The 144,179-nt window shown below is 38.5% G+C and overlaps 1 protein-coding gene, 1 long non-coding RNA gene and 1 pseudogene across 4 annotated transcripts; all 3 read right to left on the bottom strand.

Annotated features, from left to right (window-relative positions):
- Nucleotides 1–30,807: 30,807 nt before the first annotated feature.
- Nucleotides 30,808–47,072, bottom strand: LOC107783289 (protein PHYLLO, chloroplastic-like). 2 transcript variants are annotated; one of them, XR_012697434.1, is made up of 14 exons: nt 45,580–47,072; nt 45,202–45,312; nt 44,344–44,445; nt 43,655–43,731; nt 43,382–43,453; nt 43,172–43,265; nt 42,234–42,344; nt 41,970–42,164; nt 37,151–37,356; nt 35,725–35,879; nt 35,559–35,635; nt 35,278–35,360; nt 35,010–35,064; nt 30,808–34,553 (listed from the first exon to the last, which is right to left on the bottom strand). XR_012697434.1 is itself a non-coding variant. In XM_075226763.1 (14 exons), the coding sequence occupies exons 7-10, from the start codon at nt 42,253–42,255 to the stop codon at nt 35,852–35,854; spliced, it is 438 nt and encodes a 145-aa protein (XP_075082864.1). In that variant the 5' UTR covers nt 42,256–42,344; nt 43,172–43,265; nt 43,382–43,453; nt 43,655–43,731; nt 44,344–44,445; nt 45,202–45,312; nt 45,580–47,072; the 3' UTR covers nt 30,808–34,553; nt 35,010–35,064; nt 35,278–35,360; nt 35,559–35,635; nt 35,725–35,851. The 2 variants fall into 2 exon arrangements, 1 of the variants encoding a protein (XP_075082864.1); XM_075226763.1 differs by having other exon boundaries at nt 41,970–42,151.
- A 14,548-nt stretch (nt 47,073–61,620) lies between these two features.
- Nucleotides 61,621–123,855, bottom strand: LOC107783291 (protein BTR1-like; annotated as a pseudogene).
- Nucleotides 123,856–127,101: 3,246 nt separating this feature from the next.
- On the bottom strand, nt 127,102–130,570 carry LOC107783036 (uncharacterized). 2 transcript variants are annotated; one of them, XR_012697433.1, is made up of 4 exons: nt 130,020–130,567; nt 127,987–128,113; nt 127,755–127,895; nt 127,102–127,311 (listed from the first exon to the last, which is right to left on the bottom strand). It is a non-coding gene; the product is annotated as an uncharacterized LOC107783036 (long non-coding RNA). The 2 variants fall into 2 exon arrangements; XR_012697432.1 differs by having other exon boundaries at nt 127,755–128,113; nt 130,020–130,570.
- Between the last annotated feature and the right edge of the window lie 13,609 nt (nt 130,571–144,179).

Below are 144,179 nucleotides of genomic sequence, written 5' to 3'. Positions count from 1 at the left end.
GAAAAGTAAACCATTTGTCATTTAGAGTTGTGTACCAAAAGTTATGGCGGATAGACTATAGGCTGTCCGGGAAGAGTTTGGAAATCTCTGTTGCACAGGGCTGACTCTGGAAGCTTATAACTCGTAATCTATAAGGAATTGGGAGATGAGAAACAAATGATAGTTATATTCCTGGAGTCTAGTTTTCAGAAAGTCAAACCATTCATCATTTGGAGTTTTGTACAAAACGTTATGACCATTATACTAGAGGCTTTCTAAGAAGAGTTTGAAAATGGCTTTCGAAGAATTTGTTCATCGCGAACGCGAGAGGAGTGTCGCGAACGCGAAGAACAAACCCCCGGGCAGTAGAATAAAGTCCAAATTTGTCTATTTCTTCCATTATTGGACCAAGGAAGCTCGGATGAGGCGATTGTTCGAGAGTATTTCAAGAAAAATATTGGGGTAAGAATTCCTAACATGATTTTAGTTAAATTACATGAATTTGTTGTTGTTTGTATCACTAAATTATTGAATTGGGTTAAAAATGGTAGAAATCCTCTAGACTTTAATTTCATATTTGAAGGGCGATCCGTTATTGAAATTTGATAATTTTGGTATGGTTGAACTCGTATTGGAACGTGTGTTCGGATTTCGTAAATATTTTGTCGGGTTCCGAGGGGTGGGCCCCGCGCTATCTTTTTAGAATAAAATTTTAAGTTGGTGTTTTATTATCCGGAGTAGTTTCCGATGAATTTTAATGAAGTTATACAATTAATTTGGATAGATTTGAGCCATCCGGAGGTCAATTCAAGCAAGAAGGCTATTTTGGAATATCGGCCTAACTTCAAAAAGGTAAGTATCTTGCCTAACTTTGAGTGGGGGAATTTTCCCTTAGGCATCGAGTCTTATGTGCCGTTTGTGAAATGTGAAAAGCTGTGTACGCGAGGTGACGAGTACGTACTAGGGCTTATATGTGCAAAATATATTGGGTTAAAGTCTTAGGCATATTCTATAGTAAATTGGATAACCGTTGGCATCTATTAAATCATCTATTTGCCATGCCTCAATTCGCGTTTGTTGAATTTATTTTTATATGACAATTTGATGTGATTATTACTTGTATATTTATGTGAATTTTGTGAGTTTGATGATTTGATATTTCTTGGAATTTAATTTTATTATTGATTTTCCATCTGCAAATAATTAATGAAATAAGTTTAAACCGAGGCGTTATATAATTGTCAAGAATTGGGATTAATGAAGGCATTGCCCTATACTGAGTATTTTCCATCTCTGTTGTTGTTTTGAGGTTTTATACACATGGTTTAATTTTGTTACATCTTTGGAATTGGTTGTAGCCATTGGGAAAATTGTGATATGAATTGATTTTTGTTATGTTGCCGTGATAATATTCCGTGTAAATTGTTTTGCTATTTGAGTTATTATTTTGAGGATATAAGGGTGGCATTTCACTGTTGATATTATGTGGGTATAAGGGTGACATTTTACCGTTGTTATGTGTGTTGGGATATTGTCTGGACGGAGGGATAAGGGTGGCTATAGGAGCGATAAGGGTAGCTATTGATATTGTTAGGGCGGAGGGATAATGAAGGCTATTATAGGAGTGATAAGGGTGGCTATAAGAGAGATAAGGGTGGCTATTGTCAAGGATGATATGTGATGATGTGGGGTTATTGCGTTGGTAATTTTCATGTGATGTTGTGATTTTTCTTGTGTTTATTTTTATACATTGTGCAATTTGTCTTGTTGTTGGTAAATTGATAATAGTCTGATCTATGTTGAAACTGGGAGCCTGTGGTTATTCCCAGGCGGATTATGAAATGAAATGTGGGCACGAGGTGTCGTGAGTAAATAATGACGATATTGGCACGTGAACTGTCTGTGCAGTTGTGATATGAAATGTGGGCACGAACCGTGAGTAAATAATGATGATATTGGCACGTGAATTGTCCGTCCAATTATGATATGAAATGTGGGCACGAAGTACCATGGTTAAATGATGATGATATTCGGCACATGAGTTGTTCATGCGTTTGTGATAGATAAATTAGCACGAAGTACCGTGGACATATGAAAGTAAGCTGAGATCCGTATTTTATGATTTTGAAATGTGTCACAGGTTGACTTTTATTCGAAAGAGATCTATTTGAAAGAATTTTATTTGAAAGAAATTTATTTGAAAGAAATTTATTTGAAAGAGATTTATTTGAAGGAATTATAGTTGGAAGATATTTATTTGAAGGGAGTATATCCGAAATATATTTATTGGAAAGTATTATATCCTGAAGATTATTATTTGAGAAGCATATAGGCGAAAGATTTATATTTAAAGGACTTGATTAATTGGGTGTACTTGTATTTATTATTTGTTGAGCAATATTAATGGTGTTCTTGTTGCCATGTTGTGTATATCACTAGTTCATTAGTGTTGCCATTATTGTTATTTGTTTTCCTATTATTTTTGTATACTATATTGCACAGGTTATTAGACTAGTGAGTGTCTTGACTAAGCTTTGCCTCTCCTCATTTTCAAGAGTGGCCTCCAACATGAGCATCATCCTCTCATTTTTAGCATTTGAGAGTTCTTCTAGGTTTTGATCAATGTCACGACCCAAACTAACCCCTGTCGTGATGGCACCTATCGTGGAACTATGCAAGCCGACTCATTTCCAAAACAAACCGATATTTTCATTTCAAAGAAAATTTCAATGTTATTTAACATAAAAACCTTCGTAAAGGAGTTCAATTCAAAATAAAAGTGCGGAAGGAAAAGTCCGACATCGGGGTATAACTAGTCATGAGCATCTACAACAATCTGTCTAACAATATCAAGGCTAACTCAGCCGGAAAAATAGCTAAATATAACTAGAGGAAGATAAGAGGGAGAAGAGCAGGGCTGCGATCGCCAGGCAGCTACCTTGCTATCCCCGGAAAAATCTGCAATCAGAACAATCAACAACTGTTACCGTGTCCAGCTACACCTGGATCTGCACACAAGGTGTCGGGAGTAACGTGAGTACCCCAACTAAGTAAGTAACAACAATAAATAAAGACTGAGCATTAGTAACGAGAAATAAAGCATATAACGTTCATATAAGGAAATCTCAGTAAAATACCACATGGTTTAAAAATTAGGATTTGAATCAAAATATATCGTTTAAACCCAGTTCCAGTAAAAATCATTTAAAGATATTTTTCAACAATTTTCAAATAGAGGAAAATGCAAAGAGTGAGCAAAAATGATGAAATCATAAACAGCCCCTCGGGCAAAACATCACTCATATACAACCCCTCGGGCAAACCTCACAGTCACTCGTGCCACTCGGGCATACCTCACAATCACTCATGCCTCCCAGTCACTCAGCACTCGGCACTCGCACTCAGTAGGTACCTGCGCTCACTGGGGGTGTGTACAGACTCTGGAGGGGCTCCTTCAGCCCAAGCTCTATATCAAGCCAAATCATGGCATAAATCACTCAGGCCCTCGGCCGATATCAAACATGCTACGGCGTGCATCCCGATCCCATAAATATGCAACATGCTGCGGTGTGCAGCCCGATCCCATAAATATCCTCACAAATCAGGCCCTCGGCCTCACTCAGTCATAAACCTCTCGAGCCACTCAGGCATTTCAGTAAAACAGGGGATTCGGCCCAAAACATTTATATGCATCAAAATAGAGTCATAAAACTGCGTTATACGGTAAACAAGTATAAACACGACTGAGTATAGATTTTCAATCGAAAATAATGAGAGGATAGTAAGAAAATGCCCCCAAGGGTCCAAACAACACCGCCACAAGGCCAAAACATGGCATTCAGCCCAATTTACAGAAACTCTTTCTAAAACATATAAGTATCATATAGTTTCAACAAAGTATGCAACTTTACAGTTGCTACGGGACGGACCAAGTCACAATCCCCAACAGTGCACGCCCACACGCCCGTCACCTAGCATGTGCATCACTAAAAATAGTAGCATGATACAAAATCCGGGGTTTTGTACCCTCAGGACAAGTTTTACAATTGTTACTTACCTCAAACTGGTCAAATCTCTACCCCGCAATGCTCTTGCCTATGGACTTGGCCTCCAAATGCTCTGAATCTATTCACAATCAGTACAATACCATCAATACGCGCCAATGGAATGAATTCCACAAGAAAAGCTACAAAATTAGACCAAAACCTGAAATAGGCTCAAACCCGGCCCCCGGGCCCATGTCTCAAAATTTCCAAATTCGGCAACCGATGCCGAAACCGACCAAACCACGTCCGAATGACCTCAAATGTTTCACACACATCACAAATGACACTACGAACCTACTCCAACCTCCGGAATTCCATTCTGACCCCGATATCAAATTTTCCACTACCGATCGTAATCGCCACATTTCCAGTTTCGCCAATTCAATACTAATTCTACCACTGACCTCCAAATCACATTCTGGATGCACTCCTAAGTCCAAAATCACGTAACGGAGCTAACAGAACCATCAGAATTCAAATCCAATATCGTTTACACATAGGTCAACATCCGGTTGACTTTTCCAACTTAAGTTTCTACTTAAGAGACTAAGTGTCTCAATTCACTCTGAAACCACTCCGGTCCCGAACCAACTAACCCGATATAACATAATATAGCTGAATAACACAAAAAGAAGTAAAAAGTGGGGAAAACGGGGCTATAACTCTCGAAACAACCGGTCGGGTCGTTACATCCTCCCATCTTAATCATCTGTTCGTCCTCGAACGGGTCTAGAAACATACCTAGAGTCTCGAATAGGCGTGGATGTCTGTTCCATATCTCCCGCTCAGTCGCCCAGGTGGCCTCCTCCACAGGATAACCTCTCCATTGCACTTTCACTGAAGCTATATCCTTTGACCTCAACCTTCGAACCTACCGATCCAAAATAGCCACCAGCTCCACATCATAAGTCATATCACCCTCCAACTGAACTGTGCTGAAATCCAAAACATGGGACAGATATCCAATATACTTCCGGAGCATGGAAACATGAAACACTGGATGTACACTCGACAAGCTGGGTGGCAAGGCAAGCTTATAAGCCATCTCTCCTCCCCTTTGAAGCACCTAAAAAGGCCCAATGAATCGGGGGCTCAACTTGCCCTCTTCCCAAACCTCATAAGACCCTTCATGGGTGATACCTTCAGCAAAACCTTCTCCCCAACCATAAAAGACATATCACGGACCTTCCTATCCGCGTAGCTCTTATGCCTAGACTATGCCGTGCAAAGCCGCTCCTGAATCAATTTTACCTTATCTAATGCATCCTGGACCAAGTCTGTACCTAAGAGCCTAGCCTCACCCGACTCAAACCATCCAACCGAAGATCTACACCTCCTCAGATATGAAGCCTCGTACGGAGCCATCTGAATACTCGACTGATAACTGTTGTTATATGTAAACTCCGCGAGTGGTAGAAACTGGCCCCATGGACCCCCAAAGTCAATGACACAAGCACGTAACATGTCTTCCAATATCTGAATAGTACGCTCGGACTGCCCATCCGTCTGAGGGTGAAAAGTTGTGCTCAACGCAACCTGAGTACCCAACTCTCGTTGCACAGCCCTCCAAAACTGCGATGCAAACTGAGTACCCCTATCTGAAATGATGGAAACTGGGACACCATGCAAGCGAACAATATCTCGGAAGTAAATCTCGGCCAAGCGCTCTGAAGAGTAAGTAGTACCAACTGGAATGAAGTGCGCGAACTTGGTCAGTCGATCCACAATAACCCAAATAGCATTGAACTTCCTTGAAGTCTGTGGGAGCCCAACTACAAAATCCATGGTGATTCGCTCCTACTTCCACTCTGGGATCTCTTATCTTTGAAGCAAGCCACCCGGTCTGTGATGCTCATACTTAACCTGCTGATAGTTGAAACACCGAGCTACAAACCCAATTATATCCTTCTTCATCTGCCTCCACCAATAGTGCTGCCTCAAATCCCGGTACATCTTTGCGGCACCGGGATGGATAAAATACCGCAAGTTGTAGGCCTCCTCAAGAACCAACTCTCAAAGCCCATCTACATTAGGCACACATATCCGGCCCTGCATTCTCAGCACGCCATCATCTCCAATAGTCACATCCCTAGCATCACCTCTCTGAACCCTATCCTGAAGAACAAGCAAGTGGGGATCATCATACTGACGTTTCCTGATGCGGTCATAAAGAGAAGACCTGGAGACCACACAAGCCAATACCTGACCAGGCTCCGAAATATCCAATCTGACAAGATGGCCCGCCAAGGCCTGAACATCTAATGCCAAAGGTCTCTCTGCTACTGGAAGATATGCTAAACTCCCCAAACTCTCTGTCCGGCGACTCAAAGCATCGGCCACCACATTGGCCTTCCCCGGATGGTACAAAATAGTGATATCATAGTCCTTAAGAAGCTCCAACCATCTCCGCTGACGCAAATTAAGATCCTTCTGCTTTAACAGATACTGTAGACTCTGGTGATCAGTTTAGATCTCACAATGAACCCCATACAAATAATGACGCCAAATCTTCAAGGCATGAACAATGGCTGCTAACTCAAGATCATGGACAGGATAGTTCTTCTCATGGGCTTTCAACTGGCGCGAGGCATAGGCGATCACCCTACCCTCCTGCATCAAAACACAACCAATGCCTATTCTCGAGGCATCACAATACACGGTGTAGGAACCTGAAGCTGATGGCAAAACTAACATTGGAGTTGTGGTCAAAGCAGTCTTGAGCTTCTGAAAGCTCTCCTCACACTCATCCGACCACCTGAATAGAGCACCCTTTTGGGTCAATTTGGTCAAGGGCGATGCAATAGATGAAAATCCCTCCACAAAGCGACGGTAGTAACCCGCCAAACCAAGAAAGCTCTTAATCTCCGTGGTTGAGGACGGTCTGGGCTAACTCTACACCGCCTCTATCTTCTTCGGGTCCACCTGAATACCCTCACTGGACACCACGTGTCCCAAGAATGCTACTGAACTGAGCCAAAACTCATATTTGGAAAACTTTGCATAAAGCTTCTCCTCCCTTAATCTCTGTAATACAATCTTCAAATGCCGAGCGTGCTCCTCCTGGCTACGAAAGTACACCAGGATATCATCAATGAATACAACAACGAATGAGTCCAAATAGGGATGGAATACACTGTTCATCAAATGCATCAACGCTGTTGGGGCATTGGTCAGCCCAAAAGACATCACCAAGAATGCATAATGGACATATCGGGTCCTAAAAGCTGTCTTAAGAATATCTGAATCCCGAATCTTCAGCTGGTGATAACCGGACCTCAAAACTATCTTGGAGAACACCCTCGCTCCCTGAAGCTGGTCGAATAAATCATCAATACGAGGCAAAGGATACTTGTTCTTGACTGTGACCTTGTTCAACTGCCTATAATCAATATACATTCTTATGGAACCATCCTTATTTTTCACAAATAGAACTGGTGCACCCCAAGGTGACACACTAGGCTGAATAAACCCCTTATCAAGGAGTTCCTGAAGCTGTTCTTTCAAATCCTTCACCTTCGTCAGTGCCATACGGTGGAATAGAAATGGGCTGAGGGCCCGGCACCAAATCAATACCAAAGTCAATATCCTTGTCAAGCGGCATGCCCGGTAGGTCTGCAGGAAACACATCCGGAAAATCACGTACCACCGGAACACAATCAATGACAGGAGTCTCTGCACTAACATCCCTCACAAAAGCCAAATAAGATAGGCAACCCTTCTCAACCATGCGTTGAGCCTTCAAATATGAAATCACCCTACTTGGTACATAATCTACAGAACCGCTCCACTCAACCCTCGAAATTCCCGGCATAGCCAACGTCACCATCTTAGCGTGACAATCTAGAACAACATTACATGGAGATAACAAATCCATATCCAATATCACATCAAAGTCGACCATGCTGAGTAGCAAAAGGTCCACTTGGGTCTCCAGACCCCCAATAGTCACCATACATGACAAATATACGCGGTCCATAATAATAGTATCACCCACAGGAGTAGATACATGTACATAAGAAACTAAAGATTCATGAGGCATATCCATAAAATGGGCGAAATACGAGGAAACATATGAATACGTGGAACTAGGGTCAAATAATACTGAGGCATCTCTGTGAATAACTGAGACAATACCTGTAATCATAGCATCTGAAACAATAGCATCTGGTCTGGCAGGGAGGGCATAGAAATGGGCCTGGCCACCCCCTGATCTGCCTCCCCCTCTAGGCTGACCCCTCGCTGATTGACCTCCACCCCGAGCTGACTAGGCGGGTGGTGAGGTAACTGGTGCTGAAGTCGGAGGCTGACTCCTCTGCTGAGATAGACCTCCATGATGACGAGGACAATGCCTCCACATATGCCCAAGCTCCCCACACTCAAAACAACTCCCTGATGCTGGTGACGAAAACTGAAGGGAACCCCCTAGCACCGGGATGACTGGTAGAAGAACCTAGCATGGAAGAGCCCTGAACAGGTGGAGCACGGGACGAACTCTGAGCTGGAAGGGCACTAAGTGATGAGTGTCCCTGATGAGAACTGTGAGAACCATGGCCAGATGATGCACTCCGATGAAATTGCCGAGCTGACTGAGCTTGTCTGAAATGACGACCTCTACCATGCTGGAACTGACTCCCAAAAGGAGCACCGCTGAATCCACCCTGACAATGAGGCCTCTTGGCCTCTCTTTCAACCCTCTCTTAACTGCGAACCATCTCAATCTGCCGAGCAATGTCGACAACCTCATCAAAAGTAGCACCCAAAACCCTTTCTCTAGTTATGAGCAACTGTAGCTGATACGTGAGACCATCAATAAACCTCATGATCCTCTCCCTGTCTGTGGGAACAAACCAGATCGCATGACAGACCAACTCAGAGAACTGCATCTCATACTGTGTCACAGACATATCACCCTGGCGAAACCACTCAAACTGTCTGCGCAGCTCCTCTCTGCGGGATCGAGGCACGAACTTCTCTAAAAAGACCACAGAGAACTACTGCCAAGTAAGGGGTGCTGCGCCTACAGGCCTACGCCTCTCGTAAGTCTCCCACCATTTGAGTGCAGCCCCAGAAAACTGAAAGGTAGTGAATGAGACCCCACAAGTCTCCAGAATACCAGCAGTACGGAGTATTCTCTGACACCTGTCCAAAACGTCCTGAGCATCCTCTCTCTCTGTGCCACTGAATGATGGTGGCTGGAGTCTCCCAAACCTCTCCAACCTACGCTGATCATCCTCAGGTATAGCAGGAACCACATAATCCTGAGCAAATGCAACCGGCTGGGAAGGTGGTCCCTCCGGTGTCTGAAGTCCCTGAATAACCTGCTTGGGTGTGCGAGCGACGGGAGTCTGAGTGCCTCCCCTGGCCTGAGAAGTGGCTGCAGCCGACAAAATAGAGACCGCCTGAGCAAGGCTGGTACACGCTGTCAGAATTTGAGCTAGGGCCTCTTGAAGGCCTGGAATCACAATAGGCATAGGTGGTGCCTGAGCTGGTGCACCAACAACTGGAACCTGGTCCTGATTTAGGACAACCGGTGGATCTGCAGGTACTGCCCCAGATGTTGTACGGGCTGCACCGCTGCCACTACCACATCCTCTACCATGGCCTCGGCCTCTCGCGGCCCTGGCTGGTGGTACTGGTGGCTGGCCCTCCTAACCGGTAGCACGAGTCCTCACCATCTGTGAGAGAATGAAACAACATATATTTAGATACTAGAATAAACAGATTCGCACGACAAGAATTCAAGAATGTGGAGTTTCCTAAAGGTTCTACAGCCTCTCGAAGATAGGTACAGACGTCTCCATCCCGATCCGCAAGACTCTACTAAACCCGCTCATGACTCGTGAGACCTATGTAACCTAGGCTCTGATACTAGTCTATCACGACCCAAACAAACCCCTATCGTGATGGCGCATATCTTGGAACTAGGCAAGCCGACTCATTTCCAAAACAAACCGATATTTTCATTTCAAAGAAATTTTCAATGTTATTTAACATAAAAACCTTCGTAAAGGAATTCAAATCAAAATAAAAGTGGAGAAGGAAAAGCCCGACATCGGGGTGTCACTAGTCATGAGCATCTACAACAATTTTTCTAACAATATCAAGGCTAACTCAGCCTGGAAAATAGCTAAATACAACTAGAGGAAGATAAGAGGGAGAAGAGTAGGGCTGCGATCGCCAGCCAGCTACCTTACTATCCCCGGGAAAATCTGCAATCAGAACAATCAACAACCGCTACCGTGTCCAGCTACCTGGATCTGCATGCAGGGTGCAAGGATTAACGTGAGTACGCCAACTCAGTAAGTAACAACAATAAATAAAGATTGAGCAGTAGTGACGAGCAATAAAGCATATAACGTTCATATCAGAAAAACTCAGTAAAATACCACACGCTTTAAAAATCAGGATTTGAATCAAAATATCTCGTTTAAACCCAGTTCCAGTAAAAATCATTTAAAGATATTTTTCAACAATTTTCAAACAGAGGAAAAATGCAAAGGGTGAGAACATCACTCATATACAGCCCCTCGGGCAAACCTCACAGTCACTCGTGCCACTCGGGCATACCTCACAATCACTCTTGCTACTCAGGCATACCTCACAATCACTCTTGCCACTCGGGCATACCTCACAACCACTCATGCCTCCCAGTCACTCAACACTCGGCACTCGCACTCAGTAGGTACCTGCGCTCACTGGGGGTGTGTACAGACTCCGGAGGGGCTCCTTCAGCCCAAGCGCTATATCAAGCCAAATCATGGCATAAATCACTCAGGCCCTCGGCCGATCTCAAACATGTTACGGCGTGCATCCCGATCCCATAAATATGCAACATGCTGCGATGTACAACCCGATCCCATAAATATCCTCACAAATCAGGCCCTCGGCCTCACTCAGTCATAAATCTCTCAAGCCACTCAGGCATTTCAGTAAAACAGGGCATTCGGCCCAAAACATTTATATGCATAAAAATAGAGTCATAAAACTGAGTTATGAAGTAAACAAGTATAAACATGACTGCGTATAGATTTTCAATCAAAAACAGTGAGAGGATAGTAAGAAAAGGCCTATAAGGGTCCAAACAACACTGGCACAAGACCCAAACATGGCATTCAGCCCAATTTACAGAATTTGTTTCTAAAACATATAAGTATCATATAGTTTCAACAAAGTATGCAACTTTACAGTTGCTACGGGACGGACCAAGTCACAATCCCCAACAGTGCACGCCCACACGCCCGTCACCTAGCATGTGCGTCACTAAAAATAGTAGAATGATACAAAATCTGGGGTTTCGTACCCTCAAGACTAGATTTACAATCGTTACTTACCTCAAACTGGTCAAATCTCTACCCTGCAATGCTCTTGACTATGGACTCGGCCTCCAAATGCTCTAAATCTATTCACAATCAGTACAATACCATCAATACGCGCTAATGGAATGAATTCCACAAGAAAAGCTACAAAATTAGACCAAAACCCGAAATTGGCTCAAACTCGGCCCCTAGGCCAACGTCTCGACATCCGACAAAATTTACAAAACTAAAAAGCTCATTCACTCACGAGTCTAACCATACCAAATTCATCAAAATCCGATATCGTTTGGCTCTTCAAATCCTTAAATTACTTCTCCAAAAACCTCAAGCCCTAACCCCTCATTTTCATTAATTACAATGACTAAACAACGGAAAATTACCATATATACAAGTATTAAGGCTCAAGTAACTTACATCACTGATAGCCCTTGAATCACTCTTCAAACATCACTCCAAAAGCTCTACAAACCGACTTGAAAATGGTGGAAATGAACCAAATTCGCGAAGTGTTCTATTTATGGTTTCTGCCCTGGTTTTCGCACATGTGGGCTCTTTTTCGACGCCTGCGTAACCGCACCTGCGGTCAAGGCACCGCATCCGCGAACTCGACTTAATTCCCTAGCTTCCACATCTGCGCTCCAGGCCTCGCACATGCGGGCTCACAGGTGCGGCCAAATCCTTCGCGCCTGCGCTCCAGCCTTGGCCTCACATTTTTCCGCATCTGAGCAGAACATTCTCGCACCTGCGAAAGCGCACCTGCTCGCTCATACTCTACTACTGCGAAGCCTGCCCAGTATCCCCTTTCTCTCATCTGCGCCCCAGGTTTCGCACCTGCGGGCTCGCAGATGCGACCTCCAACTCGCACCTACGCAACCTGCCTAGCCCAGCATTGCCCGCACCTGCGAAGTCTCCATGTGCACCGGCGGCCTCGTACCTGCGACTCTTTCGTCCGCAAGTGCAAAAATAGCAGTAGCAGTAGCTTCAGCTGCATTTTCCAACTTTGACAAATCTGTTAACCACTCGGAATCACCCCGAGGCCCTCAGGACCTCAACCAAAAATACCAAACAAGTCATATATCAACATACAAACTTAGTCAAACCTTCAAATCACTCAAAACAACATCAAATCATCAAATTACCCTCGTATTCAAGCCTAAGAACTTCTAAATTTCCAAATTCGGCAATCGATTTCAAAACCAACCAAACCACGTCCAAATGACCTCAAATTTTGCACACACTATGAACCTACTCCAACTTTCAGAATTCCATTCTAACCCTGATATCAAATTTTCCACTGCCGACCGAAATCGCCAAATTTCTAGTTTTGCCAATTCAAGCCTAATTCTACCACAGACCTCCAAATCACATTCCGGATGCACTCCTAAGTCCAAAATCACCTAACGGAGCTAACAGAACCATCAGAATTCAAATCCGAGATCGCTTACACATAGGTCAATATCCAATTGACTTTTCCAACTTAAGTTTCTACTTAAGAGACTAAGTGACTCAATTCACTTTGAAACCACTCCGATCCCTAACCATCTAACCCGATATAACATAATATAGTTGAATAACACAAAAAGATGTAAAAAATAGGGAAAATGGGGCTATAACTCTCGAAACGACTGGCCGAGTCGTTACATCCAAGTGTTGAAGATATCGGACTCAGACAGAGTTAAAGTGTGATCGCAATGATTCAAGATAGAGCTGCTTGGTCGTCGCAGTTCCTTCGAGTCTTTCCAATTTATTGTACTGTTAATTATTATTCCAACAGTATTGAGTATTCAATCCTTGAGATCATTCTATGTATTCAGTTAGAGTTCATGACTCGGTATTACCAGTCTTGGGAGGTTGTTATATTTGTAATTATTTCTGTTGTTGGTTTATATAAAACAAATATTGGCTTGAATTTTAATTATAATCGGTTTACTTAGTCTTAGAGACTAAGTGCCATCATGATGCCTATGGTGGGATTTTAGTAGAGTTTTGCGGATCGGAACGGAGACGTTTGTACTTATCTACGAGAGGCTACAGAGCTAGTAGAAAATTTTTTCACTTCTTTCATTCCTTATCGTGCATTATTTATTCAGCTTGAAGCATATATCTTATGTTCTTTTGCATTCACTCATGTATGAAATTACACACTCTGTATCCACTATGCGCCAATGGTTCATGATAGTATAGAGGGGTTAAAGGGAACCAGAGTTGCTCAACCATTCCTACAACATGTCGTCCATATCTAGGATGTGGAAATATTGAGAGATCATTTAGGTTGATAAGTATGATATTAAGAAGGTTTAATTAATTGCCTAATCATCACAATCGTGGTAGGGTCACGAGGTGGATGTAGATCTGAAGATAGTTGATGGTATTAGAGATTATGTAGTTTGTATGGGATTTCCATTTAGTGAAAGGTACATACTAGCAGTCAAGGCACTCAAGGAAGCAATTTTATTTGTCACGGTGATGACATGTACCCAATAAATGGCTTGATGTGTCTTATGACTGGTAACGTACAAGTGGTGAAGGTTAGTATTGTGCATCATCAGACTGTTTCCTATGGCTTCACGCCAAGTGAGGGGAGTCCACTATCAACGATCAGAATGCGGGATCATGCGTTATATTAGTTTTGGCCTGAGATGTATATATGTGGTATTGAAAGGTTCTCCAAAACTTGTATATGATTAAGAGCTGAAATTTGTATGGGATGGTGTTAGGACTTGCAGTATTCCCACGTCCTTAATAATTCTACATTTCAGTATTAGTGGGGTCATGGAAACAATTTCAGAATACTTGGGGTGCTCCAGTAAGTTCTTTTAATACACCACCGGCACGGGGTTCCTACAATGGTTATTCCAGTTATCCGACACAGACTCAGTACGAGCAACCGCGACCTCAGAGGGATTGTTATAAGTGTGGTGATACTAGACACATCATGAGAGATTGCTCCAGACTTGGGAGGGGTGGATTTTATCAGAACACTCAGGCTATAGGCCTCAATGCAGCTACTACCCCATGTGCACAACCAGTTAGGGGTGGATGACAAGCTGGTAGAGGGCGCCCTAGAGGGGGAGGCACTGGCCGTTGATATATTTGCTATGGTATAGCTGAGGCTACTACACTAGATGGTGTCGTTACAGGTACGATCCCGATTTGTTATAAAAAGGGTATTTTCCCTTAATTTTATTCGGTTCTGAATATTGAGGTGAGTCCTACTGTTATACCCCGCTTATGGGTAAGCTTCATAATTTTGTGACCCACTTACATGTTTATCCCTGTTGGGAGTTTTGATGATGTTAACCTGAGTCTATCATTTTTATTTTGTACACCATTGAGGGCTATAAGTCCAAACGTGACTTTTTATTACTCACTACAGTGAGTTTTGATGTGATTTCAGAATAATTGATTTCAATTTTAGGAATTATATGCCCTACCGGGATGAAGGTTCGTTATGTGTTGTGAAAACTGTTTACGGAATATATTGAAAAGAAGAAAGAAAGGAAATTAAAAATTTTAGTTGGCACAATGTGCAAAATACTTGTGATTCGGAGTTAAGGATGAGATCCTCGCATTTTTATATGATGTAAAATATTTAAACTGGGCTACAAGCCGCGGTGGAAGTTATATAAGGACGAGGTCCTTGTGGTGAAATATTTATCAGTTAAATTCTCCCTTTGTGAAATTTAATTTGTACTATAGTACTAATAGGGAGTCATGCCTGATAGGCTTATGTGATAATTCTTTTATGTGTTTCTGTGCCATAATTGTGTTGTAATTAATGAGTTTTAGACCACGAGGTGAGTGCCCAGATGGCGTTAAATGCAACTCGTTAATTCGGATAAATAATTATGAGGTCTTCATGCCTTGCGTGTTGTTGTCAGTGTTACGAAAAGTTGAAATATGATTTTGGTGAATATGAGATTAATTGAGGATGTTGAAAATTAATTATAAACAGTTATATTGACCAGAGATGTGGTTATGGACATACGTATGATGTGTGCGTTGGCACGAGTTGCTACAGCCAGTTGAAACTAATACCGTGTGTTGATGTAAGGAATTTGAAATTGATTGGAGTGTAAGGAATTGGCTTTAAAGCCTATAAGTGTGAATAAAAGAAATAATATCCACTTAGATGATGTTGTCGGACCCCTGTTCAATTTATGGTGATGTAAAATCACCCGTGAGTATGTGTGAAATAATGCACTCAGTAATTTAATGTCATCAGAATAATTCTTGGCACGTTCGAGGACGAATGTATGTTTAAGAGGGGGCGAATGTAATGACCCGACTTGTCATTTTAAGAATCTATACGACATTCAGCTACTTAAGGTCCCGAGCAACTTCGTAATACGTATTCTGACTTGCGTGTACGGTCGTTTTAATTTCGGAAGATTCAGAATTTAAATTGAAAGAACAATTCTCATTTTTGAAGCTTAAATGAAAAGAGTTGACCGGAGTTTGAATTTTGAGCAAATGACTCCGGAATGAAATTTTGAAAATTCCAATAGGTACGCATGATGATTTCGGACTTGGGCGTATGTTCGGGTCGAGTATCAGGTAGCCCGGGAGTTTTTCAGTGACTATTACTCAAGGTTGACATTTTTAAAGTTTAAGAATTTCCTAAGTTTGGGTTGAAGTGGATTTTGATGTTATCGATGTCCGTTTGGGATTACGAGTCTGGGAAGCGTCCGGATGTGGATTTGGAAGTCTGTAGATCATTTTGGGGTCATTTGGTAAAATTTGGAAATTTGAAGTTTTTTGGGAAGTTTAACCGAGAGTGGACTTTTTGATATCGGGGTCGAATTCTGATTCTGGAAGTGGGAGTAGGCCCGTAATGTCAATTATGACTTCTGTGCAAAATTCGAAATCAATCGGATTTGATTTGAAAGGTTTCGGCGTCGAATGTAGAACTTTGAAGTTCTAAAGTTCATAAAGCTTGAATTCGGGTGCGATTCGTGGTTTTGATGTTGTTTGATGTGATTTGAGGCCTCGAGCAGGTTTGTGTTATGTATTGGGACTGGTTGGTACGATTGGACGGGGTCCCGGGGGCCACGAGTTTGATTCGGGGTGGTTCTGGACCAAGTTTGGGTGTTTTGATGCCGCTGGTTGTTGGTTTTGGTGTTCTTCGCGTTCGCGAAGAGGTTCTAGCATTCGCGAAGAAGGAAATTTTGCTATTCGTCGTCTGAATTTGGAGATTCATATCTCGCAATCTATAAGCAATTTGGAGGTGATCCAAAAATGAGAGTTGTAGTCCTTTGTATCTAGTTTTCCGAAATGTAAACGATTTGTCATTTGGAGTTGTGCACCAAAAGTAATGGTGGATACACTATAGGCTGTTTTGGAAGAGTTTTAAAATATCTGTTGCATAGGGCTAACTCTGGAAGTTTATATCTAGTAATCTGTAAGGAATTGGGAGATGAGAAACAAATGAAAATTATAGCGCTGGGAGTCTATTTTTGCAGAAAGTCAAACCATTCATCATTTGGACTTTTGTAGAAAATGTTATGACCATTATACTAGAGGTTGTCTAAGAAGAGTTTGAAAATGGCTTTTGAAGAATTTGTTCAGCGCGAACGCGAGGGGAGTTTGAAGGGCGATCCTTTATCAAAATTTGATAATTTTGGTATGGTTGAACTCATATCGGAACGGGTGTTCAGATTTCATAAATATTTTGTCGGGTTCCGAGGGACGGGCCCCGCGCTGTCTTTTATGAATAAAATTTTAAGTTGGTGTTTTATTATTCGGAGTTATTTCCGATGAATTTTAATGAAGTTATACAATTAATTTGGATAGATTTGAGCCATGCGGAGGTTAATTCAAGCAAGAAGGCTAATTTGGAATATCGGCCTAACTTCAAAAAGATAAGTATCTTGCCTAACCTCGAGTGGGGGAATTTCCCCTTAGATATCGAGTCTTATGTGCCATTTGTGAAATGTAAAAAATCGTGTACGCGAGGTGACGAGTATGTACTCGGGCATATATGTGCAAAATATATTGGTTTAAAGTCTTAGGCATATTGTGTAGTAAATTGGATAATCGTTGGCATTTATTAAATCATCTATTTTCCATGCCTCAATTCGCGTTTGGTGAATTTGTTTTTATATGACAATTTGATGTGATTATTACTTGTATATTTATGTGAATTCCGTGAGTTTGATGATTTGATATTTCTTGAAATTTAATTTTATTATTGATTTTCCATCTGCAAATAATTAATGAAATAAGTTTAAACAGAGGCGTTATATAATTATCAAGAATTTGGATTAATAAAGGCGTTGCCCTATACTGAGTATTTTTCATCTCTGTTGTTGTTTTGAGGTTTTATACACATGGTTTAATTTCAAATTGTGATATGAATTGATTTTTATTATGTTGCCGTGATAATATTCCGTGTAAATTATTTTGCTATTTGAGTTATTATTTTGACGATATAAGGGTGGCATTTCACTGTTGATATTATGTGGGTATAAGGGTGGCATTTCACTGTTGTTGTGTGTTGGATATTGTCTGGGCGGAGGGATAAGGATGGCTATAGGAGAGATAAGGGTGGCTATAGGAGCGATAAAGGTGGCTATTGATATTGTCAGGGCAGAGGGATAAGAGAGGCTATTATAGGAGTGATAAGGGTGGCTATAGGAGAGATAAGGGTGGCTATTGTCAGGGATGATATGTGATGATGTGGGGTTATTGCGTTGGTAATTTTCATGTGATGTTGTGATTTTTCTTGTGTTTATTTTTATACCTTGTGCAATTTGTCTTGTTGTTGGTAAATTGATAATAGTCTGATCTATGTTGAAATTGGGAGCTTGTGGTTATTGCCATGCAGATTATGAAATAAAATGTGGGCACGAGGTGCCGTGAGTAAATAATGACGATATTGGCACGTGAACTGTCCGTGCAGTTGTGATATGAAATGTGGCCACGAACCGTGAGTAAATAATGATGATATTGGCACGTGAATTGTCCGTGCAGTTGTGATATGAAATGTGGACACGAGGTGTCGTGGTTAAATGATGATGATATTTGGCACGTGAGTTGTCCGTGTGGTTGTGATAGAGAAATAGGCACGAGGTGCCGTGTAAATATGAAAGCGGGCTGAGACCCGTATTTTATAATTTTGAAATGTTGTGTCACAGGGTGACTTTTATTCGAAGATTTATTTGAAAGAATTTTATTTGAAAGAAATTTATTTGAAAAAAAATTATTTGAAGGAATTATATTTGATAGAGATTTATTTGAAAGAATTATAGTTGAAATATATTTATTTGAAGGGAGTATATCCGAAATATATTTATTGGAAAGTATTATATCCTGAAGATTATTATTTGAGAAGCATATAGGCGAAAGATTTATATTTGAAGGACTTGATTAATTGGGTGTACTTGTATTTATTATTTGTTGAGCAATATTAATGATGTTCTTGTTGCCCTGCTGTGTATATCACTGGTTGATTAGTGTTGCCATTATTGTTATTTGTTTTTCTATTATTTTTGTATACTTTATTGCACATGTTATTACACTAGTGAGTGTCTTGACTGTACCTTGTCACTACTCCACTGAGGTTAGTCTTGATACTTATTGGGTACTGACTGTGGTGTACTCATACTACACTTCTGCATATTTTTGTGCAGAGCCATGTGTTGGAGATATCGTAGTCCCTTGGAGTCTTTCCATTTTATTGTACTGTTAATTATTATTCGAACAGTATTGAGTATTCAATCCTTGAGATCATTCCATGTATTCAGTTAGAGTTCGTGACTCAATATTACCAGTATTGGGAGGTTGTTATATTTGTAATTATTTCGCTGTTGGCTTATATATAAAAAAACAATTGGCTTGAATTTTAATTATAATCGGTTTACTTAGTCTTAGAGACTAAGTTCCATCACGGCGCGTGTGGTAGGATTTTGGATCATGACAGAATTAATTTCATATGAATTTACTAATTTTCCGGATTAAAAACCGAAATTCATCTTAAAACTCGACAGTGGGGCCCACATCTCGAATCTCATAAAAACTTACAAAATCCGAACACCCGTTCCGATACGAGTTCAACCAGACAAAAATTATCAAATTTCGACATCGGATTGGCTTTCAAATCTTCATTTTACATTTTTGAAGATTTTATAAAAATCTAATTTTTTCAATAAATTCACAGATTAATGATATAAATGAGTATGGAATCATGAAATATAATCAATATAGGATAAGGAACACTTACTCCAATGTTTCCCCGTAAAAATCGCCCAAAACGCTTCTTACCCGAGCTCAAAATCGAAAATGGTGGAAAATGGGACGAAATTCCATTTCGAGAACTTAAGTTATGTTTGGCCAGATTGTTTACTCATCGCGATCGCGGGAATTCATTCGCGATCGCGTAGAACAATTTTTGCCTAGGTCCATTTTACTCTTCACGATCGCGGATAATTCTTTGCGATCGCGAATCATATTTTGGTTGCCCAGATTTTTAAATCTACGCGATCGCGTAAATGGTCATGCGATCGCAGAGAACATTTTCTTAGCCTTACGCGATCACGTACTGACTTGTGCGATCGCGTAGAATAAATGGCGTGCCCAACTTCTGTCTTCATTCCTTCTACGCGGACGCGATCCGCTCTACACGTTCGCGGTGCACTTGGAGCTAACCTTCCGCGATAGCGTGACTATCTTCCTGAACGCGAAGGGTAAAACTCACGGTGCAAAATTTTCTCTTCGCCATCGTGGAAATGGCTTCGCAATCGCAAAGCACCATGCACCAGATGACAGATGAAGTTCAAAAACCAGATTTTTCCAAAGTTCAAATGGTCTGTAGGCTATCCGAAACTCACCCGAGCCCTCAAGGCTCTAAACCGTACATGCACATAAGTCCAAAAGCATTATACGAACTCGCTCGCGTGATCAAAACACCAATTTAACACCTAGAGTTACGAATCAGACACCAAATTAAATGAAATTTTTAAGAAAACTTTAAAACTTCTATTTTCACAACTGAACGTCTGAATCACGTCAAATCAACTTCGTTCCTCACCAAATTCGACGGACAAGTCATAAATGACATAACGGACCTACGAAAATTTTTAGAACTCTGAATCCGACCTCGATATCAATAAAAGTCAATTTGTCGTCAAACTTTGAAATCTTTAAGCCTTTAGGCTTCTAGTTTTCACTAACTGGGATAATTCAAGCTAGGGACCTCCAAATTAAATTCCGAGCATAAGCCAAGTTCCAAATAATGATACGGACCTACCAGAACTATCAAAATACTGATCCGAGTCTGTTTTCTCAAAATGTTGATCAAAGTCAACTCAGTTGAGTTTTAAGGCTCTATTTCACATTTTAATTAATTTTTCATATAAATATTTTTCGAAAAATTATACGGACTGCACACGCAAGTCGAGGAATAATGAATAGTGTTTTTTGAGGTCTTAGAATATAGAAATAATTATTAAATTTAAAGATGACTTTTTGGGTCATCACTTGATTGGACTTCTCCTGCTATGCATGTTTCTTCTTCCGAGGTATTACCCAGAGAGGTTATGGGCATATCATCACCTACTTCGATTTCGAAGTTTCTTGTCAAGTCCTTTATTTCTTCAAAGTATGATGCTAAGATCGCTTTTTGGAAAGAGCTCCTTTCTTCATTTGAAGTTGTTACCTGGTAACCTTCTGGAATGGACTTAATTCCTCCATTTAAGTATCTGTTACCTTTGTATTAGCATATTCTTCTATTTTGACCTCAATCTGATCCATCAATGCTTGGCCATAAAGTTTTCCATCCTTTTTAGATAAGAGTATTTTACTCCAGAATTTGGTATAAAAAGTCCTATTTAGATAGGGAATTCCTTCTGTGGTATAACCAACTTCTACATCCCATTTCATTATCCATGGAATTGAGAATTCTATAAAAAAAAAATAGATAGCGGCTATGCCATCATAAAAAATATTATCTTTTTGTAGGAAAATGATATTGGGAGATATATCTACCCATTGTTTATAAAGACTTTTAAAATATGGGTTGAGTATTTCTAATGATGGTCCGTATAATTTCCACCATTTACAAAAGCAATTTGGTATTTGTTGTCCAAACATATTAGAACATAATTTAATAAACCAAGAGTATTTCCTATGAGGATTCTCATATAAGAAAGTTTTATTAAAACTCTCAATATAATCCCAGTAATTGAATTTTACTGCGACTTTCTGTTCAGGATAAGTGTATTCTCTTTCCTTTAAAGTACTTAGTCCCCTTTCATCTGAGGCTAATACTTTATTGATTACTATCATAGATAAATTATAAATTCTCTTAGTAGTTGCAGGATAGAAATGCTGAATTTTAGCTGATCCCGTGGATGAGAGTATTATCTCGTAATGCATTCTGTATTTATATGTATGAGTGGCATATGACACTGTATCAAAATACCTTGTCATTAATTGCCATGGATTATCCTTCCATTTAAGGTCTGATTGTTGTAAAAGCACTATTAGTTCTTTTTCGTCCTTTCGGTTATAAACCTCCAGATTTTCACGGCTTTCTTCTGTTACGACAGAACAGTAGACCATAAACCACGGTCCTCCTCACAACCCTTTCACGCCGCACCCTCGGCTGAACGGGTCAACTAAGGACCACCGGTTATGTTTCTATAACCCGGATTTACTGTCAAAATTAATAACTGCATGGACTATATTGTTATTAACCTAGAGCACTATCGGGGTGATATAGTAAGCTCTTAATAATAAAACATGCAAACAAAGTACCCTAATATGACTAAGTTTAACACTTAGTATTTAGCCTATCATTTAGGCTAAATAAGTATCTATAGTGGGGAAGGGTGAGAAGGAAAATATTTTACTCTGATTGAAGAAAAATGAGTTTATGAGAAAAATATTTTTCAAAACATTTAGGCCAACTAAACTTGGAAAAATTGAAAATTATTTTCAACACACCCTATATTTTAAGATTTGTTCAGGTGTCATGTGATGGAAGCTTGAATCTTTTCCAATATAGCCACCATGACCTAAAAGATCATAACAAAACATCCATTATGCTCCATTTGAGGAATAACCACATAATATTAATTTCTCCATAAAAATATAATGTTATTTCCTCGCCACCAAACCTGCCTGACTACACGTACAAAAGATAGATACCAACCACCGTAACTTTATCAAGCACACACATAAGTCATAACCCAACCCACGTTTCATGCAGTGACGGACCCAGAATTTTATACAAGCAGGTTCAATCAGAGATCGCGGTAGTCAATTGTATAAGTGCACCAATAAACACCATTTGTGCAATGCTCTTTTTTTTGTTTCCATCACGACTTCAAAATGGAGTCATTTTTAAAAAAAAAAGTTGGGGAAATATTTTTTTTAAAATGTTTAAAATTTATCTATATAAATTTAAAAATATTATTTTAGAAAATTTAGCAATTTTAACCAAAAAAGTGTTTAACCAACTTAAAAATCGTATTATAACACAATATTAATACGATTTTTAAGTTGGTTAAACACTTTTTTGGTTAAAATTGTTAAATTTTCTGAAATAATTTTTTTCTTCGAGTTAATATCTGAAATAATACGATTATAACCAAAGTTCATAATTTTAACCAAAGTTTTAGCTTGGCGTATAATACGATTTCTTCGAGTAATCGTATACTTGTAATCGTATTATAAAGAAAAAAATATTATACGCCAAGCTAAAACTTTTGAGTATAACACAAATTAACAATTTCAATAAAAACTAAACTAAATTAAATTAAAAGATTACAAGTAATTTCAATAAAGCACTCTCATTCTTTTAGTAAAACTTATGAAAAAGAGACATTTAGGGCAATTTCAATGGATAATCTTCAGCTGATATGGCAATTTCAGAGTAAAACATTTAGGGAAAAGGACCAAAATTGTCCTTTAACGTATTAAAAATGTTCTCCTTCCACCTATTAGATCAAAATTACCTTTAACGTTATTTTTTGGGTTAAAAATATCCCTCTATGACATGGCAATAATAGATATTTTAATTGAACACGTGGCAATCAATTAGTGGTCCACATGGATTTTCTTGACCCAACCAAAAAGCTTGGCCTATCCATTCTAATAACCCGACCCGTTTCTTTTATCACACTCAAGCCTGTCCACAGACTCTCAGACTCGTTTTCTTTCCGTTTTCGGTTACTTCCACTTTTTCCAAGCAATAGATAAAAGGGATCAGAACCCCTTGAGACAAATATGGGAGGACAGACTCATCAACTTTCAAAATTCAACTATCTCATTCTTACCAAAAAGTTAAGGGGCCAAGCATTAATGCAATATTAGTACCCGTTTCGCAAACACATGTTTGGTCATAAATTTTACCCATATTTTGGCAAAATCTCAAATCCCAAAATCACCTCAATTGCTGATTTTGGGCCAAAACATGACACGGTCATTTTTAAAAAAATTTAAATATTACCCAAACTTGTATAGTTTGTAAAAGAGCTCACATTTATTACGACCAACTAAGCCATATCTGCTCACTTGCCTCTCATTAAACTTATTTATGTTTAGGACTATGGTTTATGATAATGATAATAAATAGTATTGATGAAGGTTCTGTATATACAAGATAACAAGTTTGTTTGTTTGGTACTATTGGGTATTTGTGATAGTTTTTAGAATTTGTGGGTATAAGTCATGTTTCATGTTTTTTCAAATAAAAAGTGAAATATGTTTTGAAAAATCATGTCAACACATTTTCATCTTCAAACCAAATTTCACCCAAATCAGTTCAATATGGTCAAACGTTAGTTTAGTAATAGGAGCTTGAACTTGCTCTATCTCGGACAATAGCATTCAGTATATATTAGTGCTGAGTGCTAACCATCCGATTATTTCTACTACTTGTTCCAAATAGGGTTCTTATTTTTCCCCTCTTCTTCCTTCTTCGATTTTCCATCTTCTTTATTTCAGTTTTTGTATATTTCAGTTCTTCCAATTTTTTTGATTGCCTTTAATTCTCTATTTTTAGACTGTGTTGTTTGGGTTATTTTAAAATATCGGGCAATGGAGTTTGAGTTATTCTAAATGGGTCGGATTATTAGAATGGATGGGTTGGGTCAAAAAAATCTACTAAATAAATTACACTTGTCCCATTAAAAGGTCCATCATTGCCACGTCATATTTCTATTGAGTGACATTCTTAACCATAAAAATAACGTTAAGGGCAATTTTGAACCAATAGGGTAAAGGAGGGTATTTTTGGACCATTTCCTATACGTTAAGGGCAGTTCCGACCCTTTTCCGAAAAATTTACTTGGTTTGTCCTTTGGCAAATTTAAACTGCTTTTTCTGTTTCCTTTTCTGTGTGATCAATTTGGTACATTGAGTAGAATAATTTGGTTCAGGTCCAGGTAAGGTTTTCAAATATATGGTTGTAGAGAGCCACCTTGAGGCTCATGAGCTTTGTAATGCTACTATATATCCATCAGTTAAACAGCCACAGACAATATCTCCTCCAGAGTCAGAATAAGCATCACATCCAATCATGACTGGAGCCCAATAAATTATTAGCTTAATGCTCGATGATATGGAGTATATAAATCATACCTCTCCATGCTTGTCATGGTTTTTTATGATGTGCTCTTATATCAATCAATAGATAGCAATTCTCCGATCATCGAGCCAACTACTCTCAAATTTCTCAAGCCCTTTTTGTTCTCAGGTAATAATAGTCTCAAATCTTTAAATAGTAACAGTAAGTGTAGAATCACTGTCACGTTACCTCATCTCAATAAATGATTTGGCTGTATGCACTACAATGTTAGTCCCCGAACAACAGTTCATCTCAACTGGTAAAAAGGTGAAAAGTGCTATTCAGTACAGGGTAGTTCTTAATATAATACCAGAAAAGATGCATGTAAAGAAAATGTACCAGTACTCTGTTGCTATGATTGGACATAAAATGTTATGCAAAATTAAAGTTGTGTCGCATTTAGGGTCCATCACCTACCTTAGATATCATTGTCACTACTACCTATAAGGTGCACGAGAAACTGGAAATGAGAAATAAAAAAGCATTCAGCAGAAGCTTTTCCACAAGAAATCATCATTTATTTTCCTTGAATCCAAATTTGTGCAATTTCAAGGAACTGAATAGTCAAGTCATATAAAAAAAGGAAAAAGGCATAAATTGCTCTACTTGCTTATACGCAGTAAATTCAGAATTGAAACTGAGATGGAAAAAAGTAAGCACTCAATGTTCAAATAATTTAAATTTGTACTTGGATGATTCAACTACTGAGAACTTTATTTCAAATGGTATAATATTATCAAATTAAAGCGATAAAAGTGACTAAATACGTTCAACAAACATAAAGATAGATCAAGAAGATCGCTTCAATTTGCACAAATTAGTAGGCTTGTCCTTGCCTTCGGAATTCATTTGTTTTCTTCTTTTTGTCTTATTGGCTTTTCCAAATGTTACATTCATCATCACGTACATATTTTATTTGTCTAAGGAGAAAGCAAAGTTTTTCAAAATAACACTTGCAACATTGTGTTTCAATAATGTAATCTGATTTACCTATACTTTAACATTTCAGGGAAACATTGTACCACCAGAAAAGTTTGTAACGCATCATGTTTGTTTCTAGGAAAAGAAAGTTTAGCAGTCGTTTCTGAATCACTAAAATTCCAAAGGTTTTCTTTCATTAGGTATTAGGATTTTACTGTGGTATTTGAAATCAGAATCTCGAAGTACTTCTATTATCCTTCCTTCTTCTCAGTCAGGTTGGCCAAAATGCAGCATTTTCTCACTTTCCAAACACATTTTCAGCGAATATCAATGAAAGAGATTCACAATACTACAATAGAGATATGTAAATAGTAACCAAGAAACGATCACAAAATGAACTATTCTACTTGATGTCCTAGCAAGCCATAACTGTTACCAATGCTAACATAGGCAGATCCAGAATTTGAAGGTTGCGGGTGCCACTATTTTATACATAAAATATACCTACCACTAGCTACAAAGACCAAATAGGAAGGATGAGTCGATTTGGTTAGTTTTTGGTTAATTCGAATAGGTCTTTCATTCACGAAGTAAATAAGTTCGATTTTTATTCAGTTTTTTTGCGCTTAATTTAAATTTATTCTAAAACTTTTGCAAAAGAAAATAATATTTCATGAAAGAGCACCTCCAATTGAAAAACTCACTTATAGAGTAGCTTAATTACTACATATTCTTTGTTTGACTAAATTAATTTACCTATATTGCTATTGGGTTAATATTTCCATCTTAATTGTCGTGTTATAAGACAATTAGTTTCAAAGCAAAACCTTCAATGTTTAATCTAGGATGATCAACTTAAATAATTATTGATCAAGCCAATTAATTTTTTTATCAAAATCTAATAGAAGATATTGTTCAAATTATACTCCACTATTATAAATTAATTTTGTGTCACTAAAAAGAGAGAAATTATATGCTAAATAAAATTAATTCAAATTACCTATCGAAAAAATTGCTCGTAAAGTAAGGTATAATGATATATAACGACCCGGTAGGTCGTTTTGAGTTCTAGCTTCCCATTTGAGACCTTATATAGCTTTATTTGATGATTTATGACTTACGTGCATGATCCATTTTGATTTTCGCAAAGTTTAAATGTGATTTTTCAAAGAAAACTTGATTTTTGAACTTTAAAATAGTTAGAATTGACCACGGCCAACATTGTTGGTAAATGACCTCGGGTAGATGTTTTGACGATTCCGGTAGGTTCATATGATGATTTTGGAATTGTACGCATATTTGGTTGGGGTCCTAGGTAACTCGAGACCGTTTTGGTACTTATTGTGAAAAGTTAAAAATTTAAACTTAAGAACTTTAGATCTTTGAATTTTGATGTGTGATTCTTGGTTTGATGTTTTGAGATTATGAGCGAGTTCGTGTAAGGTTTATATACTTGTGTGGATGTTTGGAGTGAGCTCCGGGGGCTCGAGTAAGTTTCGGGGTGATTTTCGGACAGTCTTGCACAATATACAACAGTTGATTTGCTGCAGATGTAGTGTGCATGACAAATGCGGAGCTTGTCTCGCGTTCGCAAAGGGTTAATTAGAGAAGGTGTGTCTTACTCTACACGAAGGCAAAAGGGAAGCTCGCGAACGAAATGGCCTGGGGGAGCTGGCCTTTGCAAAGGCGATTGCCCAAACGCGAACACGTAGGCTTAGGCGCTTGGAGGCTAGTACGGCTTTTTTTCATCGTGCGCGCGACCAGAGGATCGGGAACGCGGAGGCTTGGGGGGCGATAGCCTTCATAGAAGCTTGCACGAACACGATGGCCAATTGGCCAATGACCTTCGGGAATGCGAAGACCTGACGCCCAAGTATATAAAGGGCTGAAAATCGAGATTTAATCACTTTTTATCATTTTTGAGACATAGATCACGGATTGAGAAAATTTTTAAGAGTATTATCATCCCAACTTCTAAGTTTAGTAATTTTTACCTAGTTTTGATTTAATCTCATGAATTCCCATAGATTTGTATCCCTAAATCTAGTATTTTAAAGTGTAGAAATTGAGGTTTGGGTAAAAACTTATGAGGGCTAATTTTAGGGATTTGGACCTCGACTTCAGGTCTAATCTTGATGCAAATCTCATATTTGGACTTGGGGAAAATGAGTAAATGAAAATTGGTCTTAATTTTTTATTTCGACCATGTGGGCCCGGGTTGACTTGTTTTTTTACTTTTCCAAATATGTTAAAGATCGAACCTTTTGATACTATGGTAGTTTCTAAATATTGTTTCGACTTATTTGAACATTATTTGACTAGATTCGAGTTGTTTGGAGGCTTGTGCTAAAGGCAAAGCTATGGTGGATTGTTGATTTGGTTCCAGAAAGAGGTAAGTATTGTGGTTAACCTTGATTTGAGGGAACAAGGATATTATTGGGTCTATTTGCTACATGAATTATGTATTGGGGACGGCGTATATACAAGGTGACGAATGTATATACGTTGTCATGAGTCAAAGCATGTGGGCAGAACTAGTTTATTCTATGGTTCATTTAGTACATGCTCTTACATGTTGTGTGCCTTTATCTATTATATGTTTTACTTGTTCCATGCTTTTATTACGTGCCTTGTCACATGCTTTACCTGTTATATGTCTTTACTTGATACATGCTCTTACTTATTATATACCTTTATTTGATATATGCCTTATCGGGTACATGCTTTTACTTGTTCATGCTTTTACTTAAAAATTATCTTTATTAGGACGTGCCTATACTTGTTTTATATCATACTTGTTTCGTGCCTTATTTTCCTATGCTATGTTGGGGATTGTGAGATATTTGTTCGTTTGCGTGTTAATAACCTTGTTTGGATCCTTATTCCGTTACATGAGTAAGATTAGCTCTAAATTTTGGAATTTGCCATTACCTCTTGTTCGTGTTCATCCTTTCCTTAGTAAATTATGCTTATTTATTTTTCTTGATAGTTATTATGAATTTCTAGATGTGTTATTGGATGGTTCTGTGTGAATTGATATATTGGATCGGGTTGCCGCCGCAACAATGTTATAATAAGGATCAGGTTGCTCGCCGCAATAATATTTGTCTGCGTTGGATCGGATTATGCGCCACAACATATGTGTTATGAGATGTTGGTTTTGTTTGTAATATAACATTTCTTTATGGGTTTTGGCTGTGTTGATTATGGATATTGTTCCTTCCCGTTGATTTGAGCCGCTGAAAAGGGTTTTGGTTGCGTTATTCAAGAAATGTGGTTATCAATACTGTTATCAGATTCTTTTATTGTTTCCTGCCTTTTATTCCTGATATTATTACTGTTATCTCTATTCCTGTTGCTTATGAATTGTACAGGTTTATATGATAAGTGCCTTGCCATAGTTTCGTCACTAATTCGTCGAGGTTAGGCTCGATACTTACAGAGTACATGAGGTTGGTTATACTCATACTACATTTCTGCACTTCTTGTGCATATACTGGTGCGGGTCCTAGCAGTGTTCAGAAAGGAGCATAGCTTGGTTGTCAGGGAGACTTGAAGTAGTGTTGCTTCCCTTCCGCAGACTCCGGAGTCACCTTCGCTCTCATTATTACTGTTTTTCTTGTATCAGACAGTATTACTTTTCTTTTCGGACTATGTATGTAGTATTCTTAGTAGCTCACGTACTCCCTCAATAGCCAAACAAACATTAAACATCAAATCCAAATCGATGTAAATATGTACAAAAGATAACTCTTTCCATGAGCTTAACGAAAATAGCTTGAAATAACTCAAAAGGACAGTGACACATTGTTTTACCTGTAAACAAACAATATTTGAGGCAACAAAAAACTTTCATAATCAGCATAATCATCCCCTTAGTTCTTAATGACTGATCACCAACACTATAAAATGTCATCATACCCTGCATCAAATCATTCTTAATAAAAGTGCATGTGGTTGGGACAATAATACAATCCCTTCTCGTTCAGCAAGTTCTCTAGATTAACTCAGAAAATAAACAAAATTGAGGTGGGTTTGTGGGGGACACTTTACCATTCATATGAGAACCTAAAGAGGCTTTCTTTTCCGGTAGCCAAATATTTCCATAATAAAGTAGATACTTCCTGCAGTTTGAAACTATAAATCAAGGCAAAAATAAGAAGTTAGTCAGAATTGAGAAGGAAGAGGCGTCTATAGTATTATAATTATATCAATTCAGAATTCAGAGGAAAGAACCAGATATCAGATCATTAGATACTTAAGGGGAATTGACTTTCATATTTTCTTTGATGATGTTTGTGGTTAGTTTCAGCTTCGCGCTTGACGATTCAGGTAGCACTTGCTGCTTCTGTTTCTACCTCATTTGTACTTAGAGGCTTGACTTTCTTTTTGTTTCTTTCTTCAATACTCGTTGAAGAGGTATGTTCCTTTTCTATGTAGGACAAATCTGATAGACTTGCACGCATGCTGTGAGAACTTCTCCAATATGATTTTCTCAACTGAATTCAGAAATTCTGGCTGCAAACCTGTCTTGGACATAGTTAATCGGCAGGAGTCGTTTCTGGAAATGAGAGATCAACTTTTAGACCTAAAGTACCAAACCAGAGAGCCTAAATAAAGCTTAAAAAAATCTCAAAAGGGGGAGGGGAGTCTAATACACTGCAATTATATTACGCTGGAAGTGTATTGTTTATCAAACAAAGGAAAAGCCTAAAATTCATTAAGGAGATTCCAAATCAGCCGAAAATTCGGAGTGACTAAAACTCTATATTTCTAATCAGCCAAAAGAATTAACTCCAACCAAAATCAAAACATGCATGGATTTCAAGGCAGAAATTAAAAGAGGAGATACTGGGATTTAATAGATTACTTCAAGCTTAACTGACTGTACTATGTTCTAATAATTAGTAAACCCTCCTCCTTTATCCGGGCTTGGGACCGGCTGTATATCTCCAACACAGGCGGAGTTAAAAACTTTGTTTTTTTTTTTGAGGTAGTGATCAACATGAACATTGAGAAAAATGAAATGTTTGAGTAATCACAAGAAATTCTTATAATTTTGTCAACAGTGAAAGAATTTTTTTTTATTAGTTCTCAATATGACAATGCAACGACCCAGTGAAATCTCACTAGTGGGATCTGAGAAGAGTAGTGTGTACGCAGACCTTAACCCTACACCGAGGGGTAGAGAGGTTGTTTCCAAAAGACCCTCGGCTCAAGAAAACGAGAAGAGACAATATATCAGTAGCATCAAAAGAAACCAAAGGAATACTAACAGCAACATAAAAGCCAGAAAGTAGATAGAAAACAATAGCAATAACCAGTAAATAGACCCGGCACTATAAAACGAAAGAGTAGTGAGAACACAACATTAACCACTAGCAGTCTAAGATAAAAATCCTATCAAACTAGCCTCACATAGTTACGACCCTACCCTACACCCCTAATACTCGAACTCCGCAGTTTCCTATCAAAGGCCATGTACTCGGAAATCTGATGTCGCGCCATCCTCCCTGATCACCTCTCCCCAATACTTCTTAGGTCGCCCCTACCTCTTCTAATGCCTTCCAGAGCCAGCCGCTCATACCTCCTCAGCGGTGTATCTGGGCTTCTCCTCTATACATGCCCAAACCATCTAAGTCTCGCTTCCCGCATCTTGTCATCAATGGGAGCCACGCCCACCTTCTCTCGTATATCGCCATTCCTAATCTTATCCATCCTCGTGTGCCCGCACATCCACCTCAACATCCTCATTTATGCTACTTTCATTTTTTGGATATGTGAGATCTTAACTGGCCAACACGCAGCCTCATACACCATGGCCGGTCTAACTACCGCTCTATAAAACTTACCTTTGAGTAACGGTGGCACTTTCTTCCAGATGCTAACCTCCATTTCATCCAACCCACCCTAATACGGTGTGTGACATCCTCGTCGATCTCCCTATCCCCCTGGATAACCGACCCAAGGTACTTGAAACTGCCTCTACTGGGGATTACCTGAGATTCAAGCTTCACGTCCATGCCCGCTTCCCTCGGCTCGACGCTGAACTTGCACTCCAGGTATTCTGTCTTGGTCCTGCTCAACTTGAAACCCTTATACTCAAGGGCCTGTCTCCAAACCTCCAGCCTCTCGTTACCGCCTCGCGTCTCATCAATCAGAACTATATCATCCGCGAATAACATACACCAAGGCACCTCTCCTTGAATATGGTGTGTAAGTGCGTCCATCACTAGGGCAAATAAAAATGGATTGAGCGCAGATCCTTGGTGTAACCCCATAACAACCCGAAAATGCTACGAGTCGCCTCCTACAGTTCTAACCCGAATCTTAGCTCCATCATATATGTCATTAATCGCCCTAATGTAGGCATCCGGCACACCTTTTGCCTCCAAGCATCTCCAAAGAACCTCTCTAAGAACCTTGTCATACGCTTTCTCCAGGTCAATAAACACCATGTGCATATCGTTCTTCCTATCCCTGTACTGCTCCACCAACCTCCTAATAAGGTGGATAACTTTCGTAGTAGAACGACCCGGCATGAACCCGAACTTGTTGTCGGATAGACACCGTCCTCCTTACCCTCACTTCTACCACTCTCTCCCAAACTTTCATGGTATGGCTCATTAGTTTGATACCCATATAGTTGATACAACTCTGGATATCACATTTGTTCTTATACAACGGAACTATCGTACTCCACCTCTACTCATCCGACATCCTCTTCGACATAAAAATAACATTAAACAGCCCAGTCAGCCACTCCAAGCATGCTCTTCCCACACACCTCCAAAATTTCACCGGAATTTCCTCAGGCCCGGTCGCTCTACCCGTACTCATCTTACGCATAGCTCCCACGACCTCATCAACCTTGATGCGCCTACAGTATCCAAAGTCACAGTGACTCGGAATGCTCCAACTCACCTAGCTCAATATCCTGATCTCCTTCTTCATTCAGAAGTTTATGAAAGTAAGACTGTCATCTCCTCTTAATTTGGGCCTCACCCATCAATACTCTACCGTCCTCGTCCTTGATGCACCTCACTTGGTCCAAATTTCGAGCCTTCCTCTCTCTCACCTTGGCCAGCCGGAATAACTTCTTATCCCCGTCTTTGTCCCCCAGTTCCTCGTACAGACGACTAAAAGCTGCAGTCTTAGCTTCTGTGACCGCCAGCTTAGCCTCCTTCCTAGCTACTTTATACCTCCCTGCTCGCTCTCCTCTCCTCCTCACTTGTGCTCCCTACTAACTCCAGGTATGCCGCGTTCTTTGCTTCCACATTACCTTGAACCACTTTATTCCACCACCAGTTGCTTTTGTGCCCGCCAGGGTAGCCCGTCGAGACCCCTAACACCTCTCTCAGAGCCTCTCTTATACAGTCTGCCGTCGTCGCCCACATAACGCCCGCGTACCCACTACTACTCCAGGCTCCCAAAGCTGCTAACCTCCCCTCCAACTCCTGGGCATTATCCTTAGTCAAGGCTCCCCACCTGATCCTCGATCGTCCTCGCATAGACCTCTTCTGCCTCTTTAACATAATACCAACGTCCATCACCAAGAGCCTATGCTGCGTCGCGAGGATCTCACCCGGGATAACCTTGTAATCCTTGCACAGCCTTCTGTCACATCTCCTGGGGAGTAGATAGGCAATCTGAGTCTTTGTCACGGCTCTTCGGAAAGTAACCAAGTGCTCCTCCCTCTTCGGAAAACTAGAGTTCGCAGTCACCAACTCAAAAGCCTTAGCGAAATCCAACAGCGAAGTACCTCCTCCGTTCCTATCCCCAAAGCCAAAGTCGTCATGCACCTCGCCATAGCCACCTGCAGTAGACCCAATATGTCCATTGAAGTTCCCTCCTATAAATAACCTCTCAGCAGGAAGAACATTATGCACAATCTCATCCAACCCCTCTCAGAAGCGCCTTTTAACCTCCTCATCCATGCCCACATGCGGCGCATAGGCGCTAACGACGTTTAGAGTGCACTCTCCAACCACCAACTTAATAGTCATTAATCTATCATTGACCCGCCTAACCTCAACCACAGACTCTCTAAGATCCTTATCCACCAGAATACCTGCTCCATTCTTACCCTTCCGGACTCCAGAGAACCAAAGCTTATACCCATCTGCATCCCTCGCCTTCGATCCAACCCACCTTGTCTCCTGGACACACGCTATATTGAGTTTCTTCTTCTGGAGGATCTTCACCAGCTCTATAGACTTACCCGTCAATGTTCCTATGTTCCATAACCCAATTCTCAACCTATAGGCTCCCTTGTTCCCCTTACCTCCCCTGCCTCCTGCCCTACCCCTGACCCCTGGCCCACTCCCCACCCCCACCCCCCGAGGACATGACCTTACTCTACCATCTCAGACTACAGCCATTATACCTACGGCAGACTAAGGAAATCACTAACACATAAGAGGCAACGGACCAAACTAGAAAAGAACAAGTTGTAACTACAGACCCGTTAATATAAAGATTAAACTAATGCGAACTAAAATGGTAACAATCTAGCTAACACAAAGAAGGGTAACAGGAATACGGGAGGTACCAACTCCCGCGAATAAAACCTGGAGATTGTCTTGATGCACACGACGATGTTGCGGCACCTGGCGCGTTCCCGTCCAAATTCCTACCGCCCCTTGCTGACACTCGCCTAGGCTGTTCTCCAATGTTTGCACGCACACATCCCGCTTGTCGCCAATAGCCATCGACTCTTGCCTGCAATACGCACAAAACACCACGGCACCAAGAAAGAGGGGGGGTTGTCACCGCTAGCACTAGTGAAGCCCTAGCAGTAGCAAAGATAGGAAAAGGGAGAGGAAAATAAGAGAAAGGGGGGGAAGAAAAACAGTTGGGGGGGGGGGGGTTGCATGCAGGTAATAAGAATAAGGAAAGAAAGGGAACAAGGGGGCGTCACCGGAAAAGTCGCCGGCGGGCAGCAGTGCCGCACCAGCAGATGCGAAGGGAGAGGAAAAGATGAGAAAAGGGGGGAGAAGAAAAACAGTGGGAAAAAGAAGAAGAAAAAATGGGGAAAAGGTGCTGCTATAGTCACCGGAAAAGGGGGCGTCGGCGGGCAGCGGTCGCCAGAGATGATGCCTCTTTTAGTTTTGGGAGTGGGGGAATAAGGAAGAAAAAAGAGAGATGGGGGGAGGCGAGAGAGATGGGGGGACTTACCTGCTGGGTGTGGGTGTCGTCGGCCGCCGGCCATACAAGTAACTGTTAGAGCTGGCTGGGGGAGGGAGCGTGGAGAGAGAAAGTATTAGAAAAGAAGAAAAATCAAAAAAGAAAAATGATGTTACATTCCATCTATTATCCATGATAGAAAGGTAGTATTCAGTTCAGTTGTTTGATATGCGGTTAAACAGTGAACTTCCATTTGATTAGGGAGGGGAAGACTGGGATAAACATAAATCAAGAATATGCAAAAATCAACATGGACAACCTGAAGCTCCTGATCAACAACAATAGGAGGAAGAAGACCACGCAAATAGTGGGAATCCCTTTCTTTCTCCCTAGAAGCAAGCCCTTTGTTGTAGTTTGGATCACGCAAATATGAGCGTCCGCTGCTCAAACAACAGAATCATATTCATAATGGACATAAACTGTACATCTGCTTAACACTAAAAAAATAATGAAGTTGATCAACAGATTCCATAAAATGACATCATTTTCAAGTGAGTTCAAATAAATAAAAAAATTGAATTTTTTTAACAAAAAGGATACTTTTGAATTCACGCAGCCAATTATAGAAATCACCCAAATTTGTGGCGTCCATCATGGTGTTCAACATGGATATGCTCCTGAATACAATATAAAAAGCATTGAGTATCAGTCAACAGAGCATTACATAGTACCTGAATTGAGGCTTTTTCAGTTGAATGAGGCTTACCCTTTAGCTGTACTTTCAAAGTCTGCCTGAATCAGGTCATTATGTGTAGTTTCAGCTCGAAAATAAACATCAGGGATTATTTATTTTCGCGGTGCACATTTTGAGTCATTAGAGTATGCTCTTATTGTTATGGTCGAAAGAAGAGGAATTGGTCTCTGAATGGAGAAATTATACGTTATATTAGAATTCCATTGGTAGCACAACCATTGTAGAAGTAGCAGCAATGTATCAATAAAAGGGTAGAAAAATACTCCTTCTGTTTCAATTTAGATGCAGTGTTATCAAAGGCGAAAAGTGCAAAAAAACTCTAAGGCCTATTGGGGCTTTAAGCGCAAAGCGCAAATAAATCATGGGCTTTAATGAAGAAAGGCACAAATGGAAAACAACTACAGAATGTATGTGTAATCCAAGACTAATATCTATAAGAATGAATGCTAAATATATGGACAAGGAAATTGAAGAAAATTTACGATAAAATGAAATATCAATTGTTTAGTGCCGCCCTTTTAGGATTACGCTCATTGGCAAGGAAAAGTATACCTTAGAGCATTGATGACAATATTAAAGCGCCTGCGAAGCGAGGCGAAGCGCTCAACATGTTTTGAGCCTCGCTTCAGGGCTTAAGCGCGCCTTTGATAATATTGTTTAGATGACACACTTTCCTTATTAGTTCGTTCCAAAAAGAATGACACATTTCTACAATTGAAAATAATTCAACTTTAAATTCTTCATTTTACCCATTTTACCCTTAATGACAAGCTTTTATAACCATACAAATGTCATGGCCCCACAAAACTTTTACCTCTTAAGCTTTTAAGATCACAAATTTCAAAAGACTTCTTTTTTCTCTTAAATTCCGTGCCGATTCAAACTACCTCATCTAAATTGAAACGGAGGGAGTATGATAATTAGCTAAACTTGTAATTAAAAATAGATTATCGGTTTCTCATTCAAAGATCCAATTCTCCTTCTTTCGGCGATCGAGTCTTCAAGAGTCCGCATATTAAAAGAATTCTGCCAAAAAAGGTATATGATTAGTCACGAAGATGAACATCTCCCGAATAGTTTCCCGCATTGTCCAACAGAATGGAAGATGTCATGTTTTGTCGAAGCTCAGATGACCGGGAAAACGACTTTATTTTTATCTTTCACCCACATATTCAAGAGTTGATGTCGGCGCAGAGTGGATTTTAAAGAAAATTCAGCAAGAAAAGGATTAACTATTGGTTCCTATTGTGAAAAAGACAGTGAGTGTAGGCCATAGGAAATGCAGCTGGTAAAGCAGATGTTATTCACTTAAACAAATTGAACGAAGTGCATATCTCACAATCAGCTCAACAATATTTTCCAATAAAGACATAACTGAATACAAAAATAATCATGCTGACAAAAGGTTAAATAAAAGAATTCTGGGCTAGTATAATACCTCCAAATAGTTTTAGCAAAATAACATGCGCAGCAGATGTCATTCACTGAGTCGGTAGCATATCTATAGCAGCAGACACATCTTGATACCAGCTGGTGTGCAAAATTGGAAACTCTATGATCATTGTTCCTTAAAGTTCTCCATAGTGTGCCACTGGAATGTATACTCCAAATGAGTAAGGGAAGAAGCTCCCAATCATCAACGGTCTGCCAAAACAGGAAGGAGGAATGCATCAATGACATGAATGGTTCTAGACAAATCATCAGCCAAGGCGTAAGGCTCTTTAAGATCTTGATTTGTACTCCATGCGTATGTGTTCTATGCAATCGTGAGTGCGCGTCTATATTTTAACATTTACCAAAACCACCATGCATGGCGAATCGACCCGTGGCCACCCATAACTCTCACCTCCATCAACAAGACAACAACTATGATAAAAATTAATTTAGGCTGCACGTTATGTAACATTCATATTTTTTATAATCTCCTTCATAATATTCCAGACTTTGCCACTGGTAAAAAGATGCAATCTAGTACAACACAACTTAAATATGGGTGCTTTGCATTGCCTACCGGACATTATACCAGTTGATCAAGAGATTTAATTTCTACCACCAACAAACAAATTGTTAGATAGTTATGTAAATAACGTGAATTAGTCATAGTCCCACATAGAATAGAAGTAGGATATGTATTGTATAAATAGGGCTCATTGTATTATAATTGAAGAGAATATCAATAATAGATTTTTCTCCCGTACATTCTCACATGGTATAGATTTTAACATACAACTTTTAGTCAAGAATTTGAGAAATTGGTGTAGCAAAATGAAATCCAATACTATGAATAGATGGATGGTTTCTTTACCGGATTATATTGAGTTCCTTCAGAACAAAGCATGTAAACATACATCTTCAAAGATAGCTTCCGTTGTTCAAACAGGTAATAGCATGACTTGTGTCTCTCAATCTTCATCCTCCGAGTCTTGGGTCATTGATTCAGGTGCATCTGATCACATTCTGATAACAAATTTCTTTTCACTACTATTCCATAATCTCAATCTCTTCCAACAGTCACATTGGCCAACGGGTCTCAAACCATGGCAACTGGAATAGGTCAAGCAACTTCATTTCCTTCATTACCATTAGATTCAGTTCTTTATGTTTCCGATAATTCTTTTGATCTCATAGTCGTTAGTCGCTTAGCCAAATCACTTAAATGCTATGTTTTATTTCTTGATGATCTTGTTTTTATACAGGAACGTGGTACAAGGCGGATCAATAGTATCGGGCGTGAATCAAATGGACTTTATTACCTTATCCTTGCTAAATCACATGAACTCACATCTTGTCTTTCTTCAACAACTTGTCATGTTACCAATTCCCCAGATTTATAATATAAACGGTTGGAACATCCCAATTTGCCAAAGCTTCAGAAAATGATACCTGGATTATCTCACTTGTCCACTCTTGAGTATGAGTCATGTCAGCTCGGTAAGCATGCTCGCTCCCATTTCCCTCGACGTCCTGATAATCGAGCAGAGTCACCTTTCACTTTAGTCCATTCAGATGTTTGGGGTCCTAGTCGGGTCAGTTCTACCTTGGGATTCCGTTACTTTATCAGTTTCATTGATGATTATTCCCGTGCACTTGGATATTTTTGATGAAATATTTTTCCGACCTTCTACGCTGAAATTCAAAATCAATTTGGGTTTCTATCCGCACATTTCGTAGTGAAAATGCCCTAGAGTATTTGTCTTCCCCATTTCAGCAGTTTATGAATTCTCATGGAATCATTCATCAAACATCTTGTCCGCACACATCTCAACAAAATGGGATAGCTAAAAGAAAGAATAGACATCTCATTGAAACTGCTCGTACCCTACTCATACAATCTCATCTTCCGTTGCATTTTTGGGGGATGCAGTTCTCACATCTTGCTATCTTATTAATCGTGTGCCATCCTTAGCTATCCAGAATCAAGTTCCATTCTTTGTCTTGTTTCCCCACTCACATTTATTATCTCTTCCACCCCGTATCTTTGGGAGCACGTGTTTTGTTCATAACCTTACTCCAGGAAAAGATAAGTTAGTTACTCGTGCTCTTAAGTGTGTATTTCTAGGTTACTCGAGAACGTAAAAGGGATATCGATGTTATTCACCTGACCTCCAGTGGTACCTTATGTCCGTTGATGTTACCTTCTTTGAAACACAGTCATACTTCATAAGTCCAAGTTATTACTTAGATATTTCTGAGGTGCTACCAGTTCCATCTTTTGGAGGTTAAGTCACTACTTCTCATTCATCTTCCTCAACAACTCCAGCTCTACCACCTACAGCTCCAGTCCCAGCTCCACCACCTACAGCTCTAGTTCCAGCTCCACCACCTACAGCTCCAGTTTAAGCTCCACCACTCCTGACTTATCATCATCGGTTGCGCCCAGCATCAGGCCCAACTGATTTACGTCCTGCACCTGACCATGCTCTTACTGCGGACTTGTCTCCTCTTAGTCAACAGATTGCACTTCGAAAAGGTATACGGTCCACACTTAATCCTAATCCCCACTATGTCGTTATCATCGTCTGTCATCGCCCCATTATGCGTTTGTATCATCTTTGTCCTTTGTTTTCATCCCTAAGTCTACAGGTGAAGCACTGTCTCATCCAGGATGGCAACGGGCTATGATTGACGAGATGTCTGCTTTACATACGAGTGGTACTTGGGAGCTTGTTCCTCTTCCTTCAGGTAAATCTACTGTTTGTTAGATCCAAATTTCAATGATGAAAAATAACACATCTTTATTTGTAGGTCCATTGCAGAAGCAAAGGAGAACGAGAGCAAGACTATCAACGATATACGAAGGAAGACGAGAAAGGAAGGAGTAAAAGAGAAAAAGGAAAAGATATGCGAAGATCTGACAACCTAGATGATGGAAGATAAGAAAGGAAGTTCCAGGAGTAGAGAAGTTTGAGACTGCTGAGATTCCGCCCATTGAAGCACTGAAGATACGCGTCTCAAAGAAAGTTGTCATTCTCCGAAATCAAAGGATTAATCATGGGACGTTTGCTTAAGGGGATTCGCTTGCAGATGGAAAGTACACCGATCAAGACCCAAAACCAGGAAGTTCCACACTTACTCTTGGAATGAACCAAATCTGATTCACTCCAAGGATCAATTCCTTGGGACTGCAAATCTCTCAAGATCTGCCACAATCAATCAAAGCACATTTCAAAGTGTATATATTGCAAATCAGCAAAGAGGAAAACAAACCAGAAACTCTTTCAAACCCAAGGATATTGTATCCACAACAAAGCCCTTATAGCTGCTACAAATGGACCTATTTGGACCAACTAGAACCGCTAGCATTGAAGGTAAACGATATGCATTTGTTATTGTTGATGACTACTCACGTTTTATATGGATAATATTCGTATCTCACAAAGATGAGGCCTTGAAAAACTTTGAGATCTTATGCAAAAGAATTCAGAGAGAAAAGGAGCATCTCATTTCAACCATATAAAGCGACCATGGAGGTGAATTTGAAAGCACATCATTTGAAGAATTCGGCAATGATCAAGGATATACTCATAATTTCTCAGTCCCAAGATCACCTCAACAAAATGGAGTGGTTGAGCGCAAGATTAGAACTTTGCAAGATATGGCCAGAACAATGATATTAGAACACTCTCTGCCAAATCACTTTTGGGCAGAAGCAGTCAGCACAACATGCCATATCCTCAGCAGATGTCTCATACGGCCAATTCTAAAGAAGACTCCATATGAACTGTGGAAAGGTAAAAGGCCAAACATAGGCTACTTTCATCCTTTCGGAAGTAAATGCTTCATTCACAACAATGGTAAGGACAATCTTGGTATGTTCGACCCAAGAAGTGATGAAAGTATATTTCTTGGATATTTCTTGGATGAAGGTATATTTCTTGGATATTCAATTAACAGTAGATCATTTAGAGTTTACAACAAACGTACATTATGTTAGAGGAGTCAGTTCATGTTATCTTTGAAGATAATAACTCTATGGCCGAGAAAGGAATTATTGCAGGTGATGAAGATATATATCAGGACATATCGAAGACAAATGAATCTCAGGAACAACAGAAATCCACTGACAACAGCAATGAACTTACCGAGTCGACTAATGAATCTATCAGTAACCAGGTTGAACCTAAGAAATAGTCGACTACTCAGCCTGCTGAAACAAGACCAAATGAACGGAGAAGTGAACCTGAATACCACAAAAGTTCATCATAGGAAATCCAAACGATGGAATGAAAACCAGAGGAGCTCTCAAGAAAAAGGCCAACATCGCACTTATCTCACAAAATCGAACCAACGAAGGTTGACGAAGCCTTAAAGGACTCTAGCTGGGTACAAGCCATGCAAGATATAGTTTAAAGAAGTAGCATACTGGCTAACCGTTGCAGCAGGTATTAGTCATCATGTCATGTTGGCACGGATATAGTTTAAAGAAGTAGCATACTGGCTAACCGTTGACAAACCGTTGCAGCAGGTATTAGTCATCATGTCAATCAGGCTGGCCTGTATGTACAATTTTTTTTTTTTTTTGCGAAGTAACTAATTTTATAAATTAATTACAAAAACCCTTAGCATAAAGATTATGCTAAGGTTATAAGATAGTTACAAGACCCCCAAAAAAAGAGCAACAAAAAACTCAGTTTGTACAAGTTAATTGTGGAATAGAGAAGTCAAAATTAACATTTGCATTAACATGTAATAAACGGGAAACAGAATAGCATTGTACAATTCTGGAATGAATATGAATATTACGTGTTAGTACTCACAGCAGGATGAAGATTTGAAACTGCTGTGCCTGATGACGTGATGATTACTGCTGGTTTATGAGAACTTCTGGCATAACCAACAGCATGAAATGCAAGTGAGCGCTCATCAATGCATGCAATACAACTTGTTGCAGGATGAGTAGAAGCAGCAATAGCAAGAGGAGATGACCGTGAGCCTGGAGCTACACAAAAATACTAGATGTGGAAGAATCAGATACTTGTATTTCAATTAAACCATATTTATAAAGTTGAAAATAGTCTCACCGTCAGACCAAGTCGAGTGCATTCTTCAATTAGTAGTGACGCCCACAAGATATTTATGTTTGCGCACTCTTGCAAGTGGCAACTAAATTGTGTGTTGTCATTCTGTTGATGCTGAAAATAAGTAATGATTCAAAGTAATATCTTCAAAGTTTTCAATTGAACATGATTAAAAACAAAAGATAATACATTTTTTCATTTTTCTAGAGAAGGAAATCCTTACTTAGTTTCACTTACATAGTTGCTCTGGTGGTGAGCACCCTCCACTTCCAACCAAGAGGTTGTGAGTTCGAGTCACCCCAAGAGCAAGGTGGGGAGTTCTTGGAGGGAGGGAGCCGAGGGTCTATCGGAAACAGCCTCTCTACCCTAGGGTAAGGGTAAGGTGAACTACCCTCCCCAGACCCCACTAGTGAGATTATACTGGGTTGTTGTTGTTGTTGTAATGGATAAAATAAATTTTATATATATATACACACCAAATAGCTTAGACCAAATACTCTGGATTCCACTGCAAAACTTTGCCTCATTCACCTCGAACAGTGGACTTCTAAAAAGAACATAGGGGAAACTATAACATACTTTCATACATTTCATTTTAACCAGGGAATGTAGATGCTAAATCATGCTAACTAAGAGGAAAACAAAGCAAACTGCCTTTTTTGGCAAGTTAGAATAATGATAATTGGCTCGACAACTCAAAGCTAGCTGTCTTTTGGTACTTTTTCATTGTAAACCTGTTCCAAGGTTACCTTATCCGAGATATACTGGCACATGAACACTAATTCACCGAATTAGCTAAAAAGTAAAGGCAATATCACAGGTATCATGGACATTTATCTTCCAGAATCTTCATCCTTGAATTTTATGTTTAGCCATCTTCTCTGAAATTATAGTACTATGAAACTATTTATCATTATATGAATAAACAATACTTGACTAACCAGACAACAGAAGAAAGTTGTATTCTCCAAACATCTCGGCCATCTGTCTAAAGAGACTCATCATTCCAAATCATTTCGAAGTTACTAAAAGTATCTGCACATGAAACTCATGTCAACAACATCTTTAGCACAGAATAGAATCGGAGCATGCTGTGCAACTTTGTATTCATATAAAAGGCTCTAACTCGCAAGATTCATAGATTAGCATACCATGTTGTTGGAAATGGCTAAAGTAGGTGACATTCTGGCGAAGAACTGACTGAAACAGTAAGAAGCATCTTTCTGCATGCAGCAAAGGCAATTAGAGAAAATAAGTTAATAAATGAATAAAGCATATCTCATCAGTGAAAAGAACATTATTGTTTGTTCTCTTCTTTTGTTCATTTCGAATAAATATGGGGAAGAAAGATCATTTTGCATGCAGAATAATTAGTGACACTTCAACCACGAGATCATGAAAAGCATCCAAGAAAGAGTAATTACCAGGATAAAGGGGATACCAGTTCCAAAGTGCACGGCCCGACGTATTTCTCGAACAGTTTCTGAAGATTCGCATATACCTATAAAAGGAATTTCTCAGTGGTGTTTCAAAGCAAAAACATGAGTGGAAGTGTTGACACTCATTATCAACAGGGTCAAGTCCTACAATAACCATCAATCCGTAGAATCTCTTGTTATCAAATTAAAGTTTACAAGTACAAGACTTTATCTAGAAGATGGAAAACAGTGTTTCATCGGAAAGCTGTAAAACAGTGTTCAGGCTTGCTCTTTGTCAAGGAAGAGTAGACAATAATTTCTAGAAGATGGAGAAACAAGGAAGAGTTTTCCAATTTGAAACTTGTTGGTGTGCTTGGGCTGAAATTTGGAAGAAAGGGGAGCAGTGAGAGGAAAGCAAAAAGAAAGATTTTGCATTGTTTGGCACAGGAGAAGTTGGAGGGTATTAGTTCAGGGCGCTATGTGGGTTCAGACTTCCCCTCAATTTTGCAACCCTTCTAGAAAAAGTTTTTCCCTTTTCAACCGTTACAAAAGGGAAGTACAAAAATGAAATTATTGCAATTTCTCAAATGAGGTCAAATGGGATATGGCAAATTGTCGGATCTCCCATCACTTCTACTCTCTCCCTTCAAGGCAACACCCTTTTGTCATAGTGCAACTTTAAAACATAGTATTACCATTTGAGCATCTTCTCCCTCCCTTTTATGTACTTCTCGAAGAGTCGCACCAATGTGATTGCTGCAGCATCTATCTTCTTCAGAACAAAGGTTATGTTCAGCCTGAAGAAATTGAGACTCCGAATATCAGTTGTCCATGGCATGATGGCGTATAAAAAATGACAATACTCAAGATACTCTTTGGTTTTCGAAAAAGCAGACATGCCAACATAATTATTTATTGTTAACAACTCTATATAACAAGAACAAATGGGGTCAGATTTAAACAAATAGATTATTATATGGGCATATATCCCTATTATGATACCTAGTATACAACAAGAAAGGTTGTTATACCACCAATGTTATATGAAAGTGAATGGCGGGCCTAGAAGGCCCAACATATGCACAAGATAGTGTCCTAGAAATGCACTGTTAAGACGAATTTACAGTGATACAAAATTTGGACAAGATTAGATGATTACATTAGATAGAGAGTACAAGTAGCACAGACAAAAGATAAAATGAGAGAAGGTTGACTGAGATGGTATTGCCATTTTCTAGGTAGACCTCCAAATGCACCAGTTCGTAGGTGCGACATTATGATGACTGAAGTTCTAAAGAGGGACGAATTAGATCTAAAAACACATGTAGGGAAGTTAACTTAAAAGACCTATAGCCTCTCAAAATCAATGCACATTTAGTTGAGAACAGAGCACAAGGGAAGCAAAGGATCCAGATAGGCAATACCAACTAACAGGGATGATGCACTTCAAGAAGGACCGCGGAGTAGCACAGAGATGGCAATGACATCCCAGGAAAAAGGAAAACTCCCACGCTGCAGTATAAATAATCGCAGCCATGGAAATAGAAGATTACCTGCAAAAGTGATGACTTATACGCTTGAAGAGCCGCCTCGAAGGTACAGATACAAGAATGCCATGCCACCGTAGATAAGATAGAAGCACTTTCAAACTCCTCTAGTTCAATCTACGGTGATAAATTTCTCAAATTAACAATGTTTTAATTTGATGAGAAACTAAAAATGAAGCACAAGAGTAAGTCCATCACAGAATTCAAGAGGTGTAGTTCAAAGCATACCAAACATTAGAGAGAAGAGAAAAAATATTCAGAGGCTAAACCATGGCCATGCAAAAAGACTCATTTTTACCTGGGGTATGAAGAACAAAATTTCCTAACAGCACAAACTGCATACAAAGTGATATGAGGGAAAAATGTATGGAAATAAAAGTGTACCTTTCAAGATGGCCTTCAGGAGAGCACTTCATGACAGGTACCAACTGATTTTAGAAAAAAATGGATACAGCTTGCAACCAAAGTGCTGCTGCTCACTTGCCTCGACTAACTTGGCCGCTAGATCTCAGAGATTTTTGCAAATGGTTCAATCTTTTTCTCAACATTGGATCGGCATAAGGGACAAACTACTTGTTGTAACAACCACTTCAACAGGCATATTTCATGAAATATATGACTGCAATTTTCAATTCGACATACTACGGAACCACTGTAAAACTCTTCAATACATATGGGACACAAGTCAATGTTCATTATCTTATCGAATCTTAGTTTTTTTATCCCCATTTTCTCCTCCAATCCCTTAATACCAACAATACGCAAATCAACATGCTGTTGACTTTTTACCCAAACTTCGAAATTATAAGTTTGTCCCAGGTTTTGGTACAGGTCAGTGAACGTGGTTTGCTCGAAATACGTAACCTTACTAATACACAAGTATAATAGCGACTGTGTTGTAGTTGGACGGTCCTTAATCAATGTCATTATTTTTTTGATCAATTTCTCCTCATTCTCAACAATGTCAACACGGCAGCCTACTTTCCACTGCATCCCCTCATCCAGACAAAATGTGTCCATTAGGAAGAAAATCTTCGAAATAACATCCTTACCACTATCATATGACAAATCACCACAATTTATCCAAAAAGTTTTCTCGCATTTATGTTGCAAGATACAACATACCTTTTCAGAAGAAGAAGAACAAACTATCTCTTCATCAGAAGAAGAAGAAGATAACGAGGAGCATATCTTTTCACATATTGCAACCTTAAGCGGAAACCCATCTTGGAAGGTACAGAAATTAGGGCCAATGGATTTCCACCGGCACTCAACTCTCGTCATTGTGAGGTTCTTTTGTTCTTGCATTGCAATGTAGTCTTTCAATTGAAAAGCTTTGAATTGGGAATCAACTCATACTATGTGAAAAAAGCTTTCACTTTCACTGAATTGAATGTTCGATGAATCTTGAAGTGCGAATGTAGTGAATTGCGTTGACTACTCAGAACGCAAATGTGAAATTTCACTGAATTGAATGTTCTTGAAGTATTACGGGGAAGAAGATTTGAATTAGGAATCAAATCGGAATATGTGAAAAAAGCTTTCACTTTCACTGAATTGAATGTTCGATGAATCTTGAAGTGCGAATGTAGTGAATTCCGTTGACTACTCAGAATATTGCAAATGTGAAATTTCACTGAATTGAATGTTCTTGAAGTATTACGGGGAAGAAGATTTGAATTGGGAATCAAATCGGAATAAGTGAAAAAAGCTTTCACTTTCACTGAATTGAATGTTCGATGAATCTTGAAGTGCGAATGTAGTGAATTCCGTTGACTACTCAGAATGCAAATGTGAAATTTCACTGAATTGAATGTTCTTGAAGTATTACGGGGAAGAAGATGCGGAGCGTGTTGTGAGACTTTACGGAATGCTGTTTTGAATAAAAAGGAATTGGACTATTTTTTATTTCTTTTTCATTTTTTCTTTTAGTAGAGAAAAATAGGAAACAAATGAGACTATAATATTTCTTAGAAAATGGATTAAATTTCATAGGCATGTACAATTGATAGTGTGTACCCCATCGTGATCAGTAGATTATTTTTTTAAAATCACATAAAATTAATTGTAATTATAATTTTATCTAATACGAAAAGTGCTTCACAATGGTAAAAATGTACGGATTTTTTCATGAAAATAATTTTATATATATATATATATATATATATATATATATATATATATATATATATATATATATAGAACTCCTAGATTTTGTACATGCATTTCGTTTCTATATGTTATCCATGGTATAGTATTAAAGGACATATGTTAAAATTCTAAAGTCATACCAATAACTACTCATGGAAAAGAATACTTTGAAGAATCATTCCTAAACCTAAAAGGAAATAAAAGTGTTTGAAATTTTATATAAATTATTTAGAAAGAACTAATCGGTTAAAATTGCAATTATTCTTCTTTTAAAAATCTATTATTTTCATATTTCAAATAAGGAAGGCATTAATACACAAAATGTAGTTAGATTTCGAAATCCTAAATATTAGAAAAATATTAAATGATTATTTCTAAATATTAGAAAAAATTAAATGACTATTTCTCAACATTAAAAAATTATTAAAATACTATTTTGTCCAAATTGAACATGACCTACTTTTAAAGAGTGAAAAAGACTAATAACATTTCGCTAAGCACTTTCGTTCTTTTAATATAATATAGACTAGTTTTAGGGTATGTGCTTTGGATGTGCAACTTGTTCAACGAAAAAAAGTTAATTTAAAATATGTGTTTGAATTATAAAATAAGATTGTAAGTTTCTAAAGATGATGAATGTTGATGGTGTATAATTAACTTTATAAAGATAAAAACTACCCCCACAAAAATCCTCAATCATCGGTCAAGAATTCAACTTAAAATGTATTCTAGAGAATGATGAAATTAGAATGAGAAGTAATATTTAATTTTGAAGTGTCATTATTCCAGTGAGATTAGTATTTAAATAATTTTAGTATTAGGTAACTCCATAATTATAAATATTTTTAAAATAATTAGTTTTATCTTATATGAAATCTATTTCTAAAAGTAAAATGATCGATCAATATTTTGCATTGGAGCATATGTATTCCATCTTGATTTGAACGACACATCTTTTGGGAATCTTACGAAAACTTTAGCATTTTCTATGATATAATATTGAATCCAAAATATCTATATTCACTGGCAAAAGCAAAGATAGATTCATGCAATAATCATAGATTCGAGTTAGAATTACTTACCCCAATGTTATAGATGAAAGTTTCCTTAAACAAACCTCCACTCGAGCTCCGTAGGTCCCAAAATGGTGAAATAACTAGGTTCAAAATGAGGCTATTTATATAAGTGCTGAAAAATTACTGCTAGGGCAATTTGATTGCTGGTGCAGAAAATAGTTGTTGGTGCAATTTTATTTTTGGTGCAAAAATTGGTTGCAAGTAAAATTATTTTTATTGTTGATTTTTGTGCTTAAACCTTCCTCCCGAACATGCCGAAACTCAATCTCCCGGACCCCTCTAATTCATTCTGACTAGTTCATGCCTTGTATGGACATATTCAAAGCCTTTGAAACAAGAAATGAAACACTACAACACAAAAACAACAACTCAAAGTCAAATCCTAAAAGTTCCAACTTTCATGCAACATTGCCGAAATACTCTCAAGCCCCACGAATTATAATCCGAACATACGTGCAAATACATCACATAAACTTGTTAGAAGCTTCAAAACATGAATGCGCATATACTAAAATCCAAGGGTAAGGTTAGTTGAATTTGACAAGATTAATGTGAACCAGTGTGAACATTTGAAGCCTCCTTTTAGGAAGAAATTGGTAGATGCATTTTTCATGCATGTTCACACTTAACATGATGTCATGCATGATATTATTAAGGTCATTTCCCTTCTATAAATAGTAAGGGTTTTGTTCATTTGAAAACATCTCTCACTTGCCTTCTTATCTCCTAAGGCATTTGAATCTTCTTTCTCTCTTGTAGTATTTCACTTGTATTTTTGAAGTGAAATAAATTTGAGTTGATTGTGTCCGAGGACTAGGCAAAAATCAAATTTTGCCGAACCTCGTTAATTTCTGGTGTTCATTTTATTATTGTCTCATTTACTATTTATTAGCTACCTTTAAATATACTAATTGTGATTTAATGACTCTCTATATATTCGGCTTCCGCAATAAGGTTGTTATTTTTAGCCTTTAACCCTTCCAAATGGGCAAATAACATTCCAAATCCTTCCCGAGCTCTTAGGAACTAAAACCACACATATCTGCAAGTTATAAAAAAAATCTACCGGAAGCCTCTAATCAAAGAGCGAGCTACTAGAACTCAAAACAACAGCTCAAGTTGACTTAAAGAACCTTAAAGCTCTATTCTTTGTGCGATAAGGCGAATCACCACCAACCCTCTCGAGACTAAAATCCATGCACAGAAGTCCGAAAATATCATATAAACCTATCCAAGGTCTCAAAACAAGATCCAGCTAGCAAATACTCAAATCGAAGTTTAAAGTCAATTTTTGTAATCTTTAACTCACTAGTTGCATGCAATAGCACCAAACTCATACCGAGCCTTCCTGAACTCAAACTAAACATGCTTACAAGTTCAAATACATAATATAAAGTAGTAGGAAGCCTTAGATCAAACGACGAAACATAAATGCTCAAAAGGAGAGGTTAAGTCGTTACAATTCCAAACTTTAAAAGAATAATTTTTTAATTCGTATTATTTTCTATGAAAAATCGTAATATATATAAGGAATCAAAAGATGAAAAGAGGGTTTTTGGCTTAAATGAAAAGAAAACATTTTTGTTGATTTGAGCTAGTAAATGACATCAAGTTTGAATTTTGATTATAGATTTGAGTTCACAACTTATGGGTAAACTATTTATGAACTTCATTTTGCGTTTTGACTGGGTTGACTGAAACCAATATTTGCATTGAACAAGAATTGACTTTGAATTTAAGCTTCCTAAAATCATGGGAATAACTCTTCTAGACCAATTTAGACAAGTTATTCATGATTTTGAATAAATTGAGACATTGGAGATCGTTTAAGCAAGGTTTGAGGTTTCAAGAGAAGGTTTAAAGTAAATTTTGCTATTTTTGAGGTAAGTGAGATTTCAACTCTTAGTTTGCTTACTTCCTTAAAAGCATGCTATATGTGCTTCTTGTATGCATTGTGGGGGCAAGCGTGAGCCGAATTAGCTAGTTTTATTTTAAAGTATATCGCGAGGGTCCTAGCATGTGCTTTTATACTATTTGAAACTTCTACTAGTTTCTTGACATGTAGTGAAATTTGTTTAGCTGTTTAGCATACTTTACCGCTCAACTAGCTTTCAAATATGTTTTTACTCCTTTGTGATATATGATATATGTTTAGCTGGTTTGCATGCATTATCATTTTTAGCAGCATGTTGAGCTTGAGCAATATCTCATGAACAAGCAGCGGGTTGAGCTTGAGCAATAACTTATGGCCCACAGATAACAGATTGAAATTGATTAGATTTACTCGTGGCGCCTATATATTGGGCTTTAGCTTGAGTGAGCGTACTCATGGCACCGTATAATGGGCTCGAGTTTGAGTGAACATATATAATGGAGGCAACTTCTTGTATTAGCAGACTTAGTTTTTTTATTTTTTTATTTATTATCGAGTTATGTCTTAGTATTTTTGTACTCAATTTATTAGCTCGTGACAGTCTCTTGGTGGGTTTATGGGATGTTGTTCAGAAATTTTGTTATGTTTCCGCTCTTTATTCAAATTAATTAGTTGACCAGTATTTTTCTCTTATCTTCTTCTACAATTGCATCATATTTTAGCTTAGAGAATTAGCCTAATGGGTAGTTGCTTGTTGGGTGCCCTGTGGTAGCCTAGATCCATATTTGGTCCGTGACAAGAATGAAGAAGGTAATCATATAGCACCTATAAAATAATAATTAAATGCTAATGTAAAGTTTAAAAATGACTAAAGTGAATATTTTATAAGAAATAACTTAATATATACATACCACAAAAAGTCATTTGTTCGAATTGATGAAAATATAAAAAAATAATTATTGCCAACTCTATTTGAATTTTTTTTTCTTTTACTGTGTCATCCTCGTTTCTTCAAGTTTGGATTAATACAAAGAATTTGTTCTATTTTCTGATTTCTTTCATCACAGGTGATCTTTTTCGTGAAAATAAATTTACGTATCGTATGATTTGTGCCAACCTAAAACATGATTTTACTTATATATTGCATTTGGAAAAAAAATGGAATTGGATTCTTTTGCTAATTAATTAACCCAAATACTTTATTATTTATTCTCAATATTAAAAGAAATAATATATTTCTGTTAATTCTTAATATTAGCTCATAGAAATTTTATAAATTTTAATTTTACTTATATTTTTTTTTCAATATGAATTCCTTTTTCAAATAGTTAAAGAGTCTGAATAGGTGAAAAGCATCCATTCAGAACATGTTCCAAAGAAACAATAGAAGAAAGACAGAAGAAAAAAATTCTAAAAGAATTAAGAATTGCTGTATACCATAAATAAAATCTAAAATTGGAACGCCATTTTCGTAGCCATACTTATTTTTGTAGTAATAATATCCACTACATTTAGCTAACTTCATCATTATTTAGAATAAATTATCTTGCTGGAATAATCGATAATTTTAGAGTTTATTATTAATTTTGTTCAACATTCGAATAATTGTATTTAATAGTTAGTTTAAACCTTTTGAAAGCTAAAGGTATAATATGGAATACCATTATTAGTTAATTAGTGAGTATAATTCTTTTAGTATTAAAAAGTTCATATAAATCGTAATAAAAATAAAGTTTATTAAAAAGACGTGGACACCTCCGTTACACTAATTCAAGAAGCCTGCACTTCCTCTTTCGCTAATCTTTTTTATTCTCTCCTTATTTATTTTGTTTATTATTATATATAGTTTAAGTGTAAGAATTATATAAGGTATAATTTTAAGAATTTTAAAGATCCAAATATTAGGACTTTCAATATAATGCAAATAAAGAATGGTATAACAAGTAAAATTTTAGCTCATTTCAAACTTCTAAATATTTTTATAATATTTAAGGATTTAATGAGTTTAAACTCCTAAATATTTGGTAGTAATCAAAGAATTATTTGCAATCAATTTTTAAAAGTTAAGAGATTTCGTGCTTTTTAATATAATATAAATATCTATGATACTAGGGATGACAAGGGTTAGGGAAGGGGCGGCGCAGAGAACCATCTAAATATGGCAAGCAGAACAGGGCAAAACTTCATTTATGAAAATTTGAAAAGGGACAGTGCAGGTAGTAGGTCAACTTTTTATCGAAAAACAATATTTCCCCTTAAAAGAAGAAAACGAATTTATAACTTGTTTCCGCCAGCTCCCAAAGGGGTCTTACACCATAATATTTGCAATTGAAATTATCACTTGTATAGTAAGCTCTAAGAAACTTAGATGTTTGAATCAACTAAGTTGTCCAGTTTCACCATTGTTGCAAAAATGTTACAGTTTTATACAACATAGTTTACTGGAGAGTCTTAATTGCTCATGTAATATTTAGCAGGTTCTAAACCAATTCTTGTGTCTAATGAACTTTTATTCGACATTTTTTTTCCCGGTAAACAACTTTGGTTCTACTAAAATCGATAAAAAGGGATAGATAGGGAAGGAAAATGAGATTAATCCATTTTGCGTATCATACTTCGATTATGAGCTAAATGTTAAATGACACTGAGATTTATTGTGAATTAATCCATGTTTCGTGCTTTTAAGTCACTAAATTCTTGCAAAGAAAACTAATTTAAAGAATGATTATAACAATCGTTAATTAAAAAGTTAGAATATTACAAAAGTAAAATGAAGTTGGAGATAATGCTAAATGGATAAAAATAAAATATTATTTTAATAGAAAAAATAAAGAGAGGATTCAACAGAGCGGGGCAAGTCTAAGCGGGATAGGACATGCAAGATTTAGACAGGACAGAGCACGGAAAAATTATAGCATGAGAACACTTAACCAGTCCCGCCCCATCTCGCTCTGCCCCCGTGTAATCCGTGTCACAGAGGCGGATTTATGTGGAGGGGTGGGGTACATGCACTCATGCTCCTCTCCCTAGGTTATGTATATACCATACAAAATTTTCAGTTATATACATAAATATATTGGTGACTACCCATGCTCAATTGAATACTTTGGTGCAATGATGATTGAGTGCCCCTTCTATGTCTTTAGTCCAGAGTTCAAATCTCATCCCCGTATACTTCTTTTTAATTAGATTTTTCTATTTTATTTCTTTTCTAAAGTTGCTTTTGACTTTTAACTTAAAATTTCTAAATTTTTTCTTTCCTGAAATTTCTTTTGACTAAAAACATCTAACAAATCCCTAAAACACTAAGACCCTACCCACGTCCATTTTTACTATTTTTTTCTTTCCCTTTTCTCTTAGTCAAATTTTCAAATCTCTAAAATAAATTAGATGCAACTACTCTCTCCCTCTCTCTTCGAATACCCCATCTCTCTTCGTCCTCGGAGGATACTTTAAGAATCAATAGTGCAATTTCTTCTCATTGGTTTCTGCTTTTAGTTTCTCAAGTATGCAACTACCATGTCTCTCTTCTTGCTCTATATTTTAATTTACTCGCTGAAGTTTCTTCTCCTCTTGCAATTTTCCGAATTCTCTTTTCCTTTTCTGTTCAATGTTTGAATCTCTTTCCAAGATTTTGTCTTGTTGTTGGTTATTATTATTATTATTTATTTTTAAGATTGGGTTGTTGAATGCTATTTCTTGGGAGAATTTGAGAGAGTTATGGCTTTAAAGTCTTGAATATTGGCAGTATTGATTTGCGCACATATTGTATTTGAGAAAATGCTTGATCGAGTTTAGTTAAGTATGGGCTATGTAAACTTAATTTCTTACTAATTATTAGTATTTTGGGCCAAGATAACATAAGATTGATCTGCTAAGAACTAGAGTTTGAACTTCTGCTAAGAATTCTCTAAAAATGAAGTAATTACTAACAATCAAAGAAAGAATCATACAATGAAGCCAATGAATGATAAAACTGATCTAATGTAGTAATCGATTCATTTGTGTCCCTTAAATCCAATTACTCTATGATTTGAATCATACTATTCTACTTGAATTAAGATAGATTGAATAAAAGTGTAAATGTTTAACTTTGTAGGAACGATAATCCTTAACATTGAAATGGACAGATATCTCACCAAGCCGAAAAATGGTGAGCTAAGTTCTAGTACTACTCGGTCATCCGTGAGTTCACAAATAGCTCCGGAAGTTCAAAGGATGACAAATCCTTCACTGCTTTCAAATAGTGTACCCATGGTCTTAAAATCCTGAATACGCCTCTTACCCTATGTGTTACTCTCTTTCAACAAAGCATGTTCTCCTTCCGTGGATCAGCATTTCAAAAGCTCACCCGCATAACAATGTCAACAAGGTACAAAAATCACCAAATGGATATGATATTTAAGCTATCCATTACGAAAACCTCCAAAAAAAAAAACGTTATGATCGGCCCAACTCTACTGGTGGAGCCATCTTTGTCTAAGGAACAACCTTTCACCAAAATTTTATGTATAGATGTATAAATTGTGTAGATGGGTAAAAAAAAATTATGATTTACCTTTTCGTATTTTTTACTTTATATTTTGACTTCCCTTATTCAAAATTGTGATTCTGCTATTATGGTCAGCCCAATATTGATATCAGGCAAGAGCTATTGGAGGGGAAAGTGCACAGTTAGCCACTAATTAGAGATGTCTTTACTTTTTAGCCATTGTTTAGAATGTATTTACTCTTTAGCCAGTGCTTAATTAAATTTTTATCCGCCGGACAAAAATACCCATGTGCTAGACATGGGTGTTGTGTAAATATTAAGGACAAAGTGTCATGTATTTACACCTTCCATTGTTAAACTTTAGGACATCATGTCCTTAACTTCATGAATGTTATATAAATATTAGGGAGAAGGTCTAGATTTGTCCCTCTACTATTGCATATTGTTTAAATTTGTCCCTCGTTATACTTTTTGTCCACTTTAACCCCTGCCGTTAACAAACTTTTTAGATTTGCTCTTAACCCTAACGACCCTACACTATGGCAGTTGTCACGGGCATGGTTCCTGTCCGTCGAAACCTGCATGTGCGGCATTCAAGTCCTTCACTTGACTTCAGCCAATCCAACACTCGGCCAAAATTATAGCAACTTTGGACTTAGAATATTTTTGGGCAGCTTCAACGTAGTAAGCCTTATTGAACTGATTTAGGCAACGAATTGAAAGTAAGGCAACGATAAATTAACAAGAACACAAGGTACAATTTATAGGAATTTCTTTACAACTTTGTATTTAACTCGAGCATACAAAGAAACTCAAACTCAAGTACAACCGTGTGCAAAAATGAAGATCACTTTTGACCACTAGATTTTTTCTCAAAGATTATTCTTAGCCTTAGGTGTTTTTACTCTTGAAAACACACTTAGGAACTCTTTCCTAAGTTAAACATGCACTCAACACGTTTTTCTCTCTTTCAAGACTACTCTTAGTCTTGGCTCTTATTCAAGACTACTCTTAGTCTTGATTTCTGGAAGGACTATATTTGAACTCCCTCTCTCAAGACTACTCTTAGTCTTGATGCTTGGAAGGATTACATCTGAACTCCCTCACCCTCTCTCAAGACCACTCTCAGTCTTGATGCTCTTAATCACGAAATGCCCCCATATATATAGATATAGGGGCTGTCACTGGCATATTTGAAGGGGCAACTTACAAAGGGGCAATTCCATTCTAGTACTTTTTTCAGTCAAAGCATTAAATAAGCACTTAACCATTTAATGAGGCACTCACCCATGAAATGGCCCTCTTCATCACTTAGCTCTGTTTTGTGGAGCACTAAGCCCTCTTTGTGGAGCACTTAGCCCCCTTTGTGGAGCACTGGTCCCACCATCCAATGAAACAAGCCTGTCACACAACATTGCTAAATCTGTCCTAACTTGTAGTTGACATCCCCCAACTACTTAGGCCCTTTTCCCACACGAAATAATATTAGATACAAGCACTACTCAGACATAGGTACAAGTTATTACAAAAAGGTAAACGTCCACTACTTCGGCATGTGCACTGCATGTGCCTTTTTCACTTGGTCAGTTGTTGCACGCCCTAAGGCTGGCATTGCACCGAGCCTTGGTGCCTTTTTACATTGCTCCGCACCAATGCATTGTTCGCAACCTGCTGCCCATGATTTTGCCGCACACGCCGACACTCTTGTCGCACGCACAATGCTTTAGCCGCATTTCTGCCTTGTCTTTGTCAACACTTGTCTTACCCGTGCAATTGCTTGTCTTTTGCCTCACATAACCTTGCCTTAGCTATTGAGACTCCTCGTTATCATTTCGCGCTATCTTGATTTAGCTTAGCCTGTACTTGACGCTTCCACAAACCAAATCGCCCGCACCTTTGTCTTTGGACGCGCATGCCGTGCCATGCCGCACCAACTTGCCCACACTGCCTTGTCAAGCCTTTGCCAAGCATGTCTTGTCTGTCTCAAGACCTTGGCCATCGCTTGCCTATCTCTCTTTTGCCTTGGTGCTAGCTCACGCACCTTAGCTTGGCAACACTCTTGCTGCCTTGACAACGCTCTCGTTGCTAACTCAATCCCAAAGAGGCGGAGGGCTGACAAACCACCTGCACCCTTTGAAACTCGACGTCCTCATCGATTAACTCAATTTATGAGTCCTAAGGGGTTGACAATCAACGCCCATCGGTCTCATCTCTTTGCTCTTGGAAGTTCCAGCCTTTTGCTTTCCATTCCCCTTGTATTCATTAGCATTGCTCTTTAATTTCGTTAGCCTCTCCCGCAGTTCGACATTACCATTGTCCATGTTCTCGAACAAGACCCCGAAATCTGCCACTACTCGTCGTGACTCCTTCACGAACCTGCACTGCTCCGTTCTGCTCCCAGTTCAGAGTAGTTCTCATTTAGCCCTGATACCAGTTGTCACGGGCGTGGTTTCTGTCCATCGAAACCTGCATGTGCGGCAGTCAAGTCCCTCACTTGACTTCAGCCGCCAAAATTATAGCAACTTTGGACTTAGAATATTTTCGGGCAGCTTCAACGTAGTAAGCCTTATTGAACTGATTTAGGCAACGAATTGAAAGTAAGGCAACGGTAAATTAGCAAGAACACAAGGCACAATTTACAAGAATTTCTTCCCAACTTTGTATTTAACTCGAGCATACAAAGAAACTCAAACTCAAGTACAACCGTGTACAAAAATGAAGATCACTCTTGACCCTCAGATTTTCTCTCAAAGACTACTCTTAGCCTTAGGTATTTTCACTTTTGAAAACACACTTAGGAACTCTTTCCTAAGTTAAACATGCACTCAACACGTTTTTCTCTCATTCAAGACTACTCTTAGTCTTGATTTCTGGAAGGACTACATTTGAACTCCTTCTCTTAAGACTACTCTCGGTCTTGATGGTTGGAAGGATTACATCTGAACTCCCTCACCCTCTCTTAAGACCACTCTCAGTCTTGATGCTCTTAATCATGAAATACCCCCATATATATAGATATAGGGGCTGTCACTAGCAGATTTGAAAGGGCAACTTACAAAGGGGCAATTCCATTCTAGTGCTTTTCTTAGTCAGAGCACTAAATAAGCACTTAATCATTTAATAGGGCACTCACCCACGAAATGGCCCTCTTCAGCACTTAGCTCTGTTTTGTGGAGCACTGAGCCATCTTTGTGGAGCACTTAGCCCCCTTTGTGGAGCACTGGTCCCACCATCCACTGAAACAAGCCTGTCACACAGCATTGTTAAATCTGTCATAACTTGTAGTTGACATCTCCCAACTACTTAGGCCATTTTCCCACACGAAATAATATTAGATACAAGCACTACTCAGACATGGGTACAAGTTATTACAAAAAGGTAAACGTCCACTACTTCGGCATGTGCACTGCATGTGCCTTTTTCACTTGGTCAGTTATTGCACGCCCTAAGGCTGGCATTGCACCCAGCCTTGGCGCCTTTTTACATTGCTCCGCAACAATGCCTTATTCGCAACCTGCTGCCCATGATTTTGCTGCACACACCCGACATTCTTGTCGCACGCACATTGCCTTAGCCGTGTTTCTGCCTTGTCTTTGTCAACACTTGTCTTACCCATGCCATTGCTTGTCTTTTTCCTCACATAGCCTTGCCTTAGCTATTGAGACTGCTCGCTATCATTCTGTGCTATCTTGATTTAGCTCAGCCTGTACTTGGCGCTTCCATAAACTGAATTGCCCGCACCTTTGTCTTTGGCATGCATGTCGTGCCATGCCGCACCAACTTGCCCACACTGCCTTGTCAAGCCTTTGCCAAGCATGTCTTGTTTGTCTTAAGACCTTGGCCATCGCTTGCCCATCTCTCTTTTGCCTTGGTGCTAGCTCACGCACCTTAGCTTGGCAACACCCTTGCTGCCTTGACAACGCTCTCGTTGCCAAATCTATCCCAAAGAGGCGGAGGGCTAACAACAGCCGACCCCTCCAATTTTTGTCCATATTAGCTGCCAAGTCAGATGGCCTACCAAATTAAAATCCCATAAACTTGACTACCCACTCATTTCCCCTAAATATTCTAAGCTGCCCTGCCACCTTTCTATGCTCGCCAGAAGTGGAAAATACAAAACATATGTTGGTCTTAGTCAAAATGGAAGATCCATATGCAAAACATCCAACTATTTGAAAAGAAAAACGTGAATTTTTTTAATAGCTCGAGATTTTGGATTTGACAAAGGTTCAGATTATGATTAAGAAAATTGAAACACGCTTGACGAGGACGCTGTGAAAGACTTATTGTACGAGTCTCATGAAGAACTTGCTGCCTATATTTGGAAGGTAAAGATTCAGAGCTTTACAATATAATCCTAATAAAACCACCATCTTTTGATTTCCAGTGGAATCAAAAACTTGGAGGAGCCACCTAAGGAACAAAAGTGATGCTGGAATAATATAATTCTTTCACCAAGTCTAGAGCCCAAAGTTCTCAAGAATATACTGGTATCAATACATTGAAATTTGACAAAGTCCTCCATTTTCAACAAGGGGGGATATAAAAGCGTGAGGTTCAGATGGGGATGATTTAAGGGAAATACGTGGGTAGAATGGGTCAAGTTTATGGGTCTAGGGTTTTTTAATTTGGTGGGCCCATTTGACTTGGCAGCTGACATGGAAAAAAATTAGAGGGGTCAGCTGCCATAGGGTAAGGCCGTTAGGGTTAGAGTTAGGGGCAAATCTGAAAAGTTTATTAACGGTAGAGGCTAAGTGGACGAAAAGTATAACGGGGGACAAATATAAACAATATACAATAGTAGAGGGGCAAATCTAGACCTTCTCCCTAAATATTAAGGACAAAATTTTTCCTGTATTTGCACTTTCCGTTGTTAAACTTTAGGACATCATGTCCTTTAACTTCATATGTGCAACGTAAATGTTAAGGACATAGCGTCCTTAACTTCATGTATGCAGTGTAAACTTTAAGGACATCATGTCCTTAATATTTACATAGCACTCATGAAAAAAGGGTAAAAACGTCTTTTCATATTAATTTTAATAGAGTAGTGACTATTTTTTCTCAGCATTAAAAATACTGAATAAAAACTAAATGTCATGTTAAAAAATGGCTATCCCACGCCAATTCTACTTATTGGACCAAGAAATAGTAATAGGGCTAGAAGGCAAAGGTTAATTTGGGATAGTGGGGTGTTAAGAGTCGGGTAAAAAGAAGGAAATTTTACCTTATATAGCAAAGGTTGATACCTTATTTATTATAAATAAATACCCTTTTAAAAAATTATCTCTTATAGCTACCTTTTAATTTTTATAGCAAAATATCTATTTATGGGCACTTCCTACCTTTAAGCCATTAAATACGCTGTGTATTATTTCTCTCTTCCCCCTCTCCTCCTTTCTCTTTTCTCTTTCTTCTCTTTTTCCCCCAGCTTTTTCCTCCCCTACTTTTAGAAACCCTAGCAGGGGCTGTGTTCCGCCAACGACAGATCCGGCCAGCGACCACTTCCCCCTTCCTTGTTGTGTCACCCCTAACCCCCCTCCTCCGGCCGACGATTTCTTTCACACAGTTGTGTTACACATTCTAAATTTTTCTTATATTTTGCATTGATTGTTCATGTTTGCCTTGTGAGATCTGAAGAAGTTCTGTCTCTAGTTTCCGTTTGATCCTTTAAATTGGTGCTTCTTCAACAACTGTCTTCATTTAACCGGCGGCGACGCCCCACATGGCGGCGGTCTAGATATCGGTGGATTGGGGATGGAGTTTAGGGCTGAGGAACTTGAAAAGTCTGTTACCTTTTTTTTCATTGTATTTCAATGTATCTCGCTGTATTCCATGTATTTCATTGTATTCACTGTCTCGTTGTATTCCATGAATGTATTCATATATTTTTTTAATTAATATAATTTATGTATTCATATGTATATATGTATTCAAATGTATCTGTAGTATGTATTCATTTATTTTTGCACTATAAATGACCTGCTATACTTCATGTATTCAATGTATTTTTATGTATTTAACTATATTCAATCTCTGAAGATTGCTCTGTTTTGGGGGTGTTTTTCGGTTGATGAGAATCTTTTTTATAACTGAAAATACAAATTTTGTGTGTTATAATTGAGTTTGTTGAGCTATATTAGGAATCTAACGCGTTAATTGATTCACTTACCGTTTTTAAACACCTGAAGACCTTTTATTTCTCAAATTCCGTTACTGTATTCACGAATACAGCTCGCGAATACAGTCGAATACATTCTCTGCTTAGCTGGACTCCTCTGTTTTTCGTCGAGTTTTGCTACTGTATTCATGAATACAGTAGCAAAAATACATCGAATACAGTCTATAACAACTGAAAACATAGCTATAGGAAGTAATTTAGTAAATGGTAGCTATAGCAAGCTAATAATCCTAAAACGTAGTGGTTTCTGAAAATTTCTCTAAAAAGAATACCGGGATGGCAAGGATATTTGTGGTGTCCAAGCCAACTTGTACGCACCTCAATTAATTCGATAGGGATATCTAATATCTCCCACCAGTACCGAGCAACTCTATCTACAAAGACGTGGACTAATGAGAAAAACCACCTAGTGTCTTTGCCTCTGCTTAATTTGAACAATTGACCTTATGGTTCTCTCGACCCACTTTATTGACTACTCGGCGACACCCTTAAGTGTTTGTTAGTTCCTTTTTATCTACGGTAATTGTAATTTCCTTTCAGCTACCATAATATAAACAAGTTCCCTTTTATTTTATGAGCGGAGTGTCTACGGATTCACTACATTGGCGCTTTTGTTTTTTGACAATGTAACATGTATATTTGTATTAATCAATCTTCAGCACAAAGGAAGTGCTGGAAGCCAAAAGAAAGAGTTTACAAAAGCCTACAAAGCTCCCTATTACAATCATTGCTCTTCTTACAAGGAATCTAGGACCTGTAGAATTGACTCTAAGTCGTCACTATATTCTGCTTTACACCAAAAACAAAAAAGAAGAATACAATTCATCTTAATTTTCTGAATAGAACTAGTTGAATCCTCAAAACATCTTGCTTTCCTCTCCTTCCATATTGTCCACCAAATAGTTGCAGGGACAATTTTCCATCTGTTTTTGTTGGAAGCAGTGCACTTCCCCCCTTCATTCCAGCTTGACAATAGTTCAGATGTTCTTCCTGGTCAATACCATCTAATGCCTCTGAGGTTGATGAATAAGTCCCACAACTAACTAGTCACTCTACAAGGTAGAAACAGATGGCTGATTGTCTCTACCTCTTGGCCACATAAGTAACACCTCGAGCAGATTGACATTCCCCTTCTCCTCAGGTTATCATGTGTTAAAACATTGGCGCTTTTTATTGCTCGTCCATAGCTTACTGTCGTCCCCAAGCTTCTACCGTGATCAACACCCACTTCAGCATCCTTGATTTCACATTGAGGCTGGTGGAGAATCACTCTCGTATGGTTCAACAACTCGATTGACTTTCATCCTCTGATGCCCAACTTGTTTACTCCAGGGCAATCGCCGAAGCTCAAGAGCTTTCAGTTGCAGACAATGATTTGGAAAATGGACTTTCCAGTCCCATAGACCAGGTGTTTGATGCAAGTCCCGCAAAGATACCACTAAGCTGTTAAGTCAAGTTGCAACTGCGGAATCATGTCGGGTTCCAGTACACTACGAGGTCTGTGTGCAATGATTGATGAGAACGTGCTAGTCAAAGGGAATGGTACTGCCGAAGCCGAAACAAAAATGGCACTGGCAGTCTCTTATATCAAAGGTTCCACTTAAAGGCAACGGGATAGGAGCTTGTCGTGGAGATTACCATCAAGGTGTATTCCGTGCATTGTCGGATAGAGAAATCTTTGTAAAATTCTGTGGTCCCAATAGATTTATGGCGTGGCTTCCACGCGGTTTTTGCTTACACAATTGCACTCGGCTTGATACTGAGCAGGGTCTAAAGTCAAAACCAAGAACGGGTAACTCTGGAGTAGGTAAATAATTACCTGCACTGAATGTTTACACCTAATTACACGATTAACCATAAGAATTAACAAATCAAAGTGAAAATGGATCACTTAACCATTGCTAAGTGTTAACAAGTGTATATGCAAGACATGTCTCACTGTTATTGGCTTGGTGTAAACACTAGGTGGGGTAAGTTTTTACTCTTTAGAGTATGGCAAATCCAACCACTTGAATGAAGAAGCTAAGAGTTTTGCCAAATAATGCGGAAAGTGTTTGATAAAAGTCTTCGGAGATATGAAAGTGAGCGGCAATATCGAACTGCAACTTATGAATCTTTACTAGTCGTTATTGATGAACGAGATAGTATAGTATAGTACCTAATGGGACTCAGAAATCTGCTTCGACCATGGACATTTCAAGCTGGGTGAAGAGAACATTTTTTACAGGCATAGTGGTGAGGCTGCCTGATTGTTTCACTGTTGCAAAAACATCTGAACATGGAGTAGAGCTTCCTGTCAAATATGTCCCTTTTTACCGAGCTTTTCCAACAGCAATAAAGACAATAAGAGCTTTTCAAAGATTTGCACCTAATTGTTCAGTCTAAGCATGCCTTATAAAGTTAGTTCCCTTTTATTTTCTAAGTGGATTGTCTGTGGGATCACTACATAAACTATTAGAAATTTAAGTCCAACCTGTCATCTCTCAGAGAAAAGGTTGCTACTTCGCAAAATATCATGGACTCGGCCATGCGGATTGCTCTTTAGGATCCAATAATAGTCACCTTCCAGCAAAAGGTGAAAAATTTTGTTTAACATGTTTACTCTGTATAGCTCAATCTGCTAAGCGAAACAAACAATGTCAGGATGTCATACAGGTCAGAAATACCGGACACAAAACACCCTATCTGAAATCCTTATTCTGGCCCGACTAAGCTGCAACGAAAGCACAGACTGAAATATATGCAAGCAGGGAATAATTGCAACTTCTTTACAAACCTGACTGATCTCCATTATATTCCTTCCGCCCAAGCACCAACCCTATAGGCTCATCTGCAACACCAATAGTCACAGAATTATTCCTATCTTCCTGCAATGCCACAAAAGCACCAAGTGTCAAAGCTCAACACAAGAAAAGAAACTGGGCATGGGTAAAGACAAAAGAATAGCATAACCACAATTAGAAACAGAATATGATCATCAGCTTCAAAGCTGATAGAAGAAAAAGCAATAAGCTGACTTTTTGCTGAAAGCAGGGTTGCAATTAGAGTTGCATACGGGCATAAGATAGTGTCCTAATACAATGGGGGAATAGGCCTTGTTCTGATATCAGTTATTTGTAAATCTCCCTCCAATTCCATTTGGTGGTCAATAGTTCATTCCCAGATAAACTGCAATGGAAAAGGAAGGAGGATATAAAAATTGGAAATCAGATGCTCAGGATTAAGATAGAAAAAGAATATCTCCAATTTTGAATACTCACTTCAAACACTTAATATTTTAAAAGTGTAAAAAGTAATAAGCAAGGATTCAGTCACAAGATGACCATATGAGGTCAGAAACAATTTCCTTAATGCTGGCATCAAGTCAACAATAGTCTACTCATTGACCGCTAGGCCACACCCTTGGGTATAAGCTGCTTATCCCTAGGAGAACTGAGCATAAGTCGAAGATCTCAGGGTAGTCATTCAAAAAGGAAATGATCAAGACATAAGAGATCTTATTCATGCTGAGCAGTTACTTGACTGGAAGTATTCCTAAATAATTATAATTTGAGTATACATGCAAATGGAAATGGAGCATTCTTGGATTTTATATAATGATGGTCTTCTGCCAACTTATGTAGAATCAATTCAATTGCTCGCATCTTCTCCCCCAAAGTTGCAGTCACTGTTACTAACCTGTCACGCAGACCTGGAAAATTGTTGTTCTGAGCAGATATTTCTATGCCAGCCCATGAGTCTTCAATAAATGATCTGTAACATGAAACTTATCTACAGTCAACACCAATATTTTTCTTTTATAACAGAGAAATCCCCGAGAAACAGTGCGTATAGTTCAAAAGTGGCCCGCCTCTCTACCCTTCTCCACTTAACACCAATATTTCAAAATCTAGAAACTAACTACTTGTAAAAGAATTCCACTAACAGCAACATAGACAGTTCACATGAACCTTCATCCTGTAGCGAGAAACAAGAACTTTATCAAATATACATTCCCGTGATCGGTGTAAGAACTTCATCGAAACTCGGTGAATAATGGGGGCCTCCATTTAACACCAATATTTCAAAAGCTAGAAATTAACAACTTGTAAAAGAATTCTATTGTATAATTAACTGCAAGATAGACAGTTCACATGAACCTTCATCCTATAATAAGAACAGTATCAAAGATATTATACTCCCGTGATCTACGGGTGGACAATGATCTATATCCTAACTTCTCGAGTTAGCCATTATGTCTTCTGTTAGGATCGGGAACATCTATCTAATACCATTCTTATCTTTCTTATCTTGATCTAACGGCCTTGGAAGACCCATAAAGAAAGAAAGAGGTTTTCTATAATAAGAACAGTATCAAAGATATTATACTCCCGTGATCTACGGGTGGACAATGATCTATATCCTAACTTCTCGAGTTAGCCATTATGTCTTCTGTTAGGATCGGGAACCCGGGTAGTGCGGAATATAGCCAAACAACGGTATAATGGCAATAACAAAGATAATGGGAGGTGATAATAACGGCAATTAAAGAATATAAAGAAGACACAAATTTAACGTGGTTCGGTCAAGGTGACCTACGCCCACAAGCGGAGAGGAGCAATTTCACTATACCAACAAGAGTACAAAAGAGAGTACAAAATTAGAGTAAATACTCTAATTAATCCCAAATACCCCAAGAGAATAACCTCACAAGATCACTCCAAAGAAAGGGTTCACACAAGTGTTTCCCAACACTCACTCTCTTACAAAATACTCTATAATGAAATAAAGGAGGAGAAAGAAAGACAAGAGTGAAAAGCTCTTGAATTGGTGTGTCTAAAATGAACTAATGGCCTTCCCTTTTATAGGTAAAAAAGTCTTGACCTCTTAGGTGTAAAAGAAGAGATACAACTTGTGCAAATGATGTCCAACACATAATGCAATATTTTTGGGTCCCAAAGAATATTGCCAACAAAGTCTACACTTTGCAAAGATGCTTATGCTTATGTGAGATGGACTCCATTTGACAAAATAATGGCCATATTATCTCCACCTTGGCCTAATTTTGGATGATATAGTAAATTTGCTCCACCTTCTCCGCAAAACCCCCAATGGGTATATGTCAAAATTTAATGCCATCAAAATCAGACAAATTGTCTGATACCGAAACTGTAGTAGGGCCTATAACAGTAGAGCCCAATAAAGTATACAACGAACCAGATCTGCGTGCTTTCATGATCACAAGAGCACCATGAGAAATTTTCAGAACTCCACCTTCACCTGTGTACTTGCACCCAAGAGATTCTAGAGTGCCCAAAGAGATGAGATTTTTCTTCAAGTCAGGAACATGTCTAACATCGGTGAGAGTTCTCACCACACCATCGTGCATTTTGATTCGGACTGTACCTTTTCCAATAACTTTGCAGGCAGTATTGTTGCCCATCAAGACAACTCCACCTCCAATATATTCATATGTGGTAAATAAATCCCGACTGGGACACATATGATAAGAACAACTCGAATCTAAAATTCACTCATTGTTAGATTTGAAACTATTATTAGTTGCTAAAAAAATAGTTCCCTCAGTCTCATCAGCAGCTACACTTGCTTCGGCAGTGTCAATATTTTTGTGCTCATTTTTCTTTTCTGTATGCTTTTCTTTGTTTTTCAATTTAAAGCATTCAGAAATAATGTGACCTTTCTTATGACAATATTTGCACATGACATTTCTGTATCTGGATTTTGACCTTGATTTAGGTTTCTCACTACTTGAATCTTTCTTATTGGATCTACCTCTTATGAATAAGCCTTCCCCTTGGTTCCCACTAGTTTCCCCAGTAATATCTCTATCTATTTGTTCTTTTGATTTCAAAATAGATTTGATATCTTTATAAGAGATATTATCCTTTCCATAAAGCATAGTATCTCTTATATGTTTAAACGACTGGGTAAGGAAACAAGCAATAACACAGCTTGATCCTCATCTTTGATTTAGCATCTATGTTACTTAAATCTATAAGAAGAGAATCAAAAGTATCAAGATGAGTAAGCATATAGGTACCTTCAGCCATACGAAAAGTTTAGAGTTTTTGCTTTAGGTAAAGTCTGTTTTCTACTGTTCTTTTCATATATAGGGTTTTAAGCTTTTTCCATATGCCTTTGGCTGAGCTTTCTGTTGTAACTTCATGCAAAACCTCATTTGAAAGATTTAAAATAATACCTGCTTTTGCCTTTTTGTCTATGACGGCAAACTCCTCGTCTGTCATTTTATCCGGCATCTTCTCCTTTCCTTGCAGTGCCAAATCTAAGCCATCCTGAATTAGGATAGCTTCCATCTTTAATTGCCACATTCCAAAGTTTGCACTTCGGTCAAATTTCTTAACATAAGACTTTGCTAGAGTCATTTTGGCCGGTTAGATCTGGTTCTGATACCAATTTATTAGGATCGGAAACTCGGGTAGTGCAGAATATAGCCAAACAACGGTATAATGGCAATAACAAAGATAATGGGAGGTGATAATAACGGCAATTAAAGAATATAAAGAAGACACAAATTTAACGTGGTTCGGTCAAGGTGACCTATGCCCACAAGCGGAGAGGAGCAATTTCACTATACCAACAAGAGTACAAAAGAGAGTACAAAATTAGAGTAAATACTCTAATTAATCCCAAATACCCCAAGAGAATAACCTCACAAGATCACTCCAAAGAAAGGGTTCACACAAGTGTTTCCCAATACTCACTCTCTTACAAAATTCTCTATAATGAAATAAAGGAGGAGAAAGAAAGACAAGAGTAAAAAGCTCTTGAATTGGTGTGTCTAAAATGAACTAATGGCCTTCCCTTTTATAGGCAAAAAAGTCTTGACCTCTTAGGTGTAAAAGAAGAGATACAACTTGTGCAAATGATGTCCAACACACAATGCAATATTTTTGGGTCCCAAAGAATATTGCCAACAAAGTCTACACTTTACAAAGATGCTTATGCTTATGTGAGATGGACTCCATTTGACAAAATAATGGCCATATTACAAATCTCCACCTTGGCCTAATTTTGGATGATATAGTAAATTTGCTCCACCTTCTCCGCAAAACCCCCAATGGGTATATGTTAAAATTTAATGCCATCAAAATCAGATAAATTATCTGATACCGAAACTGTAGTAGGGCCTATAACAGTAGAGCCCAATAAAGTATACAACGAACCAGATCTGCGTGCTTTCATGATCACAAGAGCACCATGAGAAATTTTCAGAACTCCACCTTCACCTGTGTACTTGCACCCAAGAGATTCTAGAGTGCCCAAAGAGATGAGATTTTTCTTCAAGTCAGGAACATGTCTAACATCGGTGAGAGTTCTCACCACACCATCGTGCATTTTGATTCGGACTGTACCTTTTCCAATAACTTTGCAGGCAGCATTGTTGCCCATCAAGACAACTCCACCTCCAAAATATTCATATGTGGTAAATAAATTCCGACTGGGACACATATGATAAGAACAACCCGAATCTAAAATCCACTCATTGTTAGATTTGAAACTATTATTAGTTGCTAAAAAAATAGTTCCCTCAGTCTCATCAGCAGCTACACTTGCTTCGGCAGTGTCAATATTTTTGTGCTCATTTTTCTTTTCTGTATGCTTTTCTTTGTTTTTCAATTTAAAGCATTCAGAAATAATGTGACCTTTCTTATGACAATATTTGCACATGACATTTCTGTATCTGGATTTTGACCTTGATTTAGGTTTCTCACTACTTGAATCTTTCTTATTGGATCTACCTCTTATGAATAAGCCTTCCCCTTGGTTCCCACTAGTTTTCCCAGTAATATCTCTATCTATTTGTTCTTTTGATTTCAAAATAGATTTGATATCTTTATAAGAGATATTATCCTTTTCATAAAGCATAGTATCTCTTATATGTTTAAACGACTGGGGTAAGAAAACAAGCAATAACACAGCTTGATCCTCATCTTTGATTTCAGCATCTATGTTACTTAAATCCATAAGAAGAGAATCAAAAGTATCAAGATGAGTAAGTATATAGGTACCTTCAGCCATACGAAAAGTGTAGAGTTTTTGCTTTAGGTAAAGTCTGTTTTCTACTGTTCTTTTCATATATAGGGTTTTAAGCTTTTTCCATATGCCTTTGGCTGAGCTTTCTGTTGTAACTTCATGCAAAACCTCATTTGAAAGATTTAAAATAATACCTGCTTTTGCCTTTTTGTCTATGACGGCAAACTCCTCGTCTGTCATTTTATCCGGCATCTTTTCCTTTCCTTGCAGTGCCAAATCTAAGCCATCCTGAATTAGGATAGCTTCCATCTTTAATTGCCACATTCCAAAGTTTGCACTTCGGTCAAATTTCTTAACATAAGTCTTTGCTAGAGTCATTTTGGCCGGTTAGATCTGGTTCTGATACCAATTTGTTAGGATCGGGAACCCGGGTAGTGCAGAATATAGCCAAACAACGGTATAATGGCAATAACAAAGATAATGGGAGGTGATAATAACGGCAATTAAAGAATATAAAGAAGACACAAATTTAACGTGGTTCGGTCAAGGTGACCTATGTCCACAAGCGGAGAGGAGCAATTTCACTATACCAACAAGAGTACAAAAGAGAGTACAAAATTAGAGTAAATACTCTAATTAATCCCAAATACCCCAAGAGAATAACCTCACAAGATCACTCCAAAGAAAGGGTTCACACAAGTGTTTCCCAATACTCACTCTCTTACAAAATACTCTATAATGAAATAAATGAGGAGAAAGAAAGACAAGGGTGAAAAGCTCTTGAATTAGTGTGTCTAAAATGAACTAATGGCCTTCCCTTTTATAGGCAAAAAGGTCTTGACCTCTTAGGTGTAAAAGAAGAGATACAACTTGTGCAAATGATGTCCAACACACAATGCAATATTTTTGGGTCCCAAAGAATATTGCCAACAAAGTCTACACTTTACAAAGATGCTTATGCTTATGTGAGATGGACTCCATTTGACAATATAATGGCCATATTACAAATCTCCACCTTGGCCTAATTTTGGATGATATAGTAAATTTGCTCCACCTTCTCCGCAAAACCCCCAATGGGTATATGTTAAAATTTAATGCCATCAAAATCAGATAAATTATCTGATACCGAAACTGTAGTAGGGCCTATAACAGTGGAGCCCAATAAAGTATACAACGAACCAGATCTGCGTGCTTTCATGATCACAAGAGCACCATGAGAAATTTTCAGAACTCCACCTTCACCTGTGTACTTGCACCCAAGAGATTCTAGAGTGCCCAAAGAGATGAGATTTTTCTTCAAGTCAGGAACATGTCTAACATCGGTGAGAGTTCTCACCACACCATCGTGCATTTTGATTCGGACTGTACCTTTTCCAATAACTTTGCAGGCAGCATTGTTGCCCATCAAGACAACTCCACCTCCAAAATATTCATATGTGGTAAATAAATTCCGACTGGGACACATATGATAAGAACAACCCGAATCTAAAATCCACTCATTGTTAGATTTGAAACTATTATTAGTTGCTAAAAAAATAATTCCCTCAGTCTCATCAGCAGCTACACTTGCTTCGGCAGTGTCAATATTTTTGTGCTCATTTTTCTTTTCTGTATGCTTTTCTTTGTTTTTCAATTTAAAGCATTCAGAAATAATGTGACCTTTCTTATGACAATATTTGCACATGACATTTCTGTATCTGGATTTTGACCTTGATTTAGGTTTCTCACTACTTGAATCTTTCTTATTGGATCTACCTCTTATGAATAAGCCTTCCCCTTGGTTCCCACTAGTTTTCCCAGTAATATCTCTATCTATTTGTTCTTTTGATTTCAAAATAGATTTGATATCTTTATAAGAGATATTATCCTTTTCATAAAGCATAGTATCTCTTATATGTTTAAACGACTGGGGTAAGGAAACAAGCAATAACACAGCTTGATCCTCATCTTTGATTTCAGCATCTATGTTACTTAAATCCATAAGAAGAGAATCAAAAGTATCAAGATGAGTAAGTATATAGGTACCTTCAGCCATACGAAAAGTGTAGAGTTTTTGCTTTAGGTAAAGTCTGTTTTCTACTGTTCTTTTCATATATAGGGTTTTAAGCTTTTTCCATATGCCTTTGGCTGAGCTTTCTGTTGTAACTTCATGCAAAACCTCATTTGAAAGATTTAAAATAATACCTGCTTTTGCCTTTTTGTCTATGACGGCAAACTCCTCGTCCGTCATTTTATCCGGCATCTTCTCCTTTCCTTGCAGTGCCAAATCTAAGCCATCCTGAATTAGGATAGCTTCCATCTTTAATTGCCATATTCCAAAGTTTGCACTTCGGTCAAATTTCTTAACATAAGACTTTGTTAGAGTCATTTTGGCCGGTTAGATCTGGCTCTGATACCAATTTGTTAGGATTGGGAACCCGGATAGTGCGGAATATAGCCAAACAACGGTATAATGGCAATAACAAAGATAATGGGAGGTGATAATAACGGCAATTAAAGAATATAAAGAAGACACAAATTTAACGTGGTTCGGTCAAGGTGACCTACGCCCACAAGCGGAGAGGAGCAATTTCACTATATCAACAAGAGTACAAAAGAGAGTACAAAATTAGAGTAAATACTCTAATTAATCCCAAATACCCCAAGAGAATAACCTCACAAGATCACTCCAAAGAAAGGGTTCACACAAGTGTTTCCCAACAGTCACTCTCTTACAAAATACTCTATAATGAAATAAAGGAGGAGAAAGAAAGACAAGAGTGAAAAGCTCTTGAATTGGTGTGTCTAAAATGAACTAATGGCCTTCCCTTTTATAGGCAAAAAAGTCTTGACCTCTTAGGTGTAAAAGAAGAGATACAACTTGTGCAAATGATGTCCAACACATAATGCAATATTTTTGGGTCCCAAAGAATATTGCCAACAAAGTCTACACTTTGCAAAGATGCTTATGCTTATGTGAGATAGACTCCATTTGACAAAATAATGGCCATATTACAAATCTCCACCTTGGCCTAATTTTGGATGATATAGTAAATTTGCTCCACCTTCTCCGCAGAACCCCCAATGGGTATATGTCAAAATTTAATGCCATCAAAATCAGACAAATTGTCTGATACCGAAACTGTAGTAGGGCCTATAACAGTAGAGCCCAATAAAGTATACAACGAACCAGATCTGCGTGCTTTCATGATCACAAGAGCACCATGAGAAATTTTCAGAACTCCACCTTCACCTGTGTACTTGCACCCAAGAGATTCTAGAGTGCCCAAAGAGATGAGATTTTTCTTCAAGTCAGGAACATGTCTAACATCGGTGAGAGTTCTCACCACACCATCGTGCATTTTGATTCGGACTGTACCTTTTCCAATAACTTTGCAGGCAGTATTGTTGCCCATCAAGACAACTCCACCTCCAATATATTCATATGTGGTAAATAAATTCCGACTGGGACACATATGATAAGAATAACCCGAATCTAAAATCCACTCATTGTTAGATTTGAAACTATTATTAGTTGCTAAAAAAATAGTTCCCTCAGTCTCATCAGCAGCTACACTTGCTTCGGCAGTGTCAATATTTTTGTGCTCATTTTTCTTTTCTGTATGCTTTTCTTTGTTTTTCAATTTAAAGCATTCAGAAATAATGTGACCTTTCTTATGACAATATTTGCACATGACATTTCTGTATCTGGATTTTGACCTTGATTTAGGTTTCTCACTACTTGAATCTTTCTTATTGGATCTACCTCTTATGAATAAGCCTTCCCCTTGGTTCCCACTAGTTTTCCCAGTAATATCTCTATCTATTTGTTCTTTTGATTTCAAAATAGATTTGATATCTTTATAAGAGATATTATCCTTTCCATAAAGCATAGTATCTCTTATATGTTTAAACGACTGGGGTAAGGAAACAAGCAATAACACAGCTTGATCCTCATCTTTGATTTCAGCATCTATGTTACTTAAATCCATAAGAAGAGAATCAAAAGTATCAAGATGAGTAAGTATATAGGTACCTTCAGCCATACGAAAAGTGTAGAGTTTTTGCTTTAGGTAAAGTCTGTTTTCTACTGTTCTTTTCATATATAGGGTTTTAAGCTTTTTCCATATGCCTTTGGCTGAACTTTCTGTTGTAACTTCACGCAAAACCTCATTTGAAAGATTTAAAATAATACCTGTTTTTGCCTTTTTGTCTATGACGGCAAACTCCTCGTCCGTCATTTTATCCGGCATCTTCTCCTTTTCTTGCAGTGCCAAATCTAAGCCATCCTGAATTAGGATAGCTTCCATCTTTAATTGCCATATTCCAAAGTTTGCACTTCGGTCAAATTTCTTAACATAAGACTTTGTTAGAGTCATTTTGGCCGGTTAGATCTGGCTCTGATAACAATTTGTTAGGATCGTGAACCTGGGTAGTGCGGAATATAGCCAAACAACGGTATAATGGCAATAACAAAGATAATGGGAGGTGATAATAACGGCAATTAAAGAATATAAAGAAGACACAAATTTAACGTGGTTCGGTCAAGGTGACCTACGCCCACAAGCGGAGAGGAGCAATTTTACTATACCAATAAGAGTACAAAAGAGAGTACAAAATTAGAGTAAATACTCTAATTAATCCCAAATACCCCAAGAGAATAACCTCACAAGATCACTCCAAAGAAAGGGTTCACACAAGTATTTCCCAACAGTCACTCTCTTACAAAATACTCTATAATGAAATAAAGGAGGAGAAAGAAAGACAAGAGTGAAAAGCTCTTGAATTGGTGTGTCTAAAATGAACTAATGGCCTTCCCTTTTATAGGCAAAAAAGTCTTGACCTCTTAGGTGTAAAAGAAGAGATACAACTTGTGCAAATGATGTCCAACACACAATGCAATATTTTTGGGTCCCAAAGAATATTGCCAACAAAGTCTACACTTTGCAAAGATGCTTATGCTTATGTGAGATGGACTCCATTTGACAAAATAATGGCCATATTACAAATCTTCAGTAATGAAGAAGACATCTATCTAATACCATTCTTATCAACGGTTTGTACGCCGCAATGGATACAAGTTGAGGCATTTGTGACTGTTGAATTGACTTCAATTATTGATATTATTTACTGGTCTTACTACTATTCCCGTTATTATTAATATTATTGTGTATAAGTTAATGTAAGCGACCTGGCTTAGCCTCGTCACTACTTCGTCGAGGTTAGGCTCGGCTCTTACCAGTACATATGGTCGGTTGTACTGATACTACACTCTGCACTTCTTGTGCAGATTTCGGAGTTGGTCCCAACGACGTACTGTAGATTTGCCTAGATACAACTACCAATGGAGACTTGAGGTATAACTACACAACGTTCGCAATTATGAAGTCCCCTTCTATATTATCTCAGCTGTGTATTATATTTCAAACAGCTTGAATTTTATTCAGACCTTTATTTGTATTATTCTAGAAACTCGTGCACTTGTGACTCCAGTTCTGGGATGGTATTTGGATATCGCGATTATTATGGATTATTCACTTTATTTCAGACTTTATTTCCGCATTTTTTTTCTTGTTATTAATTAATTTAAAATTTTGTTAAAATGGCTAATTAAAATCTAACGTTGGTTTGCCTAGCAAGTGAAATATTAGGCGCCATCACGTCCCGAAGGTGGAAATTTCGGGTCGTGACATATTTAAGCTTCGGTAATATTTTTACTTTCAGCATATTCCAGTGCCTCCTTCTCTATTTACAGTTGTGTTTGGTTGAGTTTTTTTGTTTTATTTATTTTATTTTTTTCTATCGGATGCACGTTAATATAAACTTGTGTGACTACATATTATATGTTGGCAATACTCTCGTGCTTCTTTCTCTATTGAAGGTCGGTTGGGTTGATTTGTTATAAATTTATTAATGTATAAAAATATATATTCATGTTAAAGAAATGCGTCATAAAGACAAGAAATATCCATGCTCTTATCTACTATCGTTATCAAGTTAGTCATCTTTTTACTAATTTTAATATAATAATTTGAATTATAGCTACTTGCAACAGGTTTATCCTTCAATTGTGCTAAAACTTTATTAATAAATTGGTTTGAATTATATATTATTATTATTATTATTATTGTATTTCAACGAACTAATTATTGAACTTCATATGTATTAATAACAAGTAGTTTACGCAATTAAAAGTGTATTACTTTTGGAACATGTTTAATATTTAGCACAAGATATCTCGCGCATCGCACGAACATAGAGACTAATATTATTATAAAAGCATGAATACACTGTTGGTGGGCCAAAATAATCTTATAATATTAAGAAAATAACTCACAATAAAAGGACATAATCAAAATTCTGGACATTAGTCTTGTAATCCTATTAGTTTTAAGAGATAAAATTACACGGTTAGAAATCCTACATAATTACCTTTAGAAATCCTATTAGTATAATTACTTTCGGACATAGACATATAATACTACATGGTAGCATGTAAATTTAATACCTTTAGTAACATGTTAGGTATCCTTTTAGTATAATTACTTTGGGGATAGAGACATATTGTTAGTCATATAATCATATTACTTTTAAGATATACTTTTTAAAACTTCCTATTACTAATTTAATTTAAAAACGTATTATAATGTCCTATTACTAATTTAATTTGATAATGTATTATAATGTCCAAATCCATTTAGAAAAAAGAGAGCATATATTATTATAAAAGCACGAATACAATATTGATAGACTAAAATAATCCTAAAATATTAAATAAAAGAAATCATAGGGAAAGGACATAAATGTAATAACCTACTTTTTTGGAATACAATCTATGTTAATTTTTTTTAATACTTAAGATATTAAAATTAATAAAAATTTATCTATTAAATTCTTATTAAAAATATGTCAGAAGGTTTAGTAAAATTAATTTCATAAGAATTCTCTGTATTGACAGTACATTACCACTCCATAATATCCAATACCGAAAAAAGTAATGTTAAATGAACTACATAAAGCGTTAAAATTGAGAAAAATCCATGATAATATATCTTTATATTATATTTGAACTGTTTTCCAACTCAAATAATATATTTTTTTATATCAATTATTTGTAATATTGAAAATATAAATATGTGAGAAAAAGAAAGAAAAGTGGTTGGTATGAGTCAATACCACTAATGATTCTGTAAACATAAAAATCTAAAAGTGAAATGTCATATCGTTGTTTTTACTATTTGAAAATAAAATTTATGGTGGATAAAGCTATAATTAAGATTAAATATTCAAAATAAGAGATGAACTAATATTAAGAATTGAATCAACATAAAATAATTTTTTTTATGTTAAGAACAAATAACTATACCTTTCAATTAATTATTTAGCAAGAGAATTCAATTCAATTATTTTTAAAATTCATCATATGAATAAAATTATTTTTCAGGTTAAAAATAATCTTACGGAACATAAATTTATTTCATAAAAAGTGCGTTAAAAAATTAGAACACAAAGTAAAAAAGATTAGCATAGTATTAAGAATCAGAAGGCCATGCAAGTGTATGAGGAAGCACAATCAAAGCTAAATCCTGAACAAGAACAAGCTTTCAAGACTATATGATAAAGAATCGATTCTAAAATAGCGGGATTATTCTTTGTAGATGCCTTCGGTTAAATCGAAATAATATTTCTATGTCATGCATTATTTACAAATATCAGATCAAGAGGCATAATACGATTAAAATTAATAATAAATGGTGTACCATCAACGATTTTATTATGAGGTCACTCACAATAGATTTGATATACCTCTTCAAACAACTGAAATAACAATCACAAATATATCAAAGTAGAGTAATGGTGCTAAATTTATATAGAAAGCAAATTTGATCATATGGGATGAAGCGCTTATGACAAGTGTCAAACAATCGAAACAATTGCTCGGAGTTCTAGATACATATTGGATATCAATAAACCATTTGGTGAAAAATTAATGGTTTGGGAGGTGATTTATGTAAAGTGCTACTAGTAGTTCCAAAATCGACGAAAGCAGAGACCGTAAAAGCTAGCTTGCCAAGATTATGCTTATGGCTTCAAATGAAAAAAGATTCAACTAACAAAAAGTATTAAGTAAGAATAGATCCAGTATTAGGTGACTTCTTGCTCCGTGTCAGAATTGAAGAAAAGCATCCAATAAAAGATAATTTGGTTCTTTCAGAACACTTAGTTATCAACCCCAATGGCAATAGTAGTGCATTTAATAAGGGAAATATTTCTATCATTAGATTAAAACGCAATTTGTGTAAATTTCATGATAGAAATTAAAAAGTTATCTTAGCTAGAAGAAATAATGAATATGTTGATCAACTAAATAAAAAGGTTGATTGCAAAATTTTATGGTAAAAATAATTTTTTTCCAGTTTTGGACTCAGTAGAAGATGATACCAACAATTACTACTAAGAAGAATACTTAAATACTTTAATAGCAAATAGTCTTCTACCATACAGGTTTGTTGTCAATTTTATTATTTCTTACGTATATTAGTGTCATCGTATATATAGTAGACTAAGTTAAAATTGATCTTCCATTAAATATAGATTGATTTTGAAGAAAAATATACCAGTCGTGCTACTGAAAAATTTAAATATGTTGAATAGCTTATTAAATAGCACACATATGATATATAGAAGTTTTGACAATAACGACATACATGCAAAAATTATGATACTTGTTAATGTACATTTAAATATATTTTTGTCCCTGAATTTTACTTTTGTCTTCCGAAACTAAAAAATATTCTTTTAAATTTGTGTGAAAATAATTTTCAGTATATTTATATTTTGCAACTATAATAAATAAAGTACAAGGACAAACATACTAAATATTTGGCTATATTTGCCGCAATATGTTTCTTGCACGAACAACTATATCTTGAACTTTCAAGAGGGGTATCAATATCGACAACAAGAATTCTGGTTATGGCAGGGCAACCAAAGCATTAGAAGGAAACATACAAAAAATATATCGTCTACAAAGAAGTGTTCAGTAAGATATCATCACTGTCACGACCCAAAATCCTTTAAAAGTCATGATGGTGCCTAACATCGCTGTCAGGCAAGCCAACCATAATTAATTAACTTAATTACCCATTTTAGTATTTTTAAAATCAAAATTTCTTCAATGAAATAGTAAAGATAGAACTCATAGAGTAAGTGATAAATATTTTTAGCAACTAAATTTCTAAACAATACATAACCACTCCCAAAATCCGGTGTCACAAGTGCATGAGCATTTACTAGGGAGTTAAAATAAAATACAGCATCTGTCCAAAATACAAATTAGAGAGAAAAAATATAAATAACTCTGAAGGAGACTCTGTTGGTTGCGGATCGTAATATAGAATGCAGCTCACCTAAGTCCCCGCATTTTAACCACACCTCTGCGCCCACAAGGCCGCTAGACATATATGTACATGCACAATAAAATGTGCAGCAAGTGTAGCATGAGTACGTAAATAACATGTACTCGGTAAGTATCAAGCCTAATCTCGAAGAAGTAGTGACGAGAGGTCGACTTTGACACTCACTAAGGGTCAATGATATTGAAAATAGATATATTTAAATCAACATAATTTATAGGAATGACAATAATTTTCTTAACAAGCAGAGATAATTAATTCTTTAAATGCGACAATTTCCAATTTAACAATTAACTTCACAAGCTGCAATTAAAATACCAAGGTATCGTGTAATTATATTATTAGGCACGATTTCTGCCGAGGTCGTACGACCCGATCCAGAGTGTCGTGTACACTACCGAGGGACGTGCGGCGCGATTCATAGATACATCTATATTGCTGAGGCATTCGGCCCGCTCCACAAGAAAGGAGGACATTTTCTTATGTACCTCTGGAATGAGAGTATATTTATTAAAAGATTAATACGAGAGGATGCACAATTCGTTTAACAATTAATTAATTTATACAAAAATTCAAGTATATGAGATTTCAATCTTTTACTATTTTCTCTAACAATTCACAATATAGTTTTAATACTTAATTAAATAAAGGATACAATTATCACACGGAATTCATGATTTGAGTCCTAAACTACCCGGACTTTAGCATAAATAGTAGCTACGCACGGACTCTCATCACCTCGTGCATACGTAGCCCCCCGCAATTAGCAACAATTATTAATTTAAATCACCTATGGGGTAAATTCTCCCTTTCAAGGTTAGACAAGAGACTTACCTTGTCTTAAGGTTCCATTTTCCGATCAAAATGTCGCGTAAAAACCTCAATTCGATGCCGAAAAAATCTAAAACTATCCAAAAGTTATATAAAATAATTAATACATACTCAAATATTTGAAATTACACTATTAAATAAATTACCCTATCCAAAATGGTAATATTCTTAAAATTCACCTCGGGCCCACATGCCAGGATTCCGAAAATTTTCGGAGGAAAACGTTACCCATAATCTCAAGAACTCAACTATATAGTTTTTATCCAATTCCATAACCATTTTCGTGGTTAAAATCTCATTTTTGTAAAAACCTAAGTTTTTCACCTAAACCCTTGATTTCCAAGATTTACAGGTTATAATCTACCCATAATCTATATATTTAACTCAAAGTGTGTAGAATTAACTTATCTCCAAGTTGCTAGTTGAAATCCCCTCTCAAAAAGCTTCAAAATCGCTCAAGAATGGAGAGAAATGGGCAAAAATGACTGTTTTTCCCGTTCTTAAAGCTTTCTGCCAAACAGACCCTTTCGCATCTACGGAAAATGCGTCGCAAATGTGGTTTTCCCTTAAGCCAGCCCAGCCCGCTTTTGCGGCTTGTACATCGCATCTGCGATGCGCTTTTGCGGTAGTACCTGCGCATCTGCGCACCTTCCGCTTCTGCGGTGTCCTCCACGCATCTGCGAGTTTCGCACCTGCGGCTGGCCAAGCGCAGGTGCGGTTACAGCAGAAGCTAAAAGCTTCAGCTATGGCTCCAAGGTCCAAAATTAATCCGAGCCTTGTCCGGTTAATACCTGAGGCCCCCGGGGGCCCCGCCTAAACATACCAACAAGTTTGAAATCATAAAACGGACTCGCTCGAACCCACGGAACGTGTAAAACAACATCAAAACTAAGAATCATATCCCAAACCAAATTGATTCAACTTAGAATTTCCAAACTTTTCAAACTTACTCCGAACACGCCGAAACATACTTAAACTACTCGGAATGACACCAAATTTTGCGTGCAAGTTTTAAATGACCATACGGACCTACTCCAACTTCCGGAATCGGATTCCGAACCCGATATAAAAAAGTCCACTCCCGGTCAAACTTCCTAAAAAACCTTCAAATTTCTATCTTTCGCCAAATGACTCCGAAATGACCTACGGACCTCCAAATTAACATCCGGACAGGCTCCTTAGACCAGAATCACAATACGGAGCTATTCCCAGGCTCAGAATCCCAAACGGACATTGATAACATTGAAATACACCTCAACCCAAATTTATGAAATTCTTCCAAAATGCCAACTTGTACAATAGGCGCCGAAACACTCACGGGTCATCCAAAACTCAATTCGGACATACGCCCAAGTCCAAAATCATCATATGAACCTGTTGGAACTTTCAAATCCCGATTCCGAGGTTGTTTACTCAAAAGTCAAAGTTTGGTCAACTCTTCCAACTTAAGGCTTCCAAATTTGTAATTTTCTCTCCAAATCAACTCCGAACTTCCCGAAATTTAATTCCGACCACACGTACAAGTCATAACACCTGAAATGAAGCCACTCAAGGCCTCAAACCGCTGAATGACGTGCTAGGGCTCAAAACGACTGGTCGGGTCGTTACATTCTCTCCCACTTAAACATACATTCTTCCTCGAACGTGCTAATGACTGTTTCGGAGTTGTCCAAAATCACTGTTTAACACCTTGTGCACCTACTCGTGCCACCACAACTCAATTGAGCACCTTAGCTCGAGCCAGACTGAAAGCTCTCCCTATAACCTTAGTTAACAAGTTTTTGAAAAACTAAGTTTCCACTTCTGAATTCCTTTACAAGACCTGACTCTAACACATGAACACCGTACCAATCACCACGCACTGTACCAAAACATGATTGTGCACCTGTGCTGAAATCACCCCATGCACTACATAAGTCGGTTGCCCATAATAACATCCTCCGAGCCCAATTGCTTTAAATTCTTCACGAATTTGTAGCCCATAATACACCCCATAACACATATAGCCCCTGCTCCAATACTCGAAATACTGCCACGACAAAAGAGATGCGTAGAAACTCATAACCACTTGCTGAATTAACAAATCATGGAGTTTTTCTCCTCCTGACAAGGACCATTACCTCATTATGAACTGGATAGCGATATTTATTTTTTAATATACCTTATATAAATATGATTGCACTGATTTCAGGTCCAATAGTCTCGTCTTACCCAGTATAAGCTACACATGCAATAAGCCACCTCAAACACTGACCAAGATCTCGTATGACGCCAACAATGCGCCAACAGGCTACAAACTCAAATGTGATACATAAGGAAAAATGAACTCTGGAAAGAACTACTCAACTCGCGTAACTAATTTAACAGCTGAAAAGATGTCATGAATCCCAGAAAATGCGAACAAAACACACAGGAATAGATATAGGGAATTGTGCTCAATATCACGCTACTTCGGCGTGCAACCCAATTCACATATGATACCCGTGGCGGCGTGCCACCCAATCCACGCTTAATAATCTAAAGATAACACACATCAAACTGAAATGCTTATACTCACTAATGTCTGAATATCAACCATAAGCACGCCAAGTGCATAATGCACATCCTGGGGGGACGGTGTCACGACCCAAAATCCGTTAAAGGTCGTGATGGCACCGGACACCGCTATCAGGCAAGCCAAAAATAAATACTTAATTTGGTTCTCATTTTAATATTTTTGAAACCATATTTTCTTTAATTAAATGGTAAAAGATGAGATTTACAAAATAAATAATAATATTTTTAGCAATTCCAATACCGTGCAACCCATAATAGTCCTAAAACCCGGTGTCACAAGTGCATGAGCCTCAACTAAAAATGTAAAATAAAATACAATATTTTTCTGAAATACAAATTGGACAGGAAAATATAAATACTCTGAAGGAGACTCTGTGGCCTGCGGACTCGTAACGTGGAATGCAGCTCGCCTAAATCCCCGCAATAACCGCGCCTCTGCGCTCACAAGGCCACTAGGCATGTATGCACCCGCACAAAAATGTGCAGCAAGTGTAGTATGAGTACGTAAATCAACGCGTACCCAGTAAGTATCCTGCCTAACCTCGAAGAAGTAGTGACGAGGGGTCGGCTCCGACACTTACTATGGGCTTTAAACAAATAAAATAATATAAATAAATTAGGCATGGATTAATTAATACGGTTGTAAGCCCAATATTCTGAAGTAAGCAAGCAGTTCTTTTATAATTAAGAACTCTCCAAATTTATTTTCTATTATTTAACAATTTATCTCAGACCGAGGAGGCAATATCATTTATCGTAAATTCCAAAGCAATCAAGTTCAATCATGTGCAAATCATGCCGAGTCGTACGACCCGATCCAACATAATATTTAAACTGTGCACTGCCGGAGGGTCGAACGACGCGAACCATAGATGCATCTATTTAATCTGTCGAGGCGTTCGGCCCGTTCCACAAAAGTAAACACAATCAAACAATCAATCAAGAATTCATTAAGGAGAAATTACTCAACGAAAATGTCATTCTTCTTTTAACGGTCAAGAAAACAAGTTTAATCCTTTTAGAAATTTATTTACCAAGTTCAATATAATTTAAGCAATTTAAATTGACAATGAGGTTACAATTATCACAAGTATGGCATGCTTTTGGGGTCCTAAACTACCCGGACTTAAGCATAATAGTTGCTACGCACGGACTCTCGTCACCTCGTGCATACGTAGCCCCCACAAATAGAAGCACATATTGATTTTGTTCACCTATGGGGTAAATTCCCTCTTACAAGGTTAGAAAGAAGACTTACATCGCTCCGAAACTCCTTAACCGGTTCCCAAGCCCTTCCGATGACTCAAACCGATGCTCAACATTCCAAAACTAGCCAATAAATATACAAACCCATAAAAATATACTGTAATACTCATTATAATCCAATTTATAATAATTTCTAACCCCGATAGAAAAGTCGATAAAAATCACCCTCGGGCCCACTACCCGGATTCCGAAATTTTGAAGATAAACTTTACCCCATGGCACCACGAACTCAAATATGTAATTTATTCCAAATTCCATGTCCAAAATCGTGGTCAAAATCCAAAAATACCAAATTCAAGGTTTTATACCAAAACCCCACAATTTCTACTAATCTCCCTGTTCAAATCCATATATAATCATGTATTTAACTTATAATAAGTGGAAATCACTTACCTTGACATTGGTGACGAAGAATGAGCTCCAAACTCGCTTCAAGACCGGCTCTCATGGAGGAAATGAGGTGAAAATGATCCAAGCCTCATTTTTTTAAAGAGCACACTGCTAGCCCCGTCCTTCGCACATGCAGTCAAGTAGCCGCACCTGCGGCTTCGCAGGTGTGATAAACCTTCCGCTTCTGCGCATGCTTTTGCTTCTGCGAGGTACTTTCCGCTTCTGCGCTTGCGCAGATGCGGCCAAAAGCTCTGCACCTGCGGTCCTTCACCTGGCCAGCCTGCTCCGCTTCTGTGACTCAATGTCGCTTCTGCGCCCTCCGCACCTACGGTCAAAACCTCGCAGGTGAGGGTACATCAGGTATCAGCTGCCTCAACTCTTCTTCAAATTCCAAATTCGATCTGTTAACCACCCGGAATCCACCCGGAGCCCTCGGGATCTTAACAAATTATACCAACACGTCCCAAAACACATTACGAACTTAGTTGGACCTTCAAATCACATCAAACAACGTTGAATTCATGAATCGCACCCCATTCCTAGCTTAATGAACTTTAGAATTTCAAACTTCTACATTCGATGCCGAAATCTATCAAATCACGTCCGATTGACCTCAAATTTTGCACACAAGTCACATTTGACATTACTAAATTATTTCAACCTCCGTTATCAGAATCCGACCCCGATATCAAAAAGTCCACTTCCGAACAAACTTCTCAAAAACCTTCAAATTTCTAACTTTCGCCAAATGGCCCCAAAATGACCTACGGACCTCCCATTGCACTCTCGGATGCGCTTCCAATACCAGAATCACTTGACGGATCTATTCCCAGACTCGAAATCCCCAAACGGACACCGATAACATTGAAATGCACTTCAACCTAAATTTATGAAATTCTTCCACAATGCCAACTTTCATAATAGGCGTCGAAATGCTCCCGAGTCATCCGAAACCCAATCCGATCATACACACAAGTCCAAATTCATCATACGAACCTATTGGAACCGTCAAATCCTGATTCCGGGGTCGTTTACTCAAAAATCAAAACTTAGTCAATTCTTCCAACTTAAAGTTCCCGAAATTAGAATTTTCTTTCCAAATCAATTACGAACTTCCCGAATTTCAATTCCAACCACGCGTACAAGTCATAATACCTAAAGTGAATCTACTCATGGCCTCAAACCGCCGAATGATGCGCTAGAGCTCAAAACGACCGGTCGAGTCGTTACATTCTCTCCCACTTAAACATAAGTTCGTCCTCGAATGTGCTAAGAACTGCATTGGAGTTGTAAAAAATCACTGTCTAACACCTCGTGCACCTACCCGTGCTACCACAGCTCAGTTGAGCACCTTTGCTCGAGCAAATATGAAGATCCTCCCCTTTATTTAGGCAAATAAGCCTTAGAGCCAAATTTCAACGTTAGAAATTCTCTACTAGGCCTGCTTCCAACATACGAACACTGTTTTGATCACTACATGATGCACCAATACATGATTTCATACCTTTACTGAATTCATACCATGCACCGGGTAACTCACATGACCATAATAACATTCTCTGACAACGATAGTCGAAATCCCACGAATCTGATGCCCACAACGCACCTCACGAAGCATATAAGTCTCGTTTTAACTCTCGCAATACTTCCACCACCGGAAGGACATGTTGAAACTCATAACCACATGCCGAATCACAATTCATGGAGTCTCTCCCCCAACAAGAACCATTACCTCATTCTGGACTGAATAACAATATTTACTCTTCAATATGCCTTATATAAATCTGAACGCACTGATCCCAGGTCCAAAAATCTCGTCTCACCTAGTACAAGCTGCTCATGCAATAAGCCACTTCAGACACTGCCAAAAGTCTCATACGATGTCATAATGTGCCAACAAGCTACAAACTCGAATGTGATACATAAGGAAACAAACTCTGGAAGAATTACTCAACCCATGTAGCTAATTTAAACAACCGAAAAGATGTTATGAACCTTCCTCAGAAAATGGAAAATGAAACACACGAAAATAAATATAGGGGACTGTACTCAACATCACACTGTTGCGGCGCGCAACCCGATCCAAACAACATACCTGTGGCGGTGTGCCACCCGATCCACATATAAAATCTATATAAGGAGATACTTACCGAGCTAGAATGCTCATTATTACAAAATACCCGAATATCGGCCACAAGCACGCTAAGTGCATAATACCATCCCTGGGGAAACAGATAGTGCCATATGCTACAAAAGTCAATCACAACTAAGGTGCGATATATAATCTACATCTCGAGAGCCATCCTGCTCACATAATACCACAAACTATAAAAGATCTAGATACGAGTGTGAATATTCAAATCGTCTCACAACCCACATGGCACAATAGAGTATTACATGAAATACGACATATCACACTTATACAATCTTCCCGTGGGACGCACTCCTACGACCTTCCGCACCAGGTAACAAATCTACACCTCCACACTGCCGACCACATTAATGCTGTAAAGCAAATCAGGAATTCGCAAATCAGTACACAGAGCCGCTTACACAAGACACCGATCTCAGGTGACGTTAAAAATAATACCAACTTACTCTAACATCTGAATTCTTCCCTGCTCATCCGAGCTCATGACATCCTTGTCAACACCGAACCACAACCTTGATCCTCAACTTAAATTTCCCATGCTGCTCACTGCACCTAATCATGCAGTACGCAAGAGTACAAGAATTGCATCATAATCTTGAACCCCTAATAGATTAAACACTTTATCATATATGAACCTTTCACTTAACTCATTTAAGGAGAACCATAACAGCACGTAACTAAATCCTCATAACCGCAGAAAATATAATCCTCATGCAGTGGTCTAAACCACCATGATTCTTCCGGGATCCATCCACACATAACATGCCATAACATTATAACGACCCGACCAGTCATTTTGAATATTTGCACTTTGCTCGGGTATTTGAGGGCATGAGTAGCTCCGTATGATGTACTTTGAATTGTGTGAATCATTGGTTTTGGTCGCAGGTATTTCGGAATTGAATAGGAAGAAAGAATTTCATTGTTGAAGCTTTAAATTGAGAGAGTTGACAAAAATTTGACTCTTTATCATTTGACCTCGGATTAGAATTCTGATGGTTCCGTTAGCTCCGTTAGGCAATTTTCTACTTAGGAGTTCGTCTGGAATGTGATTTGGAGGTCCGTGGTAGAATTAGCCTTGAATTAGCGAAATTGGAAATTTGGCGATTTTGGTCGGCAGTGGAAAATTTTTTATCGGGGTCGAAATGGAATTTCAGAAGTTGGAATAGGTTCGTAGTATCATTTGTGATGTGTGTGAAAAATTTGAGGTCATTCGGACGTGGTTTGGTTGGTTTCGGCATCGGTTGCCGAATTTGGAAATTTAGAAGTTATTGGGCTTGAATCCGAGAGTAATTTGGTGTTTGGGTGTTGTTTTGAGTGATTCGAAGGTTCGACTAAGTTTGTATGTTGATATATGACTTGTTGATATTTTTGGTTGAGGTCCCGAGGGCCTCGGGGTGATTCCGAGTGGTTGATGGATTTGTCGAAGTTGGAATTTGCAGCTGGAGCTGCTGCTTCTGCTATTTCCGCACCTGCGGAAGGAAGAGTCGCAGGTGCGAGGCTGCTGGTGCGCGTGGGGAGTGTGAAAGTATGGGTAACGCTGGGCTAGAAAGGATGCGCAGGTGCGAGTTGGAGGTCGCATCTGCGAGCCTGCAGGTGCAAAAACTGGGGCGCAGATGCGGAGGGGGAAATGCTGGGCAGGCTTCGCAGAAGCGGAGGAACCACGCAGGTGCGCCTTAGCAGGTGCGACGGGTTTGCCGCGGATGGGAAGTCTGGGCGCTTAAGTGAGTTTTGCAGGTGCGGCTCCTTGGACCGTAGGTGCGGTCGTGCGGGTGCGAGTAAATGGCCGCAGGTGTGAGAAGCCTGGGCAGAGGGTACATATTGCACACTTCGTGAATTTTGGTGCATTCTTCACCATTTCTATTCGGTTTTGGAGCTTTTGGGGGAGATTTGAAGAGGGAATCAAGGGGGTTTCGTTGAGGTAAGTTACTTGAGCCCTAATACTCGTATATATGGTAATTTTTCCGTTGTTTAATCATGTAATTAGTAACAATAAGGAGTTAGGGCTTGGAATATTTGGAGAGTAATTTAAGGATTTGAAGGACCAAACGATGTCGGATTTTGATGAATTTGGTATGGTTAGACTCGTGAGTGAATGAGCTTTCTAGTTTTGTAAATTTTGTTGAATTTCGAGATGTGGGCCCGGGGGCCGGGTTTGAGCCAATTTCGGGTTTTGGTCTAATTTTGTAGCTTTTCTTGTGGAATTCATTCCATTGGCGTATATTGATGGTATTGTACTGATTGTGAATAGATTTGGAGCATTTGGAGGCCGAGTCCAGAGGCAAGAGCATTGCAGGGTAGAGATTTGACCGGTTTGAGGTAAGTAACGATTGTAAATCTAGTCCTGAGGGTATGAAATCCTGGATTTCGTATCATTCTACTATTTTGAAGTGACGCACATGCTAGGTGATGGGCATGTGGGCGTACACTGTTGGGGATTGTGACTTGGTCCATCCTGTAGCAACTGTAAAGTTGCATATTTTATGGAAATTATATGATACTTATATGTTTTAGAAAGAATTTCTGTAACTTGGGCTGAATGCCATGTTTGGGCCTTGCGCCAGTGCTGTTTGGACCCTTAGGGGCTTTTTCTTACTATCCTCTCATTATTTTCGATTAAAAATCTATACTCAGTCATGTTTATACTTGTTTACCGTATAACTCATTTTTATGACTCTATTTTGATGCACATAAATGTTTTGGGCCGAATGCCCTGTTTTACTGAAATGCCCGAGTGGCTTGAGAGAGTTATGACCGAGTGAGGCCGAGGGCCTGATCTGTGAGGATATTTATGCGATCAGGCTGCACGCCACAACATGTTTGATATCGGCCGAGGGCCTGATTGTGAGGATGAGTATGGATTGGGGCTGCCCGCCTGCAGCATACTTTATTATTATAGCATGTGAGTTGTCCGTGCAGATTATAGCACTTGGGTTGAAGGAGCCCCTCCGGAGTCTGTACACACCCCCAGTGAGCGCAGGTACCTACTGACTGCGAGTGCCGAGTGCTGAGTGACTGGGAGGCATGAGTGATTGTGAGGTGTGCCCGAGTGGCAAGAGTGATTGTGAGGTATGCCCGAGTGGCACGAGCGACTGTGAGGTTTGCCCGAGGGGCTGTTTATGATTTCATCATTTTGCTCACATTTGCATTTTTCCTCTGTTGAAAACTGTTGAAAAATATCTTTAAATGATTTTACTGGAACTGGGTTTAAACGAGATGCTAATTTTTAAAGTATGAGATATTCTACTGAGATTTTTCCTGATATGAACGTTATATGCTTGATTGCTCGTCACTACTGCTTAGTCTTTATTTATTGTTGTTACTTACTGAGTTGGCGTACTCACGTTAGTCCCTGCACCTTGTGTGTAGATCCGGGTGTAGTTGGACACGGTAGCAGTTGTTGATTATTCTGGTTGCAGATTTTTCCTCGAAGATAACAAGGTAGCCGCTTGGCGATCGCAGCCCCTGCTCTTCTCCCTCTTATCTTCCTCTAGTTGTATTTAGCTATTTTCTAGGCTGAGTTATCCTTGATATTGTTAGACGGATTGTAGTAGATGCTCATGACTAGTGACACTCCGATGTCGGGCTTTTCCTTTCGCACTTTTATTTTGATTTGAACTACTTTACGAAGGGTTTTATGTTAAATAACATTGAAATTATCTTTGAAATGAAAATATCGGTTTGTTTTAGAAATGAGTCGGCTTGCCTAGTTCCACGATAGGCGCCATCACGACATGGGTTAGTTTGGGTCGTCACAGATTTATATCAAAGCCTAGGTTACATAGGTCTCACGAGTCATGAGCGGCTTTAGTAGAGTCTTGCGGATCGGTACGGAGATGTGTGTAACTATCTTCGAGAGGCTGCAGAACCCTTAGGAAAATTTCACTTTCTTGTATTCTATCGTGCAAAATTGATTCAGCTTGAGACATAACTCTTTGAATTCCTTCCACGCATCTCGTATGTGCACATGAGCGCTCAGTATCAGTTGTACATCGCCGACTTATGATTCTATGAACAAGGCTGATATGTGTATTCTGTGTTTGGAGGACTTGAGGCCATGGTTAGACCGCAGCTTAGGTTCGGTAGCTTCAGTTGTAACCTATACATTTGGAATCATAGGTCCGATAATGTCTCTACGAGTGGAATTTGTGGCCCGATGAGCTGTGGAATGGCTTTGTGGTGAGTATGACGTAACTGTGGGAGGTGTTAAGACGATGTAAATGTGATGAAAAGTGTTTTCTTGAAATGTAAAGGAAGGCCATTGGGTGCTTGATTTTCGTTTTGATGTGACGTACGGCCTCGAGTGTGAATGTTTTGAAGGATCTTTCACGTTGTTAAATTTTGGGAAAATTAAATTCTCATGTCTGTCAATGAGTTTGGACTCAAGAAGAGTAAGTGATTATGTAGTAATTGTGGTTGCGAATGGGTATATCTGATGTTGATGGCTCGAGAAATATGATCTTCGAAGAGACTTAGAGTCGGTAGCATTCTAATGGTTGTGGTACGATAGAGATGCATTTCGAGTTGATGCAGCAATTGGGCAGCAAGGAATGAGAGAAGACATGACGGGAAGCGTTTCGCGGTTGTTGAAGTACTAGCGGGTCAAGTAGGAGAAGTAGAGGTTGAGAAGTTTCTTAAAGGAGATGATTTAACTGAAGTAAGAGTGGCAAATTAGCATATGAATTCACTGGTAGGGTAGTTGTGCACCTTGAGAAAGTGTAGAATAGTTTGGAATCGTGCTAGTATGTGATTTGGCATGTAGACTCTAATTGGAGTGATGGTTACTGTACAAAGGAAGATTGAATAGGGCAAAAAAGAGTGTGTTTGAAATGAAGAGAGCCGTGAAGATCTGATTATCGTGTCAGGTGCAATATGACTTGAGTTCGGAAGGTATTGTTGAACGTGCAGTTGATGTCAATAGGGAAAGTGCAGACTTATACAAATGGTGGGCGAGCATGAACTCAGGAGAATTTATGAATTCTGGCGTGTGTGATGGTGGCTGGCGATTTAGAATATTTATGGGGAGCTTAACAAAAGACTTTGAGAAGTATGGCGGGTTAACGTTGCGAGACCTTGGCAATTGAGAAGGAGAAATCCTTGCAGGTTCTAATTTTATATAATTGCAGCTTGAGGCTAAGTGGGGGAGTCTGCTATGGACGAGTTAATTGCACAATATGTGTCGTATTAGTTTCGATTCGGGGTATACTGGTGAATAAGTTATGACTTGCAGAGGTCGAGATCGAGGATGACTCGGGTAAAGGAACTTCTGGGCATAAGTTGTATTACACTCTATGGTTATAGGAGGACTATAAAATAATTGAGTAGTTATTCACGAAGAATGTAGGGTACATGGAGCGGGAATTTGCTTAGATGCGTAGGAGTGTGGGTTACTTTTTATTTCCCGTGGATGTTGGTGTGCTAATGGGGCACAGGTCCGTTTGGTCGGTTAATTCGAGATTTGAGTAGAGTGGATGGCTCTCAAGAATGGTTCTAACGGATTCAAAATTTATATGTAGCAATTTGGAGTTTTCAAGATTTATATATATGGCTAGAAAACTGGGAGTTGCATTGAACGGTGTTGAGACTCGTAGCATTTTATATCATTGTGAATTATGCATTTCAGTATCAAGAAGGTAAAGGAAACAGTTTTAGGTTCACATAAAGTCTCTTCGGATAAGCATTTTTGGTTATGGTACCTATGGGATACATAAAAAGGGAATTTAGTGGCTTATAAGCCTTAGGGCGGTGTGAATCTGTGCTAGAGTTAGTGGGGCAAGTTTTAGTTAAGGATAGTAGTGTTCTAACAAGTAAAAAGTAACAATTTTAAGGCAATTTGGCAAGGACTTGGAGAAATAGGACAACTTGGTTATGTGCAAATGGGTTTCAAAATGTTCATGATGGTTTCTACCATGGTTTGAACCGGATATTTCCTACCGATGTACGGAACGTGTTGTGTGTTATGATTTCCTCCTAGAAAGAAGCAAGAAAGAGGTTTCTGATTTAATAAGGTATGTAATTTGCTAGTGACTCAGAGTTGTTAATGAGATTCTTATGCTTGTCACACGATGACGTAATAGATGTGGTATTGTGCGGGAATAGGATTTACATGTACAAGGTCACAGTTCCGTTTTGAAGGGAAGGACATAAATTCTTAGGTAGCATGAACGGTTTCCGATGTCTAGGTAAATGATATTACAATTTGGTATGGCTTGATGAGAGTGTACATTTCAGAGGGGCAGTGTATTTTGATTTATGGGTACTTCGTTGGTATTGCGGCACTCTCCCGGTTGATCGACTGTTGATATTCAAATTTTTGCCAGGTGGCACGGAAGAATATTTTTTAAAAAAGTATTTCTCGTGGGATGATTGTGTATAAGAGAGGTGTTAGACATTCGGGCGGTGAAGGTGGAATCAAATATGGTGATTCGTGTGTCCAATGGAATTGGAGATTGGGAGTTCTCAGGAGCAGATTGTTTCATGGGTGTGGACTGTGAAGTTGTGACCGGAGCTAGCCAGATGATAGAATGTGTTATGATTCAGTCATGGTTACTTTCGGAGGTTATTTATCTATTTGTGGCTGACCATAATTGATTTGGGGCCCAATGGTAGGCCTAATTAGGATGTGTATTCTACACCGAGCCGGATTGATTGGCTCCATACTACTATTGTTGAAGGATGTGCCATTCGGTTGATGTGAAGCTTATTCATGTTCTGGAATGATCTGTGAGTTACTCTTCTATTCTACGGAGAGTTGTGATTTGTTGGTTATATGCACATATGGTGCGGTTCTATTGTGGCCTTATAGTAGAATTTTAGCGAGAATAGTATTGGATATTGCTTGGTTGATGACGTGTTGGTTATGTTCTTTCGGGTTTTATGTGGCATGGTGTCGTTTGCTTTTCCGTGGTTATGGTAATGCACTTTGGGTACTTGATGTCGAATTGCGCATGGTTATTGGTTTTAGCAGGGTGGCTTGAGGTGTTTCATATGGACCAATATTTGAAAAGGGTTGCGTATTGCAGCAGAGTTATGTGGAAATATGATCCCTCATGTAAGATTCGTGTGTTATGGTTCTACGGTGTGTAATGAGTTCTTAGCATTGCGTCGGGGTGGTACTCGTCGAGCTTGCAGAATGGTTCTCCTATTTGGGTCATTGTTACGATTGAGTACATTTGGAATGTTGCTATCTGGTGCACGGATTGCACGGGTTGTGACTTTAGATTGTATTGATGTGTCATGTCACTAGAGTGGTCATGTTGGACGAGACAAGGTCATTGGGCCTAGAATAGATGCTATCAGATTTGATTGTGGTGTAATTGGGAGGATAATATCGGAAGTCAGCTTTGAAATTGGCTATAGTTCTTGTAGAAGGAACGGGAGCTCCATGACCTGTTGGTATAATGAATGGTTATGAATTTGGTATGTTTCTTTCATCATCGATAGTGTACGAAGGTTTTAGAATGAGGTTTTGTCTGATATGAGGTTTATTACCAGCACTGGGTTGATTTGAGTTGATACTGTGATTTAAAATCATTGCTTCGAGCATTCGAGCTATGCGGTATTTGAATTTCAGTATTTGAGTTATGGTTACAGCTTTTGGTACAGACTGTTCAGACTTATACAGTATGTAGATGCAAACTTCTCATCTTATAGGAAATTTCAGATGTTGGAAATTTGATTCGAAGACTTGTGGGCTAGGTTGAATTGAGAAATTTTAGTTATGCTGTGCTATCGGACCTGTATGGATTAGGGTGATGTGGGATCAGCCCCGGGTATGTGCATGTGAAAGCTACACAGCGATTTGATGGCTTTTGGAACAACTATGGGCACGTTCGAGGACGAACATATGTTTAAGTGGGGGAGGATGTAACGACCCGACCGGTCATTTTGAACATTTGCACTTCGCTCGCGTGTTTGAGGGCATGAGTAGCTCCGTATGATGTACTTTGACTTGTGTATGGTTGGTTTTGGGTCACAGGTATTTCGGAATCGAATTGGAAGAAAGAATTTCATTGTTGAAGCTTTAAATTGGGGGAGTTGACCAAAATTTGACTCTTTAGCATTTGACCTCGGATTGGAATTCTAATGGTTCCGTTAGCTCCGTTAGGTGATTTTGGACTTAGGAGTGCATCCGGAATGTGATTTGGAGGTCTGTGGTAGAATTAGGCTTGAATTGGAGAAATTGGAAATTTGGCAATTTTGGTCGGCAGTGGAAAATTTGATATAGGGGTCGGAACGGAGTTTTGGAAGTTGGATAGGTTCGTAGTGTCATTTGTGACGTGTGTGCAAAATTTGAGGTCATTCAGACGTGGTTTGGTTGGTTTCGGCATCGGTTGCCGAATTTGGAAATTTAGAAGTTCTTAGGCTTGAATCCGAGGGTAATTTGGTGTTTGGGTGTTGTTTTGAGTGATTCGAAGGTTCGACTAAGTTTGTTTGTTGATATATGACTTGTTGGTATTTTTGGTTGAGGTCCTGAAGGCCTCGGGGTGATTCCGGGTGGTTGACGTATTTGTCAAAGTTGGAATTTGCAGCTGGAGCTGTTGCTTCTGCTATTTCCGTACCTGCAGAAGGAAGAGTCGCATGTGCGAGGCTGCTGGTGCACGTGGGGAGTGTGCAAGTGCGGGAAACGCTGGGCTAGGCAGGATGCGCAGGTGCGAGGTGGAGGTCGCATCTGCGAGCCCGCAGGTGCGAAAACTGGGGCGCAGATGCGGAAAGGGAAATGCTAGGCAGGCTTCGCAGAAGCGGAGGAAACGCGCAGGTGCGACGGGTTTGCCGCGGATGCGGAGTCTGGGCATGTAAGTGATTTGCGCAGGTATGGCTCCTTGGACCGCAGGTGCGGTCGCGCGGGTGCGAGTAAATGGCCGCAGGTGCGAGAAGCCTGGGCAGAGGGTACATATTGCACACTTCGCGAATTTTGGTGCATTCTTCACCATTTCTATTCGGTTTTGGAGCTTTTGGGGGAGATTTGAAGAGGGAATCAAGGGGGTTTCGTTGAGGTAAATTACTTGAGCCCTAATACTCGTATATATGGTAATTTTTCCGTTGTTTAATCATGTAATTAGTGAAAATGAGGGGTTAGGGCTTGGAATATTTGGAGAGTAATTTAAGGATTTGAAGGACCAAACGATGTCGGATTTTGATGAATTTGGTATGGTTAGACTCGTGAGTGAATGAGCTTTCTAGTTTTGTAAATTTTGTTGGATTTCGATACGTGAGCCCGGGGGGCGAGTTTGAACCAATTTCGGGTTTTGGTCTAATTTTGTAGCTTTTCTCGTGGAATTCATTCCATTGGCGTATATTGATGGTATTGTATTGATTGTGAATAGCTTTGGAGCATTTGAAGGCTGAGTCCAGAGGCAAGAGCATTGCAGGGTAGAGATTTGACCGGTTTGAGGTAAGTAACGATTGTAAATCTAGTCCTGAGGGTATGAAACCCCGGATTTCGTATCATTCTACTATTTTGAAGTGACGCACATGCTAGGCGACAGGCGTGTGGGCGTGCACTGTTGGGGATTGTGACTTGGTCCATCCCATAGCAACTGTAAAGTTGCATATTTTATGGAAATTATATGATACTTATATGTTTTAGAAAGAATTTCTGTAACTTGGGCTGAATGCCATGTTTGGGCCTTGCGCCAGTGCTGTTTGGACCCTTAGGGGCTTTTTCTTACTACCCTCTCATTGTTTTCGATTGAAAATCTATACTCAATCATGTTTATACTTGTTTACCGCATAACTCAATTTTATGACTCTATTTTGATGCACATAAATGTTTTGGGCCGAATGTCCTGTTTTACTGAAATGCCCGAGTGGCTTGAGAGGGTTATGACTGTGTGAGGCCGAGGGCCTGATTTGTTAGGATATTTATGGGATCGGACTGCACGCCGCAACATGTTTGATATCGGTCGAGGGCCTGATTGTGAGGATGAGTGTGGATCGGGGCTGCCCGCCTGCAACATACTTTATTTTTATAGCACGTGAGTTCTCAGTGCAGATTATAGCGCTTGGACTGAAGGAGCCCCTCCGGAGTCTGTACACACCCCCAATGAGCGCAGGTACCTACTGAGTGCGAGTACTGAGTGCCGAGTGCTGAGTGATTGGGAGGCATGAGTGATTGTGAGGTATGCCCGAGTGGTAAGAGTGATTGTGAGGTGTGCCCGAGTGGCACGAGAGACTGTGAGGTTTGCCCGAGGGGCTATTTATGATTTCATCATTTTGCTCACATTTGCATTTTTCCTCTGTTGAAAACTGTTGAAAAATATCTTTAAATAATTTTACTGGAACTGGGTTTAAACGAGATGTTTTGATTCAAATCCTGATTTTTAAAGTATGAGATATTTTACTGAGATTTTTCCTGATATGAACGTTATATGCTTGATTGCTCGTCACTACTGCTCAGTCTTTATTTATTGTTGTTACTTATTGAGTTGGCGTACTCACGTTAATCCCTGCACTTTGTGTGTAGATCCAAGTGTAGCTGGACACGGTAGTGGTTGTTGATTATTCTGGTTGCAGATTTTTCCTCAAAGGTAGCAAGGTAGCTGCTTGGCGATCGCAGCCCCTGCTCTTCTCCCTCTTATCTTCCTCTAGTTGTATTTAGCTATTTTCCAGGCTGAGTTAGCCTTGATATTGTTAGATGGATTGTAGTAGATGCTCATGACTAGTGACACCCCGATGTCGGACTTTTCCTTCCCCACTTTTATTTTGATTTGAACTACTTTACGAAGGGTTTTATGTTAAATAACATTGAAATTATATTTAAAATAAAAATATCAGTTTGTTTTAGAAATGAGTCGGGTTGCCTAGTTCCACGATAGGCGCCATCACGACAGGTGTTAGTTTGGGTCGTGACAAACACTTGAATACCTCCAGATAAAGTCAATTACGGCGGCCGTTAAGCCTCGCATGTACCGCCACAAATCACATCCATAACTCAACGCGCTGAAGGAACTGATTATTGCCACCATCATACTAATTTGACCATTGCTAGCCGACCCGTCTTCTCCCAATTTATTCTTAACTTGGCTTAGAAATAATAACAACTCCTTTGAGTACATCACAAATCTAAATCCGTACTTATTCTGAGTGACCTTATCTCACGAGACCACGCTGTCCCAAATCCCATGAACCATCTCACACCCTCCTTGTGCGCATATTCGCATCTTCAACTGGTACACCCCCTTATGATAATTCCTCCATGAATCCGAAGTCATTTTCTCCCATCCTCTAATACTGCACCGCATACCGAAGATAACATAGAACACTCCAAGCCCCTTTCATAATCCGCTGCTAAAACTCGATACTTAACCACACTACAGACTCGAAATCCTTAGGTACTGCACTTTTAACTTTTGAATCCACTAGGACCATTGTTGAGAGTCACCCACTCTGGCCTGGTCCCGAATATAACCAACTCCAAGGCTCTGCTAGCACGTATATACCCTCTCAAGAAGCAATCAACTAAATTCCTTTTCTTGTACATCACATCCACACGAAGCATAAACTCTGAGTCTTCCCAAAACCTGAACATGAATCGATAAGGCCAATTACAGCACACATTCCTCAAATCCTTTGCTCAAATTACCATTGATGTTCTCTTTCCTTAGTTATGATAACCCGCCAATACACTGATAACCAGAAACCGCACGAGTTGACAACTACGCAATCCAATCATAGACGGTGGGGCTCTCCCATTTAGCTTGAAGTTATCATTGCATAACTCTGGAACCCACCAAGATTTCTTATCTCCTATTGACATGATCTTGCACAATCAACCCGCCAAATTTCCTCTAAATCCTTATGTTAAACATTTCATAAACATTGTAAATCACTAGCCATATTCACATATTCGACCTCTTACTGGATAACCAGTAAAATTCTTCGTAGAAGCTTCATCAACACCATGTAACCGCTAACCTGCTCATAAGAGATAACCCGCATATGGAAACTCCATGCCGACATCATCCAATGTCTCTGCACTAGGTACAATTACTACGAAATCCGTAACCCATCCTGAGCCCGTGCTCATTCACCAGCTGTACAAGTTCGTTCACTCCCCATCGACATCAACTAAAAGTGCTACAATACATTTCAATCCAAGGTCATGTTGTATCCTGCTTCATATTAAGTAACTCCCTCTTGTCACACCCAATCTTCCTCAATATAGTAGCCAATATTCCAAATTAAGTCTGTAGACCTAGTCATTGTCCACCATGAATCCCAAATCACTCTAAACTTTCCTCAAGACGTGTGGTTATCCTACCACACAACCCATATGCTACCTTGCCACTCTCCCACTTTGGTCAAACCATCTCCTTTAAGCAACTACTCGACTTATGTTTTTCTTACACTTGGCCTTCTAGAAGTTTAACCACCGTAAGATACCTTCCACATGTCCTTTCTCATCCTTCGCTGCCCAGTTGTTGCCATAACTTGAAATCTGTCTCTGTAGCACTTGAACCAATAGATTGTTACCAACTTTAAACCTTTCCGAGGATCGTCTTTCTCGAGACATCAATACTAGGAACATCGCTTTGATCCCGAAATCGCTACACCCCGTTATTTCTGACAACCGCTCCTCCAATACCATTTCACAATACCTTGCCCCGAAGGCGAATTGAAGAAACCATAACACTGACAAACTTAACACATTCAGCAAGGACAACGGCACCACATCACATATGAAGATTCCAACACGCTCGAAAATACCAAGTCTCGTTACTCCATCAACCCCAACCTGAACATTCTTAGTCCGATTGCCTTTCCTACACTGGAAATAAAACATTGAACCTCTAAATCATGTACTGAGAAAACCTCCCTTCAATTCATTCACTGCTTCTACACGTAGACAAGTATCCTACCATTACCTTAATACTGTGCGATAGAAACTCATGAACATCATAGCAATTGGCGCATAGCCCCAAAACAATAAGAAAATACAACTACTGAGTTGAGATGACAGAACATCCTTCGCAAGGCGACAACATTAGCCCAATCGAATACGCAGGGAGAATCATCTTGATCTACATCAGTAGTGCCATTAAAATTCCTCGATTCCAAATTTATAACAAGCGCTTCACGTCGCATAAGATCGAATAAGAAGGAAATGAAGGCATAATCCTTAAAGGAATCAAATCGCACGATGAGGAATCAAGAAAGGAAAGTGCTCCTAACAGTCCTGTAGCCTCTCAAAGATAAGTACAGACGTCTCCGTACCAATCCGCAAGACTCTACAGACTCGCTCATGACTTGTGAGGCCTAAGTGAACCTAGTGCTCTGATACCATGTTGTCACGACCCAAAACCCGTTAAAGGTCATGATGGCGCCGGACACCGCTGTCAGGCAAGCCAAAAATTAATACTTAATTTGGTTCTCATTTTAATATTTTTGAAATCATATTTCCGTCAATTAAATGGTAAAAGATGAGATTTACAAAATAAATAATAATATTTTTAGCAATTCCAATACCGTGCAACCCATAATCGCCCCAAAACCCAGTATCACAAGTGTATAAGCCTCAACTAAGAATGTAAAATAAATTACAATATTTGTCTGAAATATAAATTGGACAGGAAAATGTAAATACTCTGAAGGAGACTCTGCGGCCTGCGGACTCGTAACATGGAATGCAGCTCGCCTAATTCCCCGCAATAACCGCGCCTCTGCTCCCATAAGGCCACTAGGCATGTATGCACCTATACAAAAATGTGCAGCAAGTGTAGTATGAGTATGTAAATCAACGCGTACCCAGTAAGTATCCCGCCTAGTCTCGAAGAAGTAGTGATGAGGGGTCAGCTCCGACACTTACTATGGGCTATAAACAAATAATATAATATAATTAAATTAGGCATGGATTAGTTAATACGATTGCAAGCACAATATTCTGAAGTAAGTAAGCAGTTCTTTTATAATTAAGAACTCTCCAAATTTATTTCTCATTATTTAACAATTTATCTCAGGCCGAGGAGGTAATATCATTTATCGTAAATTCCAAAGCAATAAAGTTCAATCATGCGCAAATTATGCCGAGGTCGTACGACCCGATCCAACATAATATTTAAACTGTGCACTGTCAGAGGGTCGAATAACGTGAACCATAGATGCATCTATTTAATCTGCCGAGGTGTTAGACCCGTTTCACAAAAGTAAACACAATCAAACAATCAATCAAGAATTCATTAAGGAGCAATTACCCAAGGAAAATGTCATTCTTCTTTTAACGGTCAATAAAACAAGTTTAATCCTTTTAAAAATTTATTTACCAAGTTCGATATAATTTAAGCAATTTAAATTGACAATGAGGTTATAATTAACACAAGTTTGGCATGCTTTTGGGGTCCTAAACTACCCGTACTTAAGCATAATAGTTGCTACGCACGGACTCTCGTCACCTCGTGTGTATGTAGCCCCCACAAATAGAAGCACATATTGATTTCGTTTACCTATGGGGTAAATTCCATTTTACAAGGTTAGAAAGAAGACTTACATCGCTCCGAAGCTCCTTAACCGGTTCCCAAGCCCTTCTAACGACTCAAACCGATGCTCAACGCTCCAAAACTAGCCAATAAATATAAAAACCCATAAAACTATACTCTAAAACTCATTATAATCCAATTTATAATAATTTCTAACCCCGATCGAAAAGTTGATAAAAATCACTCTCGGGCCCACGCGCCCGGATTCCAAAATTTTGAAGATAAACTTTACCCCATGGCACCATAAACTCAAATATCTAATTTATTCCAAATTCCATGTCCAAAATCGTGGTCAAAATCTAAAAATACCAAATTCTAGGTTTTCTACCAAAACCCCATAATTTCTACTAATCTCCATGTTCAAATCCATATATAATCATGTATTTAGCTTATAATAAGTGGAAATCACTTACCTTGACATTGATGACGAAGAATGAGCTCCAAACTCGCTCCAAGACCGGCTCTCATGGAGGAAATAAGGTGAAAATGAGTCAAGCCCTCGTTTTTGTAATGATCCAACCGGTCATTTTGACTTTTAGAACCCCGTTCCCTAAAATAAAACTTCCAGTATGTGCTTTTAATGATTTATGACTTGCGGAGATAGTTGGTTCGGGATTTGGAAGTGTTTGGGTTGAAATCGGAACACTTGGTTCCTTAAGTTCGCTTTAAAGGCCAAGTTTGACTTCGGTCAACATTTTGAGAAAACAACCCCGCAATAGAATTTTGATGATTCCAACAGCTCCGTATGGTGAATTTGGACTTAGGAGTGTGTTCGGAATTTTATTTGGAAGTTCGTAGTTAAATTAGGCTTGGAATGGCTAAAATAGGAATTTAAGTTTGGAAGTTTGACCGGGGAGTTATCTTTTTGATATCAGAGTCGGAATCCAGTTCTAAAAATTTTTATAGCTCCGTTATGTCATTTATGACTTGTGTGCAAAATTTGAGGTCAATCGTACTTGATTTGATAGGTTTCGACATCGAATGTAGAATTTGGAAATTTTAAGTTTCATTAAGCTTGAATTGGAGCATGATTTGTGGTTTTAGCATCGTTTTATGTGATTTGAGGTTTCAAATAAGTTCATATGATGTTTTAGGACTTGTTGGTATATTTGGTTGAGGTCCCGAGGGCCTCGAGTGAGTTTCAGATGGTTAACGGATCAACAGTTGGACTTAAAACAACTGCTGTAATTTTTCTCTTCTGCTGGAAATTTTGGGCTGTATTCGAGCCCAAGATAGAGGCCCAGGATTAAGACCCAAGATCGAGGCCATGATTGAGGGTCATGATCGAAGGCAGGGCTCGAGGGTCATGATCGAAGGCAAAGGCTCGAGGGCCATGATCGAGGCCGAGGATCGAGGCCATGATCGAGGGCCATGATCGAACCACGATCGAGGCCGAGGATCGAGGCCATGATTGAACCATGATCGAGGACGAGGATCGAGATCATTATCGAGGGCAGCCTAGGCAGAATTATAAAGGAGGGCATTCGTCCCATTTGCCATTTTTGACAAGTTGGAGCTTGAGCAGAGGCGATTTTTGATAGATTTTCAAAGAAAGACATTGGAGTAAGTGATTCTAACTCGGATTTGGTCAATATACACGAATATATAATTGTTTTCACCATTTAATTAGTGTTTTGAGATTGAAATTTGGAAAATTTTAGAAATCTCATAGAAACGAATTTTTGAGATTTCGGTATTGATTTGGAGACGGATTTGAGAGAAACTGGTATGGCTGGACTCGTAATTGAATGGGTTGTCGAATTTTGTGCGTTTTGCCAGATTCCGAGACGTGGGCCCCACGAGCGATATTTTGAGCTAATTTCAGATTTTTATTTAAAAATGTAGTATTTCTTATGAAATTGATTCCTATAATTTTTGGTGACTGTATCGAATTTATTTTGGTTAGATTTGAGACAATCAAAGTTGGATAATCGAGGAAAAAGCATACTAGTAGATTAAATTGGAGCAAGATGAGGTAAGTCTCTTGTCTATTCTTGTAAGGGGGAACTTACCCCATAGGTGATTAAATTAAATAATTATTGCTAATTGCGGGGGCTACGTACGCACGAGGTGACGAGAGTCCGTGCGTAGCTACTATTAATGCTAAAGTTCGGGTAGTTTAGGACTCAAAGCATGAATTACTTGTGTAAATTATATTCTTTATTCATGAATTACTTGTGTAAATTGTATTCTTTGTTTAATTAAAATTATTTGATATATATATATTGTGAATTGTTAGGGGAAAATATTAAAAGATGAAAATCTCATATGCTTAATTTTCTGTTTAAATTAATTAATTATTAAAAGAAATTGTTCATCCTCTCGAATTGATCTTATAATAAATATACTCTCTTTCCGGAGGTACATAAGAAAATTTCCTCCTTTCTTGTGGAGCGGGCCGAATGCCCCGGCAAGATAGATGCATCTATGGATCGCGCCGCACGTCCCTCGGCAGTGTACACGACGACACTCTGGATCGGGTCGTATGACCTCGGCAGAAATCGTGCCTAATAATAATAATTACACGATACTTGGATTGTTTATTGCAGCTTATAAAGCTAATTGATAAATTGAAAATTTATTGGAATTGAAGGAATTTAATTAATATATTGAGAATTGTTGCATTTGAAGGAATTTAATTATTTCTGCTGATTAAATAAAATTATTGTTGACTTTGTGAATCATGCTGAGTTAAATAAATTCTATTTTATTCTATTTAATATTGTTGACCCTTAGTGAGTGTCAAAGTCGACCATCTCCTCTCTACCACTTCGAGATTAGGCTTGATACTTACTGGGTACACGTTATTTACGTACTCATACTACACTTGCTGTACTTTTTGTGCAGGATCTGAGACAGACACTAGTGGAGGACCTATCATCGCACATCCACGTTATCCAGAGGCGTAGTGGTGAGCTGCCTTTCTGAGCCGTTCTGCAGCTACCAGTGCCTCTTCTTGCATTTTTATTTTGTCTATTTTTATTTCAGAAAGTATTTGGAGTTTTGTATAATATACTAGATGCTCATACACTTGTGACACAAGGTCTTGGCACACACATTGGTAGAATTTGGAATTGTATTATTTTCTTGGATTTAAGTTAATCAGTATCTTTTCAAATTTCTTTAATATTTCTAGAAAAAAATAATAAAATTACTTAGAAAATTATTCTGAAAATAATTGATATATGTTTAATTTATTTGTTGGCTTGCCTAGCTATAGTGTTGGGTGCCATCACGATCTATAGGTGAAATTGGGTCATGACAACATGGTATCAGAGCATTAGGTTCACGTAGGTCTCACAAGTTATGAGCACACCTAATAGAGTCTTGCGGATCGGTACGGAGACGTCTTAACTTATCTTCGAGATGCTATAGGGTGTTAGGAAACTACCTTTCTTCATATTCCATCGTGCAATTAATGTAGTACTAAATATCCTTATCTTATTTTCTCACAGATGGTGAGAACGCGCTCTAATGAGCTTTCAGACCAGGGAAGAGCTACTCCCCCAGTTGATAGAAGCCGAGGGAGGGCTCCAACCCGTGGTAGAGGGTGAGGACGTCCCAGGACTATTCCAGTTATGCCGCTAGTGGGTCCAGTAGAGAATCCCATTATTGATGAACAAGGTGAGGTGCATGTGGCAGAGCCAGGTGCGGTGGATTTCACATATTCATCGAGATTCTAGGATGTTATGGGTCGTATGTTGCAGTTCATGGGCAATATGACTCAGGTCAGTTTATTTCCTGCAGACCCAGCCACATCTCAAGTGGGCGGGAGAGCACAAACCCCTACCGCACAGGCTCATAGACAGGCAGCTGTTGTATATCAGACCCAGGGTGCACTACCTGTGGGTGGAGCCCAGCCAGTGGCAGCAGCTACACCTGAGCCCAGGTCATCTGCGGCCGCTGATCCTCAGAAACTATTGGACAGATGGACTAGACTACATCCTCCTGTCTTTGGGGGTGAGAGACATGAGGATCCCCAGGATTTCATTGATCGGTGCAAGGATAGACTGTACAACATAAGGATATTGGAGTCTCATGGGGTAGACTTTGCTACTTTTCAGCTAGAGGGCAGAGCCCGTAGATGGTGGCAGTCATATGTTCTTGGTAGACCAGCAGATTCTCCTCCCATGATTTGGGACAGGTTCACCCATATTTTCCTGGACAGGTATATTCCACCCTCCCAGAGGGAAGAGTTGAGGTTTCAGTTTGAGCAGCTCCAGCAGGGTCAAATGTCAGTGACCTATTATGAGGCGAGGCTCTCTGAGTTATCTCGCTATGCACTTATGATACTCCCTACTGAGGCGGAGAGAGTGTGGAGGTTTGTTGCGGGTTTACATACTAGCATTCAGGCCACTATGGCTAGAGAGGTTGAGATGGGTACTTCTTATGAGCTAGTCGTGGAGATAGCCCGCAGGATTGAGGATGTACGTCAGCGGAGCCGAGGGCAGGTTATGAGAGATAAGCGGTTCAGGTATTCTGGAGAGTTCAGAGGTGATCCATCTGGGGGCAGAGGTCAGTTCGTGAGAGGGCAGTCCAACATGCCCCCATATCCAGCACCACCGCCTCCACGAGGTGCTCCAATGCGACCCTATCTCAGTGCTATACCAGGGAGTTCTTCTCTCCCACCAGCTATTCAGGGTCCTCCTAGTGGGTATTCAGTTCCCCAGGGCCAGACTCTTAGTCAGGAGCCCATCGCACTGAAGAGTTGTTATGAGTGCGGGGACCCCAGTCACATACAAAGATTCTGCCCCAGGCTTTGGGATAAACTAGTGCAACAGGGTCAACAACCTATGATTACTGGACCCGTTGCTCCACCAGTTGTCCGACCACCAAGAGGTGGAGGACAAGCCAGCGGAGGCCAGCCAGTTGGCACTCCAGCTCGATTCTATGCTTTTTCGGCCAAATTAGATGCAGAGGCCTCAAATACCGTGATTACAGGTATTATTTCTGTTTGCGGCAAATATGCCTTGGTATTATTTGATCTAGGATCTACGTATTCATATGTGTCATCTCTATTTTCTCAATTCTTAGGTGTTTCTCGTGAGTCCTTGCGTACTCCTATTTATGTGTCCACTCCTATGGGCGATTCTGTTGTTGTGAACCGGATCTACCGGTCCTGTATTATTACATTCTGTGGTTATGAAACTAGAGAAGATCTCCTATTGCTTGAGATGACCAATTTTGAAATTATTCTGGGCATAGACTGGTTATCTCCATATCATACTATTCTAGATTGTCATGCCAAGACTGTTGCCTTGGCTATTACAGCATTGCCTAAGCTGGAGTGGAAGGGTTCGTCTTTTAGTTCATTTAATCGAGTTATTTCATTTATAAAGGCTCAACACATGGTTGAGAAGGGTTGTTTGGCTTATCTAGCCTATGTTTGGGATACTACTGCAGAGACTCCGACTATTGATTCAGTGCCTGTAGTTCGGGAGTTCTCTGATGTATTTCCTTCAGATCTTCCAAGTATGCCACCTGATCGTGATATTGATTTCTGTATTGACTTGGCTCCAGATACCCAACCTATATCTATCCCACCGCATTGCATGGATCCGAAAGAATTGAAAGAACATCTTGAGGAGTTATTAGCCAAAGGGTTCGTCAGACCGAGTGTATCGCCTTGGGGTGCACCGGTATTATTTGTGAAGAAGAAGGATGGAAAAATACGGATGTGTATTGATTATCGCCAATTGAACAAAGTCACTATTAAGAACAAGTACCCGTTACCGCGTATTGATGATCTATATGACCAGTTGTAGGGTGCTAGGGTGTTCTCTAAGATCGACTTGAGTTCGGGGTACCATCAGTTGAAGATTCGGGATTCAGATGTTCCGAAGACTGCTTTTCGGACTAGATTTGGTCATTATGAGTTTCTGGTGATGTCCTTCGGTTTAACTAACGTCGCAGCAGCGTTTATGGATTTGATGAACAAGGTATTCCGGCCATATATTGATTCGCTTGTCATTGTCTTCATTGATGACATCTCGATCTACTCGCGCAGTAAGGAGGAGCACGAGCAGCATATAAGAGTGGTGCTTCAGACGTTGCAGGAACAAAAGCTATATGAAAAGTTCTCTAAATGTGAGTTTTGGCTAGAGTCTAGCATTTTTGGGGCATATTGTATCGGGCGAGGGTATTAAAGTTGATCCCAAAAAGATTGAGGCAGTTCAGAACTGGTATCGTCCCACTTCGGCGACCGAGATCAGGAGTTTTCTGGGTTTAGCAGGTTATTATCGTCAGTTCGTGGAAGGTTTTTCATCTATTGCAACACCTTTGACCAAATTAACCCAGGAGAGTGCTCAGTTCCGATGGTCCGATGATTGTGAGGTGAGCTTTCATAAGCTCAAGACAACATTGACTACAACACCAGTGTTAGTGTTGCATTCCAGTTTGGGGATGCATACAGTGTATTGTGATGCTTCACGCGTTGGTTTGGGTTGTGTATTAATGCAGGAAGGGCGAGTTATTGTATATGCTTCACGTCAACTGAAGCCCCATGAGAAGAATTATCCGGTACATGATTTGGAGTTAGCTGCGATTGTTCACGCTCTTAAGATTTGGAGGCATTATCTTTATGGGGTGTCTTGTGAAGTTTACACTGATCATTGCAGTTTGCAGCATTTGTTCAAGTAGAGGGACCTAAATTTGAGACAACGCATATGGGTTGAGGTACTAAAAGATTATGATATTACTATCCTGTATCATCCGAACAAAGCAAATGTGGTTGCAGACGCCTTGAGTAGAAAGGCAGAGAGTATGGGTAGTTTGGCTTTCATTTCAGCAGAGGAGAGGCCATTAGCTTTGGATATTCAATCCTTGGCTAACAGACTTGTGAGGCTGGATATTTCAGAGCCCAGTCGAGTTCTTATATGTGTTGTGGCCCAGTCTTCACTATTTGAGCAGATCAAGGCTCGCATGTATGATGATCCACATTTAATGGTTCTTTGAGAAACGGTACTACGGGGTGGTTCCAAGGAAGTTACTATTGGAGCGGATGGTGTTCTGCGACTCCAGAATCGTCTATGTGTTCCAAATGTGGATGGACTGAGGAAAAAGATCCTAGAGGAGACACACAGTTCTCGGTATTCTATTCATCCAGGTGCTACAAAGATGTATCGTGACCTGAGGCAGCATTATTGGTGGCGACAAATGAAAAACAACATAGTTGAGTATGTAGCTAGGTGTCTAAATTGTCAGCAAGTTAAATATGAGCACCAGAGGCCAGGTAGCCTACTTCAACAGATGACTATACCAGAGTGGAAATGGGAACGCATCACTATGGACTTTGTAGTTGGGTTTCCGCGGTCCTTGCGGAAGTTTGATGCAGTTTGGGTCATTGTCGATAGGTTAACCAAGTTGGCACACTATATTCCTGTTGTGACTACGTATACTTCAGAGAGGTTGGCCCAGATTTATATTCAGGAGATAGTTCGGTTGCATTGTGTGCCAATTTCCATCATATCAGATAGAGGCCCTCAGTTTACTTCACATTTAGGGAGAGCAGTACAGAGTGAATTGGGGACCCGTGTAGAGCTCAGCATAACCTTTCATCCGCAGACCGACGGGCAGTCAGAGTGGACAATTCAGATTTTGGAGGATATGCTCAGGACGTGTGTGATTGACTTTGGAGGTCAGTGGGATAGTTTCTTGCCTTTGGCCGAGTTTGCTTATAATAACAGTTACCAATCCAGCATCGAGATGGCTCCATTTGAGGCTTTATATGGTCGGTGATGTCGTTCGCCCATTGGATGGCTTGAGCCTGGTGAGGCTAGGTTATATGGTACTGATTTGGTGAAGAATGCCTTGGAAAATGTAAAGTTGATTCAGGAGCGACATCATACAGCACAGTCCAGACAGAAGAGTTACGCAGATTTGAAAGCGCGTGATTTATCATTTATGGTAGGTGAAAAAGTTCTCTTGAAGGTTTCGCCGATGAAGGGAATCATGAGATTCAGAAAGAAGGGCAAGTTGAGCCCAAGGTTTATAGGCCCATTTGAGGTGTTGAGACGAGTTGGGGGAGGTTTCTTAAGAGCTTGCATTGCCTCCTAGTCTATCGGGAGTTCATTCGGTTTTCCATGTATCTATGCTCCGGAAGTATCATGCCGACCTATCACATGTGTTAGACTTCAGCACAGTTCAACTAGATAATAGTTTGGGCCATGAAGAAGAACAAATTGCCATTGTTGATAAATAGGTTCGCCAGTTGAGGTCCAAAAGAATTTATGCAGTAAAAGTCCAATGGAGGGGCCAACTAGTCGAGGAAACGACTTGGGAGGCCGAGGAAAACATGCGTAGCAGATATCCACACTTATTCAGCACTTCAAGTATAATTCTAAACTCGTTCGAGGACGAATGTTTGTTTAAGATGTGGAGAACGTAATGACCCAACCGGTCATTTTGACTTTTAGAACACCGTTCCCTTAAATAAAACTTCCTGTATGTGCTTTTAATGATTTATGACTTGCGGGGATGGTTGGTTCGGGATTTGGAAGTGTTTGGGTTGAAATCGGAACACTTGGTTCCTTAAGTTGGCTTTAAAAGGCCAAGTTTGACTTCGGTCAATATTTTAAGAAAATGACCCCGGAATAGAATTTTAACTATTCCAACAGCTCCGTATGGTGAATTTGGACTTAGGAGTATGTTCGGAATTTTATTTGGAAGTTCGTAGTTAAATTAGGCTTGGAATGGCTAAAATAGGAATTAAAGTTTGGAAGTTTGACCGGGGAGTTGTTTTTTTTTTATATCGGAGTCGGAATCCAGTTCTGAAAATTTTTATAGCTCTGTTATATCATTTATGACTTGTGTGCAAAATTTGAGGTCAATCGGACTTGATTTGATAGGTTTCGACATCGAATGTAGAATTTGGAAATTTTAAGTTTCATTAAGCTTGAATTGAAATATGATTCGTGGTTTTAGCATCGTTTTATGTGATTTGAGGTTTCAAATAAGTTCGTATGATATTTTAGGACTTGTTGGTATATTTGGTTGAGGTCCCGAGGGCCTCAGGTGAGTTTCGGATGGTTAACGGATCAAAAGTTGGACTTAAAACAGATGCTGCAATTTTTCACTTCTATTGGAAATTATGGGCTGTGATCGAGCCCAAGATCGAGGCCCAGGATCGAGGCCATGATCGAGGGTTATGATCGAAGGCAGGGCTCGAGGGTCATGATCGAAGGCAAATGCTCGAGGGCCACGATCGAGGCCGAGGATCGGGGCCATGATCGAGGCCGAGGATCGAGGTCATGATCGAGGGCTGCCTGGGCAGAATTATAAAGGAGGACATTCATCCCATTCGCCATTTTGACAAGTTGGAGCTTGAGCATTGGCGATCTTTGATAGATTTTCAAGGAAAGACATTGGGGTAAGTGATTCTAACTCGGATTTGGTCAATATACACGAATATATCATTGTTTTCACCATTTAATTAGTGTTTTGAAATTGAAATTTGGAAAATTTTAGAAATCTCATAGAAACGATTTTTTGAGATTTCGGTATCGATTCGGAGTCGGATTTGAGAGAAAATGGTATGGCTGGACTCGTAATTAAATGAGTTGTCGGATTTTTTGCGTTTCGCCGGATTCCCAAACGTGGTCCCCACGGGCGATATTTTGAGCAAATTTCAGATTTTTTTAAAAAAAATGTAGTATTTCTTATGAAATTGATTCCTATAATTTTTGGTGATTGTATCGAATTATTTTGGTTCGATTCGAGCCAATTAAAGTTGGATAATCGAGGAAAAGGCCTACTAGTGGATTAAATTGGAGCAGGACGAGGTAAGTCTCTTGTCTAATCTTGTGAGAGGAAAATTACCCCATAGGTGATTAAATTAAATAATTATTGCTAATTGCGGGGGCTACGTACGCACGAGGTGACGAGAGTCCGTGCATAGCTATTATTAATGCTAAAGTCCGGGTAGTTTAGGACTCAAAGCATGAATTACTTGTGTAAAGTGTATTCTTTATTTAATTAAATTATTTGATATATATATATATATATATATATATATATATATATATATATATATATATATATATATATATATATATATATATATATATATATTGTGAATTGTTAGGGAAGATATTAAAAGATGGAAATTTCATATGCTTAATTTTCTGTTTAAATTAATTAATTGTTAAAAGAAATTGTTCATCCTCTCGAATTGATTTTATAATAAATATACTCTCTTTCCGGAGGTATATAAGAAAATGTCCTCCTTTCTTGTGGAGCGGGCTAGATGCATCTATAGATCGCGCCGCACGTCCCTCGGCAGTGTACACGACGACACTCTGGATCGGGTCGTACGACCTCGGCAGAAATCGTGCCTAATAATAATAATTACACGATACTTGGATTGTTTATTGCAGCTTATAAAGCTAATTGATAAATTGGAAATTTATTGGAATTGAAGGAATTTAATTAATATATTGAGAATTGTTGCATTTGAAGGAATTTAATTATTTCTGCTGATTAAATAAAATTATTGTTGACTTTGTGAATCATGCTGAGTTAAATAAATTCTATTTTATTCTATTTAATATTGTTGACCCTTAGTGAGTGTCAAAGTCGACCATCTCCTCTCTACCACTTCGAGATTAGGCTTGATACTTACTGGGTACACGTTGTTTACATACTCATACTGCACTTGCTGCACTTTTTGTGCAGGATCTGAGATAGGCACTAGTGGAGGACCTATCATTGCACATCCACGTTATCCAGAGGCATAGTGGTGAGCTGCCTTTCTGAGCCGTTCTGCAGCTACCAGTGTCTCTTCTTGCATTTTTATTTTGTCTATTTTTATTTCAGACAGTATTTGGAGTTTTGTATAATTTACTAGATGCTCATACACTTGTGACACCAGGTCTTGGCACACACATTGGTAGAATTTGGAATTGTATTATTTTCTTGGATTTAAGTTAATCAGTATCTTTTCAAATTTCTTTAATATTTCTAGAAAAAAATAATAAAATTACTTAGAAAATTATTCTGAAAATAATTGATATATGCTTAATTTTGCACTTGGCCAGCCTGCTATGCTTCTGCGCTTACGCAGATGCGTCCAAAAGCTCTGCACCTGCGGTCCTGCACCTGGCCAGCCTACTCCGCTTCTGCGACTCACTGTCACTTCTGCACCCTCCGCACCTGTGGTCAAAACCTCGCAGGTGCAGCTACACGAAATATCAGCTGCTCAACTCTTCTTCAAATTCCAAATTCGATCCGTTAACCACCCGGAATCCACCCGGAGCCCTCGGGATCTTAACCAATTATACCAACACTTCCCAAAACACATTACAAACTTAGTCGGGCCTTCAAATCACATCAAACAACGTCGAATTCATGAATCGCACCCCATTCCAAGCTTAATGAACTTTAGAATTTCAAACTTCTACATTCGATGCCGAAACCTATCAAATCACGTCCGATTGACCTCAAATTTTTCACACAAGTCACATTTGATATTATGGACCTATTCCAACCTCGATATTGGAATCGGAATCCAACCTCGATATCAAAAAGTCCACTTCCTGTCAAACTTCTCAAAACCTTCAAATTTCTAACTTTCGCCAAATGGCCCCAAAATGACCTACGGACCTCCGAATCCACTCCAGGACGCGCTCCCAATACAAGAATTACTATACGGAGCTATTCCCAGACTCGGAATCCCTAAACGGACACCGATAACATTGAAATGCATTTCAACCGAAATTTATGAAATTCTTCTAAAATGCCAACTTCCACAATAGGTGCCGAAACGCTCCCGGGTTATCCGAAACCCGATCCGATCATACACCCAAGTCCAGATTCGTCATACGAACCTATTGGAACCGTCAAATCCCGATTCCGAGATCATTTACTCAAAAATAAGACCTTAGTCAATTCTTCCAACTTAAAGTTCCCGAAATGAGAATTTTCTTTTCAAATCAATTTCGAACTTCTCGAATTTCAATTCCGACCACGCGTACAAGTCATAATACTTGAAGTGAAGCTACTCATGGCCGCAAACCGCCGAACGACACGCTAGAGCTCAAAATGACCGGTCGGGTCATTACAGACGGGTAGCGTCATACGCTATAAAACTCAAGCACAACTAAGGTGCGATATATGATCTGCATCTCGAGAGCCATCCTGCTTTCATAATACCATCGTTGTACGGGACCTCAACACATTGTACAAATAATCAAGCCGTCTCACATCCCACACGACACTATAAAGTATCACATGAAATAGCTGGCGATGAAATTAACAACCCACGCCCGAATATCTTTCCATAAGGAATGCTATGCTTAATGAACACACCCATGCTAGTGTAGAGTACACATCCACATTTGGACCCATCAACGGACCTCAAACCGATTCTGATCATACCACGCTTGGGTAAATAATCTCTCAATGATCCACAATGACCCTTTTCCTATGACACACAAGAACAACTATCAAATTCGAAACAAACTTTCACAATTGTCAACCAAGTGAATAGAGCGCCCTTCTGGCATAATTTCTCAAATTAGCGATAGTACCTCAATCTCCATACTTGGTCTCAATCCCCGATCAATTAAGTGACTATAAGCCATACTCATACAATCTTCCCATGGAATAAGCTCCCTCGACCTTCCACACCAGACCACAAGTCTGCACATCCATACCACCAGCCATACAAATGCTGAAAAGCGAATCAAGGATTTGCAAATCAATACACAAAGCCTCTTACACATGACACCGATCTTAGGTGACGCTGAAGACAATCCAGCTTGCTTTAAACCTCTAATTCCTTTTTTGCTCGTCCGAGCTTGTGACATTCTTGTCAAAACGGAACCGCAACCTCGATCCTCAACTTCTGATTCCCATGTCGTTCACAGCACCTAGCATGCCAATACGCGATAATACACGTATTCACCATAATCCTTGAACTACTAGTAGAATTAAACACTTCACTGGGTAGAAACCTTCCACTTAGCATCATTTCAGAAGGGCCAATGCAACACGCAACCGAATTTCCCTAAATAGTAGAAAAAGACACAACCTCAAACCCTGATCTCAACCGTCATAACTCTTCCGGACTCCATTTACACAACAAATCCATTTGAATCAACTACCTCCAAATAAATCAAATTATGGCGGTCGTCAAGCCTCGCACGTACCGCTACAACTATCAGTATAACCTAACACGCTGAAGGAACTGATCATCACCACCATCACGCCAAGTCAACCATTGCTAACCGATCCGACTTCTTCTAATTTACTCTGGACTTGCCCTAGGAATAATAATAGCTCCATTCAAAACATCATGAATCCAAATCCTCACTCATCCTGAGTGACCTCATTTCATGAGACCCCGTTGTCTCCAAAACCCACGAACCATCTCATACCCTCCTTATGCGCATATTCGTATCTTCAACTGGTACACCTATTTTGGAAAATCCCTTTATGAATCCGAAGTTGTTTTCTTCCATTCCTCCAATGTTACACCACAACCCGAAGATAACGTAGAACACTCTAAGACCCTTTCATAATCTGCTGCAAAAAGCTCGATACTTAACCATACTACGGACTCGAAATCTTTAGGCACCGCACTTGAAGTTTTTTTTTTGAATCCACTAAGACTGTTATTGAGAGTCACTCACTCTTACTTGTTCCCAAACATGATCAAACTCCAAGGCCCTTCTAGCACATGGACACTTTCTCAAAGAACCATCCGGCTGACTCACTTTCCCTGTACATTACATCTACAGGAAGCATAAACCCTGAGTCTTCTCAAAACTTAACATGAACCGATGAAGCCCGAGTATAGCACACATTCCTCCAATCCTTTGCTCAAACTACAACCGATGTCTTCTTTCCTTAGTCGTAATAATCCACCAGTATGCCGATAACCAGAAACCTCACAAGTAGACAACCATGCAATCCAATCGTAGACGGTGGAGCTCTCCCACTTAGCTTGAAGCTACCATTACATAAATCTGGAACCCACTAAGACTCCTTATCCCCCATTGACATAATCTCGCATAATCGACCCACCAAATTCCTCGAAATCCTTATGTTAAACATTTCATGAACATTCTGAATCACTAGCCACATTCACATATTCGACCTCTTACTGGATAGCCGGTAAAAATTCTTCGTAGAAGCTCCATAAAAACCACACAACTGTTAACCTGCTCACAGGAGATATCCCACCTGTGGAAATTCCATGCCGACATCCTCCAACAATGGTGCACCGAGTACTATTACCATTAAACCAACAAACCATCCCGAGCCCGTGCTTGTTTACTAGCTGTACAAGTTTGTTTACTCCCCGTTGACATCAACTACAAGTGCGACGATACATCCCGACCCGAAGTCATGTTGCATTCCTCTTCATATCAGGCAAACTCATTTCTGTCGCATCCAAAGCTTCCCCCAATATAGCAACCAACATTCTAAATTAAGTTTGTAGACCTAGTCATTGTCCACCATGAATCTAAAATCACTCCAAACTTTCCTCAAGACGTGTATTTATCCTACCATGTAACCCATATGCTACCTTGCCACTCTCCCACCTAGGTCAAACCCTCTCCTTTAAGCAACTACTTGTAACGACCCAACTTGTCATTTTAAGAATTAACGCCCCGTTTAGTGACTTAAGGTCTCAAGCAGCTTCATAATATGTATTATGACCCGCGGATGTGGTCGAGTTTGATTATCGGAAGATTCGGAATTAAATTAAAACAACAATTCTTATTTAGAAGCTTAAATGGAAAGAGTTGACCGGAGAGTTGACTTTTGTGCAAACGACCCCGAAATAGAATTTTGATGATGGCAATAGCTGCATATGATGATTTTGGACTTAGGAATTTGTTCATATTTGGATTTGGAAGTCTGTAGGAAAATTCGACATATTTTGGCAAAAGTTGGAAAATAGAAGATTTTTGAAAAGTCCGACCGAAGGTAGAATTTTTGATAACGAGGCCGGATTTTGATTCCGGAAATGGGAATAGCTACATTACGTCAATTATGACTTGTGTGAAAAATTTGAAGTCATTCCGGATTGATTTGATACGTTTCGGTGCAAAATATAGAAGTTGGAAGATTTGAAAACTCATAATTCGATTCGATACGCGATTCATAATTTCGGCGTTGTTTGACGTGGTTTGAAGGCTCGACTAAGTTCGTATTGTATTTTGGGAGATGTTGGTATAATTGGTTGAGGTTCCTGGGGCATCGAGTGGATTTCAGAAGGTTAACAGAGCAATTTGGACTTGAAGGAAGCTGCTGGAATATGGCAGCATCTGCTGGAATCGCACCTGCGGAACTATGGGCGCATGTGCGACCATTGCAAAAGCGAGATGAAGCTCGCAGAAGCGCAATTGTCTGGACAGGACTGAGGTTGCAGGTACGAAGAATTTCCCGCACCTGCATGATTACAGAAACGGGCAGAGAAGGTGCAGAAGCGAAACCCATCGCAGGTGCTCACTGGCCATCGTAGAAGCGATGTGCGCAGATGCGGCATTTTTGCCCGTAGGTGCGAAACTGGGAAGAATCATTATGGACCAAAATTGGTCATTTTGCCATTTTTCGATTGGGATTTTGGAGCTCGATGTTTGGGCGATTTTGGAGGAGTTCTTCAAGACTTTGACTTGGGTAAGTGTTCTATATCCTAAAGTGATTATATTTCATGAATCTATGATTATATTCATTGTTTAATTCGAGTTTAATGGAGGAAATGAGAATTTTTGTAAAAACTTTTCAAAAATGGAAATTCAAGATTTGAAGGACGATTCGTTATTAGAATTTGATAAAATTGGTATGGTTGAACTCGTATCGGAATGGGTGTTCGGATTTGGGACTACAGACGTATTCCGGGAGATCCCCCAGCACTGCATATTTACTTTGGGACTACGGACGTATTCCGGGAGATCCCCCAGCACTGCATATTTACTTTGGGACTACGGACGTATTCCGGGAGATCCCCCTGTACTGCATATTCATTTGGAACTACGGGACGGTATCCCGAGAGATTTTCCACTGTGTTAACCTTATTCTGAGCTGAGGGCTCCCTTAACTGTTAAATTTTTGAGAATTTATTTAACTGTGTTACCGTAAATTTTACTTATATCTTCTATTGTTTAATTTATTATAATTACTCCGGTAGGGCCTTGACTTGACCTCGTCACTACTCGACCGGGGTTAGGCTTGGCATTTATTGGGTACCATTGTGGTGTACTCATGCCCTTTCCTGCACATGTTTTCGTGTGCAGATCCAGGTGCGAGCTATCGGCCTCGGGGTTAGTGCGTGCTGCTGATTTTAGGAGACTTCAAGGTACTACTGCTTGCGTCCGCAGATCTTCGGAGTCCCCTTCTACTCCCTTGCCTAGAGACTTTCTTTATTATCTTCAGACTTTTGTATAGAGCTACATAGATTATAGTAGCTTGTGACTTAGTGATATTTCGGGTCTTGGAAAATTATTTTGTATATGCCGAGTGGTACTACTCTTGGCTATTCACAATATGCTGTAGATCCTTAAGAATGTTGTGTTTTCTTTATATTTTTCAAAATATTAGGCTTACCTAGTCGTAAAGATTAGGTGCCATCACGACACCTTACGGAAGGTTAATTTGGGTCGTGACACTCATAGAGTAAGTGATAAATATTTTTAGCAACTAAATTTCTAAATAATATATAACCACTCCCAAAACTCGGTGTCACAAGTGCATGATCATTTACTAGGGAGTTAAAATAAAATACAACATCTGTCCATAATAAAAATTAGACAGGAAAAATATAAATAACTCTGAAGGAGATTATGTTGGCTGCGGATCGTAATATAGAATGCAGCTCACCTAAGTCCCCGCATTTTAACCACACCTCTGCGCCCACAAGGCCGCTAGACATATATGTACCTGCACAATAAAATGTGCAGCAAGTGTAGCATGAGTACGTAAACAACGTGTACCCAGTAAGTATCAAGTTTAATCTCGAAGAAGTAGTGACGAAAGATCGACTTTGACACTCATTAAGGGTCAATGATATTGAAAATAGAAATATTTAAATCAACATGATTTATAGGAATGACAATAATTTTCTTAACAAGCAGAGATAATTAATTCTTTAAATACGACAATTTCCAATTTATTAATTAACTTCACAAACTGCAATTAAAATATTAAGGTATCGTGTAATTATTATTATTAGGCACGATTTCTGCCGAGGTCGTACGGCCCGATCCAGAGTGTCGTGTACACTGCCGAGGGACGTGCGACGCAATCCATAGATGCATCTATACTGTCGAGGCGTTCGGCCCGCTCCACAAGAAAGGAGAACATTTTCTTATGTATCACCGAAATGAGAGTATATTTATTAAAAGATTAATACGAGAGGATGCACAATTCGTTTAACAATTAATTAATTTATACAAAAGTTCAAGTATATGAGATTTCAATCTTTTACTATTTTCTCTAACAATTCACAATATAGTTCTAATACTTAATTAAATAAAGGATACAATTATCATAAGTAATTCATGATTTGAGTCCTAAACTACCCAGACTTTAGCATAAATAGTAGCTACGCACGGACTCTCGTCACCTCGTGCGTACGTAGCCCCACAATTAACACGCAATTAGCAACAATTATTAATTTAAATCACCTATGAGGTAAATTCCCCCTTACAAGGTTAGACAAGAGACTTACCTTATCTCAAAGTTTCACTTTCCGATCAAAATGTCACGTAAAAACCTCAATTCGATGCCGAAAAAATCCGAAACTATCCAAAAGTTATATAAAATAATTAATACATGCTCAAATATTCAAAATTAGACTATTAAATAAATTACCCTATCCAAAATGGTAATATTCCTAAAATTCACCACGGGCCCACGTGCAAGGATTCCGAAAATTTTCGGAGGAAAACGTTAACCATAATCTCAAGAACTCAAATATATAATTTCTATCCAATTCCATAACCATTTTCGTGGTTAAAATCTCATTTTTATAAAAACTTAAGTTTTTCATCTAAACCCTTGATTTTTAAGATTTACAAGTTATAATCTACCCATAATCTATGTATTTAACTCAAAGCGTGTAGGATTAACTTACCTCCAAGTTGCTAGTTGAAATCCCCTCTCAAAAAGCTTCAAAATCTCCCAAGAATGGAGAGAAATGGGCAAAAATGATTGTTTTCCCGTTCTTAAAGCTTTCTGCCAAACAGATCCTTTCACACCTGTGACTCTTAAGCCGCTTCTGCTGCTTCGCATCTGCGGAAACTGCGTCGCAAATGCAGTTTTACCTTAAGCCAACCCAGCCCGCTTCTGCGGCTTGTACATCGCATCTGCGATGCGCATCTGCGCACCTTTCGCTTTTGCGATGTCCTCCACGCATCTGCGAGCTTCGCACCTGCGGCTGACCAAGCGCATGTGCGGTTACAGCAGAAGCTGAAAGCTTCAGCTGTGGCTCCAAGGTCCAAAATTAATCCGAGCCTCATCCGGTTAACACCCGAGGCCCCCGGGGCCCCGTCCGAACATACCAACAAGTTTGAAATCATAAAACAGACTCGCTCGAACCCTCGAAACGTGTAAAACAACATCAAAACTAAGAATCATATCCCAAACCAAATTGATTCAACTTAGAATTTCCAAATTTTTCAAACTTACTCCGAACACGCAGAAACATACTTAAACTACTCGGAATGACACCAAATTTTGCGTGCAAGTCTTAAATTACCATACAGACCTACTCCAACTACCGGAATCGGATTCCGAACCCGATATCAAAAAGTTCACTCCCGATCAAACTTCCTAAAAAACCTTCAAATTTCTAACTTTCGCCAAATGATTCCGAAATGATCTACGAACTTCCAAATTAACATCCGGATGTCAACCTAAATTTATGAAATTCTTCCAAAATTCCAACTTCCACAATAGGCGTCGAAACACTCCCGGGTCATCTAAAACTAGATTCGGACATACGCCTAAGTCCAAAATCATCATACGAACCTGTTGGAACTTTCAAATCCTGATTCCGAGGTTGTTTACTCAAAAGTCAAAGTTTGTTCAATTCTTCCAACTTAAGGCTTCCAAATTTAGAATTTTCTTTCCAAATCAACTCCGAACTTCCCGAAATTTAATTCCGACCACACGTACAAGTCATAACACCTGAAATGAAGCTACTCAAGGCCCCGGACCGCTGAATGACGCCCTAGGGCTCAAAACGACCAGTCGGGTCGTTACATTCACATTAAATACTTTTAAACTATAATATATAATTATCTACTAACATGACTAAATTGATCATTTGCGTAAGTTCTCATGATGTTCTTTCATTTTGAATAATTTTTTGGCATTTAGATGATTGTTGTACTATTATGCATAAAATTTCTCTCATTAATAAATATTATTGTTCCCTCAATAAATAAATGTTTAAACTATCACGTATCATTATTAACGTGCAACGCACGTTCATAGATACCAGTTATATTAAAAGCATAGAAGTTCACACCTTTGACACTGACGAATTGTTTTTCTTTCATATTTTTTTCAAGTAAAAAGAGTAGTATTTATTTATATTCTTATTCCTTTTCTTGACACAATAAAAAAAATATCTATATTAAAAGCACTGTTAGTTTTTTCACCCTTTAAAAATAGATTTTATATGAAATAAAATTGATATTAATTAATTTTTATATTTAGAACTTTTAATAAACTACCCTTTAAAAATAGATTTTATATGAGATAAAACTGATATTAATTATTTTCTAATATTTAGAACTTTTAAATAAACTAAACTATAATTATTAAATATTTTTTTATTTGAAATAGGTAAGAAGTCCAAATATTTAGGACTATAAATGAGTACTATTATTTTCCCAGGTTTAGCTCTTGTAAAAATTGTAAAAAAATCAATGATGAAAAATGAGTAATATCAGATTATTTTTCAGGTTTAATTCTTGTAGAAGTTGTAAACATATCAACCATGACTCTATATATGAAGCAAACTTTTCATAGAGAAAAGATACAGATTTATATACGTGAAATGATGATTAATCTTTAGAAAATTATTCCTTTTTCAAAATCACCTTAAAATTTTGTTTAATATTTCCTTATTTGAATTATATTAGGATTAGTTGAATTTTATAATCAAGTGTAATTTCAATTATCTAATATAAACTTTTATGTTTGAACAATATTACATAAATTTAACTCCTTTCAAGTTATATTCCAACTATATATATATATTTGAACTATTTTCCTACCCAAATAATATTTTTCTATTTGATATTTTTTTGAAAAGAATTTGGTGAAGATTCAAAGTGGTTTTGATTAGAATTTCAGATTGAAACTCGAAGAAGAAGACATAAACAAATTGAATATGTCTGATGTAGAAACGGCATACAAAATATATACACCTAATATAATTGTATACAAGTTGTATATAAATATGTATGTAAATTATACTTTTTGAGCGAATTCTGTAGAAAACATTTATAGTTAAGTTATAGATAAATTATAGATTTTGACTGAATTTTGTATATAGTTTGTAAAAAGCTTTAGTCACTTTCTGTAAATAGAAAAACTTAGATAAACCATATAAATAAGCTTAAAATTTAGTATATATACGAAAAAGTCCTAAAGAAAACCGAGGGAATCTATAGGGGAAAAACCCGCGTTTCATATTAATTCTTGCTAGTGGAAAAATGATCCTGGAAAAAAAGGATTTAAGTAAAGTGCAAAACTTATTAGATTGTTATTATCTAAAGCCATCGAAGTCAATTGGAAACTTGAAGTCAACAAATACAATTTTTTTTGGTTTCCCATCCGATATCCGGTATCCGTATTGGAGCCCGATTATATCCGGATTCGCGCCCGGTAGGGCCCCATTTAGGGGGTAGCGCTCCCTACCAAGGATTTTTCCATACTCAAGATCTATGATTACGGGATGAACAGTCGCATCCAAGGCACCACATCAACAAAAACATAATTCTAGTGTATCGCTCCTCAAAGAAATTTGCAGGCTTAATTAGCAGCATTTCATGACTGTAGCTTTAGCAGATCTTGAGTACTATTTGCCCCGGCAGAAAAAGAAATGCGAAGTTTTGCTAGCAAACAGTCTACCAGACACAACGAATATCCACAAGGAAATAATTACCAGAAAATTTAAGCTAAAAGTAGAAAATAGAGTTAAAAAGATTCGGTCTTTCAGAGACTAGTGGGATTTGATCAATTTATAGTGTTAAAGCAAACATGTCATTGAAAATTTAATGTAGGCTATTACAGTACTAATAACTTTAAAGGAGTCTTCGTGATTGACAAGCCTCTCGCTTTAAAGACCAAATTGGTTAAATGAAGAAGTTCAAAGAGAAAGGATACATGCTCAAGTTCACCAAGCTAACAAACGTTCTTATCTATTAATTAGTGTAGTTGTTCATGCTTCTAACAAGTGATGATCTCAAGACGAGAGTGGTAGGCTGGTAGCATAGCAGTCAAGAAGATCGTCGTTGGAAGCAAGTGAAACTACATTCAGACAGGCTGGGAGACACTGATTTACATGTGGTTTTATTACTATTAATATTTTGTATTCAAAACTAGAAAATCAGAAACGTTAATTTAAGAAAACAAAACAGAAAATTCCGAGCCTACAAGTTTCTTGTGTGTCTTTAAGGAATTTAATCTCCTCATAGCTGCCCAAAGTTTCAGATTAATTTCTCCCGGGTTATGTAAAATATTGTTACGGCTATTTATGGAAATGACAACAATTTCTTTAAGCTATTGCAACGGTTCAGCGCCCGTTCCACCATCTCGCGTGCCAATAGAGCTTAAGGAACGATTCTTGCAACGGTTCATATAACCGTTGCTATAAAATGGTCTATCGCAACGGTTTTTCCTCTCCCCTATTGGAACGACTATTCGTATGAACTGCAACGGTTAAAATCTGTTACCATAACATTTAATGCAACGGTTCATAACCGTTACCATAGCGTGTACTGCAACGGTTATGTAAGATATTGTTACGGCTATTTATGGAAATGACAACAGTTTCTTTAAGCTATTGCAACGATGCAGCGCCCGTTCCACCAGCTCGCGTGCCAATAGAGCTTAAGGAACGATTCTTGCAACAGTTCATATAACCGTTGCTATAAAATGGTCTATCGCAGCGGTTTTTCCTCTCCCCTATTGGAACGACTATTCGTATCAACTGCAGCGGTTAAAATCTGTTACCATAACATTTAATGCAACGGTTCATAACCGTTACCATAGCGTGTACTGCAACGGTTATGTAAGGTATTGTTATGGCTATTTATGGAAATGACAACACTTTCTTAAAGCTATTACAACGGTTCAGCGCCCGTTCTACCAGCTCGCGTGCCAATAGAGCTTAAGGAACGATTCTTGCAACGGTTCATATAACTATTGCTATAAAATGGTCTATCACAATGGTTTTTCCTCTCCCCTATTAGAACGACTATTCGTATCAACTGCAATGGTTAAAATCCGTTACCATAATATTTAATGCAACAGTTCATAACTGTTACCATAGCGTGTACTGCAACGGTTATGTAAGGTATTGTTACGGCTATTTATGAAAATGACAACAGTTTCTTAGAGCTATTACAACGGTTCAGCGCCCGTTCTACCAGCTCGCGTGCCAATAGAGCTTAAGGAATGATTCTTGCAACGGTTCATATAAACGTTGCTATAAAATGGTCTATCGCAACGGTTTTTTCTCTCCCCTATTAGAATGACTATTCGTATCAACTATAATGGTTAAAATCCGTTACCATAACATTTAATGCAACAGTTCATAACCGTTACCATAGCGTGTACGTTATGTAAGGTATTGTTACGGCTATTTATGGAAATGACAACAGTTTCTTTAAGCTATTACAACGGTTCAGCGCCCGTTCCACCAGCTCGCGTGCCAATAGAGCTTAAGGAATGATTCGTACAACAGTTCATATAATCGTTGCTATACAATGGTCTATCGCAACGGTTTTTCCTCTCCCCTATTGGAACGACTATTCGTATCAATTACAACAGTTAAAATCCGTTACCATAACATTTAATGCAACAGTTCATAACCATTACCATAGCGTGTACGTTATGTAAGGTATTGTTACGGCTATTTATGGAAATGACAACAGTTTCTTTAAGCTATTACAACGGTTTAGCGCCCGTTCCACCAGCTCGCGTGCCAATAGAGCTTAAGGAACGATTCTTGCAACGGTTCATATAACCGTTGCTATAAAATGGTCTATCGCAACGGTTTTTTCTCTCCCCTATTAGAACGACTATTCGTATCAACTACAATGGTTAAAATCCGTTACCATAACATTTAATGCAACAGTTCATAACCGTTAGCATAGCGTGTACGTTATGTAAGGTATTGTTACGGCTATTTATGAAAATGACAACAGTTTCTTTAAGCTATTACAACGGTTTAGCGCCCGTTCCACCAGCTCACGTGCCAATAGAGCTTAAGGAACGATTCTTGCAACGGTTCATATAACCGTTGCTATAAAATGGTCTATCACAACGGTTTTTCCTCTCCCCTATTGGAACGACTATTCGTATCAACTGCAACGGTTAAAATCCGTCACCATAACATTTAATGAAACGGTTCATAACCGTTCATTAACGGACTCCTAAGCATCAATCAATTGAGAAATAGTTGAGTTGCTCCCCACACCTCCCTTCTTCACCACACACTTACACACTTCCAGGGTAGTCATGTTGAACATGTGCTTTCTAGTCCCCACATACGCTTTTCCCAATGGAGCCTCAAAGTTCTCAAAGACCTTGGTAAGGAGGAATCCGTAAGGAAGACCATGATTACCATCCTTAAAGTCTTCCATCTTCAGTATGTATTCAATCATGATGCCAGGAAGACTAATAGATTAGAAGGAAGCCGGTGCTTCTAGGAGAACCAGGTCCGCAATTGAGGTGATAGATATTCTCTCAGCCCTAGGCAGTATCACCTTGTTCTTCAGCTCAAACAATAGCTGGTATTATTGCTGAAGAGCTTTCTTGTACACTTTTTCCCTCGACCAAACTACTTGCTTCTTGATGATCAACTTTTTAAAATCAGGGAACCAATTCCCTCCACAGTTTTCAACCCATCAGTGGGTACATCAAAGATCTCTCCAAGTGTTTCCTCATTCATAATAAAGTCTTTTCCATACATCTTCAGATAGAGTGTGTCCCTATCTACCACGAACAGTCCAACATAAAAGCTTATTACTTCATCTTCATACACCTTTGGACTATGGATTTCAAAAAGATGGGTCCACTTTTGGAATTCAACAATTTTCACAAGTTGTCTCATTCTTAGTTGTTCATTTATCTCAGTTTCAAGCACATTACCCCACAATACTTTTTCTTTTTTAGGTTGGCCCTTCTTTCTAACTTAGATAACTCTACCATTGCCCTTTTGGAGGAACTAGGTTCCTCATTGGTACTCTGCCTCTTCCTCAGAGGCTTCTTCTTCTCCACTTTCTATTTTTCCACTCATTCTTCCTCCTCCGCTCCATTTATCAAAAGCTCCCGAAGAGCTAATTGTTTGTCTAGAAGGCACATGACACAAGTAGTGCCTGAATAATTATCACGACCCAAAACTCAATATGTCATGATGGCGCCTATCACAGTACTAGGCAAGTCGACAATCATAAATAACTACGCATTTTTAAATTGAAAACAAGATGAAACAGGTTTAACAGTAATAACTCTCATAAATAGCCGATAAGAAATACTACGACTCAAATACAACATTCCCAAAATTCGGATGTCACTAAGTACATGAACATCTAAATGACAATACAATCTAACTGCTAAAACAAATGTATGGAAAGATAGAACAATGCAAATAAAATGAAAAGAAGGAGAATCGAGATCTACGGACGCCAAGGCAGCTACCTCAATAGTCTCCAAATAGATGAAGCGCCAAATCTAGCAACTGTCGTGCCTAGAAGTACCTAGATTTGCACACGAAGTGTAGAGTATAGTATGAGTACAACCAACCCAATGTACTCAATAAGTAATAGGACTAACCTTGGGCTGAAAGCAGTGACGTGCTCAGATAGGTGCGGTCCAATTCCATATAATAAGAATAATAACTCAGAGAGGAATCTAATAATCAGTTTATAGGTAGTACAGAAATAAAGACATGTTTTCTAGTTTTTTTAACAGTTTGAGGACAACACATATAGAATATGCCAAGTATGACTAATATGAGGAATGTCACATCTCGGTATCTACATGTCAAGTATGCATGTCAACTGTAATACAACAGAGAGATCAAGTCATATACATACTCTCGGTGTATCCAATATCACTTAGCATGCTCAATCACTCAGTACTCCCAGTCACACAGCACTCTCAGTCACTCAGTCACTCAACACTCTCAATCACTCGGCACTCGCACTTAGTAGGTACATGCGCTGACTATTGGTATGTCAACCTCCATAGGGGCGTATCCTGCTCAAGCGCTAATATAAGCTAATCATGGCATGAATCAATAAAGCCTGCTGTGGCGTGCAACCCGATCCCATAAATATCATTCACAATTAGGCCCTCGGCCTCACTCAACCCTCAATCTCTCCGGTTACTTATGCTCACAAATCTCATGACAATAAGCCCAAACAATAATAATATGACATAATAATAAATGGAAACAGAGACTGAGATATGATGTGCAAATGATAGATGTGACTGAGTACATAATTGCAATTTAAGCAAATAATCAACAATAGAAGTGACCTCCGTTGGTCCTAACAGAACAAGCATATAGTCTAAGCATGGTTTCTAACATAGGTTGTAGCCTAATTACTCTAACAAGTAGGAGTTTCATGAATAGCAACAAGGTTTGATAACTATACAGTACCACGGGATCAACCGAGTCACAATTACCACGGTGCACGCCCACACGCCTGTCACCTAGAATGTGCGTCACCTCAACACCAACCATATAACACATATTTCCGGGATTTATTCCCTCAGAATCATGTTTAGAAGTGTTACTTACCTCAAACTGCGTAAATCCCTACTCCAACAAGCCCTTGCCTCGCGAGTCAGCCTCCGAACGACTTAAATCTAGTCACAAACAACTTAATACAATCAACACAAACCATATGAATCGATTCCATATGATAAAGCTAGGTTCTTTAACAAAAGTCAAAAAGTCAATCCAAAAAGTCAATCCCGGACCCACGTCTCGGAATCCGACAAAATTAATAAAATTCGAACACACATTAAACATCGAGTCCAATCATAGCAAAATTACTTAATTCCGATCACAACTCGACCTTCAAATTCTCAAATTAAGTCTATGAGGTTTCTACAAATTTTCCCAATTTTTTCAACCCAAAATACTAATTAAATGATAAAAACAATGATAGATTCATATATATTAACCAAATATGAGTTAGAATCACTTACTCTAATTAACTCCTTGAAAATATCTTTAAGAATCGCCCAAATCCAAGGTCTCTAGCTCAAAATATGAGAAATGGGTTCAAATCCTCGATTTTGATATTTTAATGGTCCGCCTAGTGATTACACATCGCGATCGCGAAATTTCCCATTGGAACGACTATTCGTGTTAACTGCAACGATTAAAATCCGTTACCATAACATTTAATGCAACGGTTCATAACCGTTACCATAACGTGTACTGCAACGGTTATGTAAGGTATTATTACGACTATTTATGGAAATGACAACAGTTTCTTTAAGCTATTGCAACGGTTCAGCGCCTGTTCTACCAGCTCGCGTGCCAATAGAGCTTAAGGAACGATTCTTGCAACGGTTCATATAACCGTTGCTATAAAATGGTCTATCGCAACGGTTTTTCCTCTCCCTATTGGAACGACTATTCGTATCAACTGCAACGGTTAAAATCCGTTACCATAACATTTAATGCAACGGTTCATAACCGTTACCATAGCGTGTACTGCAACGGTTATGTAAGGTATTGTTACGGCTATTTATGGAAATGACAACCATTTCTTTAAGCTATTGCAATGGTTCTGGTGGGCTATTGTAACCGTTTAATTGAAACAAACATATTGCCCCTGTTGTAAATAAATATTTACATATAAAATAAATTATAAAACACAAAAACTTATATAAATAACAAAATGAAACTATTCATAATCTAAATTGTCCAACAAGCTAATAATATCCATAAGAGTGAAATGTTCTACCCCAAGTACATAACTCTTACATTTCAAGAGTTAAAAGTAAGTTTCAAATGTTAATAACAAACATTTCTAGATCTTCACTGTCTCCGTCTTCCATTTCTTCATCTACTCCACCTACAAAAGAGTATAAATAAAGTCATTATCCTTCAAGAGAATCAGGTCTAAACATTCTCTTAGTCCAAAAAACCAAGGGAGTGCATCAAACAAGAATTTGAAGGGTGTTTCACTTACCTAAAGATACGAATATGTGACAGTTTATAAAATATTGTGCATTATGCATGAAAATATTCAAAGAAAAGCTAGTTATCAAACATGTAAAACATTAGTTCTTATAGTCATGTATCACGTCCCTAGACTAGATCAATTGACTCCCTAGAAGTTGATTCACAGGCTATGCTGTAAAGAACGTAAATGAAATTCACTGCTCGAAGGTTTTGATATCAAACCCCACTGAACACACAGATTAGTTGGTAACAGTGAAAAATGTAACAGGGACAACATAAAAAAGAGGAGGAGAAGAAGAAAGAGAAGAGGTATAACATTTGGTACGGACATACCTTGATTGTTACAAACATATGGACGATTGTGGACATTTTCTGCAAATAAATGAGTCAACCAAATAGCTCTTAAGACCAGAATCACAATACGGAGCTATTCCCAGGCTCGGAATCCCAAACGAACATCGATAACATTCAACTCTATTAATAATTAAAGGGTATATAAATAAACAACAAGATCAAAGGATTAGTCAACAAAATACAAAGTTTCTTATTTCTTCAACAATGTTACCAGAAAAGTGATGCCCAACTAATGCTTCAACAATGTGACAGCCAATCAGTTGTATATCATAAGGAGAAATCAAGGTGGATTATATCAGTTCCCCACCAGTATGATCACACAGCGTGTTCTGCTTGAGCTACAAAGTTGAATTTTTTTTAAAACAATGTATAAGTATACTAAGTTTGTACTCATGGAGAGAAACTCGAGCATTATCATGTGACTAACTGCATTTTACATCCTTTGCCAACATGTGAAGGAGACATTTTAGTTTTCCAATTAAGCATACTCTTTGATTATGGGCTTTGTGGCTAGTGTGTCTGTTCACCGATAGTTAGCAGAGTTGATGTGATTTCATCCTTCTCTAATACCTTATATCATGCAAGTTTATACTTGTAAACATTTGATGTTAAGTAGTGGAATCTCAAGCAGGGAAACTTGAAAACATTTTCATTTGTGTGTTCACTGTTTCTATTTGTTCAAATTTTGTTTGTACTAGTAGAAAAAAAATTATTTTTGGCTGAATACAGTCCAGGTTAACATGTGAGAGGCCATGTACCCGCACACAACCAGATTTGGATCTGAAACCAACTGTATTTCAAAATCCTTTTCCAACCGCTAAGACATAAATTTCAGCTTTTCTTAGCCCAGAAACAGTGAAGAATGTTAGAAGTATGGCTAGCTATTTGGAAAACTAAAATTGCGCTAAATTATTACCATTACCGGATCGGAGTTCCGATATCTAAGAAGATCCTTAAAGTGATACTCCGGAACATCTACCGGCCTATTCTCCATTCGATGCTAGTCATTCTCATAGGCTTTAAAGTGGTTTTTCTTCAACTGATTCTTATACTTTCTCCAAGGAGTACGAATTGATTCAAAAGCCCATATTTTCGCATCATCAGGAATATCATATTTTTTCTAAAAAATTAGTGCAATTAGGTTAGTATAAAACCTACTTACCTTTATCTCTTTTACTGTTTGTAGCAAATCGAAAACTCTAAAGGAACAATCCTAATCTCATATGTTGTAGAAATCTATATAAGTTTCTTAATACTCAAAAAGAATAATTTTTTTTTGATGTATAGGGACAGTAATCTTGACTATTAGATTGACATTAACAGTAATTTTCTAATCATTTTCCTGGTCATGCTTTTCCTTTAGAAACTTACTGAATGATCACTTCACGAAAAATTATCACACGACTTGAGCGCAAAGCTCCAAACTTGGTTGCTAATTAAGACAAACCAATCATAGCTAGTAAATAGGCATAATTTGACATGTTTGATTGCAGCTACACCTAGCATGAAGCAATGATACTTCTTTCTATAGTCGACAATTGTTAAGGCTGCACGATCGAGCGAATGAATAATTATTTTCTCATATGATTTTGGGCAATTCTCATCTCATGAAATAAATTTTGGATTTGAGTGAGGTAGTACAACTAGTTTAATTTTTTAAGCATTTACCTTAATACTGAATTTAAGACTTTCAGAACCATATCATGAGCCATAACACTCTCGAGCATTCGAAAACTCAGGAGTTGACACTCTAAAGTTAGAGCAGATTTACCAACTCGACAAACTAGTAATGAACGATAAGAAATTTTCATAGATTACACCCTGCCAGAATGGCATCTAAATTCTACTCAAAGACCTTATGAAGCATAGTTTATGCCAATTGATAGCATAAATTCATATACTAATGTTTAGAGTCAATTTCTGGAAAAATCCAAATATAGAGTGAATGCAATACAGAAAAATAGACTAAGATAAGAGTGTCAATAATTTCAAGATGTCTAAAGCAAACATAACTAAAAGATTGACCTTTTTGAAAAGTCATCTTTGGCAGATTATCTACAGGAACATTAGTTCTAAAAATTTAGACTCACACTAGCCACACCCTAACGAAAATAAAACCCTAACAATTGGGGTTCAAAAAATCAACAGAAAGCAAGATATTAAATACACTACCACACCCTAAATATTATAGTAAAAAAGAATGATTAAAGAAGAAAATACCCAAATTGAAAAAGAAAAACTTACAGCTAAAATCAGTTTCTCACGGAGTGCCTTTTGCGTTGAAGATTTTTTGCTATAAAAATCACCGACTGCCGAGTTCGTGGGTTGAATAAGACGATGCTGAGCAGATAGCCTGAATGTTAGCAAAACGGACATAGATCTTCTGGAGATCTCTCACAGGACAACTGGATTTGAGAGATTTCAAAGAGTGAAATTAAAAGGGAAAAATGGGTCTGAGGGATTAGAGTGATTTGGGAAAAACCGAAAACGTAATTGGAGATAAGGGAAAAGTGAAAAGGGTTCAGATTTGGGGAAAATGTGACTGGAGCTAGAGTGAAATGAAAAGAGGAAAATGGGTACCAGGGATTAGAGTAATTGGGGGAATACTTGATTGGAGCTAAAGGAAAAGTGAAAAGGGTTCAGTTTTAGGGAAAACGTAAGTGGAGCTAGGCCACATCTACTTTTATTTAGAAAATAAATAAAAATTGTGGGTTTTGACTATCTATTACATATTAAAAATAAAATAAAAAAGGTAAAGAGGTTTAAAGAAAGAGTACTTGATCTGGCGGGCTAAGCGAAAAAATTTAGGAGGGAACAATAACCGTTCCTATAAATATTTTTTGGAAAAAACCGTAGCCACTGATAGATATATTGTAACAGTTATAGAAACCGTGGCTATAAAAAAACGTACAGCAACGGTTATTATACAATGGCAACGGTTGGTTGCTAAAGTGTACTAATAGCATCCAAAACCTTTGGTAACGGTTAAAACTGTCGCTATAGAGATCTGTGGCAACGGTTATGTAATTGCTGAAACGTCCGTTGCCATAGGCTCATTTTCTGGTAGTGACAATTACTTTAAAAAAATAAAACAGAAAATTTCGAGCTCACAAGTTTCTTGTGTGCCTTTAAGGAATTTAATCCCCTCATAGTTGCCAAAGATTTCAGATTAATTCCTCACATGATAGAACGGAGTAACTATTCTGTGATAACTACACTTCAAATCCCAGAATTTCGGTGAACTCAAATGGCGGAGCAAATCACACAAAATGCTTACGCTTTTGCGTTGAAAAATAATGCATAATCCAGAAGATAGAGGGGAGAGATTTTAAGATTTCGATGGAGGAAAATGCGGCTAAGCCTCTCTATTTATAGCCAACGAAGTTGAGTCTCAACAGGTGCAAAGGTGTTTGTTCGTTGATAAGGTGTCTATTCCGCAAAAATTATTTGAATTTCTGTTGAATGGAATGTTTGATCGCGAATTCGACCGTTGGAAAATAATTCCGTGAATTTCCAAATTCATATTTTTTTTTTGCGTAAAAATATTAGAAAAGAAAATAGTAAATGACGGAAAAGGAAATTAAATTTGGTCCAAAAAATTATCAATCAATCCGAATCCGAAGCCGAAGCTTCCATATAGAAGCACAAAAATTTTTCCTTTGTAAAATGAACTAATTCAAAATTTCATTTCCCTCCATTTCTTTTCCCACCATTTTTCCATTCACACCTCTCTTGTTTTAATTAACAAAACCTAACAATTACCCGTTCGAACTACGTTTCCATTTACACACATAGAATTTGTTAAGCAAATACATTCTAAGTCCAGTTGGGAAGCCATTATCCATGAATGCTACAACTGATTGCAGAACTCAACCTAGCATGGCTGAAGACAGAGTTGAGGTTGGACTGACTACTAAACCTCAACTAGATATAGTCTGGTGAGAGTTCGAGGATGAATCAAATCATTTGAAGGGATCTACACGTTAAAGATCTAATTAAAGCTGCACTCTTTTTTTACTTAGTCAACTGGTACAAGTTCAAGAGCATATTTCAACAAAAGAAAAACTATTGCAAGTGGATAATTTAATTGTTCGAGCTGCTTCTTTTCCCCCCTTTATCAGTGCCACAATTTTGAGCAATTTTCATCAAGACAGACTTCGCATACTGTAGATATAACACCGAGAGGAAATGAATTATCTTTTACAGATTACTTAAATACAGATGAAGAATTCATTTCACAAAACTATGCGCTATTGCTAGGTTTGCGGATATGTCTCTAATATTTTTGAAGAGAGACCGAAAGAATATGACCAAGAATCACAAAATGAATAATTGCATCAAGCTAGAAAAATTGGCCTGGGCTGTTTCACATTTTTATTTAGTTACATCATACACTTCACTTTCTTCATTGGTTTTATTTCATTTTATTTTTTAAACATCACTCTTTGTAATATCATTATTGAGTATGATACAAACTCTGTGATGATTACATAATTTTATTTTGTTCTTAGTTTTTTGCATGCTTGTTGAGCGATAGTACTTCTCGTCCCTCACTAGAATTAGCAAGGTAAAGTTTGGTCCTCTTTATATTGTACTTCATTTGAGTTTTTTGTTAGTAAAAGTTCACATACGGTAAATACATGGGTGTGCAAAAAACAAAAATAGGAAAAGGAAAAGGACTGAATTCACCTCTCTACTATTTGTAATGCTCAATTTTATCTTTCGTTATATTATTGAGATAGAAAAGTCCATGACGTTACCTCAGTTGTCCAAAAATGAATAAATAACACTATAATATATTTAACCCTTTATATGAACGGGCACCAAATATGAAAAAACGATGTGACAATTTTTCTACAACTTAATCATCTTGTCCGATTATTCAATATTACCTCTTTGCCATTTGATTTGGAGCAATTTTACTCTGTGATTAATTAATTAAGCTTAAGAGGAGAGTTAGAGATAATACCGTTCTATTAAATTTTCCCGCGCATAGGGAAACACCTAATTGAATTTACAAAGTATCCTTAATTGTTGAATTCAAAAATATTCAAAAGATATGTTTTTATCAAGACCATCAACTTATTTTTTTTTTGTCTAAAATGCTGTAAAAATAAAAATAAATAGGCATGATAGCACAACAACAAAAAGTGTAAAGCAAACGTGTTCAGACTCAAACTGAAGAAATCTGTAAACTAAATACTTTTTAAATAACTAGTTTAGAGTACGTGCGTTGTATGTGTTCCTGCGTCAATAAATAAAATATTGTACATAAAAAAATAATTTATGTATGATAGTAATTGAATTCTGGGTATGATAGAAACTAAGGGTCCACCAAACAGTATAGAGAACCAGGTTCTCTATCAGTTCCACAGTAAACAAGCACTAAATAAATAACACATAATATTTACGTGGAAAACTCCTTGCTCAAGGTATTAAAAATCACGACCTACCCCAGTAGGATTTCAACTTCACTAAACTAAGCAAACTTCATATTATAACCTATTGCAATCTAGGAATCAAACTTTTAATCTCTCACCCCTTACAATAACTATTGTAAGCCTTTGCAATAACTCTATTATAAAGCAACACTATTGACTAACTCTAGTCAAACAACAAAAATAATAATGATTAAATGTTATCATACGAAATACTTCTAAAAAGCCGTGTAGGAATACAAGTAAAAAAAGAAGAAGACAAAGACACAACAAACTTAAAGATTCAAGACATCTTCAGTGTTGGGATCCGGTCCTTGATTTGTAGCAGCTTTATTCTTGAGTGCACCTGGAGGAAACACTAGCGGCTCTCACTTAAATGATAGGGTTTTTCAGATTCTCAACCCTTGTATAATGTTGTTTCTATATGAGAGAGCATGTGTGAAGAGACAGAGACATTTCAGCTTTTGATTTGGCCTCTAGCGGCAGCGGCTCTGTCGCTGCTCTGCTACCAGTTGGTACAGGGAAACAACTTTTACAACTGTAGAGTTGACTGTACGACAGTTGAAAGAACTAATCCCATCTGTTCCTTTATCTGTTCCCTTTTCTGGTTTCTCAATATTTTGAACAAACAACTTAGCATGTCCACTAGACGCAATGGAACTCATTTGTATCAGGTTCCTATTTGGTTGCTCAACAAAGTTTGACAATCATCAAAACCATAATCACATAACTTATCAATTTATCCTTTTTTGATAATGATAAACTCTGAGTTGATATTTTCATCGACAACCAGATTCTCCGCATGTTCCCCGTACGTATCAGACGCCTTCCCCTTGAGAACCAGATTCTTGTTACCCCCTCAATTATCTTCCCCCTTTTGGAATCATTGAAAAGAAGATATAATAAGCACATGCAAAAATAAGTCCAACAACATTAACTCATGCCACTTGTGTGCACACAACATGGCTAAAAACAGAACACAAGAGATTAACATTGCACAAAATAGATAGTCATGCCCACTAAGTTAGGATAAAAACATAGGAACAATAGTAACAATCACACATATATTACAAATTAACCACTAAAGTACCGCAATCATTAATTAGTAAAAACAAAAAGGAGGATAGGAGTAGAGTAGTATAGGAAGGGTTTCAAAAGCAATGGACATTGGATATGGGATAGCAAAAATTAGGGAGAAAGATCCTTGATGAGACGATCCACTCTTTCATTTTTGATTATCGATCAACTGCTCATTCATGTTCTCAACTTGTTTCCTCAACTCAGCATTCTCAGCCTTCAAATTGGAAATCTCTTCTCCTGGGAGCTGTTGGAACTTTGAACCAGGTTCTTTGCTGGCCTGAGTAATCTTGGAGTGCAAAATAACATTTTGAGCTTTAAGGCGCTTGGTCTCTTCATTAACGGACTCCTAAGCATCAATCAATTGAGAAATAGTTGAGTTGCTCCCCACACCTCCCTTCTTCACCACACACTTACACACTTCCAGGGTACTCATGGTGAACATCTGCTTTCTAGTCCCCACATACGCTTTTCCCAATGGAACCTCAAAGTTCTCAAAGACCTTGGTAAGGAGGAATCCGTAAGGAAGACCATGATTACCATCCTTAAAGTCTGCCACCTTCAGTATGTATTCAATCATGATGCCAGGAAGACTAATAGATTATAAGGATACCGGTGCTTCTAGGAGAACCAGGTCCGCAATTGAGGTGATAGATATTCTCTCAGCCCTAGGCAGTATCACCTTGTTCACCAGCTCAAACAATAGCTGGTATTCTTGCTGAAGAGCTTTCTTGTACACTCTTTCCCTCGACCAAACTACTTGCTTCTTGATGATCAACTTCTTAAAATCAGGGAACCAGTTCCCTCCACAGTTTTCAACCCATCAGTGGGTACATCAAAGATCTCTCCAAGTGTTTCCTCATTCATAATAAAGTATTTTCCATACATCTTCAGATAGAGTGTGTCCCTATCTACCATGAACAGTCCAACATAAAAGCTTATTACTTCATCTTCATACACCTTTGGACTATGGATTTCAAAAAGATGGGTCCAGTTTTGGAATTCAACAATTTTCACAAGTTGTCTCATTCTTAGTTGTTCATTTATCTCAGTTTCAAGCACATTACCCCACAATACTTTTTCTCTTTTAGGTTGGCCCTTCTTTCTAACTTAGATAACTCTACCATTGCCCTTTTGGAGGAACTAGGTTCCTCATTGGTACTCTACCTCTTCCTCAGAGGCTTCTTCTTATCCACTTTCTATTTTTCCACTCATTATTCCTCCTCCACTCCATTTATCAAAAGCTCCCGAATAGCTAATTGTTTGTCTAGAAGGCACATGACACAAGTAGTGCCTGAATAATTATCACGACCCAAAACTCAATATGTCATGATGGAGCCTTTCACAGTACTAGGCAAGTCGACAATCATAAATAACTACGCATTTTTAAATTGAAAATAAGATGAAACAGGTTTAACAGTAATAACTCTCATAAATAGCCGATAAGAAATACTGAGACTCAAATACAACATTTCCCAAATCCGGGTGTCACTAAGTACATGAACATCTAAATGACAATACAATCTAACTGCTAAAATAACTGTATAGAAAGATAGAACAATGCTAATAAAATGAAAAGAAGGAGAGTCGAGGTCTACGGACGCCAAGGCAGCTACCTCAATAGTCTCCAAATAGATGAAGCACCAAATCTAGCAACCGTCGTGCCTAGAAGTACCTAGATTTGCACACGAAGTGTAGAGTGTAGTATGAGTACAACCAACCCAATGTACTCAATAAGTAATAGGACTAAACTTGGGCTGAAAGCAGTGACGTGCTCAGATAGGTGCGGTCCAATTCCATATAATAAGAATAATAACTCAGAGAGGAATCTAATAATCAGTTTATAGGTAGTACAGAAATGAAGACATGTTTTCTAGTTTTTTAACAGTTTGAGGACAACACATATAGAATATGCCAAGTATGACTAATATGAGGAATGTCACATCTCGGTATCTACATGTCAAGTATGCATGTCAACTGTAATACAACAGAGGAATCAAGTCATATACATACTCTCGGTGTATCCAATATCACTTAGCATGCTCAATCACTCAGTACTCCCAGTCACACAACACTCTCAGTCACTCAGCACTCTCAATCACTCGGCACTCGCACTTAGTAGGTACATGCGCTGACTATTGGTATGTCAACCTCCGAAGGGGCGTATCCTGCTCAAGCGCTAATATAAGCCAATCATAGCATGAATCAATAAAGCCTGCTACGGCGTGCAACCCGATCCCATAAATATCATTCACAATTAGGCCCTCGGCCTCACTCAACCCTCAATCTCTCCGGTTACTCATGCTTACAAATCTCATAACAATCAGCCCAAACAATAATAATATGACGTAATAATAAATGGAAATAGAGACTGAGATATGATGTGCAAATGATAGATGTGACTGAGTACATAATTGCAATTTAAGCAAATAATCAACAATAGAAGTGACCTCCGTTGGTCCTAACAGAACAATAATATTTGATTATGGACAAAAAATTGAAGGCTCCCGAAGAGCTTATATGCAAATTTGTGTGGGGGAAATCCCCTAAGGATTTGGTACTATTGTGATATTTATGTGATATGTGAGGGCCGTGTACGCGAGGTGACGAGCGCATACACAAGCTAACTATTGTAAAATCCATTTTTTACTGAGTAGTAACCTATTACATCTTAATTGAGTTACACCAGCATATGTAGTTATCCTGTTTAGCCTAATATCGCATGTTTACGTGTCTTAAATACTTATTTGAAATATGTGCAGCATGCTTAGTTGAATTTCCTGTTTTCTTTGAATTGTATCAGTCTTAAACTGTAGAGTTCTTGTTGTTAATTATTGTTTCCATCAGTTTCGAGCTGTGTGTTTACTTTTGGGACTACGAGGCGGTACCTCGAGAGATCCTCCTGCACATTTACTTTTGGGACTACGAGGAGGTACCTCAGGAGATCCCACTGCCCATTTACTTTTGGGACTACGAGACGGTATCTCAGGAGTGCTCTTGTTGTTTATCTCTATGTGTTGTGTTGTTTCTTGCTGTAAAAATTCTCCTTGTTAGATTCTCAGTCTTTTCATATTATTATATCCTTGTCTTACTTATTATATACAAGTAGGACCCCGACCTGACCTCGTCACTACTCTGAGGTTAGGCTTGACACTTACTGAGTACCGTTGTGGTGTACTCATACTACTCTTCTGCACATGTTTTGTGAGCAGATCCAGGTACCACCTACCAACCCCACTATTAGTCGAGCATACTTGTTGCTGTTTCGGAGACTTCAAGGTATATCTACCAGTATCTGCATACCTCGGAGTCCCCCTTTTTTCCCTTTATGTTGTTTCTTCTTTATTTTCCGAGATATGTGTAACGACCTCACTTGTCATTTTGAGAATTAGCATTCCGTTCGGTGGCTTAAGGTCTCGATCAGCTTTGAAATGTGTATTATGACTTACGAGGGTGGTCAATTTTGGTTTTCGGATGATTCAGGATTTAATTGAAAGAACACTTGTTATTTTGGAAGATTAAGTTGAAATAATTGATCGGATGGTGAATTATGTGTAAACGATCCCAAAATCGAATTCTGATGGTTCCAATAGCTATATATGGCGATTTCGGACTTAGGAGTATATCCGGATATTTATTTTGAGGTCTGTAGCTAAATTAGGCTTGAAAAGGCGAAAATAAGAAGTTTAAGTTTGGAAGTTTGATCGGAGAGTTGACTTTTTGATATCGGAGTCAGAATCCAGTTCTGAAAATTTACATAGCTCCAATATGTCATTTATGACTTCTGTGCAAAATTTAAGGTTAATCAGACGTGATTTGTTAGGTTTTGACGTCGTTTGTAGAAGTTGTAAATTTCAAAGTTCATTACCTTTGAACCTGTGTGTAATTCGTGTTTTTGATGTTGTTTGAGGTGATTTGAGGGTTCGCCCAAATTCGTATGGTATTTTAGGACTTGATGGTATCTTTGGTTGAGGTCCCGGGGGCCTCCGGTGAGTTTCGGGGTGAGTTTTGAGCGAGTCCTGGCATTTCGGCACTCTGATGTTGTTCTGTAACGTTGGAAGTGCGGACCACACAATTTCATGTGCTGAGGCACATTTTTGAGTGCTGTATCAGATGAAAAAGTGCTGCAGTAGACAAAAATGTGCGGACCGCAGGAAAAATACGGGCCGCACAATTTTGTCTGCGGCCGCACTTTAGGGTGTTCTGCAGGTTCGTTGGTCCGACTTCGGAAGCTTATATCCTTTGATACACAAGGAATTGGGAGATGATTCAAAAAAAAATGTTGTAGTCCTTCATGTCTAAGTTCCAGAAAGGTAAAGAAATCATCATTTGGACATCTTTAGAGAAGGTTATGGCCAATTTACTAAAGCCTAGTAGTGGAGAGCTGTGAAGTGCGGCCGCACAATGTTTTTGTGCGACCGCAGAACTTTGAAATGTGCGGCCGCACTTTGAAATGTGCGGACCGCACATTGAGAGGTCATCGAGTGTACTATATAACCTAGTCCTAGGGTATTATTTCATTTCTGGGACCTAGAGAGCTCGGTTTGTGACGATGTTTCGTGGGAATTTCAAAAAATTCATCGGGATAAGTGATTTTAACTCAGATTTGGTTAACATACATGAATATATTAATGTTTTCATCATTTAATCAGTATTTTGAAATGGAAATTTGGGAGAATTTGTAGAAATTTCATAAAATGAATAGAGTCAGATTTGAGTGAAATTAGTATGGTTGAACTCATAATTGAATGGGTTGTCAAATTTTGTGAGTTTTGTCGGATTCCGAGATGTGGGCTCCACAGGAAATATTTGGAGTGTAATTTCAGATTTTGTAGAAAAATATTAGTATTTTAATATGGAATTAATTCCTATAATTGTGTGGATTGAATCAAATTAATCGTGACTAGATACGAGGCTTTCAGAGACTAATTCTCGAGGCAAGGGCATATCAGAGTGAGAAATTACACAGTTTGAGGTAAGTAACACTTCTAAACTTAGTTCTAAGGGTATGAATCCCCGAATTGGTGCTATATAAATTGTTTGGAAGTGACGCACACGATAGTTGACGAGCGTGTGGACGTGCACCATTGAAGTTGTGACTTGAATAAATTCTGTGGAGTTGAAAAATTAAAGAATCATATTATTATTTGAACATTTCCCACGTGTTAGAGAATTGAGCTGAGGCTCTTATTAAAGATCATGTTTAGTCTACGTGCCGATATTTTGGGGCCCATGGGGTCGTGTTGCTGTTAAATTAATTATTTTAAAATATATATTTCATACTCAGTCATGCTCATCCATTGTGAGGATATGTATGGGATCGGGGCTGCCCGCCTGCAGCAGGTCATATTGACTTTATATATATTATTATTATTTTGGAATCGGGTTGCATGCCGCATCATGCCTCATTGGATTTATTATTATATAGATCGAGGTTGCCCGCCTACAACAGGCCTTATTTGCTTTATTATTATATGGATCAGGGCTGCCTGTTTGCAGCAGGCCTTATATGCTTATTTATTATACGGATCGGAACTGCCCTCCTGCAGTAGGCCATATTGGCTTTATATTATGCTTGGGCTGAAGGAGCCCCTTCGGAGCCTGTACACACCCCCAATGAGCGTTGATGATTATATATTCGGGATGGACTTCCTAGGGTATGGACTTGCGTTATTTATTTATATATATTGTGATAACATTTCCTTGGACATGGATCTTGTCCGTATCATTTACATTTGGGGATACATTACCCCAGGGCTGGATTAGCCTTATACGGTACTGAGTGACTGACTGTCAATCAATGTGTGTATATATACAGGATGGAATATCCCTGGGCTGGATTGGCCGTAAATAGTATCGAGTGACCGAATGATTTGTGACCAGTATTTACCTGAGGTATTTTCTACTGAGATGTCATATTCCTCATATCATGCAGTATTGATCCATTTCACTTGTACTGGGTTTAAATGAACTTGAAAGCATTCGTATATTTCTGTACCATTATTTATGTATTGAACTGTACCTGCGGAGCTCGTCGCTACTTTCAGCCCAGAGGTTAGTCTTGTTACTTATTGAGTTGGTTGTACTCATACTACACTCTGCACCTCGTGTGTAGATCCAAGTGCTCCCAGATATGACGACCGCTAGATTTCAGAGTTATTTCTGTTGGAGACTATCAAGGTAGCTGCTTGACATCCGCAGACTTGATTCCCTTCTTGTTTAGTTATTGTACTGTTCTATATTTCAGACAATAATTTTTATTAGGCAGACTTTGTATTCATTTAGATGCTCATGTACTTAGTGACATCAGGTTTTGGGAGTGTTTATATTTGTATTTGTGAGATTTCTTCCGCTGAATGTAATTACTATGTTTTCAAATTTAAAAGATATGGTGGTTCATTGGGATTGTCAGCTTGCCCAGCATTGAGTTAGGCACCATAACGACAGGTGAGATTTTGGGTCGTGACAAGTTGGTATTAGAGCCTAGGTTACATAGGTCCCACGAGTCATGAGCAGGTTTGATAGAGTCTTGCGGATCGATAAGGAGATGTCTGTGCTTATCTCCGAGAGGCTGCCGAAACCTTAGGAAAATTGCACTTTCTTGTATTCTATTGTGCAGAATTGATTCAGCTTGAAACATAACTTTTTGAATTCCTTCCACACATTCGTATGCGTATGGGAGCGCTTAGTATCAGTTGTACATCGCTGGCTTGTGATTATATGAATGAGGTTCGAGATTTGTATTCTGTGTTTTGGTGATGAGCCAGTCTGGAGGACTTGAGGTCAGGGTTAGACCGCAGCTTAAGCTCGGTAGCTTCAGTTGTAACGTGTACATTTGAACTCATATGTCCGGTAATGTCCCTACGAATGGAATTTGTGGCTCGATAAGCGGTGGAAATGGCTTTGTGATGAGTATGATATGACTGCGGGATGTGTTAAGACGATTCGAATGTGACGAGGAGTGTTTCCTTGAAAAACAAAGGTGCTTGATTTTTGTTTTGATGTGACGTACAATCTTGAGTATGAATGTTTTGAAGGATCTTTCATGTTGTTAAAGTGGGACAAATTAAATTCTCATGTCTTGTTAATAAGTTTGACTCAGAAAGATTAAGTGATTGCATAGTAATTGTGATTGCGAAAGGGTATAACAAGATGCCAATTTAAGGCTAAGCATGTGGGTTATCTCTCTGCGGAGTAATCTACGTAGGTGTGTTCCTTATAATGTTGAGTGGCGAGTTTCTTTTCTGCTAGCGGGGCGAATGTGTTGACGTTTGAATCTGAATCTGGTCGAGAAAGTTGACTTGACCACGAGAATAAATGCGAACTTAGCGAATGATTAAGGTATTTTATGGTCGGTGTTGCATAAGCTTGAGAAGAATTTTTGTGGAACTGACTGCAGTATTATGGTAGTAATAAAGTATGGGTATTGTGATTTATCGAGTGTTTTGTTCTATGGCTTTGAGCCAAGTAGGGTAGTCTGCTATCTACGATGTGATTGCACGATTATGTGCGGTATTGGTTTTGGTTCGAGGCATACTTGTTGATTAGTTATGACTTGCAAAGGTTGAGAATGGGGATGACTCGTGCAAGAAAATTTCTTGAATGCGGGTTATATTGCACTTTATGAAAATATGAAAAATCATGAAATGATTAAATTGTTATTTTGAAGGATGTAGTACGCACAGAGTATGAATTTGATCGGTGGTGTTAAGGCAGGGTTACCCTTTCGAGTGTTGCTGTGCTAATGAGGCATGTGTCTTTCAGCCCGTTTGGGCAGTGCAATTTAGATTTGAGCAAAGTGGGTGACTCCCGAGAAGGTTCTAATGGGTTCGAGATTTCTATATAGCCATCCAGAACTTTTTCGGATTTGTGCATGGATAGAATCTGAGATTACATTTAATGGTGTCGGGATTTGCGGTAATTCTGTATTATTATGGATTCTACATTTTAGTATAAGAAAGGTAAGAAGAATAATTTTAAATTCGCATTAGGTAATTTCAGAGTAAGTGTTATAGTTGTGGTATTTATGGAGATACTTAAGAAGAATACAATGGATTATGGGCCTTATGGCGGTGTGGTTTTATGTTGGGGTGTCTTGTAGTGAGCTTTGGGTAAGGATCGTGGAGTTCTGACAAGGAGAAGTATCAACTTGAGGATAATTCAGAAGAAACTCGAAGTAAATAGGACAACCGGGTAATAGGCTAGACCAGTATGGTAATGGCATGCTCGGTTATTTTGGGTAATTATGATGTGGAAACTTTACAGATGTTTTGGTGGCAATATTCTTGTGTTTGGTGGCCTGTATGGCTTGGTCAAGTTAGAGGAATTCAGTTCTGATAGTTTGGTTATGTGCAAATGGGTTTCAAAGTGTTCTTAATGGTTTCTACCATGGTTTGAACTAGATATTTTCTACAAGTGTGGGGAACATGTTGTGTATTGTGATTTCCACCTGGAAGGAAGCAAGAGGAAGATTTCTAACTAACCAGGTATATAAATTGCTGGTGACTTAAGGTTGATAATGAGATTCTTGTGCTTGTCAGATGATGGCATGATAGATGTGGTGTGTTTTGCCAGATTAAGATTTACATGTACTAGGTGGCAGTTCATTCTTGAAAGGAAGGTCACGAATTCTGGACAGAATGGTGAGCCTTATATATTTCGATGAATGTTATAACTGCTCGGTAATCCTTGAGAAGGGTGCACATTTCAAAAAGGCGCATTGTGTTCTCACTTTCGGATACCATCGGTATTGCGATACTCACCTAGTTAATAGACTGCTTATATTCAAATTATTGATATGTGGCACGGAAGAATTATGAAAATATTTCTAGTGGGATGATCGTGCATGAAGGATGTGATAGTCATTCGAGTGCTGGAGTTGTGATCAGTTACAATGGTTCATGTGTTCTATGAATTTGGGGAACTGGGAGTTCTCATAAGCATATTGTTTCAGGGTTGCGACCTGTTTGAGGTGAGTATTTTATTTAAACTCAGTGGAGGCACTACTTGCGTTAATTATTTATGCTAGCTACACGCTATGAGTGCGCATATGTATGGAATTTGAGCCTATGTGCGAGCACCAGGGCAATTATTCGTGCTCGAAAGAATGCTTAGGCTGCGGGTATCGGGGCAAGTATTCATACTCAGAAGAATGCTTAGGCAAAGATATGCCTAGAGTTGACTGTTAAGCGTATAGTTGTAACGTTTCTCGTATCCGTACCTTTGTCGAGAACTATCTAGACTACCCTTGAGGTTACAAGGAGGCTAATTCCCTGAATAAATTGGGTAGTTACTATTTCTGTGTTAACTGCCGATTTGAGTTGTGATAGCGCACTTTGCACATGCCTACCCTATGGCGTGTTATTTATACCAGTCCAGGAGCATGTGAATCTTATTTCATTTATCATATACATCTATATTTATTTGATTTTGTTTCTATGATATGCTTGGACTGGAGGCCTGTGACCATGCCAGGCGGATTATGTTATTTGCGCGTGAGTTGTCCATGCGGGTCCGATATTGATATTATTGGCACGTGAGTTATCCGTGCGGGTCTAGATATTGATACTATAGCACGTGAGTTGTCCGTGCGAGTGATGTTAATGTGAGATCTAGAAGTGTTGGTTACTCTTATTAAATTTGTGTGTATTGGTTCTACTATATATAATGAGCTAATAACATTGCAGTTGTGGTGGTGCTTATTGAACTTGCAATACGGTTCTCTACTTTGAGACATCTTCCATTTTGGGTACAAGGTTGCGCAGTTGTGGTTTGAGTTGTATTGGTGTGGCATGTCAGTGGGGTAGTTGTGTTTAATAATATTAGGTCATTGGACCTAGAATAGGTACTATCAGGTTTGATTACGGTATATTCAGAAGGGTAATATTGA

The sequence above is a fragment of the Nicotiana tabacum genome, chromosome 12 (assembly GCF_000715075.1).
Source record: "Nicotiana tabacum cultivar K326 chromosome 12, ASM71507v2, whole genome shotgun sequence".
Lineage (NCBI taxonomy): Eukaryota > Viridiplantae > Streptophyta > Magnoliopsida > Solanales > Solanaceae > Nicotiana > Nicotiana tabacum.
This window is presented reverse-complemented; position numbering and strand designations above follow the sequence as displayed.

What these genes read in the sequence shown, in the direction of transcription:
- LOC107783289 (XM_075226763.1), bottom strand. Translation starts at nt 42,255, where the DNA reads ATGCACTCGACTTGGTCTGACG. An exon ending in TTTCAAATCTTCATCCTGCT is followed by an intron (nt 37,357 to 41,969) that starts GTGAGTACTAAC and finishes CTGTTTTGGCAG; the next exon opens with ACCGTTGATGATTGGGAGCT. An exon ending in TTTGCTAAAACTATTTGGAG is followed by an intron (nt 35,880 to 37,150) that starts GTATTATACTAG and finishes TTCTCCATTCAG; the next exon opens with AGACCAATTCCTCTTCTTTC.